This window comes from Crocodylus siamensis, chromosome 5 (genome assembly GCF_052110815.1).
Source record: "Crocodylus siamensis isolate JL-2025a chromosome 5, ASM5211081v1, whole genome shotgun sequence".
In the NCBI taxonomy this organism is placed as follows: domain Eukaryota; kingdom Metazoa; phylum Chordata; order Crocodylia; family Crocodylidae; genus Crocodylus; species Crocodylus siamensis.
This window is the reverse complement of record NC_143399.1, coordinates 191,096,876-191,218,771: the sequence shown is the minus strand read 5'-3', so window position 1 is coordinate 191,218,771 and position 121,896 is coordinate 191,096,876. Positions and strand designations below refer to the sequence as shown.

The following is a 121,896-nucleotide window of genomic DNA, read 5'->3' as shown; positions in this document are numbered from 1 at the left end:
GGGTTCTCAATTGTTATGGCTATGGCTGAGCTTCTGCAGTGGTGCACGGAGCTGCAGGTGAGCCCAGGGAGGGTGATTGTGATTACCAACATCCCCAAGGACCTTCCGGCAGAGGCCATTCAGGATCTGCTCAGGGGGGTCCTCTCAATGCCTTAGACTATGTCAGGTGCATGGAGTGTGCGCCGATGAGAGAGGGGATCATCAGATGGCAGTATGTGAACAGACAACCGCAGTGGATGCCCTGCATATTCCCTGGATGCTAGAGGTCACAGATGAGGAAGTCTGGACTGTAACTCTAGTAGATAGGGGGCCTGTGTCTCACCCAGACTCTGGAGGGGAATCTGCAGAAACCCCCTCCAGAGGAGCTGAAGACCAGATGCCGTAGATGAGAGTAGGATAGGCTCCAGAGCACCAGACCCAGAGTGGGCAAAGGCATTGGGAAAAGCCCTGAAGGAGGCCCTCCAGCCATCACCTGAGTCGGTTGCCTACAAGAGGCTCCGCATATTTTCAGGGAAGGACCCACTCCCCCCAGGGGAAGAGACTTTTGAGATTTGGCATTCCCATGTGACAGAGACTTTGGCCTCATGGGCAATCTCAGAAGTGGAGGCAGCTGCTGGAAAGTCTCCGAGATCCAGCTTTTGAAGCGGTCCGAATGATTAAGCAAGAAAACTCCAACATTTCAGTTCTGCAGTGTCTCGAACTTCTGTCTAGTGTCTTTGGAAAATCAGCGCAAACCGAGGCTTTGTTCCTGGAATTTAATAAGACATACCAACAAAAGGGGGAAACAGCCTCCACCTACATTCTGTGATTAGAGAAAGTGTCGCAGCAGCTAGTGGTCCAAGGAGGACTCACTTGGGAGATGGCTGGCAAGGGTTGCTTGCAGCAGCTCCGGGTAGGAATACTTTATGATGAGCAACTGGTAAGGGAGCTCAACCTCACTGGGAGGAGAGAGGATCCCCCTACATTTGGGCAGTTGCTTCGGGAAATCAGGGAGGCTGAAAGCCTACAAGCCATAAAGGCCTCCATCAAAGCGGTAGCACCAGCGCCAGTCTGGGGATTGGCCGTGGCTCTGTGCCCACCACGAGCATTGGTGGTTGAGATGCCGACAGCGCCTGACTTTGACAACGATGCCCCACAGCCACTAGCCGTGCTGCACCAGCAAGCCCAGGTGACACGGGGAAATCAGCCCAGGGCTTCCCAAAGCTCACCAGCTATCAGGTCACACTGGCCCAGCTGGCCCAAGGGGAGAGCAAAATTTTGTTACAGGTGCAGGGAAGACGGACATTTTAAGCGCCAGTGTACAAGTCAGGGAAACTTGCCCCTGGTTTCTGCAGTGACTGCAGGCAACAAGGGAGGAGCCGGGAAATGGTGGCGAGACCCGGGGAAGGAGCCGACCCAAGTCGCAGCTTCCCCAGGCTCTGACAGTCCTGGAACCCCAGCTCAGTTTCCCCCAGGACTAGTGGGACCTAGGGCAGAGGTCCCTGTGGTGATAGAGGGACAGAAGTGTATTGCTGTGTTAGACAGTGGGTCACAAGTAACTACCATATTCCAGTCTTCCTATGACAATTTTTTGAAGCATTTACCACTGCAACCACTAACTGGGCTGGGGCTATGTGGCTTAAGCCAAGAGGTCCACCCGTACAGTGGGTATATTACTGCTCAGCTGGAGTTCTCCAAGGAAGTGGCTGGGGTATGCAAGTCTGTGGCTGTTGCTGCGCTTGTGTGCCCAGATCCTAAGTGGATGTTGGGGGGCCAATATAATTGTCAGAACCAACTCCAGTCTGTTCCAGGTGCTAGTGCGATATTGTCAGCAAAAGCCTGGGAAGCGGTACTTAAAAGCTTTGCCCATGCATGCCCTTTCTGCTGGAGCATATCAGCGGATTGAGACCTTGGCCGGCGCTGAAACTGATGTCAAGCTGGGAGCTTTGTATTATGCAGGCAAGACTCCTGAAAAGGTGCCTGTGTGAGGCACCCAGTTTTTACTCACTGCCTCTAAGGGCATTGCCCAGACCCATCACAAGAAGCTGGCTGTGGTAGAGCCACCTGAGGACTCTTGACCCTTAAGGCAGATGCTGGTTTCCAGTGGGGTAGTCGATATTGGATGGCAAGCTCCATCTTCAGTGACTGTATTAGTAGTGATCCCCACAGGAAAAGACGTCACAGTGAAGCTGGGGCAGCGTGTAGCTGAACTGGTTGAAGCAGAAGTAGCTGTGACGCCTACACAGTCTTCACAACCCCAGATTGTGGACCCTGCAAAGTTCAATTTTGGAAGCTCCCTGGTACCAGCCACTTGGAAGACTCGACTGCAGGAAAAGCTAAGTGCTCGAGGAAACATATTCTCTGTGCGTGAGTGGGACGTTGGGCTGGCTAAAGGAATGGATCATTCGATTTGGCTTCAAGACACTCGACCATTTTGGTAGCGTTCCCAAAGAATCACCCTCTCAGAGATGGAGGATGTGAGGCGGCCCATCCAGGAACTCTTGGACCATGGCATCATATCCGAGACATGTAGCCCATATGCCTCCCCAACTGTGGTGGTGCGAAAAAAATCTGGCAAAATTTGGATGTGTATTGATTATCGAACCCTCAACAGCTGCACTACGGTGGACCAATACACTGTTCCCCGAGTGCAAGATGCCCTTGATTGTTTGTTGGGAAGCCAGTGGTTCTCGGTGCTGGATCTGCGGAGTGGTTATTACCAAATTCTACTGGTGCAAGAGGATAAAAAAAACAGCTTTCATCTGCCCACTGGGGTTCTACCAATTCGAGTAGATGCCCCAGGGGATCTCTGGTGCCCCCGCTACGTTTCAACGATTAATGGAAAAGGTAGTGAGAGATATGAACATGACCCAAGTGCTGGTATACCTGGATGACCTCATAGTATTCGGGAAGACGTTAGAGGAACATGAAGAATGGCTGTGGAAAGTCCTGGATCGATTGCAAGCTGCTGGGCTTAAGCTTGTCCTGGACAAGTGCCAGTTTTGCCAGATGTCAGTCTAATACGTTGGACATATAGTGTCTCAGGAGGGAGTCAGCACAGACCCCGATAAGATCAATGCGGTGGCAATGTGGCCAACGCCAAGGAACTTTCAGGAACTTAAGCGATTCTTGGGGTTTGCTGGGTACTATAGACGATTTGTCCAGAACTATGCCAGATTGGCAAAACCCCTAAATGTCCTCACTTGGGGATATCAGGTGAGAAGGAGCCAGATCCAAAGTAAAGGAGCTCGGTCTAAGGCAAGAGCAGGCAGGCCCCTGGGTTTGCAAGACCCATTAGAGTTATTTGGACCACCATGGGATGAAAATTGGGAAATGGCATTCAGAGCCCTCATCCGGAGTTTGACATGTGCCCTGGTATTAGTTTACACAGACCCGCAATGGCCCTTTGTATTGCATACGGATGCCAGCCTTGGGTTGGGGGCTGTACTATACCAAGAGCACCAAGGAAAATTAAAACCCATTGCTTTTGCCAGCCGAGGTTTAGTGAAACTCGGTACCCGAAACATAAGCTAGAGTTCCTTGCACTCAAGTGGGCGGTGACAGACAAATTCAAGGACTACCTGTACAGGACCCAGTTTGAAGTTTGGACTGATAACAATCCACTGACCTATGTGCTAACAAGTGTCAAGCTGGATGCAACAGGGCACCATTGGGTAGCTGCATTGGCCGATTACCGCTTCAGTTTGCATTATAGAGCAGGGAGGAAAAACATAGATGCTGACGCTTTATCATGACAACCGTATAAGCAGGAGAGAGAAATAGCAATGGTAGATGAGGTGCAGAGCATCTGTGGTTTAGAGGAAAGAAGAGCATCTGAGGTAAAGAGTCTACCTGACTGTGCAGCAGAAGTGCTGGGCCTGCCACCAGACAGTGTTCCACGGGCCACGGTGGGTTATGTGACTCTAGATCAATTGTTACTGCCACGACTCAATGCCACGGGATGGCGGCAAGCTCAAGAAGCTGACCCTGACATAAAAGAAATTTTAGAAAAAAGAAAAAAAGGGGACCTGTCAAAGGAATTCAAGCCTGAAACACTTGGTGGCCAACACCTCCTTTGTGAATGGCCCCGACTGAGGGTCATAGAGGGAGTGCTGTACCGAATGGTAACCGCCCCAGATAGGGGCACTCACAAGCAACTAGTGCTGCCTCAAGAACACTGGACACTGGCACTGAGAGCATTGCACGATGACCTCGGGCACTTTGGGGTCAAGCGAACACTGTCTTAGAATCATAGAAGTCGGGTCGGAAGGGACCTTGTAGATCTTCAAGTCCGACCCCCTCCCTGGGTGGGAGAAAAGACTGGACTCAAATGAGTCCAGCCAGGTAGTCATCAAGCCTCTTCTTAAAGATCCCCAGATCCCCAGGGTAGGAGCCAGCACCACTTCCATAGGAAGTCGGTTCCAGCTCCTACCCGCCCTAACTGTGAAGTAGTTCTTGCAGATGTCTAATCTAAGTCTACTCTCTAATAATTTGTGTCCATTGTTCCTTGTCATGCCCGGGGGCACTAGGGGAAACAGTGTCTCCCCTAAACCCTTCTGGTCCCCCCTAATGAGTTTATAGACAGTCACCAGGTCCCCCCTCAGCCTTCTCTAGTGAAGGCTGAACAGGTTTAGGTCCCACAGTCTTTCAGTGTAGGGTCTGCCCTGTAGTCCCCGGATCATGCGAGTGGCCCTCCTCTGGACCCTTTCAATGTTGTCCACATCCCTCCTGAAGTGGAGCGCACAGAACTGGACACAGTACTCCAGCTGTGGCCTGGCCAGCGTCGCATAGAGGGGGAGGATCACTTCCTTGGCTGTACTTGAGATGCACCTGTGGATGCACGACAAGGTCCGGTTAGCCCTGCCAACCGTGACCTCGCATTGTCGGCCCATGTTCATCTTGGAGTCAGTAATGACTCCAAGATCCCTTTCTGCCTCCGTGCTCTCAAGAAGGGAGAGGTGGCAAAGGCATGCAGTAAGGCAGCGGCCCTAGATTTTAGGAGGGCAGACTTCAACGAGCTAAGGAGGATAGTTGGAGAAGCGCTGAGGTCCCGGAGGGGAGGGGAGCCAGGTGTCCAAGGAGAGTGGTCGCTCCTTAAGGAGACAATCCTCCAAGCCCAAAGGAAGGTAATCCCAACGAGGATCAAAGGGAGCAGGAGAGCACACAAGCCTCTGTGGCTCACCAAAAGCATCCGGGAATGTCTCCTTGCTAAAAAGGAGGCTTATACCCAACGGAAAGAAGGGGTCATCACCAGGGAGGACTATTCTGTAGTTGCTCGGGGATGTACGGGGGTAGTTAGGAAGGCCAAGGCAGAGATGAAACTGGGGCTAGCTTCCCAGATTAAGGACAATAAGAAGTCCTTTTTTAAATACATAGGGGGTAAAAAGAAGGTCCCGGGTAATGTGGGGCCCTTGCAGGACGCAATGGGAAACTTGGTCGTCACACCAAACGGCAAAGCTAACATGTTTAACAATTTCTTTGCCTTCGTCTTCCTAAGTAGGGACCAGAACAGCCACCTCCCTGCTGGGCCCCCCTCGGGCCCCGGGGGAGGCACACCTGGGCCACGGGTTAGCGAGGATTTAGTTAGGGAGCTTCTGGAGGGGTTGGACGTATTCAAGTCAGCCGGCCCGGATGATCTCCACCCTAGAGTTCTAAAGGAACTGGCCGAGGTCATTGCAAGTCCCCTGGCACGCCTTTACGAGCACTCGTGGTGCTCTGGTGAGGTACTGGAGGACTGGAAGAGGGCCAACGTGGTCCCCATCTTCAAAAAAGGCAGGAAGGAGGACCCGGGAAACTATAGGCCGGTTAGTCTCACCTCGATCCTAGGCAAGCTGTTCAAGAAAATTATGCTGGCACACATCCAGGAGGGGCCAGCAGGGGACTACATGCTTAGGGGCAACCAACATGGGTTCATCAGCGGCAGGTCCTGTTAGACCAACCTGGTGGCCTTTTATGATCAGATCACCAGATCATTAGATGCAGGGATAGCAGTGGACATAGTCTTCCTGGACTTCCGGAAGGCTTTTGACACTGTCTCTCACCCTGTTCTCATTAAGAAACTGGAGGGGCTGTGGTATAGACACCCACACAGTCAAATGGGTCGCCAACTGGCTGGTGGGCCGCACCCAGAGGGTGGTAGTGGATGAGTCCTTCTCAACTTGGAAGGACATGGGCAGTGGGGTCCCCCAGGGCTCTGTCCTCGGGCCCGCACTGTTCAACATCTTCATCAGCGATTTGGATGAGGGGGTAAAAAGCACCCTGTTCAAATTTGCTGATGACACTAAGATGTGGGGGGACAGGTTACAAGGGTGGGCGGACGAGAATAGGATGGGTTTCAACACAGACAAGGGCAAAGTGATGTACCTGGGGAGGAACAACCAGCACCATACCTACAGGTTAGGGAACTCCCCTCTTGTCAGCACGGAGGCAGAAAGGGATCTGGGAGTTATCATTGACTCCAAGATGAACATGGGCCAGCAGTGTGGGGAGGCAGTAAGGAAGGCCCAGCCGCACCTTGTCATGCATCTACAGATGCATCTTGAGCAGGTCCAAGGAGGTGATCCTCCCCCTCTGTGCGGCACTGGTCAGGCCGCAGTTGGAGTACTGTGTCCAGTTCTGGGCGCCGCACTTCAAGAGGGATGTGGACAGCATCGAGAGGGTCCAGAGGAGGCCACTTGCATGATCAGGGGGCAGCAGGGCAGGCCTTACAAGGAGAGGCTATGGGACCTGAACCTGTTCAGCCTCCACAAGAGAAGGCTGAGGGGGATCTTGTGGCCTGTTATAAACTAGTCAGGGGGGATCAGCAGGTATTGGGGGAGTCCCTGTTTCCCCAAGCACTGCCAGGAGTGACCAGGAATAACAGTCACAAGCTGGCAGAGGGTAGGTTTAGGTTAGACATCAGGAGGCGCTACTTCACAGTCAGAGCGGCTAGGGTCTGGAACCAGCTTTTGCCAGCAAGAGAAGTGGTGCTGGCTCCTACCCTGGGGGTATTTAAGAGGAGGTTAGATGAACACCTTGCTGCGGTTATTTGACCCCAGTACTGTTTCCTGCCATGGCAGGGAGTCGGACTAGATGATCTGCTCAGGTCCCTTCCGACCCTAGAAACTATGAAACTATGAGTTTCCCATTCTATAAGTGTGCTGCTCATTTCTACTGCCTAAGTGCAGCACCCTGCACTTGTCAGTATTGGTCATTGGTTTGGGACTGATTTTTTTAGCCTGGGATGGCCAGAGATGTCTAAAAGAAATGTGAAACTTGTGTACGCTGCATGCAGCGGAAAACTTTGCTGGGCAGGACAGCTTACCTGCACACCATCCACAGTTCAAAGCCCTTGGAGCTGGTGTGTATTGATTTCCTAACTATTGAAACTGATCACAAAAACATCAGCAATGTACTAGTAGTCACAGATCACTTTACCAGGTGTGCCCAGGCCTACCCCACCAGGGATCAAAGAGCCATCACTGTGGCAAAGGTTCTATGGGAAAAGTACTTGGTGTATGGCCTTCCACAGCAGATCCACTCCGATCAAGGGTGAGACTTCGAAAGTCACCTATTAAGAGAAATTTTCCAGATGGCTGGCATCCAGAAGTCACAGACCACTCCCACAAGGGGACCCTCAGCCGGAGAGGTTTAACCGGAATCTCCTTAATATGTTGGGTACACTGAGGAACGAACAGAAGGATCATTGGAGCCAACACCTAGCTTTTTTGGTGCATGTGTACAACGCTACCAGAAATGATGCCACCGGAGCCAGCCCCTACTCAACTCATGTTTGGAAGGGAACCTCAGCTACCGATAGATCTCTGCTTTGGGGTTGCCAAGGACCCGGATGAGCCTGAATCATATGGGCAGTATGCTCAAAAGCTGAGAGAGAGACTGCGGCGAGTGTACCAGCTGGCAATGGAAGCTGCCCATTGAAACACAGCCTGGCACAAGCAGAGGTATGACCTTCGAGTGCGTCCGCAGGGCCTACAGGTCGGAGATAGGGTGCTGCTGTGGAACCTTGGGGTGATAGGAAAACACAAAATTGCCGAGAGGTGGCGGCCCTCTCCTTACGTTATTGAAAGACAACTTGGGAATTTAGCAGTCTACGAAATACACCCTGAAAGTGGAAGGGGCCCAGAAAAGACTGTGCATAGGAACTTGCTCCTTCTGGTAGGGGAGTTGGTGGGACCCCCACCGACAAGAGAAGGGGTTCATGAGTCCCCACGGAAAAGTACCACACGGTGGCAGATCCTTTGTGCAAAGCAGGAAGGGCATGAGCTCCCTGGACACTGGCACGAGCCCAATAGTGAATCCGAAAAGGACTATTCTGAAGGGCTAGACCTAGGTACTGGGGTCGCCTGGCATCACCTGGAGCCTGAGAACCCCGTGGACCCCAGTGTGGGGCCTATCCCAGGGGGTTCCCCTCAGTCCGGGGAGAGTAGTAGCCCGGTTCAGAATACAACAGGAGTCTCCTCAAATCCTACTGCAGGCAGCACTGGTGCAGAACAGGAGGGCAGTATTAACTGGGACCAGGAGTTGGAGTCCCCACGTGGTCAGGGTTTGGGTCCTGATGGCACTGAAGAAGTTAGCTCCAAGGAGATAGTGCTCAATACACCCTGGCCCATTCGAATAAGGAGAGGAGTATCCCGGCTGACATATGATGCCCCCAGGAGCCAGCAGCGAGGTCTCCATCTCTTTGCCATGGAAGTACTAAGGGACTGAGACTGCATTCAGCCCGGTTCGCTACACAGCGAACCACTGTTTATCAATTATATGAATTGATAAACTTAAGAATTGAAAGCATATATTTATATGTAAATCTGGAATATATATGAATAGAACCATCATCTTAAGCATTTCTCTGTGCTACCATACTACTTTGTGGAAAATGTATATATGGAAAGAGTTATACCTTGTCTAATACGTTAACACAAGTATGGACTTAGTCCTGATGTCTTTATTCCATCTTTACCAAGTCCGTATTCTGGATACGCTTGAGTCTTGACTAAGTACAAATATAATAATAATAACTTCAGGGTTTAGCTCATAACTTTTATTTAAATGAAGTAATAGATGGCATGTAGATGCCAGAATTAAACCAGATTAGTGACAAAACACCAATGTGCATTTTCAGTGTAATTTCATTGATGATATATTACGATTTTTAGCCCATAATTATATTTGAAAGAGATATTGATTCGTGCAAGTTGCTGAAGAAACAGAATACTGTAATATTTTTGAGTTCTATTTGCAGGATAATAATGTACTGTCAATCTCAAAACCCACCATAGGAAATAAGGGCAAGATAATTTTCATTCGATAATTGTTCACAGACATTTCTTAATATAAAAACAGTCTCAGTCTTTGTTAATATTGTAACCTATGACCACTCTGGTATTTTAGTAAGCATTACCATCTGCCACATAGGGCATCTAGGTGGAGAAGTGACCTTGAATCTCTTAGTTTCCTCATTACTGGTTGGTTTTGTTCCATGGCTACATTCCCAGTCTGCATCAGGAGGGCACTAGTCACATCAATCTCAAACACTGGATAATGCTTGATGTTGGCATTAAAGAAGTCTAATAATTCTGCTTAATCACTTCTGTTCCTGATCAAAATCTGGAAAGTAGTCTCACTCCTATTCATTCTTTTGAAATTCAGCCACAGCCTTTCTGTCTGGCATCAGACATGGAATCACAGGTAATATGGCACATCATATGTCCATCACCTCTAGTCATATCTATTGTATAACAGTTGATGTTTTGATTAGAGTAGGATCATTTCCATTTGCCCTCAGTGTAACACTTCTGAAGGAAAGTTATAGACGAGCTTTTTATGTATTTTAAATATGCAAATTGAATTCAACCAATGTGTGTTAGTTGGCTTTAAGAGAGTTACTTTCTCCCTGAAATTCCTGCTAGGGGGAGGAAGAAATTGAATTCAAACATGTCGATTTCATGGCTGGAAGAGGGAATTTGCATCCTGGCTAAAGCAGTTCAACTTTCCTCCTATGAATTAGCAATAATGGAAATATGAATGAGCCAAAACCCTAGATTCTACCACTCTGGGAAAATTCAATTATGTTTAGTATCTGATCTTTGCAGCTCAGCCTCACTTGTAGTAATAATAATAATAATAATAATAATTCTTGCACAGTGCTTTTCCTCTTCATAGTGCTTTGCAAAGATTACCTAATCAATCCTCACAGCACAGTTCTAAGGTAAGTTAATGGTATTTATAGCTGCCACATTTACTTACGTACCTCATGAACTTTTCCCCCAAAATCAGACATCCAAACCTGGGTTGCATGTCTTAAGAGTGGAGTCTGATTTTCTTCAGCAGAAGAGAAGCATGGAGAAACAGAAGCATGGGAAAATTGCGCTATAATGGCTGCCTAATGGCAGCCACCTCTCACAGCTAGCAACCAGTAGAGACAGAGTCCAGTTTTAACCATCTCAGCAGCCACTACTGATTTGGCAGTAGCTTTTTGCTAAGCAAGGGTCTGGTCAGCAGTGCCTGTGAAAGGGTTAATACTGTGGCTTGGGCCTGAAGCAACCAAAGATCTGGCTGAGAGTGAATGAGGTGTTGCATACATTCTGCTCTCTCAGCTATTACTTTGGAGACATCCTTTTCTTCTGTACTTTGCCTTCCAAAAACAAGTTGTATGTCTTATTTGGGGGAATATGGCATGTTGCAGGCAATTGAATTGGAGAGGTTAAGTGACATGCCCAAGGTTACAAGGAAAGCAAGTAATAGAATCAAAATGAGATTCCTGGTATTGTGCTCAGACCATTAGCCAAAACACTCTTAATATTACAACTGAAATAGGAGGAAATGGTGATTAATTAACACAGCATCTTGAGTAATACTGAATCAAGGGGAGGTAGAGCCCTGAGAAGCAATAGCCATGAGGACAACCGAGGGAGAGTACCAGGGGAGATGGGACCAGACACCATCCTCCCACGAGAAAACCAATCACCATCAAAGAAGTGGCAGGCAAGACCCCTTTCCGGAACCTAGAGTCTCAGCGGGGAGAGGCCAGAATGGAAGTAATACAAAACTCTATTTTATTTGAGCTTAATATCATGGTCCAAATGGAAAGACAAACAGAAAAGTGGGTTTCCAGCAGCCAACTTGAGTGGTACGGTCCCCAGAAAACTTGTGAACCTGGCATATCCAGATATCAACAAACTGGAGTTACGGCAGGAATGACCCTATACTAATATTAAATATTCCTATTTGCATAGTCGCTCCCATGCTAGTAGCAAGATACATATCTTTTTGTGTGCTCTTTTTTCATTGAAAAAAATGAAACCTTATTTTAATTAAATAATACTGACTGTGGCTTTTAGAGGGGTTATTCATTGATTTAATGCATTTATAACAGTTTATTTTTGAGTTTTTTGTTTTTCCCCCATGATCAGTTCTAAAAATTGCCATGTCAACATTACAGCAGTAGTTATATTATAATGAAAATAAGGACTGACATTGAGGGTAAACTTGGCAGAGAGAATGACATTTCCTGTGTTAAAATAAAGTAATTAGTTTAATAAATATGGAGAGAGAACAGAGGGAAATAGAAATGTCCCTTGTTAAATATTTACCGCTTGAGCTCTGATGAAATTCACCATATAAATGACAAAATAATACAAGTAAGTGTTCCCAAGGTTAGGTCAACTTTCAGCTTAGAGTTAAGTCTCTCATGGAGAGAAGAATTACATTTCTTGGCACCGACACGTTAATTATATAAATTTCATAAAGGAAATGCAAAGTCTTGTAATGTGAGACTTTGATTAATGATGAAATTCTGATTTATAGTTGTGTATTTTTGAACCATGATACTCAAAAAGCAGCTAATTATAAAATTAGTTTTAGGTACAACCTTACTTTTCCTACAGAATTCCTTTTAATCAGAAAAAATCATTCTGATTGTACTTTTCAGTCATTTCAGCTTCACACGCCAGATAATCTCTTTACAGATTTGAACATAATGAAATAAAAATAGAAGTGGATTGGGGAAGTAGATTCTTACTTTCTCCCAACAGCTGTCATTTTTTATGTTTCTCCTACATTACTTATAATAATACTCTGCATTTGAACAGCTCCTTCCTTCCAATGAACTAAAAGAGTTTTAAAAAGATTAATGAGGTGCGTGAGGTGCATTATTCCCTTGTTTCAGATAAGGAAACTGCAGCACAGAAAGTAGGTAGACTTGTCCAAGGTCAGATAGGAAGCCTTTGGCAGAGCTGTGATTAAGACCAACAGCCAAGATTGTCAGGAGTGACATTTAGATTTATGTTCCTCAGTGTTTGTGTGCCTGACTTACAACACCTAAGAGGAATCTGATCAGAAACTGCCTATCCCCAGGCTCTGAAAATCCACAGATCTCAACAATCTTGGCATGCTAGTTACTAGTTGAAAAACATGCAACAACAGGTATTCAAAGCAGCAATACTTATCCTTCATCCAAACCTACCACACATCAGCTGTTATGTAGTTTAAAACTCCCACCCACTGCCCTTTCCCAACAGATAAAAATTTCACCTTTCCTTAATGCCTACTGAAATAGACAGTCAGCAAATTTAGGGTGTTTTGAAACTTAATCTAGAGAAATCATTCCCAAGGAAAGGTCTTAAGCAGAAAGGAATACTTAGTAGGGCTGTGCGAAGCCTTGGTCCCTGATTTGATTCGGTGAAGATTTGGCCAGATTTAGTGGCTGAATCTCTGAAGCCAAATCAAATCAGGAGTCCCTTTAATCTCTTCAAATTGAATTGGAACCCTCTGAATCGATTCAGACAGATTTGGAAAGATTTGGCAATTTGGGCATAGACACAGCTTTAAATGTTTTTACTGCATACCTCTAGGTAGCAGGCAGTTCATCAATGCTGCCATGCTGGGGTGCATGGAGCATCCCACAGGAGTGTGGGGGGCTCCCCAGTGTGCTCGGCAGCAGACCCAGAAGTGGACCAGAAGCACTTCTGGTTCATTTCCGGGTCCACCAGAGAGCAATATGGAGGGACCCTCCACCCCCGGCTTGGCAACTGGTGCCTCCTGGGTCTGGGGGGGCATCAGGGGTCTCCGCGTGGTCGATTGTCAAGCTGGGGGAGTGGAAGGGGGGGGGTCCTGTGTGCTCCCCGGTGTACCCTTAAGTGAACTGGAAGTATTGCTGGTCCACTTCTGGGTTTGCCACCAAGCATGCAGGGGGCCCCCTACACTCCTGTAGGATGCTCCATCTGCCTGAGCATCACAGCATTCACGAGCTGCACCTGGTACCTCGAGGTATGTAGAAAAAACATTTAAAGCTGTGTCTATGATTGAATCGCTGATTCTCCAAATCAGCATCGAATCTTCAGATTCGGATTCGGCCGAATCAAACTGGGGAAAGTAATCCGAATCAATGAATCAAATCACTGTCTCCGATTTGGGCCAAATCCGAATCAAATGGGGCCCATTTCGCATACCCCTAATACTTAGCACTTTGGTGTGCAAGAGACTACCATGAAATAATACACATGAAGCCTTTATTCACTAGGCAGCAAATTTCAACAATAGTCATAAAACAATCCATGATATTCCAAGGAAGTATTTGAAATATTGTCAGTGCTCCCTTAAATATGCTGTAACAAGTCATGCAAAACAAGGAAATTAGTTCATGAGAAACTGCTATGTTGTGTTTGGAATGTAATATTTTGTTGATGATATTTTATTTCATTGTTTGAAATTTTGTTTTGCATAAATTGTTAGAAGGCAGAGGAATCTTGCTATATAAACACAAGTTAAATCCATTTATTGACATATTTTTTGCCGAAGTCAAACATGTTTTGATCAAATGTATGATTTAAACATATTATTCAGCCAGTATGTGCTTTCCAAGTTTTTTAATGAAATATGTATTAAAGAAAAGTCTATTATTGAGCAGTATTTTTCTTTTGCTGGAAATTTTTTGAATGTTCCTAGTCCTTTCTGGGTCATTTAATGCCCCCCCCCCCAAAAAAAAAACCCCAACCTGACAAAAAGAATGGTACAAATTATGTACAGATTGCTGCAAAAACATCCAATATTATTCATTTCATATTCAGCTATATTAATCTAGCATTTCATGCCAATAAAATACAGGTTGGTGCTATCAATATTACTATTAGGATTTAAATTTCATAAGGTTTTCCATGAGGCAAGGATTTTTTGGGGTGATATTTTTCATTTCGGTGTAGTTGGGATAAAGTTAGACAAGCTTTCAAGTGCAAGACATTCTTGGTCAAGTCTCTAAACATAGGAAGCCAGGTATAGCATAGTGAAAAAACAGCAGAGGGGAGGGGCTAAGAAAAATAATCAGGGATAGCAGACAAACAATTAGTAGAAGAAAAGAAGCTGATACTGGGAAATCAAGGGCTATCAAAGGGAGGAGTGGTCATTTTCACCTTTCTGTGGAGAAAATTCAGGAGTCACATAAAATATAATGTGCCACAAACCCAATATCACTGTTTAGTCCTTTGTTCTCAGAATCCAGCCATCTTATAGATGTCTGTTTCCAAGATCACCTTTTAAAGGTGTTAGGTATATTTCCCTTGAGCAGAAGGATAAGCCTTTCATGAATGCGTGAAAAACAGTTCAGCAATGAGTTCTTACATAAAAATATAGTTTAAAATATGAGAAAGAAAATGCTTTGACAAATCAACAGAACATTTTGTGCCATTGAAGATGAAAAATGGATTATGTATCAGAGACTTTTAATCTTGGAACAAGAGAGCTGCATTTCTAAAACAAGTAGCATCCAGGACATATGATGTAATGACTGAAAATGAAAAAAAAATGCATGGAAAGGCCAAATATAATCTTCTGAAAATTAATGAGATATTAAAGTTTCACCTAGAACTGGATACAAATATGCAGCACTTGATTGGGCAAAACTGACAAAGATGGGCCAGGAGCCCAGGGATAAAGAGTCCACACAGGATAAAAATAAGACAAAGCTGGCAGTTGGCTTTCTTGTTGGCAATATCAGCAATGAGGCCAAGGACTCAATGGGTATGGAAAGCAACTCCCTATCAGGCTTACAAATAGACCCTCAGGTTTTCTCCCACAAGAGGGATAAGTCCATTTATGGGGCTGGACTGTAACACTCTGGAGTGCTGTGAAATCCTTGTAAGGGTGCCAAGAGACTGCTGTTCAATATTAGCACTGCTAGATGTGCAAACGCCTACACAATTCAGAAGATAAACCCAGAGATTTCAATAGGAACCCCTAGTGTCAAAAACATGCTGACCTTTTGTGATCTTTCTGAGTCCTTGGCACCAGGAGAATTGCTCTAGTATTTTTCTCTAGTTAAAAAATGAGTGAAAGCTAAGCTGGCATTTTCCAAGGTGTGCCTTGAATCTCTAGCAGGCAAACTGAGTTATGCTAAGGCTTTTAGCCATAGTCCAGGCCTTCCCAGATCTAAGCAATGAAATTGAACAGAGTGCCTTATAAGCTATTGGTAGTAGTAAGTGCTGTAATTGAAGTACTGTAAGTGAGCAATATATAGCACTTTCCCTATAAGGAAAGATAACCAAAAGAAAGATAGGCTTGGTGTACCATATAAGAAATGCTTGGTGCAGTGCCAGGGAACTAGACATTTTGGGATAAGAAAGTTACAAAAGTAATGGACAAACAAAGGGAAAGGTGTGTGTTTGTGCTGTATCTGTGGGGAGACAGGGGCAACTGTGGACTTTTCACTCAAAACAGCCAGAAACACACCCGGGGAGGACCCTGAAGGTTGCCGCTGAAACGTCTAAGCCACTTGCCAGGTAGTATTATGGGGAGGAAACCTGTAATTTTGTCTAGGGGTTACTAATATAGTTTACTTAATATCAAATCGGATGAGGGGCTGTGTCAATCCTTGGGAGTCTCTGGCAAAAAGAATCCTATTGGTAACGGAGTCCAATGAAGGGAGACTTTGGTCTAAAAACATTTAGACCACTGGGCCAGGCAATATCTAAAGTAAGTCAGAATTCCTATATTGATTTTTTATCTTGTAATTATAAAAGGTGAAATTTCTGCAAAAAAATGTCAGTCTGTTTGTTCCAGACCCAGCTTAACAAGGCATCTCACTCAAAGCCATTAGGGTTTTCCCTATTTTTCACAACCACTGCTATGTGCTGACACTGAAGGCATAGATATTAGCTCTCTTTTTTCTCTGAGTTCCCCTTCATGATGTCCTGTGAATCTGGAACCACTTGGAAAGAGTATGGGAGAAAGACACTGCAGGCAGGTGTCCTTTTGCTTCACCTACAAGACAAAAAAAGGACAAGACCTCAAGAAGGACTACAGCTGGACCCCCAGTTATGCGGTTTCGAGTTACTCTGATTCACATATACACACTTTATATAACATGACCATGCTTCAACTCATGTGATACCCTGCTTCATGTTTACGCTGTTAGGAGTCTGCTTAAATAGTGTTAGCATCGCTTGTCGTCTCCTCCAAGATTGTCCATCATTTTTGGTTACGTTAACCCCTGAACATTTGTGAAAATGGCATCAAAGAAAGTCTTGATGATGTGCCCAAAAGAGCAGAAAATAGAAATCCTTGACAAATTAAGAGAAGGCAATAGTGCTGCATCGATTGCTTGCCAATACAATTTAAGTGAATCAACTGTGTGTACCATTAAAAAAAGTGAGTATAAAATTAGAGACTGCATGAAAACGACAACCCCTGTGAGTTCTAGAGTGTTGTTGGTGACTAGAATTCCTCATTTAGAGAAGGTTGAGAAACTCCTTATTCTTTGCATCAATTAAATGACCAATACAAAGGGAGCAGTTATTGACGGCACAGCAATTAGGGCTAAAGCTTTGTCTCTGTATGAGCCCGTAGCCGAGAGTGAAGGAGAGAGTAGTGACGCCAAGCCATTTGCTGCTAGTAGAGGTTGGCTGTACAGATTTGTTCAGTGGTATAATCTGCAACATGTGAAATTACAAGGCAAAGCAGGATCTGCTGATGTGGACAGTGCTAGCAATTTCAAGCCAGTTTTTAGAATTTATTGAAGATAAAGGTTACAAACCCACCCAAGTTTTCAACCGTGATGAAACAGGACTTTTTTACAAGAAAATGGGTAACAGGACTTATTTAACCAAAGAACAAGGTGTGGCCAGTGGTTTCAAGGCATTTAAAGATAGATTAACCCTTTTGTTTTGTGCAAATGCCTCAGGGGACTTTAAGTGCAAACCTACTAAGCCAAAAATCCATGTGCGCTAAAGGATAAAAACAAGAAATGTTTGCCGGTAGTGTGGTGTTCCAATAAGAAAGCCTGGGTCACGTGTTGTTTTTGAGAACCGGCTACACGGCTCGTTTGTACCGGAAGTGAAGGAATTCCTTGTGAAAAAGAATCTCTCTTTCAGGGTCCTTCTTGTGTTGGACAATGTGCCAGGTCACATGTCCGAGTCATTGTCCTTTGCTGATCCCAACGTTTCTGTTGTCTTTGCCTCCCAACACAACCTCAATTTTACAACCTATGGACCAGGGCGTTATTAAGACTTTCAAGTCTTATTATACCAGGAGGCTCTACAGACAGGCACTGGACACAATCGACGCAGGGAGAGTGGAGAATCTGATGCATTTTTGAAAGCGATGCATTTTAGACTGCATCAGCGTAATCCAGGAGGCCTGGGAGGAGGTCAAACCTCCAACCTCGAATGCCTGTTGGCACGAACTCTGGCCTGAGATCATCAGTGACTTCAGAGGCTTCCCCACCATCGACAACAAAGTCGCTGACATTGCGAGGCTGGCCAAATGGCTGGGAGGAGAGGGATTTGAAGACATCGAGGATGCGGACGTGGTTGAGCTGTTTGATTCCCACCAACAGGAACCAACAAATGAGGAACTTGAGCAGCTTGCTGCATCCAGCAGCGACAGTGAGGAAGAGGAAGAGACAGACTCTGCTAAGCCAGCCTTCACCGCTAAAGCCATTCGAGAGTTCCTGTGTAAGGCTCAAAACTTGAGTGAAGAGATCGTGGAACTTGACCCCACCATGGAAAGGAGTCTTAACTTTAAGAGGGGCTTAGATCAACTCCTTTCATGCCAAAAGGAGCTCCAGAAGGAACTGGACAGGAATGCCAAGCAGTAGAGGGTCACCTCCTTCTTCAAGCACCTCTCTGAAGAAGCCAGATAACTCAGTGCAGCCAGATGCTCTTCCATCAGATGAATAATTTGTGAGTAAAGGTTTTAATAAGGCTATTAATTCCATTATTTTGTGTTTAAATATCCTTTTATTATGAAATAATGTTATCAAATCTTGATTTCAGGTCCCTATCCCCGTTTTCCATTGACATAACGCCTCAAGTTACACGGTTTCAACTTACACAGTGTGTTTCAGGAACGTATCCCCCACGTAACTCCGGGTCCGGCTGTACAGTGAATCAAATAGGAAGCAGAAGCTGTTATGCCAGAGGTGGGCAATTATTTTGGCTGGAGGGCCACTTAATGAGTTTTAGTGAGCTGTCAATGGCTGCACACATGAAATCTTTCAGAAGGTATACTTTTAATAAATTATGGACACAAGCATCCCGCTGCCTCGCCGCACTGGGGGATACTGACAACAGCGTCCCCCCGGCCTGCGGGGAGCACCGAGCGTGTTGGCGTTGCCTCGGTCTGCCAGGAAGCCCCAGGGCAGGGCAGGGCAGGGCAGGGCAGGCCGCTCTTCCGCTGCAGCAGGGCAGAGACCTTCACTCCCTTATCCGCACACAACAGCACCCATTGGGACCCACTGGGGGAAGCTCGGCGGGGATGTTGGCAGGGGCTGGGCAGAGGAGGGTGCGTGTGCAGCCATCCCTTGCTTGGGGACTCCTCTTGGTTGCCTCAAGACTTGTCCTTTCCCTTCTCACGGGGCGATTTGGCTGCCGGCCGCGGTCTCTCCCCAAAGCACCGGGCTGGTTACAGCTGGCCTGGTCTGATCCAGGCCGCCTCCTGTCTAGAAACACCTCTGCTCCCGCCGGCTCTGGCGCACACCAGGCCCACTGGGGTCAGCTCCTCGGGGCCGTGGGAGCGCCCTGCGCCGGCGGGGGCCTTGCCCCGCTGGCCGCTCCCGGCGCCGCAGCTGGGGCCGAGGCAGGCTCAGCCCGGCCCCGCCCAGGCTCGGGCGCCGCGGGCGAAGGGGAGGGAGGGCGGTAGCCCGCACAAGATGGCGGCGCGCAGGCCGAGGCGGGTGGCCGGGCCTGGCGCAGGACGGCTCCGGGAGCTACAGCGGGCCGTGCAGGACTTCGTGCGGGCAGCCGGCCTCCCCCCGCCGCCCGCGGAGCCGGGCCCCGCGCCCCCCTCCGCCGCCGCCGGCCAGGCCCGGAGGAACCGCCGGGAGCTGCGCAAGCAGAAGCGCAGGCTCAAGCGCGGCCGCCGCCGCCTCCTCCAGCGGGAGCCTGGCGGGGCCCAACAGCAGCGGCAGCCGCCTCCGGCCCCGGCCCCCGACGCCCGCCCGCAGCAGAAGCAGAAGCAGCCTGTCGGCCGGGGAAAGCCGGAGCCGCTGGGGGCGGTGGCGACGGCCCGCGCGCGGAAGCGGGCCCTGCTAGCGGCCAACGAGGCGGAGGAGCGGGAGATCCGGCGGCTGGAGCGCTGCCTGCGGCTCCGCAAGCGGCGGCGCGGGGCGGGCGAGGGGCTCCCGCCCAGCTTCGCGCGGGACGGGCTGGGCTACGTGCTCGGCGCGCTCGGCGGCGGCGCCGGCGGCCTCTGGGAGGACGGCGAAAGCGACGGCGGCGGGGAGGCCGAGCGGGGCCTGGCGCCTGGGGGGAGCCGCGAGGAGGATGAAGATGAGCTACAGTCGGAGGAGGAGGAAGACAGTGAGGAAGATGAGGAGGAGCTGGAGGATGAAGGGGCCGAAACGGGAACAGCGGCTCTGGCGAAGGCTGACACAACAGGACCCCACGAGGCGTCTTCAGCAGACGGTGGCACCTGGGAACCCAACCCCGCCGGGAGCCCCATGGAGCAGACGGTAGGTGGGAGGTTGTCAGCACAGGACGCACTGCTCTTCGGGGCCTCTTCCCTGCCCGAGATCTCTCCTGAAAGGGACCGGTGGTTACGATGGCCGAGGCGCACCTTGCTCCATGTTGTTGTGGGGCTGAAACACTGTTAGGTGAAGAGGCCAGGGACCAATACTGGGTGTATTAAGGGAAAAGGGATCGTTCTTGGAAGCAAGAGGCTGGATCAGCTTTGAAGCAATGGAAATGCAGGCTTCCCTTGCCAACTGTTGGGGTTGGGTTCCTGACAGTTCCCGTGGTTGGCAAGACAAAAGGTTTGTGGGAAAAATGGCAGGCGGCAGGCTGATGCGCTGCCACGGAAAACCGTGGTTACTCAAAATTAAACCGTGGTTGCCAGAATGGTATAGGGAATATTCAGCGTGGATACATAAACCTGTGGCTGGCGAGGGAAACCTGTAATGTGGAAACAGACAAACAGGTAAAGGGAATGAAGGGGGAAAGGAGCGTTATCCTGCATCTGACAGCATAGGAACTGGACTTGTCTGCGCTGGCAACCTTGTGCTATGGGTTCTGGCAGCAGACGGCAGTCGTCCAGGTCAGGTGCACTGTGGAAGGAACTAGCTGAATGTGCTTCGGCAGCCAGAAGATGCAAGAGAGCTCCTCTTCTGCCCGACAGCAACAGTCTTCCCTGCTCTACTGAGGTGATTTAGTTCTGCTGGAGGAAAAGCTCATTCTGCTGCCACAGAGGAGTTTTAAAGGTGAACTCACTCCACCCTTTGCCAACAGAAGTGGAGCATAACAAAGACTGGAGTGTAACTTGACTGTGATCGCATCAGGAATACGTAGCAGAGCCATGAAGTCACTTTCAGATTGAAGCGTTACCTCCATTCCAAGCATATCTGATTGAAACACGATGTTGCGGTCATTGTTTCAGGAAGCCAATAGAACTACAGTAGGAAGGGATGAGGAAGATCAACCAGATGGTGTAATCTTCCTCCTACAAAAAGATACAGCTGACACTAAACTGATGGGCAAGGTTCTTTGGGTAGATGTGATACTTTTTATTAGACCAATTAAGTAGTTAGGGAAAAAGTTCTTAGCAAGCTTTTGAGGTGCAATCACCCTTCTTGTGGCCTGAACTTTTTTCCAACTACTCAGTTGGTCTAATAAAAGGTATCATATCTGCTCAAAGAACCTTGTCTGCCTATGTCCTTAGACCAACATGGCTACAACTGAAAACCCAGCACTAAATTAATAACACGTTGGAGACCAAGCATTTTGGAAGCCTGCAGCATTTCCAGTGACTAATGGGAGAAATGAACCTGGATTAGGATCTTGGTTTTAGCTAAGTAGAAAACTTTTCGTTTAAGAGGATAGACTTCCTTTTTTGCCATTGAGTTGGCAATAAGCAAAGATAATTTTCTCCAAGTTTCTCAAGTTGGCTCCTTTAGCGTGATGTTGTGCTATGTGTCTAGTGCTACAGTTAAATATGTACTGATTAGAAATAAATGTGTGGTATGTCTAACAATTTGTCAGAGTTAGTGAAAAGAGTCACATTTATTCCAAAGTACTTATATTTTTCTAATACATCACCCTAATTTTTTCTTGGGACAGAACCTTTGCCCTAGTCCAACCAAATACGTCCCCCCTCAAGCGAGAGGAGCTGGAGGGAGAATGGATGACAAAAAAAGGGAAGAACTGTTAAGACTGAAGAAAACGGTGAATGGTCTAGTGAACAGGTAATGAAATGCGTCAAGTCGAATGTGTCAGCATTGATGGCCTTTTGCTACAGCATCTATGACTCAAACCAAAGAGATGTAAATAGGACTTTCTTCTTGCAAACTGATCCTTTTTTTGGACAGTTTTGAAGCCTACCATCCTGGGAATGATTTTTTGTTTGTCTGTTGTTTTGCAGAACGTCTACTACAGACGTTGATACATTTAGGAGGAAAGAAGATAGGCTTTCATTATGTGTGATTGTAAAACTTTGGACTCACTTCTCCAAACCTTTACTGCTACATGCAGGGCATGCATCCAGGGACATCAGTGAGGCTGTGCAGAGTTAAAACAATTCTAGCATCAAACTCTTCATATGTACAATATAAGCTTGAAGATAGGGATTTTTAATTTTAAAACATTTAAATTAAACACACAACTTAAAAACTAAGAAGACTGCTTGGCCTGAATCTCTGAAGGGCCTTGCATATCTTGTACTATAGTTTTATCTTTTTCAGTGGTAATGACTAGTTATTTCTTATTTACGACTTTTAGAAAAAAGCATTTAATTAGTGTTAATTTTTGTCTGTGCCAGTGTTTCAAAACCTTAGAGCAATCTATCTTGCATGCAGTCTGGCCATTTATCTGTGTAACAATAGCAATCTTATTCTGATCAGCCACATGGCGGGTATGTATTGGTCATTTCAGAAATACTACTTGGAGTAAGGATTGTTCTTTATTTGTCTTCTATATAGCACTAAGTGCATTGCCAGTGCCTTACAAATAATAGTATTACTTTTGTGCTTCATATATTGCATCTTATGAGAAGACTGGGACTAAATATTTGGTGTTTTCAAGAATTTGGTGAACAAGAAATATCAAAAGCCTCTTTCAAAATGTTTTCCCTTTATCATTAGGTACTAGTTAAATAAATGAGGGAAAATATAAAGGTTTTGACATGTGGATTAAAAACAATATTAGGTGATGTGTATTGAGGGAATTGGTACAAAGCTAAAGAGAACCCTCAATTGTATTTCTTAATAGGCTGAGTGAACCCAATATGGCCTCCATAAGTGGACAGTTGGAAGAGCTGTACATGGCTAATAGTAGAAAGGACATGAATGAAACCCTGACAGACATTCTTATGAACGCTTGTGTTGCTGCAGCTGCAATGCCTGCAAGGCTGATGATGGAACATGTCCTTTTGGTCAGCATTCTTCATCATACAGTGGGAATTGAGGTAACTTCTTGCCTGGAGCCTGTTCTATTTTGTAATCATGTTGTTGCACTCCTTTTTCTTGGATGCTTATCAAAGTGCCTTTATAAGTCCTGTGTCTCTGTTTATACCTCATTGTATTGCACCATTTGCTGACTTGTGTGAAAGTAGTTGTGGCTTAGTAGCCAGGAATTCACAGGTAAGAACTTCTTATCCGTGTTACTTGGATATTTTCTTCTCTGTGTTTTTGTGGGTGATCTTTATAAAAGCGCAGGTCATCATTTGATTGAAAGCTTTAGTACTTCTGACTTCATTTGTAGTGTTGGAAAATGTTTTGGCCCCCCTGTTCTTCTGTTTAATTAAAGTAATTCATTCCTATCCTGTGGCTATTTAAAATATTCTTAAATCCAGTATATCAAATAACAGTGTTGATTAAAAATTAGGAAGCCATTCAGCAGCAGTACTTATCCATTTAAGTACCAATGCTAAATCCTGCTCCTACATATAGTCCATAGGCTTATGCAGATGTTTGCCGGACCTTCAGGACTTTGTGGAGTACCTTATAACTTTTTGACAGTTTGCTGCATTTTTAAGTTTGCAGATGTCAAGACGCAATTAATTTTAACTTTGCCTACTAATATGAAGGACAAGTTAGAACAGGTAATGCCAAAGGGAAGTCATTATAAGAGTTTAGCTAATTCTACTGCAACTTCTGCCAAGAGACAATGAGGTGTTTCAGGATGCCGTTCCCATAAAGCTGTATTCTAATTATATAATGGTAGAAATACCAAGAACCAATTTAATAAGATGCATTACGGACTCAAGAATTACTTTAATATTGGTATGAGTAAGGCTAAATTACTTCTATATTAGCTGTTTTTGCAACCAAACTAATATCAGCTGGATGTAGCTTTGTTACCTTCTTTCCATGCAACCTTTTTGTTATGATGATCAATTTTTACTCCTACTTTTTGCTTTAAAATGTTAAACACCCTTTTTAAAATGTTGATGGTGATGTAATGAAACAGTTTTTGAATAAGCTTAAAATTAACTAGAGGTGCACTGATATATCAGTAGTATATCGGATCAGCACTGATAAAAGGGAAATTAACATTTTCAGCAATCAGCTTTTTTGGCTGATGTAGCAGATAATGGCAGTGATAAATGCTGTGTATGCACACAGCTGCAATGCATGTAGCTAGGACAGCAGCCTGGTAGCTTGGAGAGCAGTATCCAGCTGTTAAGTCTGTGGGGTAGGAAGGGCATGGTGAGAGGCGGGAGCAGATTGAGGCCCCCACAATGAGAGAGGGAGTGGGGCAGGGGTAGTTGCTGCCCAGCTGGGGCAGTGAATACAACCCCAGTAGTTGGACAGAGTTGTAGGTGGTTTGTTCACGGGGGATGGGGAGGGCTTCCTGCTGCTGTGCACACCCCTAGGGGAAGCATGGGGGGCATGTGCTCCCCCCTGATTTCTGCGTGGGGCAAGGGCGGGCTGCGCACCGCAAGCTCGGGGCCAGGAGCTGCACCAGCCTCTTCCCAGCCAGGGTTATGCTGGGAGGGGTGGCGTTTTATAAGCTATGACCACCCCAAAATTCCCCGTAGCCACCTCTCCCAGCACAGATGCCTACTGCCCCTTCCCTCCCTCCCCCCCCCCCCCGCCCTTACTGGCTGGATGCTGCTCTCCAAGCTGCCGTGCTGCATTCTTGTAAATCAGCTGTCGGATTGGTATCAGCCAGTATGGCTGCTTAATAATCAGCCATCGGTGTCAGCCAAGAATATCTTTATCGGCGCACCCCTAAAAATAACTATGCCGTGTGTCAGAGACTTTTTAGTGCACATTTAAGAATTTAATCGTGACTGTCTAAATGCATTATAAAGCATAAGATATTTTGTTTTTTAAAAAGTCTAGACTATAAAGTGCACGAAACTATGAGGTAACATTAAGGCTACAGTCAGAATTGATACAGGAGATGCAAAAGTTAAGATTTCTATAGCCATCTTTACAAGACTGTGTAGCGTGTATGTAATGTTTTTGTTGTTGAATGCACAGGTAAGTATATTGCTATATCAGTGGTTTTCAACCTGTGGTCTGCGGCCCCTTGGGGATCTGCAAAAGATGACTATGATCAATCAAAAGCATGTGAATACCTGCACTTATCATTCAAAAAGATCTACACCTCCATTTGAAATTTTTTAGGGGGTCTGCAAATGAAAACATTTAAATCTTTGTGCTGTATTGTTAAATGTACACCTGAAACCATTGGGGAAGTGAAATGCAAGCAAGTCAGAATTGCTTTTGGAACATAATGCAGTTTTTAATAATTATAACTGCAATATTGGCATGGCGGTATTACGTGTTTTTTAATTACATAGCTTGTTTTTTAAAATGAATAGTTGACAAGTGATTACGTGCACAGTTGGAGCTAAGATGTTTGGCATATCTTTTTTTCAAAGAATGTAGATGTAATATTACTGCTGATGAATGAAGAATCAAGGAGGTATTGAGTTATCATAGGATCTTTTTCCAGATTGAACATATTCAGCAATTACTTGAGTTTTATCTAAAATTTGGAGTCGGTTAGTAGTAATGCAAAATCCACAACTACAAGCTGAGAAAAAAACATACCTATCTTATTAGGCTTTTCATGGCAAATAATTTTAATTTAAAATATTGGGCTCTCTTTGCTTGTTGGCCTCTTGACGACGGCTTAGATCAAGTGTAGTAATTTTTGGTACTGGACACGTTGTCTTTCAGTGTACAAATTACTTGGAGTAAGAAGCTGTATTAGCTTGGCAACTGGGAGCATGGTAATCCATGCTGCAGTGAGTAATACTTCCAGTTTCTTTGTTTTAAACAAATATTTTTGTAATTGGTTCTTTATCTTTGTTTCATCAAACATAGGTCTGAAAGGATAACTGGGCTGCATGTGTAAAAATATAATTGCCATGTGGCAGTGGACAGGATGTAAATAGTATGTATTTTAAGGAGAAGAAAGAAAAATGTAAGAAAAATATAGTGTACACTCTTTTTTTTTTTTATGATGTTGATATTTAAAGTTTATGTTGAAGGAGGGGTGTAGCAGCATTCTCCAAAGTTAATTGTTGGTGTAATTATCAGCATTTATGCTTTTGCAGCTGCTGTTTAAATATAAAAATTTATAATTGCATGTATGCTAACTTACTGGTAATATTTTTTTTCTTTGCCAGGTTGGTGCACACTTTTTGGAGGCAGTAGTAAAGAAATTTGATGAACTCTATACAAGTGAGACTGAAGGGAAAGAATGTGAAAACCTCTTTATCTTGATTGCCCATTTGTATAACTTCCATGTCGTGCATTCACTGCTGATCTTTGACATTCTGAAGAAGCTTGTTAGCACATTCACGGAAAAGGACATTGAACTGATTTTGCTACTCCTGAAAAATGTGGGCTTTTCCTTGAGGAAAGATGATGCCTCTGCATTGAAGGAACTGATCAGTGAGGCTCAGAACAAAGCAAGTGCTGTTGGGAAGAAATTTCAGGACCAGTCCAGGGTATGAATACATTTGGATACATAATAGGACAAATTTTCTTGTGTAGACAGAATTCATTAAAGAATTGATTAAATCTTACATCCGTAAGAACTGCTTCACAGTTAGGGCGGCTAGGATCTGGAACCAACTTCCAAAGGAAATGGTGCTGGCTCCTACCCTGGGGTTTTTAAGAAGAGGCTTGATGCCTACTTGGCTGGAGTCATTTGAGCCCAGTTTTTCTCCTGCCCAGGCAGGGGGTCGGACTTGAAGATCTACAAGGTCCCTTCCAACCCTACTTCTATGATTCTATGATCTTTTAAACTTGCCAACACCTTCAACTTGTGTTAAATTTGTCAGCTAAAGTTCTTTGTTATGTTGTCAGATTAGATCTTAAATTAATATTGCATTTAACTTCTGTTTTTGTGTACATAGAGAAAAACATACAAAGGAAAGTTTGTTTCCAAAATACAAAGACCAGCATGATCTGAAATAGCTGTAACTAGGACCACGTTGTTATGCAAAGTTTGAGGTATTCAGTTCATTATTCAGTGTTGTTTGAGTCAAAACCCATAATAAGCAGAGGTATGAGCCTGGCTTTAAAACAAATAGAGGCAATAGTACTTGAAATGAATATGGTCTCTTAGCCAGAATTTTTTATGTGCAAGTACGTAATCTAGATTCCAGAATGTATTGCAGCCAAAGTGCTTGTGTGTGTGTGCGCGCAGTAACACATTCCAGGTAAGTTTGCACTTTTAATGACCCTTTTTCCAGCAGCTAAGTCGTCATGTTGGGTTTTTTTTCCCTCCTGTAGGTTCACTTTATGCTAGAGACTATGCTGGCACTCAAAAATAATGATATGCGGAAAATCCCAGGTTATGACCCTGAACCAGTTGAGAAACTGCGCAAACTGCAGAGACCATTGGTAAGGATTTTGTTTTTGGTATATCCATACTACAACTGTTCCTAAGTCATACCTTCAGAACTAACTGCAAGACCCTTTTTAAGGTGATGCTGACGTATGTTAAATCTCTTGCACAGCTGGGAAATGTTGTTTTTATGTCACTATAGCTATGATGGCAGAACCCTGTAGTGGAGATATGACAGATGCAGTTTTCTGGTGGCATAATTCACCATCCTATAAATGACAGAGCAAAGTCAGTTGAAGTGTTCTGTATTTTTGCATCCCCTAGCTGACAAAACTGCAGTGTAGAGCAGGTCAGAGTTCACATCCTGAGAAACTCCTGAAATGCAGCTGTCTAGGTGTTAGTATCCAGTTGCATGTTGCTAAACAGTTAGAGAAATGAGGGAATCTTTTTCTAAGTATGCTGGGGCTTGCAGAAAGTGGTGTAGGATCCTTTAACATTTTATGCAGAGCAGGCAAGTTGTCATGTCAGAAACTGCACTTCTCAAACCTGAGGTTTATCCAGTTAACCAGCAGCGCTTCAGAAGAGTGGATATTTTTCTGAAATTTGTGTCACTATAATATGCAAAGTTAGGAATTTAATAGATTATATCCAGGCATGTTTTAGGCAGGTTCTGTAGAGCTTTTTATTACAGTTTTGCAAGTACACCTTTAAAACCTACTTGTAACATCTTTTCCCATCTATTCCTTATCTCCTGCTACCACTAGGTGTACTGAAAGTTTTAGTGATTTCATATGAGCAAAAATGTGCCATAGAAAATAAGAGACTGCAAATAATTTTTAATTTGTAACTAGATTGGAATTTAAACCAAAGCTTTTATAATTTAGTGAATGAAGATAATCTTCTGGATTTCTTTTTTGGTGGGTGTTCATTTAAAAAAAAAGAAAAAGCAATGAAGTCCAAAAATGCAGATTTAGGAACATATATATATTTTTATTTAAAATAAATGGAATTGTGTAGGTTTTGTAGGTCATGATTAGAAGGAAAAGTTACGAGGAGGAAGATTTGACAGCACAGTAGGGAGACTTTTAAAAAGTGGGCTTTTGATCTAAAATCCTTTAAATTAAAAACCTGCTTGGAACTGAAAGATGCTCCTGTTGTTTTTGTTGTTGTACAAGGTTCACAACAGTGGTTCTGGAAGAGAGACTCAGCTTCGTGTATCATTAGAATCGCTCCTCAACGCTGACCAAGTTGGTCGCTGGTGGATTATAGGGTCATCTTGGAGTGGAGCACCAATGATTGATAATACCAACAACAAGACTCAGCAGCAACTGCCTGTTGGAAAGGTACATATATAGACATGCTATTAATTAAAGAATGTATCAAAAAATTTTTTTGTCCTTGGGACACGTGAATTGGCCTCTCAAGCCTAACAGCGTTTTGTAGAACTGAGCCTTTGGACTGTAAGATTCATCTTTCTAATTTGTAAAGCAGTGCACATCTATGGAGTTTATAGAAGCTCCATGTGACATCTGTCTCTTTCTAATGTGGTTTGTGGGGGTCAGATTTCTGTTTGCCCTGGCCCTGAAATTGTCTTTTCCACCTTCTGAAATTACAGAAAATTTCTTAGCTTTTTGACATATAAAATGAGAAAAGCAGGCACTGTCAAAGAAGGATTCCAGGACTTTGAGTAAGGTCCCTTGTTCCTACGAGATATACAGTTAACTTATTTTTAAAGTGCACAAGTCACATGGCAAGAAGAGTACAGCCATTTAAATTAGATTATAGACCAGGGATAAACCTGAAACTAGTTCTGCTATAAAGGTAGAGCACTGAAGAGGTAGGTACTTAGGAGAGTAGAGCAGTTGTAATGCTTCTTCATCCAGGAGTCATTCTGCTGCTATTGGGGCAAAGCTAAATCATGTATAGGGGCAGTAACTTTATTTTAAAGTGGGATAGCTGACTTGCTACTCTTTATCCTGTTCTTATATCCATGGCCCTTAAAAAAGCACTTCTAACTCACTTGATTTTCCTTGGTAGAAGGCGAAGCCATAACAATTCTTATGTTGATTTCCAGTGATAAAGGCCAAAAGGCCTTTGGATTGTTGCTTCACAATTTGCCTCAAATAATCGGTCATGTTGGAGAGATTGCAGTGGAAGTATTTTTCTCCATCATGTCTAAAAATGAAATTTCTTTTTAGGTGAGTTCAAAGATACTGGAGCTTGCTCGTAAGCAGAGAATGAACACTGACATCAGGAAAAATATTTTTTGTGTCTTAATGACTAGTGAAGACTTCTTGGATGCCTTTGAAAAGCTTTTGAAGTAAGTACAGAGTGCGAAAGTTGCTAAGGGTTGAGGTGAGGATGGAGTGAAGAACCATCAGAAGTGATGATGACAAGGAAGCCAAGCAGTGCAGCAGAACTAAAGTACAAGTCAAGGAGTAAGGAATGGACCAAAATATTGTTAACCTTCCAGGGAGCACTTTAGAAGAAATGGCTATGACCAAGGAGCTGTTTTAGACAAACAAGGTGTTTCTACTAAGCCTGTGTGAAGCAGCTAGTATTCGCTTTGGATTTGGCTGATTTTGGGGGACAGTGAGTTGATTTAGTGATTCGAATCACTGTCCTGAATCAATTTTTAGCCAGATCTGATTTGGAGATTTGGCCACTGCTGCTGAATGTAGGGGTGCAGATTTTCTAAGATAATCAAAAACCACCATCCACTCACTGCTAAGAAACTGGCAATGTACAGTGGCAACTGAACAAATGAGCAGTGCAAAGAAAAGCATCTGAATTGGGAATTAATTCTGGAATTGCACTTAAATGTATTAAACAGGCTTCAAATAGCCAAGCATTAGAATATTTACATAAAGCTATTAACCACTAAACAGCAAAATCGGTTAAGACTGGGGTAGTGTTGTTCTGGTAATCGAGTCTAAATACCAGACTGGGCAATGATAATCTATTCTATTATTTTGAGAATTAGACATGGGCAACTGGTGCCATGTTAGTCAGAGTGGGGCACATGCCCCACCCCCCCAGCAACCAGTCACTGACTGGGGGGGTCCCCCCGCAGGCAATCTCGCTTCCACAGCCACTTCTGAGAGTGTCACTCCCCAGCTGGTGCTTGCTGGGGGGCCCACCGGTGTTCCCCAGCACATTGCCTAAGTGGCAAGCATGGACAGTCGTGGGGTGCACTGACACTTGGGGGATGCATGTGCACCCCCTATGCTTTGCCACCTAGAATCAGAATATTCTGTTTCAGTTAGCCTCTGTTCTGTGTTAGCCTCAGCCTGTTGGTATCGGTGAAATTTTAATTTGTTTTAAAGTGAGAACAAAAGTAAGCATCAAGACTAGCAAAAGCCAGATACATTTAAACAAGAGAATAAAAAATTAGAACTATTGTAGTAACACAGACCAGGAAAAGTAAAGAGCGGAGAAATCAATGTTTAGGCAATTATAGCAACAACAAAATTTTGCTATAATTTACTTGTGAGATTGAGACTGTAGCCTAGAAAGTGTGGTGGGCCCACTGTTATGTTAGACTATTAAAGTTGGTGTTTTTAAGGTCTTGTAAATAAAAGATTAAAAACAATTTTAGATTTATGTTTTATAAAAGCCTAAACCAGGGGTGGCCAACATGCAGGACATGCTGCAAGTGACTAGGGTGGACAGTCTGGTTGTCCTCTGTCCTCTATTGATATGAAACCAGACGCCTTTACGTCCTCTTTTTCTCTTGAAGAAATAGAGGACATAAAGGCATTGGGTTTTGTTTTAATAGAGGATAACCGGACTGTCCCCTATGATGGCCACCCTACAAGTGACGGGGTAGCCTCTGTGTGTGGTATACAGCAGATCAGGGAAGGAACTGGGAACACGGCTACTGATCAGGCAGAGAACAGAAAGCAGGGCACCAGACCAGGAAAGAAGTCCCCACTGGGGAGCATAAAGCAGAGCAGTAGGCTGACTAGGGGAAGGGAACCAGAGGCATGGACCTTACCTTTGAAAATCTGTGGTGCACGTGTACGCAAGTACAGTGGCAGGTATCTTGAAATTTACACAGCCATCTGAGATTAGACTCCTAGCAGTCCATGACAATCTGCGTTCTACCAAGTATTGAGGAAGATCCCAGGGATTTTGTATTCCTAATGCAGGAAGATAATACAAGTCTGTTCCAAAAAAAAGTCCAGTCTTACAGCAGAGCAAAAAACGTTTGACATTTCAGATTAAAATATTAATCATTTTATTTTTTAATTGATTTTAGTACTGCCAAATACTTGGCAGTACTGGAAACTAAATCATATTTATTCACAGAATAGGTGCAGTGTGAGGTACTGTTCTTTGCCAAAGTCCCTTGACCTTCTTTTAGATGGGCATTGACCTTTCTGCTGAGACAGCCGGCATGGGTGCCAATTAGTACTGATTGTGCTGCTGCAATTATTACTGCTTTTCTTAATGTGGGTGCCATTTGTTAGGACCTGGACTGAAACAGTCAAACTCATGTCACGTGGGTCCCTTGGTCACCACTCAAAAAAAACTGGGTTTGTGTCTCCAACCAAAAAAAGATTGAAGATGTATAGTTTTCTCATCTGTAGTTGAATTTAATAAAATGTCTCTTCCTAACAACCCTGGCAATGGTCAAGTAAAGGCAACCTTTCCCTCCCCAAACCACGGTTGAGGATATGACTCGATCTGAGGACCCACAGCTTTTAGCTCCCTCTTTGACCTCCCCTGTGAAATTTACTGTTTTTCAGGGCTTCAGCTCTTGCTTCCTAAAGGTTAAAGAACAATCTGGCTGTGATTTGTGCCTATTTCTCAGTCAGCAAACATAGTCTGCTGCATTTCCCTCTTCAGAAGCCCATTGTGTTTGTCATTCTCTATCTATCCCTTGTTGTTTGTGTCCTTCAGTTACATCTCAATGACAGCACTTGCCGCCCACTGAGTATGTTGGGTTGGCTTATGCAGCTGACAATTTGTTTCAATTTAAAGCTTTTAGGATTTCATTTCTGTTGCAACAGAGTAATTTAATTGATTCTGAGGAATAGCCAGCAACTCTTACTTTAAGGCAGTCAATATTTTTAAGCTCAATGAACTATTGTTGTTCTCTTTATTGAAATTGCAGGCTGGGACTTAAAGATCAGCAGGAAAGAGAGATTGTTCATGTTCTACTTGACTGTTGCCTCCAGGAAAAGACATATAACCCCTTCTATGCGTATTTGGCTGCCAAGTTTTGTGAATATGATAGAAGATTTCAGGTAAATAAAGATTTGTTCATGCTTCATTTATGCCACCAAAATGTGGGGTTTTTATTTATTTCTCCGTCTAAAGTTTTCCATTGTTGGTATCCACTGTCAGGTTTATCATACCAATCTCTTTCGTTACGTAATAACACAAAACAGCTCTTTCTGCCTAAGCATGCTTTTAACTAAAAACCTGCTTACAAGGTCATCACTTTCAGCTGTTCCATTGAGATTCCTTTGGCCAGAAGAACCAGTAAGCATGTAACAAACTAAAATCAGGAAACTGCATGTGATGTTTTGGGAAAGGAGGTTGTTAAAGAGACCCCTCTTGCACCCAGCATAAACCACTGACCCTTTGCCATCCAACAGCTGGAAAAAAAAGAATGATGTAGTAGTTATAGTTGCTTCTCTTGCTATTGAAACTACAAGATGATTGGGTTTTCTAAACAGAAACCGTAAACTGTACTCATAATTGTAGACGTTTCATGCAGACTTATTTCTCTTGGTGCTTCAGCATAAAAGCTGAAGGAAAAAAAAACCTACCTGGGTGATTTTTATTGCGTGTGTGTGTGTGCACAGTTCCTTTTTTGAATAATTTTTTTCTGCTTTGTATGCAGATAACTCCCAAAATGTTTCACCAATAGAGTATAAAAAGTTTGTAAGGCTCCTAGACAGCTACTTCTTATGTGCATCTTGTGTGACTGATATAAAATTTATAATGTTTGAAGTTGATAATTGTGGAGCTTATAGACAGAAAAGTGGCACTTAAAACATCTGTTGTTTAATTTCAGAAAGTTGTGAATCAAGGCTAAGGTCCAGATTCTGCAAAATAGAGCCCTATCATTAGACTCCTGCATCTGCACAGAGCACCACTTATATGCAGCTATGTAGCTTAGTTTTGTAATTGTTAAAACTGTTTGTCAGCTCAGCAGTCAGCAACATTTTCCAGTGGTGGGCCAGAGTGACCCAGATCAGGTCCAAGGCAGGCTGGCACCAGGACCTAGCCATCACTGCTTCTCTCTACTGCCTCTTCTCCGTGTCCCTACAGCCTCAGTGCAGCACAGGCAAAGCCCATGCTGCCAAAGCCAGATGCAGCTGCAAACCAGGCCATAGGTTGCTGACCAATTTGGTTTATATGATTTTCAGACCGGGGGCAATTTCTGACCTAAATTGTCCTCATTTTGCTTTGCAAATCTTTTGGAAAAGCTCATAAATCAGTTTTAAAAAATATTTTGATGCTTGCTTGCTCGCTACCTGAATGGAAAAGATGTAGTAAGGTAGGTTTGAGCACTTGCCACTATGATATTACATAGTAGTACTTCCTTATTTGACTTGTGACTTGAATTCTCTTTTATTCTTAAATGTAGATGACATTCCAGTTCAGTTTTTGGGATAAAATTCGAGATTTGGGAAACCTGTCACCCACTGCCTTCTCCAACCTGGTGTGTCTGTTAGTTCATGTGTTAAAGACAAAATCACTCTCCATTTCAGTCCTCAAGGTCAGCATATTCTCTCTTTAAAGTATTTTTGCACTTTGAACATAACTTTTACTTTGATGGAAGATGTGTTGTTGTTATCACTGGTTGCTGTCTAGCCAGTGTTACAGCGTTGGTGTTTATCCAGTTTTGATTATTCAAAGCTGAACTTTTCTCTGACTGCTGAAATTAACCCAGTTGTCAAACTGCCCTAAACTTGGGGATGTGAGCTACCTTCATGCAAATGTTGTAATGGCCAAACTGAGAAGCTTGGCTCAGTAGTTAAGATGCTAGCTTTGGGGCTCATGAAGCCTGGGTTCAGTGCCACAGATTTCCTGAGAGACTGATGAAGTCACTTGTCTCCATTCCCCATCTGTAAAATGAGGCTAATGATAATATCTAGTGCTTTCATCCAGAGACTCACAGCACTTTACAATGCATCATTATGCCTATCTTACAAGTGTGGAAATTGAGGTCCAGAGAGGCACCTAAAGTTACTCTGAAGGCCAGTGGCAGAGCACGGAATTAAAACCAAGGTCCTAGCCCAGTGCACTGACCATTAGGAGATGCTCTCTCTTTTTGTGATGCCATGAGGATAAATTTGTTAAGAGGAACTTGGGAAGGGGCATCTGGAAAGTACTTAAAATCCGTATGCAGAAGACAGAATTTGGTCTACTGTAGACAGGAATAGTGTTTTATGGGAAATCAGAGTTGAAGACAATATATGTTTGTTTTTTTTCTCCCATATTTATACTGCCTATATTAGAGGTAGTTAACCTTCCTTTATGTACAGAATAGGCTAGTTGAGTTGCAAACTGCTTTGCTACAAAAGGGTGCATGGCTTTTTTATCATGCTAAAAACCAGCAGTGAGGTTTGAGGCGGTTACTAACTAGTTGGGATTATTTTGTTCCTTTGGAGAAGGCAGGATGTCAAAACCACAGTTTCATAGTTGGTACGGTTGGAAGGGACCTAAGCAGATCATCATCAAGTCCAACCGCCTGCCATGGGCAGGAAAGAAAGCAAGCTGGGGTCAATTGGCCCCAGCCAGGTGATTTATCTAGCCTCCTTTTGAAGACCCTCAGGGTAAAAGCAAGCACCACTTCCCTTGGAAGTTGGTTCCAGCTCCTAGCTGCCCTGACTGTGAAGTAGTGCCTCCTGATATCTAGCCTGAATCTACTGTCAGTCAATTTATGGCCATTATTCCTTGTTACTTCCTATAGTGCTTAGGGGAACAGGGACTCTCCCATAGCCTTGGCCAGTTTGTAGATGGCCACCATATCCCCTCTCACCCTTCTCTTGTGGAGGCTGAACAGGTTCAGGTCCCATAGCCTCTGCTCATAGGGCCTGCCCTGCTGCCCCCTGATCATGCGAGTGGCCCTCCTCTGGACCCCCTTGACATCCCTCCTGAAGTGCGGCACCCAGAACTGGACACGGTACTCCAACTGCGGCCTTACCACTTAAACATGCCTTTAGAGCAAGGTCTTGAGGATATCCATGGATTCTGTTGACTTTGCTAGTTACTGCCTTGATGTTGAATCTTCCATTTTGGAGTAAAATTACTGAGATGGCTGTTCAGGGAGCAAAGTAATGACCTGGATTCCAAATGTCTTCAAGGTTTGTCTACAGAGTTGCCCCCCATTTCTTACCCTCAGTGAGGGGTGAATAAACTGTTTACTGAAATAGCTACACTCCGTATATTCCCTAGTTAAGATGCAGTTTATTCCATTTCCTGTTCAGAATAATACTGTAGTGGGATAATCACTTTTATACCAAAATAACTGCAGCCCACACTATTAAGGTTGTACTGGTATACTTATACTAATATAGTTGAAATTACGCGAGTGTTGTTAGACTACCCCAAATTCTGGTTATGATAAAACCATGCTGTATTGCAGGGCAAAAGAGTGCTGCCCCTGCTGTTGTACTGTAGCAGTCTTTGGGGCCCCCAGATGCTGAAGAGACGGGCTGCCACAGAAATGTTCTCAGATTCTGACTGAGCAGGAAGCGTGCTTTGGCTGCCTGCATATGTCAGAGGGGCCTGTCTCCTTGGAAAGACCCATCTGGGTATCTTAGTACTGGTAAATAGGGTGCCCCACACGGGTGGCTTTAGAAGTTGGTTTTGAGCAATTGCTCTTCCATGCAGTGATCTCTTGTGGCAGATTCAATTAGATTCTCTTGTGTGCAACTCTTGTCCAATGTGTATGTGAAGCCAGTAGGTGTTTTTGAACTGAAGCGTAAGGGATTATTCTTTGTTTTCATCTCCAGTTTGTCAAATTATGCAAGGCTCATTCTTTTGATTTATGATTGGTTTGCTTTTCATTTATGGTGATCCCGGATGCCACTGGATCACAAACTCAATATGAGTCTGGAGTGTGACACAGCTGCTCAAAAGGCAAATGCAATTTTGGACTGCCTCAATAAAGACATTAGGTGCAAGAAACGGGAAGTGATGGTGATTCTTTACTCGGCACTGATTAAGCCTCATCTAGAGTGTTATGGGCAGTTTTGGGCTCCGCATGTTAAAAAAGGCATGAAAAGTTAGGGTCCGGGGTGAGCAACAAAATTGATAAAGAGCTTGGAAGGAAAGTGTTGAAGGAAATAAGCCTATTCAGCTTGTGGAAAAGGCACTTGAGGGGACAAGAAACCAATCCTCAAAAAATGAAGGAGTGCCATAAAGAAGGAAAACACTTCCCTCTTGCTGCAGAGAGTAAGACACAGCCCAGTGGCTTGAAGTTGTAGATTTAGACTGGATATCAGGAAAAACTTGTTAGCTGTTAGAACAGTGAGGAAGTGAAATAGACTGCCTAGGGAACTTGTGGATTCCCTTTCCTTAGCGTTGTTCAAAAAGAGGTTTCATAGTCGATGATCAGCTCAGGTCCTGTCCAACCCCCTGCCATGGCAGGAAAGAGTACTGGGGTCGAACGACCCCAGCAAGGTGTTCATCCAGACTCCTCTTAAAGACCCCCAGGGTAGGAGCCTGCACCACTTCTCTTGGAAGTTGGTTCCAGATCCTAGCCGCCCTGACCGTGAAGTAGCGCCTCCTGATGTCTAGCCTGAGTCTACCCTCTGCCAGCTTGTGGCCATTATTTCTTGTCACTCCTGGTCGCGCTCGGGGGAACAAGGACTCCCCCAACGCCTGCTGGTCCCCTCTGACTAGTTTGTAAACGGCCACTAGATCCCCCCTCAGCCTTCTCTTGTGGAGGCTGAACAGGTTCAGGTCCCGTAGCCTCGCCTTGTAGGGCCTGCCCTGCTGCCCCCTGATCATGCGAGTGGCCTCCTCTGGACCCTCTCCATGCTGTCCACATCCCTCCTGAAGTGCAGCACCTTGCGCTTGTCAGTATTGAAACCCATCCTGTTCTTATCCGCCCACCCCTGTAACCTGTCTAGGTCCGATTGTAGCCTATTCCTCCCTTCTAGCGTGCCCAATTCTCCCCACATCTTAGTGTCGTCTGCGAATTTGAACAGGGTGCTTTTTACACCCACGTCCCAGTTGCTGAAGATGTTGAACAGTGCAGGCCCAAGCCCTGCAGAACCCCACTGCCCTCCAGGTCAAGTAAGACCCGTCCACCACTGCTCTCTGGGTACAGCCCTCCAGCCAACTAGTGACCCATCTGACTATAGGTATCAATGCCACAGTCTCCTAGTTTTTAATGAGAACGGGGTGAGAGACAGTGTCTAAGGCCTTCCTAAAGTCCAGGAAGACTATGTCCACTGCTACGCCTGCGTCCAAGGATTTGGTGACCTGGTCATAGAAGGCCACCAGGTTGGTCTGACAGGACCTGCCGCTAATGAACCCGTGTTGATTGCCCCTAAGCATAATCTCCCCTGCTGGCCCCTCATGGGCATGCACCAGGATAATTCTCTCAAAAAGTTTACCCAGGATCAAGGTAAGACTGACTGGCCTATAGTTTCCTGGGTCCTCCTTCTTCCCCTTTTTGAAGATGGGAACCATGTTCGCCCTCTTCCAGTGCTCTGGCACCACGCCAAAGCACCATGAGTGTTCATAAAGCTATGCCCGGGGTCCTACAATGACCTTTGCCAATTCCCTCAGCACTCAGGGGTGGAGATTGTCCGGAGCAGCTGATTTAAATACGTCCAGTTCCCTGACTAGATCCTCACTGACCCTAGGCCTGGGTGTGCCTCCCCTGGGGTCTATGGAGGTCCCAGTGGCGGGGTGACCCGGTCCCTACTCAAAAAAATGGAGGCAAAGAAATTGTTAAATAGGTTAGCTTTGCTGTCTGGTGCAATGACCAGATTTCCTAGAGTGTCTTGTGGAGGCCCCATGTTACCTGGTACCTTCTTTTTACCTCCTATGTATCTGAAAAAGGACCTCTTAAAAAAAAGTTGGATAAGCATTAGTCAGGGATCATCTAGGGGTCGCTATGCCTGTGCTATAGCGTGGTTATTCCTTTGCTTCTGGGCTTTGCTGGTTGCTAAAGGGCTGGGAGGGAATTATTTTTCCTCCTGTCACTACATTTGTCAGGCTTGTTTTGTTTTGTTTTATTCCCTTCCTCAGAAGTTGTGGCTGTGGGCTGCAGGCCAAGGCTGGAGATTTTGACTGGGGTGCTCTGATGCTGCTGCTGGAGGTTCCTGATTAAAGGGTCTTTCCCCTCTGCTCAGGGTCAGACCAATTGCCATATTTGGGTTCAGGAAGGAATATTTTACTCCAGAGTCATATTGGTACAGACAAGGAGTTTGGGGGCCATTGCCTTGGCCCTCTTCCTTGGATTTCTTGAGTATTTTTAACAACCCATGCAGCAGCAGGATGCTGACTGTCCTTGCCCTCCTGCTATACCTTTTGGCAGCCTAGGATTGTAGTTGAGACCAGGTTGATTTGTGTAGTTTTAATAATAAGTTAGACAAGGATGTGTATAAAATGGTTTAGATAAGGATGATCCTGCCTCAGGCAGGGGGTTGAACTAGATTAACTCTGGTGATCCTTGCCAGCCATATTTTCCTAAGATTCTAGGAAAGATCACAATATTTCTAAATAAAGATGCATCTTCAAGCTTCTAAAAGATTATTCCATAGTTTTAAAATGTTTTTTGCAATTTTCTTTTTTTATTATTTTCAGACTAATTCTTATTATCTTATTAACTAGGTAATTGAATTCAGTGAACTAGACAAACCCAAAGTCCGTTTCCTGCAGCAAGTGTTAAGTATGCTGTTAATAAAAACAGACTCAGAAGAACTTAGTACCATTTTTGGAAGGTAAGTGATGGGTGGTCTTCCCAGGGAATGCTTAGTGAATAGGTATTGGAAAAATAAAAGGGCTTTGCTTTCTCTGTTACTGTTCTAAACATCTGACTTAGAGAAACTCTTGGGACAGAGGCACGTCTTCCTATATGCTTGTAAAGTGCCTTACCCAAAGTGATTCCAATTTTGATTGGGGTATCACTTGCTATTACAAAATAAAAATGTATGTCCAGCACTTGATACAGATTTTGAAACGGTGCATGATTTCAGTGATCAGACTGTCCAACAAGAACAAGAAAATTGTTGATGAACACACCTGATATACCAGCCAGGTTCAGAGTTCAGTCATACCACCAAATTGTTCTGCTACCTCACTTATGCATTGCAAAATGAGAAATTAAGGGGAAGCTAGTTTATCAACATTGTTGCATATTATTTAAAAATCTCCATTTCTCATGTGAGAGGGGTGAGGGTCTTCAGGTGAATGCCTTTGAGAGGTAATCAAAAGAAATGCCTTAACCCCTCTGAAGTGGCTATAATCTAGGTCTAATGTGTTTTCTCCCTTTTTCTACAAACCATGAATTGTCTGAAAAGCTTGAATAAATGTACTTGCATCCAAGGCATTAGCTTGGTTACAGCATGCTTTTAAGGACCCATTTATATTACAGTATGGAACAGTGTTCAGTGTGGGTCACAGGTAATCGGGTTTCATTACAAGTGTGTTTATGGTGCATATAGAACCTTAATTTGTAAGTTATTCTAAAAAAGAACTGGGGCGGGGCTAAGTGTATCTGAAAATAATGGCACAGCACTTATGTAATGGAATCAACAGTGGTGGTGTCTACCTTTTGGAATTAGATTAGTTTTAGGTATTGTAATAGTAATTAATATGTTACTTTTACAATTGTTTTAGACCTACTTAAAAACTGGAATGTCTCTATTGCTGTGCATTTACAAACCTATTCCAAATGCTATCTGAAATACATGGGTATATTGCCTATGCTTTTAATTTTGCCATAACTTTTGCCTTATGTCAAATCCTGTGAAGCACTTTAAATTCCAAACTGCTTTTGAGAACCGATTTGCATGTAAGGTGTCTGGCTAGTTGTTAAATCAGTGTAAGCTTCTACTTGTTGACATGAAAACAAAAGTATTTAGCTTTTATTGAGAATTCTTCATTTGGATATTTTCACAAAACCTGCCATTTGAACAAAAAGCACTTCATAATTTTCATCACCTGGAACATAAGAAATTGGAATTATTCCTGATTTGTTCTCTTTCTCTCTCCAGGTTATCTGACAACCCAAAATTGGGAATGTTGCGTGAAGGTTTGAAGCTCTTCCTTAGTCACTTCTTATTAAAGAACGTTCAAGTGCACACAAGTGCTGAAAAAGCCAGTTTACTAAAAGAAAGAGTTGAATTAGTAAGCAGGACTTTGCAAGCAAAGGAATCCAGATTGAAACTATAGTTTGCTCTTCAACTTTGTATGAAAACTTTGTATGGACTTCATAACAATGTTGTGCTTAACTGCAACAGGTCTTTTTTAAGAAATCTAAATGCTTGATATTAAGCTGTATTGTTACCCTGCTAAGGACCCCAAACTCTGGATATAACAGAGCTGTATCACCCCCAAACAAGAGTCTCAGTTTTCTGAGATGGTCACAAAAGGAGGACATTATATAAAAAAAAAAAAAAAAAATTGCGTGTCTTACTTCACTTGTCTAGTCATCATTTAAGGTTTATCTTCTTCCTTCCTCATTCACCTCCAATGAGTATTTCCTAGTACCATTCTACATCTTGGGAGATGGCAAAAATTATTAAATTTTACTTAATACCTCATATCAGTCTCCACATGATGCTATCCAGCAAACCCTAGTTTTGTAATTCTGGAGAGTTCAGTGTTTGATATTCAAACTGTTACCTTTTATTTTAAATAATTGTGTAAAATTGAAAAAAAGTAAGTGTTTCTGTGTTGTATAATGCTCGGCCTTCTCTGAGGCTTGTTAATTACTTACTGTAAGCAGGTGTAAAGCAGACCACTAGATGGCACAGACACAGGTGAGTCAGTTTTGGAACAGTTCTACGTTTTTAAAGAAAATGTGCTTTGTGATTGTACTGACTAGTTCAAAGAATTGTTTACCTGCACTGCTGTCAGGGAATGATCTCTCCAACACTTGCATTATAAACCTTGGTGGTTTAGATTGGTATGAAGAGTTAGTTTGCCCAATTATATTGGGCTTAAATAGCAAAGCATAATTTTATGCTAATATTTTAATCTATAACTGCCTAGTGCATTTGGATCTCGTGGTTTCTGAGGCTTTTGCCAGCTCCTACCTTAAAATGTTTCCATGTGTTAAATTCTACATGTGCTGTAATCAAACTTATTTTCTGTCTTCCAGGAGGAGAATATCCCATTTAGATCCTACTCTTTTTCTTTATCCAGGTGCTTGAAGGACTAATATTTTGGGTGCATCACCTGATTCCTTGTTAGATTAGATGAAGTGTTTCTTAAAATATATGGCATCTTACAAGTGGCAAATTAAACCAGATTTTCATGGCTAATTTTGCCATGTATGATACATTCTAGCAAACAATATTTAAATAAAACTTAATGTCACCAGGTTGTATGGATGGCTAGTGAACTAGTTTGAAATCGGTTCCTACTACAGTAACACACAAATCCAGCCCATCATCCTGTAGCCGTAACATGCATCATGACTCTTACTATGGTAAAGTCTGTTGGATTACTAGAACTCAACTAATGGGTTTGGTAGAGACACAGTCCTTGCCCTAAGGAAATCACTGGTTAAACAAGAACATTGGTCTTTTTCAAGCTTATCTTAAAACTATCCGTCTGCCCTAAGGACATTAAAGATCCTGCGAATGCCCCATGAGGCCATCATTGCCAGTTTCTGTAGCCAAGAGGGCAGAGTGGACTACCATAGCTAGTCACCTTTGATGTCACAGGTTGAAAGACTAGGTACCTATTTATGAGTAAGCTGACAGGAAGTAGCCTTTGGCATAAGTCAAGAGCAAGGCTCAAGCTGTCACCTTTAAATCAGCAGCAAGATGCCTTTAATATACAAAAGCCTTCGTCTGTCTGTCCATAATACTTTTATTCGCACTCTGATTGGTTGTCTGAAACAACCAATCGAAGTGCTTCAAGAGCGTTCAGGACAGGAGGTGGCAGTGGTGCACTGCCATGATGGCGGCAACAGAGTGGGGGGCAGGGGGCCAGGCCAGCAATGCTAGCCTCACCCCAACCTAGCCTGAGACGGTGGCAATGGAGCAAGGAGGGGCCAGGCCAGCACCACGGACCTCACCCCCTCTGGCCTTGCTCCCTGCAGGCAGCAGCAGCACAGGCTGCTGGCTGACGGGTGTGGAGGAGACAGCGGGGCAAGCCTCACCCCCCACCCTCTGCTCCTTGGAGATGGTGGTGGGTGGCGATTCTCCATCCCTGCCTGCCCCCTCAGTCATTCATGGGGAGGGGAGGCAGGTGGGCTGGGGGGAGAACAGCACCAGACATAAAGCGGGCCTGGCCCCAAAGCAGCAGGAGGGGGGAAGGCTGAGGAATGGGCCCAGACCCAAAGCGGCAGGGGCAGGGAGAGCAAGAGCGAGCCTGGCCCTGAAGCGGTGAGGGGGCAGGGGAAGCCAGGCACGCGCCTCAGTCTGCACCCATGTGCCCCCTGCCCCCGTCATTCTTGATGGCCAATTTGCTAGTGACTTAATATGTCTTCTGCATTTCTTTAAAAACTCTGTGTCCCTATTTGTGTGAGCAGGCCTACCCTTAAACTGATTGCCCCCTTCTCAACACCTGGCTGTAAAGTACTCATTTTGCTGGTTTTGTGGTGCTTAATAAAGTGTTTTGGGATCCCTGAAACTATTTTTGAGCGTCTGTGATTAGTGTGTGATACCAAGATGTCAAGCATTTTTCATGCATTTCCCTGATGAAATAATTCTCTTGAGCTTTTAAACTGGAAAAAAATGTTTCATTGTTTCCAGTGCTTTTTGCCCAAGAGTCCAGCTCATATAGAACAATACAACTGGTCAGCAGGGGAAAAAAGATGCCGAGAACTCGGTGCAACTGAACAACATAATGTACACGGGGGGGTGCAATGCCACCTGCAGCAGCTGTTGCTCATAGCAATTGGTTCTGTTGTCCTTTATGGAGGGTGAGAGGTAGTGGAAAAGGTGGGGGGGGGGAGGGGGGCGTGTGTGTGTCAAGACTGGGACTTGAAACTGCTTTTTTTTTTTAATATATGTCTATAAAGGTATAACTGTTAGGACTGTACAAAGCTTCGGTCACTGATTTCAATTCAGTGGAGATTCGGCCCAATTCGGCCGCCGAATCTCTGAATCCAGATTTAACCAGGAGACCCTTTAATTTCTCCACATCAAATCAGAACCCTCCAAATCAATTCAGAGAGATCTGATGATTCGGACAGACACAGCTTTAAATGGTTTTTTTTCTACTTACTTCAAGGTACCAGGCGGCTCGTGAATGCTGAGATGCTGGGGCAGGTGAAGGGTCCCACAGGAGCACGGAGGGGTCCCCAGCACACTTGGCAGCAGATCTGGAAGTGGACCAGAAGCGCTTCTGGGTCACTGGGGGGCTCCTGCCTCCTAGTTCGGCAACTGGTACTTCCTGGGTCTGGGGGGGCACCCAGGGTTCCCCTGTGGCCGATCGCCAAGCAGAGGGAGAGTGGGGGTGGGGGATCTTCTGGTCCACTTCTGGGTCTGCCACTGAGCACGGTGGTGGGGGGGAGAACGACACACTCCATCTCACCCACCGTCACAGTGTTTACAAGTTGGTACCTCAAGGTATGAAAAAACATTTAAAGCTGTGTCTATGGCCAAATCAGCATTGAATCTTCAGGTTTGGATTTAGCCTTAATTGCATTGGGACAGTGATCCAAATCAACTAATTGAATCACTGTCCTCAATTCAGGCTGAATCCAAATCTAATGCGTCCCATTTCACACACCCCTAATAGATATATCTATATCATATTTACTCAAATCCAAGATTAGTCCCCTGTCTTGCTATTCAACCTGGGGAAAATAAAGTCTAGGTCTGAATTTGAGTACCAGCTCAGGGCAGGGGGGTTGAAGCCACAGTTGGGGCCAGAGCCTCTGTGTGCTCTTATGTTCTGGGCTAAGTCGGAGCCAAAACTGCTATAAAGTGTAAGCAGAGGCTGGGAGGGGAGAATTAGTAGGGATGCAGACAACAGAAGGCAAGTGGCAGGAACAAGTAGGAAAGAAGAAAGGGGAGGCAGGCTGCCTGCCTCCATCCCCACACTACCATTTTCCCTGCAACTTGGTTTCCTGCAGCAGTGTGGGGGCTAAATTTTAAGACAACCTTCCAATAATGGATTACATGGAAGATTATAACAGATGCATAATTTTCCCTGTATAGAATGTAATTGTTTGCAGTCATCTTAAATTCAGGCATCTTGGATTCAAGTATATATGGTAGTGTTGCAATAAACACTGAAAGAAGACTTAAAAGAAGCTCAAAACCCTTTTTTTTTTCCCCTCTCCCTATCATCTTACCTCAGGCCATTGTCAGTACCTTGTGTATAGAAGGAAGATTAGTAGGGTCAATTAGCAGGGTTCATTTCTGTTCCCTGTTTGTGCAGGTCTTCCATGCAACTGGCAGCAAAAAAAAAATCTTCAAGCAGGGAAATATTAGATCCACAAAACTGGCAGGGAAACTTTGGCAGTGGAACTGCTGATGTCTCACTTCAGTGGGCAAGATTAAGTTGATTCCACCCCTTGAATATGTATGTCTTGTCTGTCAAGTAGTGTGATGCAAACAGTTCCCTCAGAAGCAACTGTGCCAATCCTCAAACCTCAAATTGTAATCGCATAGAGACTGTTGTGGCTGTAAATTGCAGGGGACCTAGCAAAGTAGAAAAAGCACTCTTTAGGCCATGGCAACTGCCTAACAAATGTTTCTGCTTTCAGGGGACTTCCCAGCACCACTTTAACATGTTTGTGGTTGAATACATAAACTATAAATGAAATGCACATTGCTGCAGCTGGAGCCTGCCAGAAGGACAGGGACAACCTTGCTCTTAGAACAAACTTTAAAATGTCCTCCTTAATCAAAATGTGACAGGCTGTCACTTCCTTGTCCAATTGCTTTCTTTTGCAGTCAGGAGTGAATATCATTTATTGCCGATGGCAATTGTGCCTAGTGCTTTGTGATTCTAAAGAGGTTAACTTGCTGCAGTTGCAGGAGGCAAAGCCTTGCAGGTGCTGTTACTGCCTTAAAGGAGACAGCTTAAAGTTTGCAGTTTAAAAGTACAATCAGTTTTTATTTGTATAATTAAAACTTGCTTTTTATTCACTATTATTCATCCTAAACAATTAGTGTGTCTTGCCCTTTATCATACAGTCATTTATCTCAGCCAGAACCTGTTTTTTTCAGCCTACAACTTCAGGATTAGTTTGACACATTCGATTGCTGTGGCCTCCTCTAAAAATCATTTGGAAAGTAAGATTTTGCTGGGGGAAACTGAAATATGTTGTCACTTCACAGTGATTCATGGTACATTTGATAGATAGCATCTGATGAAGTGTACTTGGGTTTACAAAAGCTTGTGCCATATATATCTTATTTAGTTGCTCTATAAGGCTAGGGACAGAAATTACAAATAAGCTGGTATAAGTGCTTGGAAACCAGTTCATATCTGTAACACAACAGAAGTTCAGTGCACATAAACCACTTTCAAAATGGCCAAGTGGACTGGCCAAGTTCGCCGATGACACCAAACTTTGGGGCAAAGCATCCACGCCAGAAGATAGGCGGGTGATCCAGGCTGACCTGGACAAGCTCAGCAAATGGGCAGACGAGAACCTCATGGTGTTTAACACCGAAAAATGCAAGGTTCTCCACCTTGGGAGGAAAAACCTGCAGCATCCTTATAGGCTCGGCAGTGCTACGTTGGTTAGCACTACAGAAGAAAAAGACTTGGGGGTCATCATTGACCACAAGATGAACATGAGCCTCCAATGCGATGCTGCGGCTAGTAAAGCGACCAAAATGCTGGCGTGCATCCATAGATGCTTCTCCAGCAAATCCCGGGACGTCATTCTCCCCTTGTACTCGGCCTTGGTGAGGCTGCAGCTGGAGTACTGCATCCAGTTTTGGGCTCCACAATTCAAAAAGGATGTGGAGAAGCTTGAGAGAGTCCAGAGGAGAGCCACGCGCATGATCAGAGGTCAGGAAAACAGATCTTACCATGACAGGCTGAGAGCCATGGGACTCTTTAGCCTGGAAAAGCGCAGGCTCAGGGGTGATCTGATGGCCACCTATAAGTTTATCAGGGGTGACCACCAGGATCTGGGGGAACATCTGTTCACCAGAGCGCCCCAAGGGATGACGAGGTGGAACGGTCACAAACTCCTGCAAGACCGTTTCAGGCTGGACATAAGGAAGAATTTCTTTCCTGTCCGAGCCCCCAAGGTCTGGAACAGTCTGCCAGCGCAGGTGGTTCAAGCACCCACATTGAACAGCTTCAAGAGTAAATTGGATGCTTATCTTGCTGGGATCCTGTGACCCCAGCTGACTTCCTGCCCTTTGGGCAGGGGGCTGGACTCGATGATCTCCCGAGGTCCCTTCCAGCCCTAATGTCTATGAAAATCTATGAAAACCAGTTTAAGATAACTTGGATGGATGTAGTATCAGACTTAACTGATTTAGGTTAAATTGGCTTATTAAACTTGTGTCTCGCATCCCCTCCAGATTCAAGTAGCTCACAGTCCCCCCCACATCCCAAGGTGCTTTGCACACACACACCCCCACAGGGTGGGCAGGTGGGTGGGCTAGCTTTGGCCCAAGCTGTCTGCTCCAGCCAAGCAGGAAGGCATGCTCTTAATGCCCCGCCAACTTCTGGCCTGGGCCGCTGTCTGCATGTGGCTGCATTTCCAAATCAAAAGTGAATGGTCACTTGTTTATCAGTTCAATCTACAGAGCTCAGACTAGCATCAGGCTTTTTGACTGTCTGTACTTAACCTAAAGGTGTGCCTCTTTCATATGTATTCTTTCCCTGCCTTCATGGCACAATTGCCTAATAACAACTGATTAAGCCAAATGTTTGTACTGTAAATTGAAGGGAAGAAAAATTGATTTAAAAGGTGCAGGATGTAGGTACCACTTCTTAACCCCTGTGTGTTGCATTTGTTTTCACCAGTGTTTTCCTTTAACCCAGGAATCAGTTTTCCAGCAAGCCTGCCATGATCTGCTAAAGTGGCTTTGGCAGGCTGCTTCATTTACATATCCAGGCATGCCAACATATTTTTGCCCTTCTGTGTGCTGTCAGATCTGTGTTTTGGTATTATCCTGGGTATATACAGCAGTTTGGCAAAGGAAAATGCAGAATAATAAATTAAGACCATTTTTCTTTTCTGCAGGGAACAACTCGTTGTCATCAGCAAAGCTAGTTGTGCCAATGTTCTTCATAGCAGTGTTGTCTGTACTATTAAAATGTAACTGCAGCAAGTGAAAATGCTGGCAAGTGGCTTTTTTCAAAACTGGACACTAAAGAAGGCCTGCTATAGAAGTTATGCAGCTGTCCAACACCTCTGTGCCTCACTATACATCACAGACTAAACCTTTGCTATTTTTTTGTAGTGTTGCAGCTTTCAGAGATGAGGAAGACCCAACAGGTGTTAGTCTCTTGGCCAAGCTGCTTGAGAATGTCCTGCTTTCTAATGCAAAAAAATGCCTTTTTTGTGCTTTTTTTTTTTTTTTAAGCTCCCCTCTCCCCCAATTTACTGTGTGAATGAAGCAAGAGAAAATACTGTATATTGGAAAACCATGCAGCTACAGTTGTAATTTTAATTCTTATACCCCACAGGCTAATGGAAAATACAGGGTGATTTGCCTTAGATTGATTCTAGTCACAAGTATGATGTTTGATTATTAGATATGTTACAGAACATTTCAATCCTTCAAACTAGGTAGTATAATCTACGAAGAGCCATTATCACTATTTCAGCTTTTTTACCTGGACAATGAAGTTTTAAACCCTTTCTCTGGTTTTTGTATCAAAATTAAAAGGGCAATAAAATCTGTTTTTCAGCTTTGGCCAGAGTGTTACACTGATAAATCATATGCAAGTCCTTTTGGCAGGGTTTTACACTGCACCTGAGTAGGCTGAGTTCTTGCTGGGCTTTTCAACTGTGCAGGTTAATGGAAATACACACAACAGGGGTGATGACTTGATATTCTGAAAGTACATGTGTGGGCAGCACTACTTGAGGATTGCTCTAGCAAAGGTGTGCAACTCAGTACTACGCTTAACACACATCTGGGATAGTTTTATTTGTATTGTTCTTCAAGTGAACTTATGAAAGTTAGTCTGGAAGAAAAGCTGCTAAGTTGCGTGACAATGATTTGAGGTTAATATATATAATTGCATTAAACTGTCAAATATTCAGAGTAATACACTTGTGTGTGTGTATATATAAGCATTGTGACACGATTTCAGGTTAATATAATATATAGTCAGCTATGTGTGTATATATATATATATGTAGCTGACTATATGCTTTGTGCACTGGAATCCATACACAGTCTTTTCACCAGATTACATAGTCATTTGCCTTAATAAGATAATTTGATCTTTATAAAAACATTTTTCCATGGGATGAGTGTAGCTTTGTCCATGTTTTTCTGTACTGGACTGATATCAAGAAGTTGTTGATACAGAAATGACTCTTTTACCATATGTTACTTTTCATGATTTCATCTCCTGAAGGAACTTTCCTTTGCCCTCCAATAAAGCTTAGTTTACCTTAAGGTCTGCAGGCATACGAAGCACAGCTGCCCCTAAGAAACAGCTGTGCAAGTACCAAGCCTGCTGCAAGCTGCATTCTCTTTAAAAGCATGAAAAAAAAATCACAGTGGCCTTCCACTTGCACAAATTCATGCACAATTCAGGCTCTGGCATCACTATGCTCATTTATGTATGCAAATGAAACAGGAGCAAGAAGTTGATGACTAATCCACTCATGCACTTGAAATACAATTCTAATAAATCTGTCTCAGTACCATCAAACAACTCCAATTCAAATGCCTGAACCAGTTTAAACATGCTGAGACTTTCAATGTCAATAAATGCTCCAATTCTCTGTGAGATCCTAAATTGTGACTAGAATGAAACAATGGGTGACATCAATATCTTTAAACAACTATTCTAAGGTGATTTTACGTACCAAACCAAATGTCAAAAGTGCTCCTTTTCATATAAGAGACGATGAAATCCCTAATACGCAGTCTAGGGCTGGATCCTATTATCGCTACAGTGAAGGAAACTTAGGAAGTTTGGAAAAATGGAGGAGCAGCATTTACAAGTCAAATCTTATTTAACTGGTTTCTATGACAATCAAATGTACTTGCCTCTGTGGGCAGCCTTCCCAGCAGGGCCCATTGCAATAAGACTCTGGGCACAAAGCTAGAAACCACCTGGCCTTGCCAGGAGACCCCTTGCCCTTCTGCCAGAATGCAGGGAAAGAGCAGAGGTTTTCCAATGCACATGTGGATCCTTGTTGCTTCCAGGCTGGAAGCCATCGGCAGCTCAGCCCACCAGGCCAACAAGCCTAATCTGGAAGCTCTCAAGAAGGATGGTTTCAAGTTTTCAAGTACATGTTTGATTTTGTGCTAAAGATGTCAGACTGGCACTTGACACCATCAGAAAAAATCCCATGCTGTTTGTCAATGAGAAATATGTTAAAATATGAATAAGGCAACGTTTTCATTAGGTGGAAAATGTGCTCTGTTTGGTTTTGGTTTTTAACCAGCTCCAGCCACTCATGGACCCCTCACTGCTGCATCCCTCACTGATCTTTTACCAACAACAATAGGTTATGAACTTACAAAAAAACTCCACCTTGGGTCACCATGTTATCTTCACCTGCTGTTCTGCTACATTTTGGTATAGCTGACTGGGTATGGCTGAGCTGGGAACTATGGGCAGGTTCTCTGCAGCATGCATCAGTAACTGGAGTAAATGTGCTGTGTCCACACAACCCACAAGCTTTGTGGCATGCACATGCTGAAACATTGCAGGGATGAGATCAGTAGGAAGCCTTAGCTGCTCTGAAGATACAACAGTGCATTTGTCTAGCAGAGACAGAGCCTGAGAAAGTATCATTTTGAGCAAAATCCTTGAAGGCAGCTCTCCTGATTTCTAGTCCCATGCTTCACTTATAAGCATTTCTCCTCGTTTAAGCACCTTCAATGGGTCAACTCAATTTTTGTCTGCAATTCCAGACCTCTTTAAAACATCTTCTGATCTTCTTTTTCTTAAGACCATATTAAAAGGTTTCTTTACTTTTTTTCCTGCCTGTCTCTTGAAAGGCCTTTCTGTGCTGGTGTCCATTGCTGCATGGGCCACTGCTTGCACACACTGTTCAGACAACAACCATTAAGTATGGGCTCCTAATGCAACTGTGAATGGCAAGCATTGCCTACCAGGATGAATGCTGTTTGAGTAGAGCTCCACAGAGCTGTTCACCAAAGATTCAGCCTGGTTGAACTACTCCCCTGCTTGGAAGAACTGGCAAGCTCACTGCTGAGGACAAGCATTTTTGAATGCAGCCAGGACTGCTTCACTGGCTTTATCTGGAGGTTTAAAGCCTACAAGAGGAACACAGATAGAATGACCCAAGGTGAATTCTTGGCCCTGGTAGTATCTGTGGGAGTTTCCTGGCTCTACTGGGGTCTATGGAAGTTTTGCCATTTAATTCAATGGGGCCAAGAGATTATTCCTACTCAACACAGATAGCACAGTTACCCATGAGACACTTCCTTCTCTCACCTGCACTAGGCTTGTCACTCTGAAGGGATCATGACTGAATGAAGAAAGCCTCCCTTCGTGGGCTAGGTTTTGCCACACACAGTCACATGGGTTACCCTACTCAGACAAATCCATTTCAGTGAGTGAAGCACTCCCCAGGGAGATGTAGGGCAGTAGACTCTAGCCCTCCATACACTATGTTCTTTGGGATAGGAAACATCTTTGTCCCATGTCTGAGGCCCTGATCTGTGACTGGAGCTCCTAGACTCTGCAGCCAACAGAATTAGAAAACAATTAGTAATACATAACTGGTCCTAGTGAGCTCGTGCATGGATTTACCATGTGCTTGGAACAGTCTCCTGCACTCCAAGAGCTCTTGGTTAGATCAGTGGGCCCTGGGTTGACGCACAGAATCACGGCTTCTGCCTACTGCTTACTCCTGCTCATGATTACATATACACAGTTAAAATGCCTATGGTGTAGTACCAATTCTTAAACATGGATTCATTTAAATCAGGGCTGTCCAGCTGGCAGCTCGCAAGGGGTTAATGTACATCCTCCCCCCACACCACCACTTTTCCCCTATCACTCCAGCTAGTGCAACAGCCAGGGTCTAGGCTCCCAAACCCTGTCTCAGCTTTCACTTCCTGCTCCCACCCCAGGGGACAGTGGCACAGCCCACGGTGCCAGGGACAGAAGTGCAGGGATGTGTTGGGGGCAGGGAGCTGCTCACATGCCCAGTGCAGAACTGGAGGGCATGGCCTGGGGGCCCATGGCTTGCACTAGTGTGACTCACACGTTGTGTTGGCTCCCGGCCACTTAGAAGTTGAACAGCCCTGACTTAAAGTAGAAGAGGAGGTCTCCTATTTCCTGTTTGCCATGTCCTCAGCCCAAGAAGAAAAACTCATGCACTTGTACGTTCACATTCTGGCCCCACACTTGAATCAGTTCTTCATCCAAAGAATGAAGGAAAGTTAATTAAGGGGAACCAGATTTTTCTTTCACTCCCTCCCTCAATTCTTTTTTCTTTCATTGTATAAATCTATAACTATCCAGTTTCACTTGCCCTGAATTTTTTTTATTTTTCCTGGCTAAAGTCAGCCTCTTTATGAAACCTGTCCCTATGGCTGGGAAAATGGCGTTAACTCTGACATTTCATCCCCATCTTTGGATGTTGACAGAATGACTTGGCTGAAGCAGATGCTTTTAAGAAGCAAGCTTCTCATCTTCTGAGGGAGCAAATAAAGAGTATTTCTAAAGACAAGTCCTAGGAAAAGATGCTCACACACCTCCTTGGGCTAGTGTTTCGCTCAGTTTTCCCCTGCCACAAATGACTTGGCTTGAACAATGGACCCATAATGCTAACAGGAGCCTGCTGGTGCATACATTTCATAGATTTCATAGATTTCATAGACATCAGGGCTGGAAGGGACCTTGGGACATCACTGAGTCCAGCCCCCTGCCCAAAGGGCAGGAAGTCAGCTGGGGTTACAGCTACTCTTCCTCTTCTCTGTCTTCCAGAAAGAATCAGCCGGATCAGGAGTACTAGTAAAAGCGTGCTTTGAAAATGGAGCTAAATCTTAGGCTTCAGGGTTGGATGCATCATTAGCCATACCAGGGAAGGACAGTTAGCACAGAAATCAATTTTAACTAATATTTTCAAAGCAAGAACAAATCTGTATAAATGCTTTTGTCCTCCTTGGTTGGATTAGAAGAGGTATTCAGCCCCAGGAACTGGTATGTTCTGAGCCATAATTAAAACAGGGAGGCTGTCCTGCACCCTCCAGCAAAGACTGGGAGTGGTGAAGAAATGCTGATTACCACACCAGGCAGAGGAACTCTGCCTCTGGTTTAAGCAGAGAAGGGGCAGGGTACTCAGCTCCACTGCTCCTAATTGTCCTTGATTCTGGGACACTTACCAAAAAGCAGGTGCTGCCAGAGGTATTCATGGAAGAGAAAAAAGATTTTTTATGGATACATAGGTTCAGAGTCAACATCCCTTATCGTGAGAGGCTGGAGAGGATTTGTGTCCTTGGAATACCTGCTGAAATTCTGCTGCCCAACTAAAGACACCTGTACCAAACCCCACAAGCCCAAGAACTGGCACAGGAAGTCAGCAAGGGAAGTTCCCACTTTCCTTATAGGGAATGCTGGGGATTAGGCTCACAAGCCAACAGGCTAAGGAGAGAGGGGCAGACACAGCTAAATAAACATTAACACTGAGGTACATACACATAGGATCTGGGTAATAGGAAGTATACAGTGACACTTTGATGACTAGATGATCTACTCAGGTCCCTTCCGACCCTACAAACTATGAAACTATGAAATCACCCAAGAACTGGTAACTGGTAGGAAACGCTAACACCGTGATATACACACTTGAGAACCTTAACGCCTCCCACAACTCCAGGGGGCTCCAAACCAGCGTCTGGTCCCATAAAACACTTAATTGCCATCTGCCAGGGCTGCACGTCTGAGCCCTGCTGCTGCAGCTTGCAGTTCTAGCTCCTAGCTCTGCCACTCCTTCCAACTCTCTGGCCACACGTCTCCCTCTCTCCCATGCCAACCCATGCTCCCATGCTGCTCCTGCTCCCTGGGTGTTGTAGTGCTTCTTGCAGTTCATTCCCCCATCCTCTGGAGGCTTCTAGGCATTGCAGTTCATATTACAACATTACAACACATGATGTTCAACATTACAGTGCATTACACATCATTGGGTTGAGTCAATAGTGAACCTCTCCCTTCCCGCCTGCTGATTCTACCTTTGGCAGGAAGAACCTCATACACACCATTGCAAAGAGCAAGATATTAAATTGTTTAAACCAGTCAGACTACACCAAATCTCAGCGCTGTCCAAAGCAGGGTTTTTGCCTGGATGCCTCCTGACCTACAAAGTTTTCATCCACCCTTTCAAAAGATGCATGTCACATGCCAATGCTACATCATCAGTACATGTATGAGACCATCCATAAGGTTCTGCACAGGTTGAGAGAGACTGAGGCTTGCAGGTTAAAGTAGATGGAAGGGGATAGGGACCAGCAAGGAAGGGGACCATGGAGGAAAGCTGTTGAACTAGGAGACGGCGTTCTTATCTCCAAGTTTTATACAACTCTCACTGAAGTTCATGGATATCTTCTCCTTGGTTTCAATGGACTTTTGATTAGGCCCGGAGTGACTTGTATCCCCTGTATCCCCTTACAGCCTAAATACAGTAGATGGTTGATTTGATCTAATCTCATCTAGCAGGCTCTCACCCTCACAATCACACCACAAAAAGCAGTCTAGTGTCCCCATGTGAAGGCCCAGAACCTGGAACTACCTGCACTTGACATCCTTCCAACCCCCAGCTCCCATAGGAGCCCCAGAACAAGTCCTTTGGAGAGATGCTGTCATATGGCTTAAACTATTCAATTCCTGTTTTTATTATTCCTGGCAAAAGGACAGTGATTAACGTCAATGATTGTGGACAATCTAATGTAATTACTCATTAACATTTATAAAATAGAACCTAGCTGCTACCGCAAGACGTGCTTTATGGATTCACAGAGTTTAAGGCCAGAGAAAGCCATTAGATCATCTAGTCTGACCTCCTGTATATCACAGACCATTACATTTCAAAAGCTCACCACTGCAGAGAACTTGTATTTGGCTGGAGCTTTCCAGCAAGGAATCCAGTCTCAAATGGAGAATGCCAAGAGAAGCCCTGGCAGTTTGCTCCAATGGCTAGTCATCCATTAGAAATATGGGTCCGTTCTTCCTCCTGGCTGTCCAAAGGTCAGTTCTATCCAGCAAACCAACCCAGCTCGAACTGGGCAAATGTCCCCCTTCCATGGGGACAACCACAATCCAGCTCCAGTTGTATTTTGAAGGCATAAGTGGGAATTGCTACCGTCCTTTCTTTTTGAATGGAGACAATTACACCTGCAGCAAACTGACTAGCCAGACAATAAATTAGTGCCACACATAAATTACTTAAAACTGCAGATAAATTAGTCTAAGAGATAAAATTAATGGAAATTCTGATCACTTGCGACCATCAAGTCTGCCAACAATGTGATTCGTTCAGCTCTGCTCCAGTGACACCACCAGTGCTCTTTTTGTCTGCGGACTTCAGAGTCCAGTCCAAGTTCCAGAGGTGACAGGAATCTTCGCGTTGACTTCGGTGGGCTTTGAGTCAGGTTGATAATATGTCTGCCCTTCTGAAACAAAATCTTCACAGAGCTTGGGCACACAGAGGACCATTAGACTATATACTTGACTTTCTCTAGATTACAGGCCATTTCATTTCATCAACATATCCCTGTGTCAAGCCCAAAATAGTTAAAGCATTTTAGTGCTGAGGGGACTTCAGTACTGGGTGTGACTGGTAGAGAATGAGATACAAACATATCACATCTAATCAATTCCTTTCCATTACAGGGGCCTTTGGAGTCGTAATATATCCCAAAGCTCTTTGTATGAGATCTGCTTCCTAGGTTGCAAAGAAAGACAAATTCTCACCAATCAGTTCCTTCTCAACTCCAAGCCTAGGCATCTGGGCTTCACACAACTAAATGAAAAAGAATAAAAATAAACAAAGGAGAGGAATTGCCATACCTAGTCCATGACAGCCACTGAATAATGATCACGTGGTAATTTCCATTTGCTCTCAGCTGGCTGGAGCTGAACTGGAGCAGAGGGGAAAGGATTAGTTTTCCATTATCAATCACCTGAGCAGTCAAGCCATCCCATGAAATGAAAACCTCATCCTGTGCATTAGCTCTCGCAATCAAGCTGTGGTGCAAACAGCTACTGTGTGCAGCAACAATTAATGCATCACCAGCAACTGGAAATGGATGCCTCTGTTTTTATGTTTTGTGAATGTTGAACATGTAGGACCAGATCCACAGAAGGATTCAGGGCTACACAGAGGACTTGTCTATACCACTGAAACAGCAGGTCCCAACCCCCAGGGTCTGACCACCCACTTATGCCTGCAGGCACTTTCCAAACCTGGACCTCAATTTTAGACTGAAGTGCCTGCAGTGGTAGTAAGACAGCATTTAGGCAACTGAATCCATTTGTGAATCCAGCCCTTATTGTAACTACACATCTCCAGCAGTCACTGAAAAAAAGGATGCTGCAAGAACTGCCCTCACATAGTAGGAGTGTTGCAGAGTCTCATGAACTGGTTGGGAAAGACCTATTAAGTCACTTAGCCTAGTGCTCTCAGCCTCTGCAGAAACCCCTTCTGTCTGCCTGCACCTAGCTGACTCATTTGACAGCACAGAAAAAGCAGTGGTCAGGATTGTCCCTTTGGATCCTGATTTAATCCAGGTCTCCTCCACCTGGTGCAGCACCAGGATCAAAGAAAGCTACTCCCTTCTGAAGGCAAGGAAGCAGCCTGGCTAGATTATGATCCTGTAGGGCATATGAATGGAGGAAGGAGAAAGAGAAGAATAAAAGATTCAGCATAGGAGAATCTGAGAAGAGAGTCACAGATGACATCAAGATGGGCTGGATGTATAGGAAGAAGAAGAAGAAAGAAGCGTTTCAGCCCCAGAAACAATCAGCATTCCTCGTGCTGAGGAAGTTGGTGTGCACAGGGGTTTCACAGCAGGGGGGTGGATTAAATATTGCTGGTTTCCCACTTGACACAGGTTCAGCAGGTTTACCTGGAACATGTGGCTCTTATTGCAGCTCTTCTGCCATAGCACTTCATTCTTCCGAGTCGGCGGCTAATGACATCCATGCCTGAGCCCCGGGAGCGCGGCCGGGAGGGGAGAGCGGGCGTGCCCCGCGGGCCCTGGAGGGGGCGGGGATCCAGGCCGCAGTTAGGAGCGGGGGAGGACTAGGGGTGCGGGGCTCTGCGCTGGCCCGGCGGCTGCGGAGCAGGGACCAGGCACGGCGGGAAGATGCCTGCCCCCCCCCGCCGCTGACCCTGGCGCTGACCCGGCGGCGCGCACCTGGCCGGGTGGCCGCGCTGACCCCGCGCTGCGGGGACATGGAGATAAGCGCGGCCGCCCCTTTGTTCCCCGCCGGCCCAGCTGGGCAAACCCGCGGGGTCCCCGGAGCTCCCCCTGCGGCCGCCGCTCTCTACGGCCGCCCCGAGGCGCGTTTACACGGCGCCTTCGCGTCCGGATCCGCTCCGGAGCAAGCCGGGAGCGCCGACAGCCGGGGCGTGCCCGCGCCGCGGTCCCGCCTTGCGGCGCTGCACGTGGGGCCCCGCGTCGCTACCGCGCAGCCCAGCGCGCCCGCGCCTCCTCCGCCGGGCCGGGCCGGGCCGGGCCTCCCGCGCTCCTCTAGTCTAGTCTCGCCGCGTCCAGTTTTGGAAACACCTGGCGACTTGTGCCGTGATTTACGAAGTGAAAATGTTAAATGGGGCCACCAGCTGGAAGACTGACAGAGCTTTACGAGTTTTATTAGGTGCCCTATTATGGAAAATAAACTTTAATCCGTCCATAAAACCAGAATCTGAAAACCATATTTGCCCTTGTAGTCTGGAACAGTGCAGGTATTCTTGTGAGACGCTGGGGCTTAAAAGAGATTAGTTTTATTGAGACAGACACAATGCACCGGTAGGACTTTGATACCTCCTCCATGAATAGCTGCTTACATCCTGCTGGGCTTCCCCCCGCCCCGGGTAGAAACACATTTGGACACAGGCCTCTTGGCATACAGGAAATCTCTAGTGCAATCGAGTTCATTTTCCTGTGTAACTATTAGACACGTAGCGGCAGAGCAGGCGGCAGGAGGTGGACGTCCGGGCCCCTTCGGAGGCAGAGCTCGCCTCCAGCTCGTCGTGCGCCGGCGCTGCTGGTCTGCCTCGTTTGAGCTGCGGGGGGGGGGGGGGCGGGGCGGGTCCGGCTGCCGAAGCGGCCGCGGCCGCGCTGTGCTGGTGCGGTGCAGGCCCGGCCATGCCGCCTTTGTAACATTGTGACGATTATTTTCAAACCCTGAATTTTTAGAAGTTTTTTCCCCCTTCCTGGAGGGCAGATCGGAACGATTGGAAATATTTGTGTTAATTCAAATCAAACCCTACCTACTTAGAGCCCACTAAAATACTCCAATATTTGCATACAAGGAAATGGCGTTTGGAACAGGTCTCTACTTTAATCACCTTTATCGATATTCTGCTTCAATAAACCTATTGTATCCATACACACACGCGTTAGTATCAGATATCCGATACTACCAGGCACGTGAAATACAGCCCGATGTCTGCATGGGATTAGTACTAACGAGAAGGAAAAAACCAAAACCCAGTGTTAGTTCTTCAGCTGTGCCTAATTCAAAATGTGATCTGTAAAGCAAATTATTTCTGTTTTAGCTTGCCCCCGCAGTATGTCGGAGGAATATTAGACGAACACTACGTAGGGTTGGCACCCGTTTGTGAGCCACGTGTGTGTGTGTGTGTTTGTATATGTATGAGTATGACGTATTCGTGTAGAGAGTGTAATCCGCATACACATATACACTACATGTATGTAACTATACATGTGTACTAATAGATAATATGTATACATGTGTGTGTATATGTCACTGGTCCCACAGAGCTGATGTATGGATTTACAAAATTATGGATTTACACGAGTATTAAAGCTTAATAACATATATATGGCTTTAATAACCACGCAAATCCGTAACTATAGGACCATATGGCTTTAATAACCATATATCTATATACGTGTATTAGTACTATACACACGTATCATATATATATGATACTTACACATGTGTATATAGACACGTATATAGCACACATGGATAACCATATATATATAATATATGTGTGTGTATAACCATATTATCATACACACACACCATGGATAACCATATTATATATATATATAAATAGTATATATAAAATATAGATGGCTTACAAACCTGTGCTAACCTTATGTAATGCTTGTTTAATATTCTCCCAACATACTGCGGGTGCTGAGGCGTCAAGCTAATACAGAAATAATCTTTGTGACAGATTACTTTTCGAATTAGGAAACCTGAGAGCTAACACTGTTTTCCTTCTTATCGCTAGTGCTAAGCTCAGCCCGGCATCAGCCTGTATTTCACGTGCCGGGTATGGCCAACTCTGTAGAGAAGTCATTTATAGGGGCCATATTGTTTTCATTTCAAAGGTTAACACAGGTTTGTAAAACATTCACTCCGAGAGTGCGGGGCGTGGGGACGCTCCGTGCCTCACGGGCTCGGATTCTCGGCTGGGCAGGCGCAGTATGTCAAGACCAGCTTGACATATTCAGCCCGGGGCAACTTCTGTGGCGGGCAGACCCCTCGGGAGGAGGGCAGGGGCAAACTGCCTTTCAGCAGCTGTCAGCGGACGGGGATCCAAGTCAGCGGAGTTAGGAACTGGAGCACTCGGAAATATTTTTGCCCCTGTCCTCTCTGATTTCGAGCAAGCACCGTAACTAGGGGAACGCAGTGCGAACGAAACCAGGACTGTTCAGCTAAGCCCGATTCTGGTCTCGGCTAAAAGCAGATGCTCGGTTTATCTTTACCCCGGGACAAAGGTTTTGATCCTGAAATCCTGCAAACTCACAAGCTCGTTGCCCCACTTCAAGTACCCGGGATAAACAACCTCGCCCCGGGACCATCGAGGCCCATTCGAATCAATTGCCAGTCGATCCGCGTGTGTAAACGGGTGTCCCGGTCTGTGCTGATTGGACTTAACACGCGGGACAGTCAGGCCTGGGTTCAACCAGGCGGCTGGTGCCAGCTGGGCAAATACAACCCACAGGCACACCCTGTTCTTGGCTACCCCGAGGGTCAGCAGTGCGACCCGGCAAAGCGGCTCCGGGTTTACACCCCGTGAGGCTGGGGCACTGCCTCAGGCGTTCACACGCAGCAGCGGGGGCAGAGCCGCGCTGCAATCCCTGAGCGGGGATGAATGGCTCGCGTGGCCCCGAGTCGGCCGGGATGAGCCAGTGATTATAGTTAAATCCGCGATAATGGGTTTGGGGAAGCGCCGCACTGACAGCAACGAATGGATCGTTCAATTTATTAGCCAGATAAATCCCGCAGCTGCGAAGGCGCTGGCCTGGCGGCTCGTTGCGCCGCTCCACGGCGGAGCTGCTCGCAGCCCCGGCCCGGAGCCGCCTGCCCCTCCCGGCGGGGCCGGAGGCTGGCACGTCGCCTCCGCTGCGGGGGCTGCCGGCGTCCCGACTCTGGCCTCGGGCCCGAATAACCTCCCGGCGCAGCCCCAGCCCCCCGGGAGCGGCAGCACCCCCGGATCCCTCCTCCCCTGCACCCTCGCACCGAGGCGACCCCGCATCCAGCCTCCTCTGGGAAGGCTCCAGGGCGCAGATCGCAGCAAGGGGCTGCGTTTGGGTTGATTTGAACCCCAGACCCTGGGCTGATTCCCGGTATTTCCGAGCGGGACACAGCTCGCTCTGCCCCGGGCTGCGGGGGCAGGAGCCGGCTCCGGCGTGAAACGTTTCTGCAGCTCCCGGTGCTCGGCCGTGCATCTGCACGCGGCCAGGCCCAGGCGGCTGCAGCCTGCGGCAGGAAGGCGACACGCAGCGCACCCAAGGGATCTGGGGGAGGAAGAGCCGGGCTCCCCTGCGGAGCCAGCTCGGCTTCTTCCTGCGGGGCGGGATCCGGCCTCAGACGCGGGCGCAGGTCGGCGGGGCCTGCACGGGCTGGAGGGGAAGACAACGGGCCGGGGCAGCGCCGGGAGCAGCTTCGCCCTGGCCATTAGGCCCGAGGTCGGTCCCGAAATGAGGGGCCAGGCGGGCTCCGTACAAAACCTCCTTTATTGTACAGGCGCGGGGGAAGCCGGGCAATAATTTAGCATGCACGCGTGTCCCTTCTCTGTTATAAATACAATATACAAAAATAAAGACGGTCCAGTCCGAGGTTTCCAGCAGCGCGGGGCGTTCCCGGCGCTCGGGCTCCGTGGCCCCGGGGAGGTTTTCCAGCTGTCCCGTAATACTGTGGTGAGCCGCGAGCCCGGGGCGGGACCCGCTCCCGGCCGCAGCCCCGCCGCCGCCTCGGGCCGGGGGACTTGGCGCGGGCGCGTGTGTCCGCTGGGGCCGGTCCCGCGGAGCGGCGGGGGGAGCGCAGCCCTTCCTCCGCCGGGGCTGGGGCTGCAGGCGGGAGCGGGGCGGAGGAGGGCGCTGCGGAAGGGGAGCGGGGCTGGGGAGGGGGTGCGGGAGCCTCACTGGGGCGGGGCCGGGGGCGGCGGCAGGTGCCTGCCGCGGGGCTGCGCCTCCTCGTCGTCGGCCTCGGAGCAGTCGGAGGAGTGGTAGGGGCAGCAGTGTCCGGCCTCCTCGTCCTCCTCGGGCTCGCTGTCCCGCAGCTCCCGCAGCCGCCGCCCGCAGCCCTTCTCCGGCCCCGGCAGCAGCAGCTCCTCGTCCGCCTTGTCCTCGCCGCCGCCGCCCTTCTGCTTCTCGGCCTCCTGCGCCGCCTGCTCCTTGGCCTTCTTGCTGCGCTTCCACTTCATGCGCCGGTTCTGGAACCAGATCTTCACCTGCGGGACGGGGCAGGCGGGCGGGGGCTGAGCCGGGCGGGTCCCCGGGCCTCCCCGCACGCCCTTAGCCCTGGCCCTGGCCCTCGTGCCCCGCTGAGGCTGCCCGGGCCTCGGGGGCAGCCTGCCGCGCGGGGCGTGAGCCCCTCCGCCCCCAGGGCAGCCCCGGCGCGGGAGCCGCTCCCGCCCAGCGCGGGCCGGTACCCACCTGGGTCTCCGTGAGCATGAGGGACGTGGCCACCTCGAAGCGCTTGGGCCGGGACAGGTACTTGTTCAGCTTGAACTGATGCTCCAGCTCCAGCAGCTGCTGGCTGGTGAACGCGGTGCGGGGCCGCCGGCACTTCCCCAGCAGGTTGGACTGCGCCTGGGCTGGAGACAAGGGCGGCGGGCGTCAGCGGGGCTGCTGGTGCCCGAGGGCGCCGAGGGCCTGATCCCATAGTCCGGGGGCAGCGGTGGCCTTGGGGTTGTTGGGGCCTCGGGCAAGAGGCAGTTGGGACCCCTTAGAGGCTTGATTTTGATGAGCCACTTCCTTGCAAAAACATCACCCCCCCAAAATCTGCCCCCCCTAAAGGGTGGTCGCCCGGTTTGCCCTCCTCTAAGGCCTCTACTGCCGGGGGCACCCAGAGGTGACCGGGCCGTGCTGCAGCCCAGGGATCGGCCCCGACCCCCGTTTCCCTGCCACCTCCACCGGGCAGCGGCGGAGGAGGCTGCTCCACGGAGGGCATTTCCCTCCGGCGGGGCAGTGCGCGGCCTGACGGGGGCTGCCCGGCCTGCCTGCGCCGGGCCGGGCGCTGCAGGGAGCCAGGAGCCGGCGGGGAAACGATCCCAGCCTCCGCGGAGGCCGCCGCAAATGGCTTCATCTCATGTCAAGGCCGCTTGCTTGCAGACAGCGGCCTGGGGTGCTGGGGCAGCCCGGCACCAAAGGCCCCTGCGGCTGGCGGGCCCGGCGGTGCGGGGCAGCGGGAGCCGAGCGCGGGGCACAGCGGCTCCGAGCGGCCCCGGCCCCTCCGCCGGCCCCGGAGGAAGCCCCGCGCCCGGCCAGGCCCCGGCTGCGCCCCGCGCCCTGTCCTCTCCCGTCCCCGCGCGCCGTCCCGGGCTGACACCCGCCCAGCGCTGCTGGAGCCGCAGCCCCCACCGGAGCGACCCGCTCCGCCCGGCCCCGCCGCGGCCTGCACGTCCCGGTCTCCATCGCGGCCTACACCCGCCGGGCACGAGCCGTGGAGGGCTTTGCTCCCCCTCCTCTCGCCTTATTTAGAGCACAAGGGCAGCGGCCCCTTCGCTTCCCCGGCGCGGGCGATGGGGCGGGCAGGAGCGGCGTGGAGGCCAGCCCCGCGCCGCCTGCAAGGAGGGCCCCGCATGCACCGCCACCTCACCCCATCCCCGGCCGAGCTGCGGCTGGACCCCGGCCGCCCTCCCCTCCCCGGCTGGGGCTGCGGGCCCCGCCAGCCGCCCCGCTCCAGCCCAGCCCGGGGCCCGGGGCGGCGCGCAGCTCCGGAGGCGGGAGCAGGCCGCGGGGCCCGGGAGACTCACAGTTGAAGTCGGGCATCTTGGGCAGGATCATGCCGGCCGTGGAGGCGCGGAGCCACTGGTCCAGCTGGAAGGTGCCGGCGCTGAGCTTGATGGGGTCGGCGGCGGGGTGCGAGGGGTGCGCGCCCTGCACCTGCGAGTAGGAGTAGGACAGGGCCGGGTGCTGCCCCGCCAGCGCCGCGGGGTAGCCGTACACCGGGTGCCCGTAGAGCGCGGCCTGCGCGGGCTGCGCCGCGGGGTGCAGTCCCAGGGCCATGCCGCCGCCCGGCGCGTGCGGGTGTGGGTGCGGGTGGTGGTGGCCGGCGGGCGCGGCGCCGGGCAGGAAGCCGGGCTTGGGCACCAGCCCGCAGTGCGCGGCCAGCAGCCGCGGCGGGGACGGGCTGTCGGTGCGGAGGCCCTCGGGCGCGGGCTCGGGCGCGGGCGGGCTGCAGCCGCCGCTGCTGGTGCTGGCGCTGCTGCTGCTGCTGCTGCTGCCGCCGTGCGCCGAGGGGGCGGCCAGGGACGTGACCAGGGCCAGCGGCGAGGTCTGCGCCGCGGCGGCGGCGGCCTTGGGGGGGTCCACGGCCAGGAGAGCATCGATCCGGAAATTTTTGGACTTTTCCATCTGCGCGCCCGCCGCCCCCGCCCGGCCCCGGGCCCCGGGCCCCGCTGCAGCGCCGCGCCCGCCTGCCCCCGCGTCCCGCTCCGCGCCAGCGCTCCGCGCCGCCGGCCGCCCGGGGCACTTGAAGCTTCGGGCCCGGCTCCCATTGGCCCCGCGCGGCGGGACGCGCCATTGGCTGCCGGGCCCGGGCGGGGCTCGGCGATTGGCCCCGAGGCACCTGTCCGCACCGCCCCCCACCCGCAGGTTGGAGGGGAGGGGATAGCCCCAGAGGCTGCTCAAGACCCGGTCCGCTGGGGGCGGGGGGGAGAGTGTCTTGCACACGCACAAAATGTAGACACGCGCACACACGCCCTGGGGAGCAGGGCGGCGCACGCTCCGGCCCAAGGAGCGCGGCGCCCGCCGCAGCCCAGACGAAGCGGAGCCCAGCGCGCTGCCTGCCGCCCCCTGCGCCGGGCCGGGGGGGCCGCACAGCGGGGCGCGGGGCCCTGGCACCCAGCGGCGCTCGTCTGTAAAAGACGCGGCCTGGGCCCCGCGGTCGCTCTCGATCCGCCGGGAGGAGAGCCCGGCTGCAGCCCTGCCTCATGCACCCGCCTGTTTTATTTCCCTTCCTGCCCCCGGCCGCCAGCTCCTCTCGGAGCCCCGCGCCGCCTTCCTCCGCTCTCCCGGGCGGCACACGCGGGTGTCCCTGCCCCGCGGCCGCGGCATCGCTGCAGCGCTCCGTGCGCCGGGCAGGGCGCTTCCCGCAAGGAGACGGCGCCGGGCGGCGTCGTCATCGTCACTAGCATTATTGTGGATGTTACTAGTATTGTCGTTGCTGTTATTACCACCACTGTCCCGTCATCGTCATTATACGTGGTGTTAGTATTGGTCTTACTATTAGGATTGCTGTTGTGATTACACTGTTATTCGCATCAGTGCTACTGTTATTGGTGTTCTCCTCGTCATCATTGCAGCCACTGCCACCGCGGCTCTCCAAGCCCGGCTCCCGGAGGGCCCCGGGGGTGACCACGTTTCGTCCCCCCGACTGTGGCCGCCTTCTTCATCTGACAAGGGCCAACCCGCGCCCGGAGCAGGCGGCGCTGAGCCCCCGGAGCCCGCGGGCCGGCGCGAGACACCGCCCCTGGTTGTTCCCGAGGGATCATTTCCCCCGGGGGCACTGCCGCCCGGCTGACCGCCCGCGGGAAGAGCGCGGCCGGCGCACTGCCAGGCCTGGGTAGGTGTCACTTCCAGGCTCGCACCGCCGCTGAACACATCAAATATTGACAGTCTGCGGCTGCCAGCAGCTTTGCTTTTTTTGCTTTTCTTTTCTTTTAGCTAGCGGCAAAGAACAAACCGGTGGGGAGCAGGCAGGCGGCCGCCACCCACAGGAGCTTTGGGCGCTCGTCCTGGGAGACCCCCAGACCCGGGCCGAGGAGGGGGCGAGCAGGCAGCGCCCGGGGGAGCAGGTCGGGCTGGTGCCGGGGAGGCTGGCGGGGTCAACGCTGCCTGGCCCCGGCTCCGGCGCCCGCCGGCCGAACTGGCCCGGCCGCCTTTCCCGCCGCCCGGCCACGCGCTCCCGGGCCGCGGCTTGGGGTGCAGGCCTGCTCCCCGCGGACAGTGACCCCCGGGCCTACCCCCGGGGACCGGGCTGCTCCGGCCCCCCGGCAGCGCCGCCCCTCGCCACAGCGCTCCGGGGCCTTCGGGGGCACTGCCCGCGCTCACACCCGCACACCCTCCCTGCCGCTCACTGCCCACCCAGACACCGCACACACACCTCCCGACTGCACACACACGACACGCGCACCCCCATCCACACAGATACTACGCACGCCCCACCTGCACCCAGCCTGCACACACCTCGTCCACACATGCACACAGACACTACACACACACACACGTACGCAGGCTGCACACACCTCATCCACACCCAGACACTACACACTCACACCCACCCACACCGACTACACACACTCACACTCCATCTACACACGCACTACACACACCTCATCCGCACAAACACCCCATCCGCGCAGGCGCCACGCACACTCAGCCCATCCACCCACGAACACTGCACGCAGTCACATCCCCTTCCACACAGACACCCCATCCACACACAACCACCACACACGCGCGGCCCACCCATGCCAGCACTGCCCCCCCCCCACAAACACACATTCACACCACTCGCCCGCCCGAGCACACCCACACTCGGCCCCTCTCCCTACGGACACCCGGGCGGGCAGCCCCCCGCGGGCCTGGCGCCCGCACACGCGCCCGGCTGATGCGGGCCCTGGGCAACACGGGCAGCGCCGGGCCCATCCACCGCCACACGTCTCCCGAGAGACTTGCCCCAGGCTCCAAGGCGGGTCCAGCCTCCCCCCGCCTTGATGTGGCCGAGCCCTGCGGGATCCCCGGCCCGCTGGCCCTTGGGCGCCGGGCACCGCGGCTTGCAGCCCCGTGGGGGGGGCGGACCCCGCCGCCGGCCGCGATCCAGCCCTGCCCCGGCCGGAGCCCAGAGCAGGCTGTGCTCTGCGGGCTGCGCCTGGCTCGGGGGTCCCGTCCCGCCCTCTCCGGAGCCCTGTGTCCTTCCAGCCCCGATGGCCGAGGGGCCCCTTCCCCGAGCCCTCGAAGGGGGGGATCGTTCCTCGCCTTGCAATTGCAATGCAAACGAATGGGTCCCCCCTGGCTGGCCCGGAGCTGAGGGGAGAGGGAGGCGGAGGCGAGGGAAGACCCTTGGTGCCCCCAGCGCCATCTGCCCCCCTCGGCGCCGCCCCCCGCGCCGCTCGGGCTTTCCCAAGCAACCCTCCCCTCTGCTTCCTTTTACCCGAAAGGGGGCTGGCCCAGTTGCTCGGAGGGGCCCTCGTTCCCCACCGCCCCGGCGCTGCTGGAGGGAAATGCCAAGGCAGCCCTGGCAGAGCGCGTCAGTGGGTCTCAGCCCGGAGACCCCGGCCGGGGGGGCAGGTGCCTCGCCGCGCTAGCGCTGCCGGGCGCCCCAGCAGGCTTCGCTGGACAATCCCCCGATTTCAAAGAGGGATCCAGCGGGTTAAAAGAGCATCCCGCCCCGTTGGAAAGAGCCGCTTGAGGAGGGACAAGAGAAGGGTTTACAAAATACTGAAAGGCGAGGAGAAACTCAAGAGGGACCTATTATTCTTTGCAGTGCGGGAGCCGGGGTCACGGCGTGAAACCAGCAGGGGGTCCGTTTAAAACTGGCACGAGGAAGTCCTTTCCCCCCAGAGAGTCACTGAGGGGTGAAAGTCGTTGCCACCAGCTGCGGTGGGAGCCGCCGGTTCAGCCAGATTAAAAAGGGATTGGACCCGTCCTTGGAGCAAAGGGGCAGGGCAAGGGAACTTCCTAGGGTTTACATGCTGGAGGCTGCAGGCGGGGGGGAACCGCGGGCCCAGGTCACCTCCCTTTCACACCCGCGCTCTGCTCCTACGTGGCACGGGAGCCTGAGCAAGGAGGGCCTGTGGTCTGACCCAGCAATTAGCAATGTTTTCCGTTTTAGCGGTCTTTCTGAGTTCTTTGCACCAGAGGAATTGGTTTCGTTTTTTTGCGGTAACACGGGGGAAAAAAGCAAGAGCTAGGATTTTTTCGGGGGTGGGGGGAGGGAAGGGGCTCGATCCTAGGAGGGGGTCACGGCTACAACAAAGCTGACGCCCTGCGCTGGTGAGTAGTTGAAGGGAGGTAGGACGAGACCCCACCAGTGGTCAGCCGGGGCCCTGAGGCGGTCACGGGTGAGCGGTAGATGCAGCGGACTCCCCGCGGGCCATGAGGATGCCCAAACAGCCGGCCCAAACTCTGGGTCCCCGGTTCCCTCCGGCGGGGAGACCCCTGCACTGTCCCCGGTGCCCTCGGCCCGAGTGACTTCATCTGGGGCACCCGTGAAACCGACGGCCCGCGGGGCCCGCCGGGCTGGGCTGGGGCTGCCCCGGCCAGGAGGGTCACGGAGCTGTTTCAACTCCGAGCCATGAGCTCTCCTCTCGGGAGGGGCCTGGGGGCTGCGGCTCCGGGATGTAAAATGAAAATTAATCCCCACCCGGCGCGCTGCACAGATGGACCCCACGCGGCAGCGGCGCTTTATGGCCTTTCCTTGATTAAAATAACAAGGGAAAGCTGCAGGCGAATTCACTTAATGTAAAAATAGAAAATATGACTTTACAGCCCTACTTAGGATATTGGCTCCGGGACCGGAGAACGAGTTTCCCGGGCGGCTAACACCCCCTCCGCCCGAGATCGATGGGACACGAACCGGTTTCGACAAACAGCCATAAATCACGGCTTTGCACAACGCCCTCGACAAGATGCAACAGGAAAGCGTCAGGCGGTTTTGGCTGGCTCTAATTCAAACGGGCGCAATTAAAGCAGGTGGCTAGGCAGCAGCTGGCCCCGTGGGTTTTGGGGGGTTTATTCTGGGGCAATACGACCCAGTCTCTGGATCCGACGTATATGCGGTGTGCCCGGAACACACGGGCTGTGCGCCTCTCATGTCTTGCTTTAGATGAGTACACGCGGGGCACACACCGCGGATCGGTTCGCCACGGCCGGGAAGGCAAGTAGCGAGGCACCTCGTGGAGATGGCACCTATTTGTTCCTAACGAGAGCCGGGTGTGGGTTTATCCAACAAGCTTTCCGCTAAACCCGTCCATCCGCTATACCCATCCCGTACGCCCATGGGTGCCCTCACCCACAAGTACCCTCTAGGTGTGTCACCTATATCCATAGGTTCCTCTCTGCAGCCTCTCACTTTGGGCACCGACAAGTCTATAGCTGGGTGCCCCGCAGACACAGGAAGCCACCGGGCCCGGAGGTGCTGCTCGGGTGGGTGTTGTCAGCCCCTCTCCACCCAGGGCGCAGAGGCTTGTCTCTCCCCCCCCACGCCGGACTTTGCCCTCCCTGCCCTGGCCCGGCTCCCTGACCTCTCGCGCGGGCATTACCAGTTCCCCCCACGTGTCCCGTTTGCCCCCAGTGCTCGGCGCTGGAGGCCGAGACCTGGCGAATGAACTCGGCTGGGCGGCGGCAGGGCCTGCAGCTGCGCTGCCCTCGGCGAGCTCCGTGGCCCCCACCCCGGGCGGGGCAGCCGGACGCGGCCACCAGCCCGACCCTTCCCGCCGCGGGGAGATGGCCCTTGGCAGAGCCTTGCGCCCCAGCCCCAGCCCCAGCCCTCACCAACCGCTGCTGAGCGGGGCGCGGGGCCCACTCGTGTTCACGGCGGGATCGATGGGGCCGCGCGTCTCCGAGACGGCCCAGCGCACCTCCAGAGGCAGCCCCGGCACCGCTGTCCCGCCCGCCCAGGCCCGCAGGGCGGCGGGGCAGAAGCCCGGCTCGGCTGCGAGAGGCGGCCGCGGCCCGTGCCCCCAGCCGGGGCTGCAGCCTGCTCCGGCGCGGGAGCGGCTGCGGGGGAGACTGCGGCTGTCGTCGGGCCGGGGCCCCCCGGCCGCTCGCCTGCCTTTGTACTCAGTGGAGGGTCCCGAGCTGACTCCAGAGCACCCGGGGCCTCCCTCCTGCCTCCCCTCCCTTCGCTTCCCGTAGAAAGCGCTTCAGGTGAGCTCACCTTGGAGCTGGAAGCGGAGTTGGCAGCTCCCCCTCTGCCACGCCACCAGGACCTGCTCTTTCCACCCGCACCTAGCACGGGGGGAGTCACCGCCCCACTGGGGGGCTATGCGAAGCGCTATAAGTAATTATTCATCTCACACTTTCAAGACCAAAGTGCTACGGGCTCAGTTCTTGGTTTCCTTCCTACCAGCTTATTTCTTTATCTATTATTATTATTATTATTATTATTTTAGATTAGGGTCTGGAGGAGAAAACTACCGGCCTGGTTTTCAGTTTGGAAGAGCACAGGCTTTCTGACCTGAGCTTTAGCTGGGGCCGGGCAGGAGAAATAACACGGCGTAGGCAGCGGGCCAGCAATATTGCCAAAAACACATATTACACTGCGACATTCTGTAAATGAGATAATGATACATAAACCTCCGTGATGAATGGGACATCCCCGAGATGTCTCCTCTAAATTAGCCGCTCGCATTGACTGCTAATAATGGTGAGTTTATGAAAGCAATTTCGGTGCAAAAAGCAAAGGGTCTCCTCGGTCTAATCAGCCTGCCTGCCTTAATGGATGAGGGGGTCAGGCGGAGAATTATTGACACTCTGCTGCCCTTAACCTGTTTCCCAATAAAGCTGATTAGTTTTTGTCAATTCATCAGCTAACCACTCTCGCCGGGACTGCATCAAAGCCTTATTTGCTCAGGGGAAATCAACAAGTCACAGATCAGCTCCATTAAGGAGCCGCTCCCGCCGCAGACGCGCGTGTCAGACCCGCCCGGCAGCGCCCCCCCCCCCCCCGCTCCGCTCCCGGCTGCGACTCCTGGGGGGCCGGATCCTGATGGGGGCACAGATGCGTGCCCCCTCGAGCAGGCGCGTTGGGCTGCCCAGGCCTTGGAGGGGGCGAAGCGTGGCCCCCATCCAAACTCTCCTGCTGTCGGAGCGTGCCCCGGAGGCGCCGCCGCGCAGAGACCGCGCAAGCGAAAGGGCAGCAGCACACGAGGTTGTTTCCTCTCCCGGGCTCCTGCCTTTGCCAAGAGCGGCTGTGCTGATCCCAGCGAGCCGCGGAGGGAGCGCAGGGCCGGCCCCCGGGGGAGGGATGCCCGCTCCGCCCCCAGCTGGAGGCCGCGCTGGCCCGCCGGGGCCGGGGCAGCTGCTGTTAATACCCCTCAAAGAAGCATCTTCCCCCAAGTCCCAGGACTTCACCTCCGCCACGAGCCGGGCTTCAAAAGCCTCCAGCCCGGACTCGGCTCCTTGCACCCCCGCACACCCAAAGCGGGCGCTGCCCCTTTAAGCCCCAGGCGGCAGCTTCCCCGCCCATCCCCCTTCAATTTAATTTCATTAAAACAGAGCATGAATATTTCTATTAAACCTAAAATGAAATATGAAGCCATTTAGACTCTGCCTGCACCAATCACCCAGATTTATGACTTTTATTCATCACATCAAGAGCTGGGAAAAATGAATTTTCTTCACCCAGGAAGGAAATAAAACCCCAGCCTTGGTCATTTCCAGAAAGCTGTTAATTTGCCCATGTGGTAATTACTTTCACAATTAACTAAAATACAAATCAACTTGACAAATTGGGTTAGTTTATATATTAATTAGCCCGCTTAAATTTATTCATTATGAAAAGACAATTTAAGAAGACCTCGGGTGTCTGTTTTATTGCAATAAATTATTGGTAGGAAATGGGGCGAGTAAAGCGGCGTAATGGTGGAGGACGCAGCGTGCGCTCGCCCAGGAGCGGAGCCTTCCCCGGCGGGGCTCGGGCGGGCGCGCCCGCAAAGCCCGGGTGCACGCGTGGGGCTGGCGCGTGGCCGGAGCGGGAAGCCGGGCTGGGCGAGCGCGGGGCCCAGCGCGCCTCGGGCTCCTGATTTAGCTCCATGTCGATAGAATCATTCGATGCCTTTTAGCTTGTGATCTTTATAAATGTCCCTCTATTAAATTAGAAAATGATTCTCTTCTCGTTTAATTGTATTCTTTCGTTTCTTATTTCCAATTAATTAGTCCTATCGACGTTGCGATATTTTAAAAGACTGGAGTCCGTTTCCAGTTTAAAATATATGGGTCAGCACACGCTATTTTATACTCGACACAACTATATAATGTGGCTTTTAAATACTCTTCTCTCATACGTCTTAAACATCTGGCTAAATGCATCGCTTGGAGCCGCTGCAGGTGCTTTGCACGAGGAGGACAAACCTCCCCGCTTAATCCGCGGGAGCTCTCGGGGACGTGGGCCCGGGAGAGACGCGGACGAGCTCCCCAAGCCCTTTTCTCTTACGGCTTCGAGTCATTATTTAAATGGCTTGTCTGAGTCCAGCCAGAAACGGCTCCTACCGCCGAGATGAAGGTTAAAGACAAATCCTGCGGTGGGGGGAGCGGGAGCCCCGCCCAGCGGGATAAGCAGCGGCCGGGCCAAAGGCGACGTGGGCCGGCGCCGTGTCACGCGGCAGCGCAACGCGGCGCAGACGTGCGGCAAGCGCCCCTCGGCAGGGCGGCGGGGCAATCCGTGCCTGCTCCGTTCGGGGACAGGTCTTCCACGGTCTATTCAAACCAAAACTAAACAAAACGACGTCCCGTCCCCCAAAAGCCACAAGCCAGCTGCCTCGTTTGGTGCCAGCTCCGGCTGCCCCTGGGGGGTCGGAGCGGTTCCTGTGCCTGGATGGATTCCCGCCTCCCACGCCGGTCGCCCGCTCAGGGTTGCGGGCTCGGGCCCAGCCAGCGCGTTTCCTTTTCCAGGGAGTGACTGTGGCCCGCCACCCCAAAGCCCCTTGGTGCCATGGCTGTGCCCTCCCGCCCCTCCCGGGAGACGCTCGGAGCGGCTGCCAGCCCCAGGACCCGGGCGGGTAGAACGTCGGCGCGCGCCGGGTTCCCGGCGTGGAACGCGGAGGCCCCGCGCGTTCCGCCCCGCGCGCGAGCAGCGGCTCAGCCCGCCGTCTGCGGACGCGGGGCGGCCCTGCGGTGAGAGCCCCGGGGCACCGCTCGCCCGCCCCCGCCCTTGTCCCGCTGCGCGCGCCGGGACACGAGGGCGAGCCGCGGGCCTCGTCCTGCGGGTGAAACGCCCCCCTAGCCGCTGCGTCAGCGGGGGAAGCGCGGAGGGATAGGGTCACCCCTCCCCCGAAGGAGGCTCCGGGGGAATCGGCCTTAGGCTCGTCCCTCCTCCTCCTCTTGCCCTGGCTCCACCTTCTGATCTCAGCCCCCATCAGAGCCCGTGGGTCAGTCTGCGGAGGGCCCGGGTCAGGGAGGGGGAGCCCGTGTCCCCCCGCTGGCCTCTGTCCCCGGCTGCAGGGGTGAGCCCCTCCCCTTGTCCTCCACTCCCGCTGAGCTGGGGCCATTGACACTGGCTGGAAACCTGCCTCCCCTTCCCAGGCAGCAAGTGCCTGCCATTGAGGGGCTGGGAGCAGCCGGGAAGCCGGCAGGGCTTGGTTCTCCCCGCCGCAGTCCAGGGAGAGCCACCTGGGCCGCACCGGGAGTGTGAGAGGGTTAGCTGGCAGGTAGTAGCTGACGGCAGTAGGGGCAGGAGCAGGCTGTAGCCTACAGAGTAATCTAGAGGGAGGGGAAAGCTCTGGTCTAAGTGACACAGTGCCTGGCTAGGAGGCCTCAGCCACCCAAAGGGGAGCAGTTTCCTGGCCAGCCTCCTCCCTTCCCCTCAGGGCCTCTTATTGCCACTAGGTAGTAGCCTTGTACAAATATCAGAGCGGGGAGGGGGGGGAAACCCAGCTCCTGGACAGCAGGTGGGACCTGCCAAGCTGAGCTGTCCCCTTGGGCTTCTCAGCCCTGCCCCCACTATGGTAAACATGACAGCCTTGCAGGTGGGCCAGGGGCGGAGGGGCCATGCTGGGTCATTTCCTTGTTCAGGGAAATGCCTCTTCTTCCTGCCCCCTTGGCTTGAGGCAAGGTGGACCCAGGGAGAAGTTGGAGGTCAGGGCCTGATGCACCCAAGCAGGAGGGAAACTGCAATATAGGGAGGGGGTTTCTACAGGTAGTTCATATCAAAAAGGTTCTGGGTATAGGCACATCTGCCAGTTGCGTGTTTTGGAGGAGAAAGTGCCCTGCATTTGATGCATGATCCAAAGGCTCTTGGGATCAATGGAAAGCCTCCTCTTAACTTCAGAGGTTTAGGACTGGCCCTTGTGTGAAGCTGGTTATGGCTAAGCAAGCAGTCCTGCACTCCCTGCCTTACTCCTGAGCCCTTAGCATTTTAGTCTTGAAAGACTAATTAATGAAAACACTTCACACAGTGCCCAGTAGGGAGGTTATCCCCCTTCTAGGAATGGGTGGAAAAAGCAGGTCCTAGTGTTTTAGCGGGGGGGGGGGGGGGGGGGCTGTAAACTCCAGTTCCAGCTCCAGGGTGACATCACCTGAAGCCTTTCTATGGGAAGGGAAGGGAAGGGAAAAGAGGCAGGAGGGAGATTCCTCCTGTTAGAGGTGAGGTTGCTCTGCAAGGGAGAAGCTCTGCTTCTCAGGGCTTCACCCTTTGTTAGGAAATAGCTCTTTGCAAAGGACAAAGCGGTTAGGACCTGGGGAAGGTCGCAGTTGCATTTTGAGGGTTCTTAAAGGAAAGCTCAGTTCATTGACCTGTTCACACCAGCTGGGACTCGCTCCCAGTGGTTAAAGTATATGATTACATGAACGCCGGCTGGCTTTATGTCTAAGCAATGGTCTTGTCCAGTTACAGAAAGAATCAGACCTGACAAAGCCCTGCCCCTGTGCCACCAAGCTTGGGTCCAACAGGCAACAGGTTCCTCTGAACTGTGTCTGTGTGGCATGGATGGGTCTCGGTGCAGAAGCTGGATCATGTCAACCTGACACTTCTAGGCGATGGATAGGAGATTTGTCTACAGCTTGAGGTATTTTGCACTTGAGTCCCACTGACTTCTTTATGGGGCTGGGAAGATATTTTTTTTCATAATAAACACCTGGAAAGGACTTGTTTGCCCTGAGTGCTGACTGGCACAGTACTTTATTTGCTATAGTTAAGTTCCAAGTTAAATCACCATTAGCAAATAGTTTTTTCTGTTGTCAGAAAGTTCTGTGCAGAGTTACTACTAACCGTGCGCTGAGTCACCAACACTGGTATCTTTGGAGAGAGGTAGGAATCTGGAAATGGCTTTCTAATGTGTGTAGATTAGGCAATCATTTGTGTGGGATGGTTTAGAACCGGATGATCCTGCTGTGAGCAGGGGGGGACTAGTCAACATCCTGACCTGGACCTCATGGACTTGGCATCAGCATGTTCCCTGCTGCTTTGTTATTTAAATGGTAAATGCCTTCCCAACAGATATTAGGGAAAAGGACTTGGCTTTGCCCATGTGAAAATTCTTATATTTGTTGTGTTGAATAGCTTTCTTCCATGCTTTAGAGCAGAGGCTTGATGCTTTGCTGGGTGGGGTACACTGGTGTCAGGGATGTGCCTGTGATACTCTGCACATATTGAGTTTTGGGGGAAATTCAGTGCATACACAATCAATGAAGTAAGCAGACCATCAGGGCACGCCTATGGAGCAGAGCACACACAGCTCCCTCAATAGGTGTCCAGTCCCTTTCCTAGGGGCCAAAGGAATGCGTAGCCTCGCCTTTGCCTTCTCCTCCTTCAGCTCTCTAGCATTTGGGGCCTCGAATTCATGTCACAGGAACAACATAAATGTCATAAAAGATTAATTATAAGGGGAGATTAATAATGTGACAAATACCATTGTTTTCCATTCTGGGTTTCAAAGGTCCTTCCCAGCTATTGTGGGCTGAAGAAAGGGCTTAATTTGGTAAAATCTAACTAGGAACCTCTTCCATTATTGATTCTAACAGGCATCATTGTAGCAGCATTAATCACAACAAGCTACTTGGAGATTTAGGTGATTGTAATATGTTATTCCATAAGACTCTCATCATGATTTAGCTTTGATTAATGCTCATTCATAAAATGATATAAACTTATTTCTATTCTATTCTCCAACCCAAAGCCACAATCCATCCAATATTTTAAAACACTTAATTTAAAAGGATGATACGTGTACATGGGTGTCTGCAGAGGAGGTTGGAGTGAGGGTTAAAAGGGTTATTTCCAAAGGAGAAAAATTACTGGATTACTGGCTGTCCAAATTGTTTCTTGCCTTACATCAAGTTGTCTTACAATTCTCACTCCTTCAGATCATCCAGTAGAGTTGGTTCAGTTCCTTGATGCTATGTACCATAGATATGATGAACTTGCCTTCAGAACTGAAGGGTTCCACACCCCAGATCAAACAAATAGGACAATGATGCTGTTTAAAAATAAATAGCAGCTGCAAGAACAGGCACATGCCTCTGGTGTTCCAGGTTGATCTCTGTTGGGCGCATCTACACAAGATTACTGCATTGTAAGCGTCACCATCTACATGTGCAGACACTTACTACAATATAATTTGCTTAATCACAAGTAAATTTGATATCTGCAAATGAAAGTAATAAATATACTTGAGATAACGTACTGCGCAGTAATACATGTGTAGATGCCTGATTGGGAGCAAATGTGCAGGGCAACAGGGGGTAGAAGATTGCTTCCTTCCCCTGGGAGCTGCCTGCTGCTGGGGTGGGCTTTGCTGTCAGAACCCAGGCAGGGACTAAGTCCCCCTGCTTCAGCAGCAGGGAGCTCCCAGCTGTTGTTCAGTGATCATGGGGCCAGAGCTGGGAGATCCTTACCTCCCAGCCTGAGCCCCACAGCCATGGAGCCAGGGCTGGGACCCATCCTGCAGCTGCGGTGCTAGTTGAGATTAGGATTTCCCAACTCCAGCTCCACAATTGGAGAGTGGGGGCTGGGAGCACCCTGCTGCCAAGGCAGGACAACATTGTCCCTGCCTGGGCTCCAGTGGTGGAGGCAACAGGTAGCTTCTGGGGGCCAGGAGCAATGAATGTCTCAGCTTCTGCCAGGAGACAGCTGTCTCATGGCCCCTGGGCTAGCACCTGGGGGCAACCTAGATCTTCCCTGGCTGTTGCAGGGGCCAGGTGCAGGGCTGCAGTGAGTGGGAGCAGCAAATCTGCTCCTGCTTTCCTGCACATGTAAACACATGCCCAGGACAGTTTACTCTAGAGTAAACTCCTCCCAGATTATTTGCATGGGTAGACATGCCCATTGAGTAGCTCACCACAGACTGGCTCCTACTCTCAGGTCCCCAGTGTGTGGATCTTACTCCATGCAGAACTGGGGCAATTTTTGTTCTCATTTCCAGGGGTGAAAATCTGGGATAACTCTATTTGTGTTTTTGCAAATTTAAAGCATCGTTACTGGGAGTTGGATCTGGCCCATTTATTTTCAGTGCCATGGTCTTGGCACCTGAAAGATCAAATTGGTTTTATTTTTCTGAAGCTTTTCTAGTGCATCTGCTTTAGGGTTTTCCATGGATATCTGGCTGCAGTGCAGCTGATCTTTTCCCACTTAAAATACCTTGGCAATAGCAGAGGCCCTTTTGGGCTGCACGTAATCCCTCTGTCTGCTCCCTTCTCTTCTTGTAGGCAGCTTAGCTTGGCCAAATAACCAATGGAACATAAACATACTCACTTTCTATTTCCTCCTAAAACGGTACCATAGGGTTGTTTAGTGAGTACACAATATTATGTTCCTCATTAGCTGAGACACCTCAAGAAAAAGATGAAGGAAGCAGGAAGGGAACAACTTAACTATCAAACTGTTCAAGAAAATTAAATTCCTTTTTTCATGGGCTGGGAGGTGATGTCTAGCTGAGAAACCCTATTTAATACGTAGGTCAGCATTTGGTGCTTTACTATAATAGATAATGGATAAAGAGTTCATAGGAGCACATGATGGGAAATATATTGATAATTCAATTTTTCTTTGCAAAATGTCTGTAACGATTGCAATTTTGGTTTAATAATAAATTTAACTTATACAAATCGCTTGATTCAAACCCAAGCTTTTCTAACGACATCCAGTATTAATAATATCTGTCTAGCCAGCTAAAGAGGTTTTAACAGAGTATGCCAGGGTGTTCTGCAATTAGAGTAGCCATCTGCCCTTTATTAAAACTGCATTAACCTTTACATTAAAATACATTTAAAATGCAGACACACTGAAAATATCAAACACAAATAAAATAAATCTTGAAGGTTTCCTTGCTTCATTGGCTTATTTGTGTAGAAGGTGACAATCTGTTGTTATGGCATTCATAATTTTCCAGGGAACGGTAACATTTCATAGCAGTCATTTTCCTGGGTAAAAGATTGGGTCTTCTTAGGAAATAATTGCACAAAAGTAATGGCATTAATGGCATCTCTGCTGAGGATTCAGAGAACATGACGTTGTTTACGGAAGGTCTGGAAAATCATTTAAAGTTCATGTTATTAGCTGAAAAATAAATTGCTTTATTTTAAGGGGCACATCTCGTTTGCTCTGCTCGGGCAAGAAGCCCTTCTGATTTCAAGGAGGCTGTTCACATAGCTAGAGTGGGGTCACTTACAGAAGTGAGATGCTCAAGGTGCTGCCTTTGGAGTAATTAGTTCATATGGGTAAATATTGTAAATGGCATCTGATTAGAGGGGTAAATTCTCCTATTTCTGTTGCTAGGGGAGATTCCGCTGGCTATAGAATTAGAGTAGCTGCATAAGGGGTGAGTGTACCCTGCATTAATCATTCCTATTATTGGCAGAGCTGCTAGTGCTGTCTATAATCAAGGCTGCCCTAACTTGATGCTAGAAGACCCTGTTTTTCGCTGCTTATAATTTTGCCAGATTTAAAGCATTTGGACCATTTTTTATTTGTATTTATTTATGTTGGAAAGTTTCAGCACAGATGATTTCAGCCACTTCCAGGAATGACATTAGTGAAAAGGATATGACCTTGCCCATGTCAGCATTTGTATGCCCATTTTATTGATAGCTTTTTTGCATGATTTGAAGCAGGGGCTTCACACGGGGCTAGGAGGGTATGCTGGTGTCAGGGATGAGCCTGTGATAATCTGCCTAATATTGAGCAGAGTATGAGCCTTTGGGAAGTTCAGTGCACACATGATCAGTGAAGGATTGTTAGCATTTGGCAGATAAATTCTGTCTGCACTGGGCATGCTCCAGCCTAGGACATTAGGGCCTGACTTTCCCCTGTCATTGCTTCTCCTGACTATTGTGGTGCTGAGCACAGGGAATGAAAGCAGGGAGGAATATCTTCTGTATTTTCAATGTCTTTGCCAGTGTCCTGGCAAGGAGGAGGAAGCTGCCAGAATCAGATAAAGAAAGGATCTAGACTTGCTGGAGGCAGCAAAGGGATTGGAGTGGGACAAGAAACTAAAATGAAAGCTGGAGACTGGCACTGGTTTGCTGAGAAGACAGGGAGCAATTTGGATTCTCTGGGCACAGAGACTGTAGGGGAAACTGCTAGTCAGCTGAGACGGAATGACTTGCTATGGCCAGTGAGATTTTTGTAAACTGGTAAGGGAGGATGGGGTGGCAGAGCAAAGAGAGCAGAACTGTGATAGGAGCATGGAGATGATGGATAGGCCAGAGCCAAGTGGTGGGAAGACGCGGGACTTTGATAGAGAGCAGCTGTTGGAGTCATGCTTGAATAAGGCATTAAGCAGAGGGGTATGTAAGACCTAGGCTGTTTCCTTCCAGAATTTGGATTGGAACCCAGTGCAGAGCCCCAGAACCGTGGGGAGGAGCGGGGGGTGCAGTCTCAGGGGCTGCAGAGCCCAGCACCAGTGAGGGCACAGCAAGAGGGCTGCAGTGCCAGGGAGGGCATGAGCTACAAGGGGCCGGAGAGCCCAGTGCCAGAAGGGTGCAAGTTGCAAGGCCCAGGGGCCCAGTAGTAAGAGGAGTTAGTGGGCTAGTTCCTCAAAGCTGGGTCCAACACTGTGGGTCTGGGCTAACTGTATCAAAGGGGCAGAATCCAAGTGGGCTGAGGCCCCAACAGAGCATAACACCAATGTAACACCTGCAAGGCATGGGGAGTGGTAAAGGGATGGTTGGAGTCACTCAGTTGGCCCATAAGGCCTGAGGTGCCTCGTGCAGCACTGTACTGAAGAGAAGTCTGGAAAAGGGCCTACAGATCAGAGAGCTTGAGTAAAGCTCAGTGAACCAGGACTAAGTGGAGGCTCGTGGGCAGCCTCCTGAGTTATTTTTCCATCATAGACATGGCAGGTGAGATAAGAGGGCGCCCTCAGGGCAGAGCTTGCATGGTTGCAGAGTTGCCAGGGGCATCATGGCCACCCCGGGGATTGCTTTCCATGACACCCAGGAAGTCTGAGTCTTACCATTTCTCTGCTTTTGAGAGCATCTGTGAAACCTGATGGCAATGTGTCCCATCTCCCACTGGTACTGGTCTTCAGACAGGATAACAGCCTACTACAGCTATCAGTTACTCAGATCATTTTGAATGATCACTTTGGGTTTTTTTTTAAATTTCCAAGGACTTACTTTTGGAATACATTTTATAGCTTGAAAAACCTCAGATATTGACACTGAAACTAAATGTTTAGATTGACCCAAAACAAAACCTTTTCACAAAGTTAATTTCTTGGGAATTTTCAGAATTCGTTGTTTTTCTTCAAAGCAGAAATTCTGGTTTCTTTGGAGCTCCATAGTTCAGTGTTTCCTGTGCACTGGGCTGTCCCAGTCAGAAGGTTAGTTCCAACAGAGTTCTGTTGATAAGGACATAGTACTAAAAATAAAAGACTTGACATTAAAATCTTTCAAACCCATTTGCTGTTGTGCAACTCACTATACTATTTTTATTATATTTTTAGTGGAATAATACATCTTTGTCTAGAAAGAAGGGCTGTCTTGGGGCGATGTGTGTGGAAGAGAAGCAAGTTTTCAAACAGGTTTGTAGTTTTCTTAACTGGCTTTATATATGATCCTTATATTGACATACTTTTTGATTAATATTGTATATAACATTCCTTAATGCATCAAGATAATTCATTACGCAAAAAACATTCTACCACCTGGACATTTTATTGATGAAATGACATTTTATTGATGAAATGACAGTTTAATACTAAGCTTGCCTAAAGCTTCCATTGAATCAATTGGTTTAGTTCAGTTAGGATAGTTGTGGGAATAGAGAACTCAGGAACTCCATTCAGCTTTTACCATATTTGAGACCTGGCTGCATGTGTATAGCTTACTTCTGGTAGTTAAAGTTGTGTTACTCTAGATCTTCTGTTATGTAAGTCGCATCTACACATGCAATTAATGCATAAAGATACATTCTGGCACTTATTGTGCCAGAGTTTATTGCTCCTGGCTGTGCCTTTTGAACATGCACCCAGGACCACAGCATGTTGACCCAGGTCAAAGCAGCTCTGGTTGGCAGGGGACCCTGGAGGGCCAGTGTGCCAGCCTGAGGCTGCTCTCACCCCTCTCAACATGCTTTAGAGGGGCTGGTTGGGGGCACAAGGGTGCTGTAGTGTGGGAATAGCCAGCAGGCAGCCCCCGCACTGAGGTACTCTTGTGCCCCAGCTAGCCGGGGCAGTGTCTACATGTTCAGTGCTGCAGACTTCAAAAACTCTGCAGCAGGATAGTACTTGTATTTATATGTACTACCCTGCTGCAGAGTTTATTAATTTACTCTAGTCTAATAGCACTGCATGTGTAGACATGAGATGTTTACTGAGGAGCTAATTAGTCTACTCTGCAGTAAACATCCCATGTAGACACACACACGGTGAACAACATTAAACTCTGGTTCATGCTGTCAGTGGGTGAAAGGTCCCTGAAAGTGAAAAAAATCATTGGAAGGGCCTTTGTGGTATTGGAAAATGGTCACAACTTCCCTTTTTGGCTGACGGCATCAATACATTCCTGCTATTCAAGAAATTAATGGAATTGGCCAAAGATGAGTTGTTTGTCAGTGTAGTTGTTGCAGCTAAGGTGTATGGGGAAAGAGTCGATTCTATGAGGAATGTTTCTTCTTGGAGACTAAGGGCTACATGCTATTTCACGTTACATACTAAAAAGGCAGTAACCTAGCTGCATAAGTGCCCCTTCGATACTCATGCACAGTTTCTAGTCTCTTCTTTGTACAGGCTGGATGCAGAAATATCCACATAAGTACTGAGTATGCTCTGTAGGGCTGTACTTTGGCTGGAACAATGCACAGTGCAGTATACTTGTCTACGTACATGGCTAAGTGTTGAAATTGTAGCTGGACTAAACCCCATGACTATCAGGAGGAAGAAGGTCCTCCCATGCACCAACCTAATAGCTTAGTGGCTATGGCATGTACTCAGGCTGTAAGCCCCTCACACAGAGGGGATATGAACCTTCATCTCCTGTTTTCGAGCATAAAGATCTAACCATCAGGCCATAGTTTAGGCATTATCCAGTCCCCTCTTCAGTCTTCCCCTCAAAACTGGCCTCCCGGGCAGTGAAAAGGGGGAAAATATGTGGGGCCCAGAGGAAGAGACCAAGCTAGATGGTGTGTGCCACAATGAAGTGGCTGCTGATCTGGGTGGAACAGGACCTGGGCCCTTGATTCCAATCGGGCAGAAACTTGCCTACTGCTTTCCATCCATTTTTATTAAAGGAATATTTCATTTCTTTGATAAAATGTAGTCGGTTGGCTTGAAGAGAAGGGTTAGATAGGGAACTGCATCTAACCCTGTGGGCTGGTGACTAGAGTAGTGCTTGGGAAAGCAGAAGGTACAGATTCAAACCCTGTCTGAGTGTGGGGGGGGGCGGCGGGGGTGTATCTGGCTGAGTGCCATAACCTCCGGGTTATTGTGTTAAAACATGGGAGGCCTGCCCTTCTTCCCCTGTGTTTGACTTCCAGTGGGCAGGTATGCAGATTCTATGCCAGCCTTCACCCAGAGGGCTTTGAGTTTACATTTCATGTATCCTAGCACACTGCTCTAATGACTATGATGTCAGGGATGATGTAGGTCCCTCCCCAGTGAGTGAAATGAAATCAGAAACCATGTGTAAGATATCAGAATAGCACTCTGCATAATTGTTATTGGGCAGAAAAAGTGAAACCATTTTAAGCTTTAAAGCTTTACATGCACAGATGTATATTGTTTGTGTGTTTTCCAAAGTGGAGGTCTGACTCAGCCCCTGCCCCGGTCTCTTTTTCACAAGAAGTCATCGACTTGGGTGATTACTGATACAGATAAGAGTTGGTACCCATACTGGTAATATAAAGAAAGGATGTGGTCTAGTGAGGCAAGCATAGCTGTGGGTGGTATCTACTCCTATTGTTCTGGTTGGTCAAGTCAGTGAACCTTGGTGTGTAGCCTAACTAGACTTTTTTTTTAAATAAACACTTTAAAATGATTAGATATTTTGGGGAGAAGGAGAAGAAAATGTATGAGTGATTTGGGAACGAAAGTCTTGTTGCATCTCTTGTAACCCTTAATTATGTGGGGAAGTATGATGCCCTTCGTCTGTATTTTAGCTTCCCTAATGGGAACTTGAGAACCATGCTTTATATAACTTACAGCAGCAGCAATGCAACTAGGCACTTCTGTACCCTGGGCAGAAGTGGTACATTGGGCTGCAGCCAGGCTGCTGGCAGTGGTGGTGGCCAGGCCAGCAGTGGCACTAGCAGCTATTTGTGTGACCCCCCCACCCCCAGTCTGTAACCAGTGCTGTTGTCCCAGTCACCACCCTCCATAGTCATGCTGTTTATAGTAGTGCTGTGAGTAGACCTGGTTCAGAGCTTTCTAACATACTTTTTCACTGGAAAGCACTGATTCACTTAAACCAAACCTTTTCACAAGACCAGGCCAATTTTGATTACAGCTTTATTGGAAAATGTTCCGCAGGTCCAGACTGGCATGCCTAGGTAATATCAGAGACCACAGCAAATACTCAAAAGAATAAGGCACTAGATCTTGATGTAGGAGATTTGGGCTCACGGTGGTCTGAATCTGGCAAGGCAGGCTCCTGAATATAGATCTCCTGCATCCAAGATAAAGTGTCCTCATTGCTATTGGTTAGACCAGATTCTTGATCTCTCTCTCTCTCTTAATAGCTTGAAAACTTCTCAGGGTTATCTTAATATAGGAAGGGAAAACTTTTTTTTGTCCATCCCTAGTTGTCCAAGGTACTAGTTAATGCTCACGTCTAAATTGCTATCCAAGTGCTAAGAAATAAAGTTACTGCTATTTGCTGGAACAGAAGTGTGTGTCCTGTCAACTACCTTGGAGTGTTATGAATGTCAGTAGTTGAAAAAGGATGGCTAGATGTCAAGTTTAGAGAAAGGAGCCCCATGTAAAACAGATGCCAGTGACTATGTTATCATGCTAATATATTAGCAAATTTATATTAAGGTGTAGACAATCTTCATATGTGAAAGCAACTTCAAAACAGTACTGGCGATGTAGGTCTTTGGTGTTAACATGAGACTATTGCATACAAACATAGAGGGACACTACTAGAATGTGATGATGATAAATCAATGATATTGAAAGACCGTGGAGACCAGTTCACACTGATATTAGATAACAGTGTACGCAAATCAATGGAAACCGCTTTATGATATCCAAAGCAAATTTCAGTGCAAGATTAAGTAAACAATGTTGCAATGTCAAGATGATATGAGATCAATGGAAATCTCTGGAGATGACGTGAATGAGTCTGAAACACTATCAACAGTTTGGGATTGGCTGTCTCAAAATTAAATGAACAACTGATATGATTACCATTAGTAGTAGCAACACTATTACTGTAGCATCTGGTTACGGACCCATTGTGATAGGCACTGTACAAACCGAGAACAACAAAGATGGTCCATGCCTTAGAGAATCTACAACCTAAATATAAGACAAGAGATAACTTGAGGGGAATCTGCAGAAATAATGACTCCATACTGGTCAGCATTAGAGCCAAGGGTCTTGGCACAAAAGTCAGCATCAGAACCAGTGGTCTTTGTCAAGATTTTTAGAGGCCCAATGGCAAAGCAGAGTTTTAAGGAGGGGGCTGAAGGATACTGAGGTAATATATCCATGGAGTGACTCTTTAAGTGTGAGGGGCAGCATGGAGAAAGCATAAAGATGCTTATTTGAAAATGTGACAAATGATCATTTGGATGTGGGAGTCAAGACCTCAATCGTGAAAAAAGACAATAGGCCAGATGGAGATAGGTTGTAAAAGGCCTCAAAAAAGAAAGAAAGAAAAAGTGAACCGCAGTCACAAGTGTTTAATGCGATAGAGAAGGGCAAGCGGGCATTTATCAAGGCCAGAGAAACATATCTTGAAGTAAAAGCAGAACAAGGTATTGAGATCTATGAAGAGAATCCTAACTGTATGGAAGGACAGCCTAGATATAAGGACTAAGAAGGAGAAAGGGAACCATGCAATCGTTTATGGGCCTGAGAACAAGGAAGATGGTGGTGGTGTCTGCAGTGATCAAGAAATGAGGTAGCTGTGAGAGCTGAGTGGAGGGGATTAAAAGCTTTGTCTTAGCCATGTTGAGCATGAGCTGATGGTTGGACACTTGTGAGATGTCACAGAGGCAGGATGAATTTTTATTTGGGTAGTTCTGTAGCAGAGAGAATGAACTGTGAGCTCTTCCCGTTTTTAGTTCAGACTTTTAGCAGTAGAGGGTATTAGGTTATATCCCTGATGAGGAACCTTGAATAAGTACTTCAAAATTAATCTCGTACAACATCCTCTTAAACAGGCTAGCAAAATATGGTTCAAATGAAACTATTAGAAGGTGGGCATAGTATTGGTTGGAAAACTGTACAGAAGTTATTAATGACTTGCTGTCAAACTAGAAAGATGTATCCAGTGGGGTTCTGTGCTGGTCTGCCTTAGGTCTACTACTAGTTTGAATTCTCTTTAGCGACAGCATGATAGAGAAAGAGTACACTTACTGAAGCTGCGTTTGATACAAAGCTGGAAGGGACTGAAAGAACTCTGAAGGGCAGGATTAGAATTTTAAATTATTTTAACAAGTTAGAGAGATGGCTTGAAACAAATAGGACATAATTCAACAAGCACAAAGTAGTATGCGCAAGTAGGACTTCTCAACTGCATGAATGCAAGGTAAGAGATGACTGGTTAACAGTTATACAGAAAAGAAACTGAGGGTCTAATGGATCACAAACTAACAAACTGACACAAGCAAGGTCATACTGTTGCAAAAAAATCCATACTTGGTTATATAGATGGATATGTTATACATAAGATGTGGGAAATAATCCTTCCACACCACAGAGCACTGGTAAGGCTTTAGCTTAAGTAACATGTTCAGTTTTGGGTAGCACACATTGGCGATGGGTAAGGGGTGCGTGTGGGTGCACATGCACCCACTGAGCATGGCGGTGTACCCCCTGAGAAAAGGTGCTGCTGACCCTGCTGGTGGCACCTCTGGGCTGTTGCCGCTCCCCCTCCCCTCCCCCTGGGTGGTCCGCGATCACCACTGGCTGCCACCAATGCTGCTGGTGGCATCTGCGGGTGGTCGCTGACTGCTGGTCAGCGCTCGCCACCCCACCTCCCCCCCACCAACAGTGCTGCGGTCACCTGCAGGAGCTCACTGTTCCCCCCTGCTGCCCCCAGCCTCCGGGGGCACACAGCATTCATGGTAGCACATCTAAAGAAAGATGTGAACCAATTATAGTCAATAGCCAACAACAATAATAAGAGGTCCAGAAAACACAATTTATGAGGAAGACTTGGAAGAACTGAGTTTGGGGCTAAGAAAAGAATGAATGATATATAACAGTATTCAGATATGTAAAAGATTACTGCAAAGAGGACACTTATAAGCAGGTCCCCACATCCACTAGGAATAGGATAGGGAGTAAAGGTTTACATTGCAGCAAGGAAGATCTAGGTTAGACTTTAGGAACAACTTCCTGTCTGTAGGGATGGTCAAGCACTGGAACAAATTGCCTAGGCAGGTCGTGGACTCTCCATCACTAGATGTTTTTAAGGGCAAGTGTGAGAAAGTCGACTATCCGAGGTGTCCTGCTTAGTTGACGTGGCCTCTTAAGGATACAAGATGCTCACCCTCCGGGCTACACGCTCTGAACTTGTCTACCACGACTTTGATGATTCCTGGTTCAGATGGACTGTCTGGCGCATGCACGTCCAGAAATGAGACTGTGTGTCCGTCGGGGAGCTGGTGAGGGCTCCTCCACCCCTACACCCTCGCCCATGCCTCTGCAGTTGAAACTTCTCTACGGCTCCCTCTTCTAGTGTAAGTCCAAACCTCACCAGAAATGGTGGAGGAATAACGTCAATGCCGCCTCTGCCTAAAATGGCTGTACCTGGAGCCCTGCTCTCTCCTCAAGCAGGAGCCTGCTTCTTTCTCTGGGCCCACCCCGCGACTCGACGCTGAGAGCACGTCGCCGACAGTCCATCCGCCCCTTTTGACCTTTTGGGCTTTCCTTTGCCCTGCTCCTGTTGAAGCCAGACGCTCCGGCACGTTGCGGTCAACCCGTCTCCGCTCTGGGTCACCGCCTCTCGCTTGTGCGCCTCAGCGGAGCCTTACTGCTGCCCCAAAACGTGCGGAACCGACCTCGGGCGGCACGCATCCGCCCCTCCGCCTCCTCACCAGTGTCCGCCGTTTGCTGTGGCGCTTTCACTCCCCATTCCGGCGCTGCTTTTGAGCCAGACCCTCCTGCCGCACACCTACAAGAGGTAAATGTTTGCCCTGCCTTCCGGCATCGGGGCGAAGGCGTTCCTGTGGGGGGGGCAGCCCAGCGAGCTCTACAGCCTGCTGGTTCACCTGCTCCCGCACACTTCCCACCCCTCAAGACGCTACTCAGCGTTCTTCTCACCTGCTTCTTTTTCCTTGTCTCTCCCTGCCCCTCTTCTTCGCATCTCGACAAAAAGTCCGCCACAATATTTAATTTCCCTGGCTTATATGCCAGCTGGAAGCGAAAAGGCTGGAGAGCTAAAGCCCATCGCATTATCCGTGCATTATCAGTTTTGGCTGTATGCAGCCATCTCAAGGGGGTGTGATCCGTGACCAGTTTAAATTCCCGGCCGAGTAGATAGTACTGGAAATAGCTAACCCCCCATCGAATTGCCAGGCATTCTCTCTCAATAGTAGAGTACCTTTTTTCCGGGTCATTTAGTTTCCTGCTGGCATATGCAATCGGCCGCTCCACCCCATCGACTTCCTGTGACAACACCACGCCCAGGGCATACACTGAGGCATCCATCTGCAAGGTAAATGGGGCAGAAAAATTGGGGGGGTGTAGCACTACCGCTTGAGATAAGGCTTCCTTTAACTCCTCGAACACCCCCTGTCGTTCTTCGTTCCACTCAGCCTTCCCCTTCCGTTGACCCTTAGTGGTCTCCACCAGTGGTCTGGATATTTCTGCAAACTTAGGGATAAATCATCTATAGTAGCTCGTCAAGCCTAGGAACGCCCGCATCTGCCTCTTCGTAAGTGGAGGGTTATAGTTCTTGATAGCCGCTATTTTGTCCATCAAGGGTTGTACTTGTCCTTGTCCCACCAAGAACCCCAGATATCTGGTTTCCCGCCGGGCTAGGGTGCGCTTCCTAGGGTTGGCTGTCAAACCTACTTGACTCAGCTCTAGCAGGATGGCCTGGAGGGCCTGCAAGTGTCGTTCCCATGTTTCTGTATAGATGACAATATCGTCAATATATGCCACTGCATACCTTTGATGGGGCACAAGAACCCAGTCCATTAACCTTTGGAAGGTGGCCGCCGCCCCATTAAGTCCAAGAGGCATTCTTTTGAATTCGAATAGACCCCAAGGGGTACCAAATGCGGTTTTCTGCTGATCTTCCTGGCGTAATGGGATCTGCCAGTACCCCTTGGACAGGTTGAGGGTTGAAATGTACTTCGCCTGTCCTATTCGCTCCACTAACTCATTAACGTGCGGCATCGGAAAAATTGATGGGTTAATGCGTTCAGTTTTCTAAAGTCCACACAGAGCCTCAGGGTGCCATCGGATTTCTCCACGGGCACCAGGGGGCTATGCCATGGACTCCGAGAGGGTGTTATGACTCCTTGTTTCAGCATCTGTTCCAGCTCCCTCTTAATTGGCTGGCACATATAATAGGGCATATGCCGCCATCTTTCCCGTGCTATCTGGCCTCCCCTAGTAACAATCTTATGTTCTACCCCAGACGCCTTCCCCGGTTGATCCAAGAAAACATCCTGAAACTTTCTCACTAGTCCCTCAAGTTGCCGGCGTTGTGCTGCCTCGAGCTGTTCTCCCAACGGTACCGTTTTTCTGTCTTGGGGGCTCTCCGGCTGGCTCGCTGGCCGACTCTCCCACCCCTCACTCTCGGGGTCTGGGGACATTAGGAGCCCTTCTGATTCATGCCACTCCTTTAAGAAATTAACATGATAGATCTGTCTTTTGTGCTTGGCCCCAGGACGTATTACTTCATAGTCCACGGGTCCCACCCATCTGGCAATCACTAACGGCCCTTGCCACTGGGTTAGGAACTTACTATTGGAGTCTGGTAAAAGTATGAGCACTTTCTGTCCTGCTCTTAGTTCTCTTTCCTGTGCTGAGCCATTGTAATTCTCCTTCTGCTTAGCTTGGGCTTTTCCCAAATTGGCCTGAGCTATTTCTCGCACAGTCTGGAGCTGTTCCCTCAGGTCCTGCATGTACTCATCAGCTCTCCTCCCCGGGCTTGGTCCGGCCTCCCACCCCTCCCGCGTAATGTCTAATAGACTATGCAGGTGATGCCCAAAGGTTAACTCAAAAGGCGAGTAGCCCACTGAAGCCTGAGGGGCATCTCTCACGGCAAATAAAAGTGGAGGGATCATCAAACTCCACTTCCTAGGCTCCGTCTGTACACACTTTCTTAGCATACCCTTCAAAGTGCCGTTAAAACACTCTACTGGTCCGTTAGTCTGAGGGTGATAAAGTGCCGTCCTTAAATGGCGAATCTGGAGTACCCTACACAATGCCCCTAACACTGCCGACATAAAATTGGAACCCTGGTCCGTGACAATCTCACGCGGGATCCCGAATTTGGACACCCACCGCATTAATTCCTCTGCGATCTTAGAAGCCGTGACTGTCCTCAGTGGGATGGTGTCAGGGAACCTGGTAGTGTAGTCTATTAGTACCAGTATATACTGATGTCCTGCCATACCCCGAGGCAGCGGCCCAACCACATCTAACGCTATTCTTGAAAACGGTGCCTGGACTATGGGCATGGGTTGAAGGGGCACCCTTGGGGGCTTATGGGTGCTTACCGTTTGGCATTCCTCACAAGTGCGACAGTATTTCTCCACATCTTCATATAAATGTGGCCAGAAACACCATCGGGTCAGGCATGCCTCCGTCTTGTTCTTGCCTAAGTGCCCTCCCAGGAGATTCTTACGCGCTAGCCACAACAGCTGCTCGCGATAGGCCCGGGGGATGATCAGTTGAGTCACCTCCTCTCCTTCTGCATTACCCTGCCTAATTCTGCACAACAGTCCATTTTGGATCTCTACTTTAGGGAGTGTTTCTGCGCGTTTGGGGTGTCTTAGCTGGGCGTTGGCATCCGGCGCTTCTATCTCCCAAAACGGTCGAAGCTCTGGATCCGCCTCCTGCGCTGCCCGGAACTGCTCTGCCTGGGCCACATCTTCCCCCACCAGGTTTCTTGGCTCTCTGTCTTTGGTGCCTTCCAACCCCTCTCTCATTTTGCCGACACCTTGTTGCGCCGAAATAAGGTCAAATATTTCCGGCCAGTCTCTGCCTAAGATCATTGGGTATAAGATCTCCTCTTTTAGACCTACTGGGAGGTTCCTCTGGATGCCTTGCACCTGTACCGTCAACAGACGTCGGTCCACGTAACTTTTTTGTCTATGCAGGCAAATCATGCTTACCCCAGAGCACTGGGGTGCTTGCTCCCAGTGAATTAGAGAGGGTCGAATCAAGGACTGAGTGCAGCCCATATCCACCATTGCCTGGACTGGGCTCCCTTCCACCCATGCCTGGACTTAGGGTAACGGCTGAATGTAGCCCCTGTCCTGACTGCCTACCCCACACTCCATTGATTCAATTCCTGGGGGGGCCCCGTGCCCCGGTCGCATGGCTGTTATGTCTGGCTCATTGGCCGAGCCAGCTTGGGCCCCTTGCGGGCAATTCCTAGCTATATGTCCTTTCTGCCGACACGCAAAACAAGTCGGGTTAGGGAGGCTCCCCTTCCGGCCCCCTTTGGGTTCGGTGTTCCATCTCGCCGGGGAATCTGCCCCTTTTGTATTTTGTGTGCATCGCCGGTCCCCTTTGGTTACCTCAAATTGCTCTGCCAATTGCAAAGCCTCGCGGGAAGTCAAGGGGCAGTGGCACTTTACCCACTTTTGGGTGTCCTCCTCTAAATCATTGATAAATTGTTCCAGGAGGATTTGATCAAACATCTGCTCCTTAGATGAAGATTCCAGTCTGAGCCATTTGCTCAAGAAATCTGCCAGGCATTGCCACAGCACCCATGGGGACTTCACTTCACCTGTCTTCTTCTCTCTGAAGGCCTGGCGATGTTTCTCCGGAGTAATTTCAAGCCGGCGCAATATTTCCACCTTCACTTTGTCATAATCTAATGCGTCCGCTCGAGACATCTCTCGATAGGCCGCCTGTGCCTGACCGATTAACAGTGTACCCAGCTGGCCCGCCCATTTAGCTTTCTCAATGCTGGCCGCTAAGGCCGCTCTTTCAAATATCTCTAAAAAGGCCTCCAGGTCGTCTTCCAGCGTCATCTTTGGCATCCGGCATTCCCCGGTGCCCTTTTGTGCCCACATCTGCGGTTGCAAAAAGTGTTCTTATAGCGTGTTCTGCCGCATGGCTTGCTGCTGCTGCTGCTGCAGCACCTGCACTAGCAGGCTCATTACCTGCTGTAAAGTCTCTGTTCCGGATAAATTTGCCTGATGCTCCATTAGCATTAACTGATGCAGCCAGAGAGGCCGCTGCCAAAAAATTCCCGGCCAATGCACCAATGTGCGAAAGTCGACTATCCGAGGTGTCCTGCTTAGTCGACGTGGCCCCTTAAGGATATAAGATGCTCACCCTCCGGGCTACATGCTCTGAACTCGCCTGCCACGACTTTGATGATTTCTGGTTCAGATGGACTGTCTGGCGCGTGCACGTCCACAAATGAGACCTTGTGTCCATCGGGGAGCTGGTGAGGGCTCCTCCACCCCTACATCCTCGCCCGTGCCTCCGCAATAGAAACCTCTCTATGGCTCCCTCTTCTAGTGTAAGTCCAAACCTCACCAGAAATGGTGGAGGAATAATGTCAATGCCGCCTCTGCCTAAAGCAGCCGTACCTGGAGCCCTCCTCTCTCCTCAAGCAGGAGCCTGCTTCTTTCTCTGGGCCCGCCCTGCGACTCGATGCCGAGAGCACATTGCCGACAGTCTGTCCGCCCCTTTTGGGCTTTCCTTTGCCCTGCTCCCGCTGAAGCCAGATGCTCCGGCACGTTGCGGTCAACCCGTCTCCGCTCTGGGTCACCGCCTCTTGCTAGTGCGCCTCAGCGGAGCCCTACCGCTGCCCCAAAACATGTGGACCCGGCCTCGGGCGGCACGCATCCGCCCCTCTGCCTCCTCACTGGTGTCCGCTGTTTGCTGTGGCACTTCCGCTTCCGCTCCCCGTTCCAGCGCTGCTTTTGAGCCGGACCCTCATGCCACACACCTACAAGAGGTAAATGTTTGCCCCGCCTTCCGGCGTCTGGGCGAAGGCGTTCCTGTGGTGGGGGGCAGCCCAGTGAGCTCCACAGCCCACTGGTTCACCTGCTCCTGCACAGCAAGTTAGATAAATGTCTGTCAGAAATGGTTTAGGTCTAATTGATCCCATTTGGGGAGGCCAGATGGACTGGGTCAGCATTTCCCCCACACTTGGCATTTATACTTGTAGCCGATTCAGGGGTTTGATTAGCTCAAAAGTCTTTAAATGTCACACATTTCTTCATTTGTTGGGCACACTTGTCTCTCAGGAACTATCACCAACATAAATCAGCACTCAACAGCATAACTTAACATAGTCCATACAAGGTGCACTGGCAGTCCTGAGTCTCCTCTAGCTCTGAGAAGGCACCTCCAGCTCACTGCTGTTTCTTCCACACTGCGGTCCTCCTTCTCCACCTGGCTCTGACTCCAGTTCTGTGGTGGTGCAGCTACTTCCAACCTCACAGCCTTGGGTCTCTCTCCAGACCCTGAGAAGTAGCTTGGGTTGTTTCTGGCACTGCTAACCTGGCTCCTCTCTGCTTCCTGTCTTTGCCAGTCTTCTGTCACTCTCTCTCTCTCCCTGGGAGTCTCTCCCCTAGGTGCTAACTTTTATTTTGGCAGGGGGTGGGAGGGGAGTGGCTAAGATGATGGACATGTGGAAAGCTTTACGCACTTCAGGTGACATCCCTATTCCCGAGGTGGGGCAGGGCCCTTAGGCACCCACATCCTTGGCACCCATGTCCCTAGCTCCCTTCCCTGCCCTTTAACTTCCTGTGGCCAGCCAGTTATCTGTATCAGCTGGCTCAGTCTTCCCAGGTAGCCTGCAATCAGTGCCTAATGCCTGTAGCTGGACAGTAGTCCCCACAACCCTGCAGACTCCTATAGCCTGGTGTGTGAAGGCTGCTGCAAGCCTCTGCCAGCCAGCCTGCTACAATACCCCACTGGAAGAACATCAACCACTGTTGTGCCCTGCTACCTGATATACAAATTAATATTGATTTCCCCTTCCCATGATTACCTCCTAGGACTGGTTGCCACTCCCTCCCCCTGGAGCCTTTCACACCCCCTCAAGCAGGTGTGCATCACAATTTGGGAAACGCTGGACTAGATGATTTCTTGAGGTCCTTTCCAGCTTTAATGACTATATTTTTTATATATATATAATCTCTTATACATCCTCCCCAGGTCAGGAAGTCTATACATATACATTTACATATACATATACATATATAAAATATGCAGTTATAATAAACACCAATGTCATTTGTCTGAAAAGCCTTCCTTAAAATTATAGACTTTTAGTTGATGTTGCTGCATACACACCATGCAGACGGGCATTTTAGAAGTACATACACTACCAGAACTCCAGTGCTCTCCAGCTCCCCAGTTAAGTGGCCCTGAGAGAGCCCTGTATTTTGTACCCTGAGAGCACTTTGTTGGATAGAGACAGCAGGAACACAGTAGGCCATTTTGCAAATGGAGTACGTCAAGGAAAAGGCTTGATCTAGCTTTTAGGGAATTTTGCCACTGATTTGATGGGAAATAGGATTGAGCCTCACATCTGGAGAAGGTCCTAATGCGTTTAAAGTGTTTAGAAAATTACTTAAGTCACACACTTTTTTCAGTTCAGACCATTAGCCTTTCACATGCATTTGTGTGGACCAGAGTGCTCAGCCAGAATGGCTGCTTGTAAATGTTAAATCAGCATAAATATCTCTGACTCCTTTAAGAAGGTTTGCCTGGGAACTTGCCGTGTGATTAGCATAATGAAGTGAAAGAAAATATTGACATAGCACATATCTGTACCTAGATAATGCTTTGCAACAAGTGATATCTGAAACACTAATGGAAATGTAATTGATATTACTACAATGCTTACAACCCGCTGGAAGGGTTGTGAGGGAGCCTGTTAGATGGATAAGATTAAAAGGTATTACAATTGCCTGAATTCTGACCATAATTATACTGTCAAGTTGTAAGCCAGCTATTTGCTTTAATTGCTGATATAAGCACCACAAATACTTATTGCTTTCTAATTTAAGGGTTTGATTCTGTGAGAAGCTGAGCACCAAGGCAACAGCTTGCAATCAGCAAGTGCTGAGGGTGTTTTTGCACTCCCAGGATCAGACCCTATTTTGGGTGCACCAGTAGGGTCTGTATAATTCTGTCTCTTCTCTAACATGACTGGCTAGAGCACAGCACTGTGCTACTGGGCGATAGCAGGGGGAGGAAGCTAACTGCCCGCATGTACCTGCAGATCCGATACCAGGAGAGGTTTAACTAGAAACTCGGGAGCTCTCCCCAGCTTAGGAAGATGCCCTGTGAAATTCACAAGTCTGGGGATACTTTGCCTTTGTTATTTTCCCAGTTTCTCATTCCCCTCCTCAGTTTTGTTTTAATCCTAATTATATGCCTCTGGGCTTGACCTAAAGTCCATTAAAATCAATAGAAAGGCCACCAGGGTAAGACCTGCAAAAGCCTCTATGTAACATTAGAAGCATGTTTCCAAAGTGACTTGGTCAGCGAGGGTCACGAGAGAGAGCTGTGCGGAGGCAGGCAGCACTTCCCCTGCTTCTCTGTAAGTAGTGTGGCCACGTTAGCAGAGTCCTACATGACAAGGGACATTGGACCACAGGCAATGTCTCCTTAACGTAGTGACACTACTTCCAGCTTGGCTGCCTACGAGTGTGGATGAGGTGCAGCTTTTCCCAGTGAGGTGCCTCAGTACGGCACGGTCGTGTCCATGTAGAAGGTCTGGAAGGGGCAGTGAGGGCAGGAAGGTGTTTGGGGTAATCAAGAAATGCAGGATGTGGCTTTACGACCCATCTGTAAAGCTGGCTCATCAAGTCCCTCCTGTTGAAGTCCTCCCTCAGGCACTAGTCCCTGGTAATGAACTGACACCTAAAGTACTGGGTTTCCTCCTACATTATATTTCTTAACTGGCAGGAGACCAAGGGCTCTAATAGAGTCTTGGAAGTGTCACTGAGCCCCTGTTCTGAGCAGACATGCATTTGCTTTCCTTGGAATTTAGAAGATGCCATGCATTATACACCTTCTCAGTTTCTGTGACAAAGAGGCCAGAAACACAGACTGTGGCGGAGTCAACGCTTCGCCACTCCTGAGGGAGTGGTATTCCTCAGCCTCATGAGGCCTGAAGGACACTCAGGGTGCTGACAGAAGTGACATTTGCTGTGCAATCGGCCCCCTGAAAGCGCTCTACAGCAGTGCTGTGACAGAAGTGCACAGCTGCAGAGCACTTTAAAAGTGAATGATCATGTGACAAATCAACCCTCATCTAATGAGGGTTCAGATGAAGGCGCTCCAAGGGGGTGCACCTCAGATAACTTCTGTCAGTTCCTGCACACAATTGGGGCTGATGCAGCCCAGACCTGCCCCTGGTGCTGTCTGTAGGTGGATTGGAGCCCCTTCATTTCATGGCTCTCCCACCTACCACCTCTCTCCTCTCCTTTCCAGCAGACAGCACAGGGGGCAGACAGACAGCAGGCAGGCAGCTCCTTCACCAGATCAGCTCCAAAGTGGAATTTGATTTTTCTCCTCCTCTCCCCAATGCAACAGCAAATATCGTTAGGTGGGGGGCACTCTAACTTATGGCACTTTCTGTGAGGCATCACAAATTACACTGCTGAGTTGCACATCTGTCAGCACCCTCCGCACAGTCATGGTCCTTGTTCAGTCAATGGGAAAGATTCCTTTCTGGAGCGCTTTACCTTCTCACTGCTTCCAGCCTGGGGCTTCCTTCCCTCTTCTTACAATACTTGTGTGTTGTTTTGAGTCTGGTTTTAGAAAGGCTTTTCTGGCAAGCTGTTTTATTAGACCAGGTGTGTAGTTGGGAGAGATGTCAGACAAGCTTTGGGGCATAAAGTGCCTTTCTTCAAGTCTGGGAAAGAAGCAGACACTGCCTAAACACAATCCCAGATACAACAGTGACTTTGGTTTAACTCCATTATGTAAATGAAAGCATTCCTGTAAGAGTGGAAGAGGGCAGGAAACCTGTGAGGCAAAGAGAACATATCAGAAGTAGCTACCAAACCGGTAGAGGGCAGTCAAAAGAGTGCAACCGACTTAGGTGAAAAAAAAAAGACCATTTAAAAGGGAAGAGGATTGTTACTACCTGTGGAGCACAGAGAACTTAACAGAGAGAGCAGGTCAATTGTTATGAGCCATAAAATCATTGTCAGTTTTGGCCTTCAAATTTAAGAGATACGTATATTGCCTAAATATTTTACATAAATAAATATTGTATTTGCCTAAATACCGAAGCCCTAATATGTGCCTTGGTGATGCCCTTCACAGCTGTGTGTAATTATATATAATTCACAACATTACTTAAAGCTCGACACAGACCATTTAGTAGCTTGTCCTCAAGGGAAGTTCCCTCTGTATTATAAGGAATCCTTAAATTAGGACTTCAGGAATGGGCTGTGATTTGCAAGGCTGGTGTATACTTTGTTAAGGGTTGATTCTTCACTACTTGCTCACCTCTGACTCAGGCCCATAGTTGTACAGTATGGTTTTGATTTTTTCCCCACTACATTTCAATTTAAATTCATGGAGCTGTTGTCCTTATGTTGAATAACTTAAAGCTAATCCAAGGTTGTTTATATCCACAGGGATTCAGATAACTTTCTTAAATGATGGCAAAGATCCAGTATGCTATCTTGATCGTGGTCTAGTTCCAGAACAATCAAGCTCAAGTTGGTTAAGAGGGCTGTGTACATTAAAACAGCCGTAAATCAACATAATGAATAAAACAGCCATACAGAAATTCATTACATACCTGATACACTGGGGTGTTATTTTATTGTTTGGTGCATGCTTGTTTTGCAGCATGAAATTTGGCCTGTGGATGTGAACTTCCAAACGGCTGTCATTCCCTCCCTGTAAACAGAACGCATTTTGATAAATAAATAAATGAAATAAACACGTAACTGTTTTATTATAATAAAGTTACTTGAGGCCAAGAGTTCAATAAGGAGAATTTATAAACATATCATTTCAGATCTTGGAAGGATTTCAACATAATTTGCTTGTGGTATGGTAAGTGAGGTGAAATCCATCTACAGTCTCTCTGGAGTAATAAATATATGGAAATGTCTATTTATATTTGCCATGAATTTACACCATCACAGAAATGCTCCAGACCATCCAAATCAAATATGCATGACTCCTGGGCAAGGAAGAAATTATTTATGCCTTTTAAAATAGTAAGAGCAATTTTCAATATGGAGTTTCAAACCTACACAAATGTAATTTCTCCACAAAGAGAGGGCTCACTTCCGCAAATTCTTGCTGACAGCTCACGTAGGTCTACTTAGTGAGTAAGAAAGAAGTACTGATATTCTACGTACAGGTTTGAATTAGGCTTCAAGGTCACAACCTTCAGTAATATTTTTGAATGTATTTTAGTTTGAGTTGACAGTGTAAATAAATTATTATAATTGAGACTTCATTTTATGTCCATTTGTAAATGAACATAGATTTTTCAATTTATCTAAGTAATTAACCTTTATCAAAAGTGCTTGCTGTAATGCAATGACAATTTTACTCACAAATATGTGTCAATGATTGTTTGGAGGCATTTCTGGCTTGTAAACTTCACAAAATGCCTCTGCTTTCCCAGGAGGATTGAGACTAAAAGTCCCATGTTCTAAAATGGCCTTTGCTCTGGATTGCTTCAGCCTAACTTGAAACAGCCTGGTCCAAAGTGGCATATTTCAGTGGAAGATCATTTAGTTTAAAATCTTCTTATCAGGTCAAATCCTTTTATCCTTCTCAATACTGATGCAGAACCATTGCAGAAAATCTTACTTATCGTGGTCTCCAATGTCAGCAAAAGGTAGATGATACCTGGCTCTGCATGACGCTAGTTTCTGATGATGATAGCATTATCACCAACTACCTTAGTGGATGGGCACTACACCTGCATCAAGTGTTTGGGACTGGTTGGATGACAGCTGTTTAGAAAGAAGATAGAAATATAGCATAGTACAGTTAAAAAAACCCACTATTACGTCTGTTTATTTCTCTTTGGAGTAGAGCAAGGAAATATTTCTAGTTGGTTAGTAACGAAGTGAAAAGTCTGGCCATTTGGAGTTTATAAAATCTCTAGAACAACTAGAGTTGTGGATAACATACAACTTTTTAAATTTCACTAAACATTTTCTCTTTGATTGCTAAATAACCTGAAAAATAAAATTATTTCTTCCTTCCCACTAAATTGAAGCCTGTGGTGTGCAAAAAATATAGATCTGTATGTGTAAGTGATTACACAGCTGGAGGAAAGAAAAAAGGAAAGTGTTCAGGGGCCAAGAATTCATGTTTTGGCTGAGTCAAGTTAAAATTAAACCTCAAGACCTCTGAGTTCTGGTATGAACTAGAATCTCTCATTTGCAAACGGGTTCATACATCTAACCCTGTCAGGAATTTTTCTGTTTCAGACTATGTGAGGTGAGTAGATGGAACAACCCATCCCTGTCTGACACAGGGCATTAAAGCCCCAGCCAAGACCAGGGGTAAGCAAAATATGGCTTGCAGGTAGGATCCAGCCTGCAAAGTACTTGGATTGTGCCTATAGTCGCATGGACCTTGCAGCTCCCCTGGTGCATCCTGGCTTTCCAGTTCTCCCCTCCTGCTGCCATTGGGGACAGGGAGTAGTGATCGGTGGCAGAGGTGGCAGCACACAGCCTGGTGCTGTGGAGGGGAGCAGCACCCTGCAGTGGCGGGGGGAATAGTGGCCTGTAGCGATGATTGGGTTGTAAGTGGCAGCCGGTCGTTCTGGAAGGTTTCCAACCACTGATCTGAACAATTGGAAAGTCCTGGGATAGCAAGGCCATCCAAAATAGGCGGGTAGGCCAAACTGGCAACAGGCACATGATCTGTTTGTGAGGCTGGACATATAAAATGGCTGGAGGGGGAGAGCGTGAAGAGCATCCGGTGTGTGTCAGAAAATGCCGTGGGTTTGAGTTGCTCTGTGGCAAAAGTTCTCACTGGCGTTTGACCCTGACACAAAGGAAGTGCTGTCATTAATTGCTTACAATGTGCTCCCAGCATGTAGAGGCCTCTCTATATGGGCACGTATGGCACCAGGGAAGCATCACAAGTCTGCCTTCAGGATGTTGCACCCTAAAATGGATGTAATGTCACTGCCTCAGTGCAGCACTGGGTGCCTGCCAACAAGCACTCCTGAGCTAGTGATCTCACTGGCTTGTGTCCAGTTCCCAAACTAAGGCAGCTACGTTACATCTGCTTCCGGCTAGATGTGCTGCATCCAGAGCAGGCAAGCTGCGCAGCCTTGCCTTGGACGGTCCTTTGACAGAGGAGTTGTGTGTTACGTGTTCATATTCATGTGTTGTCTAGACTGATGGCTTGTGGCATAATTAAGAGGGTGAGCAAAACACCAGCCCCAAGTGCTGACTTATGGGGGTTCAAAAATTGCCCTTGCTGCCACATGTGCTACTGCTGCCCAGGGTTCAGACCTGTCCAGCTAGGCTTCTGCTGAGGGCAGGCCTTTTCTCTGTTTTGAGCTCTGGATCAAGCAGGCTGTTTTCTGGGGGGCACTGACGCTTGGCTGTGTGTGTAGTTCTTGGCTCTGATCCTGCAAACTGCACCGTGGCTGGGCCTGTGCAGAGCTCCACTGGCTTCAGGAGACTTCTTTGTGGTGGTAGGAGAGTGTTTGAGTGCTTGCTTCTTATTTTCTAGATGCACGTTAACACTTGAGGGCCTGATCTTGAGATGCTGAGAATTAGAGCCCATAGGCATTCAGGCATTGGTCACATCCACCCTGAAACAAGTGTGATGGACACGAGTTGCTCCCCCCATGCCCTCCCAGGGTGTGCGCAGCAGTGGGAGCTGCCCCCCCCACCGTGCCCCCTGGATGAGCCGTGGCTCAGTCCCACACCTGCCCCAGCCCCACTCCCTCCCTCACCACAGGGGCCTTGACCTAGCCCTCCATGCCCCATCCCTCCTTGCTTCTCATCCACACAACAGACTTACCAGCAGCAGGCAGCTGTATCAGAAATCAGATCGGTATTGGCTGACATGCCTCCTTAAAAATCGGCTGTCAGTATCAGCCCCCCAAATATTGGTGCATCCCTACTCATTACTGATGTCAGCTACTGTTGTGGGGAGGGGGCATAATGGGTATTGCACAGGAAGACAGTCTAGACTAAACTCCAAATCTTAAAATAAATATAATTTGTAAGAAGTGAGATCCTCCAGAAGTTGCCAGTGTGTTGGTTTTTATCCATTTTACTCTAGTTATCTTGTCCATTTTCATTTTCAGTAAAGTTATGAAGATGCTGCTTTCCATGAGAAAGGAAATGAGCACAGGTACAAGGTGAGAGAGGCTCTCCTGAGTACAGGGGCCGGTGCTCTGCAGGAGAGGTTCCAAATACAGTGAGCCCTGCCCCTTCACCAAAACCCCTTAAGTGGGCTTCCGGCCCAAATAATTTCCCACCCCTGGACTAAGCATTGGGTCAAACAAGACTTGAAAAATAGCTCCTCTTCCTGCCACCTGACTTAAGCATGAGTTTAGTTTCTGTGTTTCTCTTGCAAGGGAATCGAGAGCCTAAGAATATCTTTAGCTTCTGAAGCTTGTTCCTGGCATTGTGAGCTCTGTATAAAGTCACCTAGCACCCACCTCCTTTCACTATTACCGTATACAAATGTTCGTGCTTACCGAGTGCAAGCAATTGCATGCTCGTGGAAAGCAAGCGCTAATGAACTCTGACTGTGATTGAATTTGAAGTCTCTGAGCTTACATTCATATGTGCTTAATTGTATACACAGGAGAACTCCCATTGGCTTCAGTGTAGAGTTAGACATTGTGCATGTGCCTGAAAGATTGGAATGCGCGCTTTGCTTTCAAACGTGAGTTCATATTAGCAGGGGATGAGTACAGCTGAAGAACAGAAGAATCGGATAACTTGGAACACGTTTGTGAACTCTTCTCAGGACCGGAGGTATTTGGGTGGAGCGCTGTGAATTACTGTGAGGATGGAGGAATGTGTCTGTCTCGCTTGCACTCTCCTCTGTGAATCTACTGATTGGTCTACACTTAAGATTGATTTACATGATAGTATCACACAGAGATTCCAGTCAGGGTTGTGAACCGTGTCTAATACCATGGATCCACAGGGCATAGACCTGAAATCTGGTCTATGTGGACGACTCCTTCCCTTTGATTTCAGTGAGATTCTACATAGGTATGAGTCCACCCAGCCATTGCAGATTGCGGGCGCAAGGCCAAATATAGCACAGTCCCTGCTCTGAATGGCCTCAATCTAGATACAAGGTGCGACAGATGGGGAGCACAGACACAGAAAGGTGAAAGGTTCAAAGGGGCTGGGAATTATCAGTGAGAAGTGCCCATGCTACAGTCTGTACACTGGTTTCATTAAAGCAAGAAATAGTAACAGATCTGGGAGGTGGTCACCTGCCCAGCCTTTGCTAATGAGTACTCTGCCATAGACATCTCAGAAGAGATGGGGCAGAGATGCAATGAGCTCAGAGCTGTGTCTCTAGTACAGTGGTTTTGACTTTCTAGTCTCGAGGGTCCTCTCAGAGAATGGCAGCTCTGAGCTTTCACTTGTTTTTTCACTATGGAAAAATACTAGAGCAATTTTTCTGTTGCAAAGAACTCGGGTCACAACAGCACAGAACATTTTGGGCAATAAATGCCATTGTGACACTCTGGATTCCTATTTGAAATCTGTGCTAACATTGTGTGGCACCTTTAAAAGGCTCTCGTGGCACTCCAGTGTGCTGCATTCCCCTGATTGAGAATCACTGTTCTCCGCATTGGGATGATCGTATGGGAAGCCGTGCTGTATGTGTGGGTAACTTGGAAATAAAAGTGGAAAGGGAATGTACATGGATGAAGCTTGAAGAGTCTGAAACCTCAAGATCATTGTAGAGGAATGACCTGAAGGCAGTTCCAACTTGGTCTGCTGAGAATACAAGGTAAAAAATTGCTTGTGTTGTATTATTGACTTTAAAAGTGCAGTGAGGTAACCTGGCCAGTCGAAGAGTAGGAAATATAGAGTCCTCCTGGCATGTATACACAAGGAGGACAATAAAAGACAGGCCTGTTATAGAAGTGTTCTCCCTCTGGTGTGGAAATGAGTGGTTGTTAAAATATTGGCAATCTCCCCTTGCCTGGTTTTGAAGTCCTAAAATCCACTTTTTAGTGCACTGTACTCTTTCCATTGTGTAAGGCAGCACAAGCACTTTAATGTTTTTGCCTTTGGCACTAAGTAAGAAAAATCATCCAAAACCTGACCATTAAAATCCTGACAAAGGGAGTAACAAAGTCAGCAGAAAGTTTCAGAAGACCTGCCTTTTCTTATTTTTTTTCATTAAACAAGGCAAGTTTTAGTTGTAACCATAAATATGCAAAGAAGAAACATCTGGAAGACAACTAAAACCAAGTCCCTAGAGCAGGATTTCATTTTTTCAGTGTGAAACAAGGAACTGAAAAACATTGGCTCTGTGACCAATAGTGCATTAGATGAAGGAGAACATGGTGGGGGCCCAGAGCTCTTTAATCTTAGTCCTCTCAACAGCTTCACACAATTTTTATTTCTAAATAAATCCAATAAGAAATATTTTCTCCATTTCTAAATATAGAATTATCCCTAGTAATATTGGCTTGAGTCCCAAGGTGGGTAATATTTGGTCCTGAACCACAGACCAATTTAAAGATCAGTGTCTAATGCGAAAATAGGAGGGCAAATCTTTATCTGGATTTGAATCAAGAGAGTTCCACTGGTTTCAGAGAAGTGATCCTGATTTGCACCTGCTGGAAATCTTGCCTAAGGAGTTCACAGCAGCATAAGCCAGAAAGCCAGGAATCTCTTCTCTTTAACAGGATAAGACAGAGCCGTGGAAGATCTTGCAATAAATGACATTAACACTGGGTCACCGTTATGTACAAAAAAAAAAAAAGGTATCTTAAGTAAAATGAAAGGTTTTAAAAATTTAATAGTTATAGTTTTATTTCTTCCTCTGGAGGCTGCACCTTTGGACTCTTGGCAACCTGGCTTTACAGATGCTGTGTGATACGATGACAAAGACAGCCAAAAATAGCAATTTGTAGAGCACGTGGCAAATGGAGTAAGGAATGGTGCAGTGTAGAGGCTAAAGTTGGGAGTGATTTGTACCTCAGGTAAAAAGAGGGCTTTGTTTCCCCTTTAATTTTCCCCATGTGCCACATAATTAAGCACCAGTGTGTGTGCAATAAAGCTCCACTGATCATGTCAGGAGTGCTTCAGATCAAGATTGAGAGATTTGCTGATGTTCAGTGGAAAGATTACACAGCACATTCCACGCCAAACCTGGTTTTTGTTCTCTGTGCTGTCAGACCCTCATATTTATGAGCACTACAATTCATTGTATTTTAGGAAATGAGGAAATAAATTGATAGTGGCTGAAGATGAAGTTAATAAAACTCCGAATTTCCGTTGGATTAGAACTGAAAAGTCAGAGAGCCAACTGCCCCTGTGGTGTAGGTCCAGCTCCATTGACTTCAATGGAAACAGGCGGATTTGTACCACCTGAGGATTTTGCCTGTAGTTTGTTCAGTAAAATTCCTTTATGGCCCCAAATTACTTTATTAGTGACCATAATAGTGATAAAACCTATTAACACTTACTAGTGCTAAGTCCCTTCTTCCAGCTTGTGATTTTTATGATGCGCATAGGTAAATCTGAAAGATTCACTCATAATTTTATCCCTATTAAAAGTGGTAAATTCCTAGTTTCTACTGGTGGTGAATAGCACAATATAGGGAAACAGTGGTCTTTATTCCAAGAAGCTGTTTGATTCAGCTGTGTTCCCATTTGGGATGAATTTGTGAAATAGCTGATTGTAGGAGGTATCCAGGTTGTAGCTGTATTGGTCTAGTGGAAAAGGCAATCAGGACTCATAGTAGAGATGATATTTTTTATTAGATCATCAAGGTTTTTGAAAAAATATGTCTTTAATTGCAAGCTTTCGGGCACAAACACCCTTCATCAGGCACTGGAGAAAAGATTGTAGAAGTTTTCCTGGTGTCACGGCGCGGGGGACCTAGGAGCAGCCGTGATCTCTCTAACGCCCCTTACCGTGCCAAGTAGGCGATCCAGCACCTTCGTTCTCGCCCGCCATGTCTTTGCTGTTATCTAATTTTATAATGGAGGCTGCATTTTGTCCCCTTGGACACAGTGCTCTGTTTAGCCTGGCCCCTGTTCTGTATGGAGTGACCTGGTGCACCCCAGCCTTATGGGCTATGTGTGGCTCCAACCTCCCCTGTACCACGCCCCAAGCCTTGCAGATGTCCCAGATGTTATCTGGTCGGTTTTCCTTTCCGCGCCCCCAGTGGTGCCCCCCCGGTTTGTCACACAGCTGGCGCCCACTCGCTGGCGCCCCCCGGCTTGTCACACAGCCGGTGCCCACTCGCTGGCGCCCCCGGGCTTGTGACGCAGCCGGTGCCCACTCGCTGGCACCCCCCGGCTTGTCACGCAGCCGGTGCCCACTCGCTGGCGCCCCCGGGCTTGTGACGCAGCCAGCGCCCACTCCCTGGCACCCCCCGGCTTGTCACGCAGCCGGTGCCCACTCGCTGGTGCCCCCGGGCTTGTGACGCAGCCAGCGCCCACTCCCTGGCGCCCCCTGGCTTGTCACGCAGCCGGTGCCCACTCGCTGGTGCCCCCGGGCTTGTGACGCAGCCAGCGCCCACTCCCTGGCGCCCCCCGGCTTGTCACGCAGCCGGTGCCCACTCGCTGGTGCCCCCCGGCTTGTGATGCAGCCAGTGCCCACTCCCTGGCGCCCCCCGGCTTGTCACACAGCCGGTGCCCACTCGCTGGTGCCCCCGGGCTTGTGACGCAGCCGGCGCCCACTCGCTGGCGCCCCCCGGCTTGTCACACAGCCGGTGCCCACTCGCTGGCGCCCCCGGGCTTGTCACGCAGCCGGCACCCACTCCCTGGTGCTCCCCCGGCTTGTCACGCAGCCGGTGCCCACTCGCTGGTGCCCCCGGGCTTGTCATGCAGCCGGTGCCCACTTGCTGGTGCCCCCCCCGGGCTGGGGTCAATGCCCCCTAAATGCCGTGCCCTCTCTGGGCTTCTTGCCTGTATTCCCCTCCCTGAGGCTCCTCGCCTCTGGGCGCATGCCCTCACTGGGCTTCTTGCTTATGCGCCCCCCTCTGGGGCTCCGCCCACACTGGGGCTTGCTTCCGTGCGCACCCTCCCTGGGGCTTTGCCTCGCAATTGGGCTTCTCTTCTTGTGTGCCCTCCCTGGGGCTTCTATTCCTATGCGCCCTCCCTAGGGCTTAATGCAAGCACCCTCTGGGCTTCTTGCCTGTGTCCCCTCTGGTGCTCCTCACAATTGGGGTTCAGGTGGCGTTGGCTGTATCTGGCCCCTCAGACCCCTTCTTAGGTCTATGATGCTTATCCAGCTCAGGCGGCCTCAGCCTTACCTGGCCCTTAATCCAAACTGTTGTGCCCTCTCTGGCACCAGGAACCCCACGCGGCACTCCTATGAGGCCTCCTCCAACTCCTTATAGCCTCACCCAGTCCTCCGGTGGTATAAAACTACAAACAGAAAACTCAAGCCCCTGGGCTACAACATAAACTCTAAGCAACCTGGCTAACTCTCATTCAACTCCCTACCAGGGCTTCCTCCACCTGGTATCCTTAACCCGAAGCTGCTCATGCCATCAGGCCTCGCTACTCTGCTTGCTCCCACAGAGCTCCTTCTTCCTTGGCTGCCGGAGGGGAACTGCCACTAGGCTTCAGCCTGGGCTGTTTATATACTCCAGGCCCTGCCCCCGTCCTGGTCGGCTGACTAACTGCGGCTGCCCCGGCAATTGGCACCTGTATCCCTTCATAGGAGCAGGGCACCAGAGTGCCTCTGCGACACCTGGGTCATGGGTGACTGGTGCTGCCTTAGTTGGGGGAGGGTACATGCCCCTCCACCGACCGGTCAGTGACTGGGGCATGTACAAGGCACTATAGGGATTTGGGTGTGGGGCTAAAGGGTCTGGGGGCACAGGTGGTGTTTTCTTCAATCCTCTCAGTCTCAGGCGGTGGGCTGAGGAGGAAGAGGAGGATCCAGGTAGTCAACCAAAGACTGCAGCACTGGTTTCATTGGGAAGGCTTTGGCTTCCATGATCACAGTCCGCTCTTTGGAGAGAGAGGCAGTGAACTGCTGGGAAGGGACAGCCTCCACCTCTGTCCATTGGGGAGGAGGCTCTTCTCAGCCAGATTGGCTGACCTGCTCCACTGGGCTTTAAGCCCACCGGGGGGTGGCCACTTCTGGTCCACTGAGTGGCCCTTGCAAAGCCAGCAGGCTAAGGCACTTAAGGGATCCCACCCCAGCCCCAGCTCTGGAACGAACTGTAGGCAGGGCAAGGACCCCCAAGGGGACACTTGCATGTCTATATACAAATGCCAGGAGCCTGGGAAATAAACGGGAGGAACTTGTTCTCCTGCTAAATTCAAATAACTGTGATGTCATTGGGATAACGGAGACCTGGTGGGACTCCACCCATGACTGGGCCACAGGTATAGATGGCTATACCCTGTACAGGAGGGGTTGAATGGACAAAAGGGGTGGGGGCATAGCTTTCTATGTCAAGGAAAGCTACGTGTCCCTGCAAGCCAATATTGGCACCCATGGTGGACGACTTGAGACCCTCTGGGTTAAAATCTGTGGGGAACACAGCACAGGGGATACTATGGTGGAGTTCTACTACAGACCCCTTACCCAGGGTCAAGACCTTGACCAGGAGTTCACCAGGGAATTGGCTGAGGCCACATGCTCCCAGTGTATGATTGTCATGGGAGACTTTAACTACCCAGACATCCCGTGGGAGGAGCGCTCAGGCAAATCTGAGCAGTTGCAAAGCTTTCTCTCATGTGTGGATGACCTCTACCTGACGCAGGAAGTCTATGGGCCGACAAGAGGTAAAGCACTGCTTGACCTCATACTGGCAACGGGGGATGACCTAATCAGTGACCTAATGATCGAAGGGAAGCTAGGTGACAGTGACCATGAGCTGATCACCTTCACCATCTGCCATAAAGCTAGCAAGTCAGTCAGTAATACAGAAGTCCTCGACTTCAGGAAAGCTGACTTTGACAAGCGAAGGACACTTGTCAGAGAGGCCCTAAAAGGCCATGATCCAGTGGAGAGGGAAGTTCAGGAAGAGTGGTTGCTCCTCAAGGGAGCATTCCTGGATGTGCAAGCAAAGTCCATCCCATCTTGGAGGAAAGGCAGCAAAAGGGTACAGCAGCCCCCTTGGCTCTCCAGGGAACTGGAGAACCTCCTGCATCTTAAAAGGAAGATCTACAAAGGATGGAGACTGGAACCACCACCAAGGAGGAATACTCTGCTCTGGTTCAGACCTGCAGAGAGCAAACCAAGGCTGTGATGGAACTCCAGCTAGCTACAAATATCAAGGACAATAAAAAGTCCTTTTTTAGATATGTGGGGAGATGGAAGAAAAGCAAGGGCAACATTGGACCCCTGTTAAACTAGATAGGGCAACTGACAACCAATGCTCAGGAAAAAGCGAACTTGCTAAATGGGTACTTTGCATCAGTTTTTCACCAGTCCCATGGGATGGCCTTGCCTACTATCGGTCAGGGAGGCCCAGGTGAGGGAGATTCAACTGAACTGAATTGCAACTGAACTCCAATTAGCTTCGAGCATCAAGGACAATAAAAAGTCCCTTTTCATATATGTGGGGAGCCGGAGGAAAAGCAAGGGCAACATTGGACCTCTACTGAACCAGATGGGACAACTGACGCCCAGGAAAAAGCCAACCTATTAAATGGGTACTTTGCTTCGGTCTTTCATCAGTCCCATGGGACGCCCATGCCCACTATGGGACAGGGAGGTCCGAGTGAGGGAGATCCCCTCCCCTCCATCAATGCTGACCTCATGAAGGAACACCTGGACAGGCTGGATACCTTCAAGTCAGCTGGCCCTGACAATCTACACCCCAGGGTACTCAAGGAGCTGACGAGCATCATAGCCCAGCCCCTGGCACGGATCTTTGAAAACTCCTGGTGCTTTGGTGTAGTGCTCGGAGACTGGAAGAAGGCCAATGTGGTGCCTATCTTCAAGAAAGGGAGGAAAGTGGATCTGGCTAACTATAGGCCCATCAGCCTGACTTCTATCCTGGGGAAGATATTAGAAAAGTTAATTAAAGAGGCCATCCTTAACGGACTGGCTGATGCCAACATCCTGAGGGATAGCCAGCATGGGTTTGTTATGGGTAGGTCTTGCTTGACCAATCTCATTTCCTTCTACGACTAGGTGATCTATCACCTGGACAAGGGAGAAGAGATTGATGTCATATATCTTGACTTCAAAAAAGCCTTCAATCTGGTATCCCATGATCACCTCTTGGCGAAACTGGCCAAATGTGGCCTTGGCTCCACCACAGTCTGCTGGCTGGGAAATTGGCTCAGTGGTCGGACCCAGAGGGTAGTAATTGATGGATGTCAATCGTCATGGTGCCCTTTGACCAGTGGGGTCCCCCAAGGCTCTGTCCTTGGACCCTTATTGTTCAACATCTTTATTAATGATGTGGACATTGGAGTCAGAAGCGGACTGGCCAAGTTCACCGATGACACCAAACTTTGAGGCAGAGCATCCACACCAGAAGACAGGAGGGCAATCCAGGCTAACCTGGACAGGCTCAGCAAATGGGGAGATGAGAACATGATGGTGTTTAACACTGAAAAATGCAAAGTTCTCTACCCTGGGAAGAAAAACATGCAGCATGCTTATAGGCTCAGCAGTGCTACGCTGGTTAGCACTACAGATGAAAGGGACTTGGGGGTCATGGTTGACCACAAGATGAACATGAGCCTTCAGTGTGATGCTGCGGCTAGTAAAGTGACCAAAATGCTGGCTTGCATCCATAGATGCTCAAGCAAATCCTGGGATGTCATTCTCCCATTGTACTCAGCCTTGGTGAGGCTGCAGCTGGAGTACTGCATCCAGTTTTGGGCTCCACAATTCAAAAAGGATGTGGAGAATCTTGAGAGGGTGCAGAGGAGAGCCACGTGCATGATCAGAGGTCAGGAAAACAGACCTTATGATGAGAGGCTGAGCACCATGGCACTCTTCAGCCTGGAAAAGTGTAGGCTTAGGGGTGATCTGGTGGCCACCTATAAGTTTATCAGGGGTGCTCATCAGGATCTTGGGAAACTTCTGTTCACCAGAGTGCCCCAAGGGATGACAAGATCGAATGGTTACAAACTCCACCGCAACAGATTCAGGCTGGACATAAGAAAGAACTTCACTGTCCAAGTCCCCAAAGTTTGGAATAGACTGCTGCCAGAGGCTGTTCAAGCACCCACTTTGAATGCCTTCAAGACACATTTGGATGCTTATCTTGCTGGGATCCTATGATCCCTGCTGACTTCCTGCCCCTGGGGCAGGGGACTGGACTTGATGATCCTCTGGGGTCCCTTCCAGCCCAATGTCTATGAAGTCTATGCGTCAATAAATAGAAAACTACTCTGGGCAGCCAGCAGGGCACTGTAGTGTGCCTTTCACTATAAGAGGCTGCTTCCAGGTGGTATGGGGGCTGATTGGAGGCTCACCTGATGGGAAGAGGTCCAGGTTGGGGACCTGGATAAGCCCAGTGCCTGAGCAGGTCAGGTAGTCTAGGCCTGAGAGCCCCAAGGAGAGGAATTCTCTGCAGTAGAGCAGAAGGGCTCCTGAAGGATCAAGAAAGATAGGGGAAGCAGAGCAACTCTGCAGGCTGGGGGATAAGAGAATATTACCTATGGCAGAGAAGAAAGGGTTTATGGCAAGGGGTCTTTGTTTTATGTTAATACTATTGTTTGAGTTGCAAACCTTGAGCTCTGCTGGCGCCAGGCTCAAGGCATACAGAGAACCCCCTAGCCCAGAGCAGGGGCTGAGCGGGGGTACAGAGGGTCCCCCAACCCAGAGAAAGAGGGCAGAGAAAACCAGAGGGTCCAAAAGTCCCAAGAAAGGCTAAGAGAAAGAAATATTTGAAGTGTTGACACCTGTGAGGCCTCCATTGTGGGGGGTGTGTGTGTATGTGTTGGGGGGGGAGTGAGAATGGAGTCATGCAATTTGCCCTTAGGCCTATAGGTGTTCTGCAGGGGCACAGACAGGCCTATTGAATGTAAGGGTTGGATCAAGACTAGTGGGGTCTGGAAGGAACTCATTGATGGGTTGATTGGACTAAGACTCATAAGGCTGTGGGCCTGAAGGTAATTAAAGCCTCTTTTAATTACCTTCAATGGGCCTTTGTATATGCCATGTTTTTTGCCCTTTCTTATGCTGCAACTGCATGACTTTTTGCATGAGTGGGTTTTCCAGATGCTGTATAAGTTTTGCTAGTGCATTAAACTAAAACTCCCCACACATAATTTAGTTTGGCTTGCTGGGAATTAAAGCGTCACATCCATGGATTCATTCTGTGCAAACACAAAGGCACTCAAAGATGTGTAATGAGCCTCTTTGTCCGCCAGATGGCATTGCGACTTTTTTGTAGTTCACCCCTTCTAATTGCTTTAGCTTTTGAATTAACTTCTGCTTTTTTGCCATCTCCCTGCTTCCACAGCTGTGTAGCAGGGCACGGGCATGGGGTGGTGGGGTGGGGGCAGTGCTGGACTGTTCCACTTTTCTGTAGCAGTGGCCAGGGACTGGGCTTAATTCATTTGAAAACCTGGTGTGCGCAAACACAGATGTGACGCTCTAAAATAAACAAGTTTGAATTTTATAAACGTATTTAATTTAATGAAGATTAAAACCCATGGTGTGTATAGGCACCCAATAACAACAAGGCATGGTGGGTGAGTAATCAAGGGAGGGCTATCTTAGAACTTGAGCTGGGCAGGAGCCATATTACCACCAGGGAGCATCATAGCTTCCCCTGGGGCCACGATACTGTCACACTAATATCTTTGTCCTTGTGCTAAGTCTCTGCATAAGGGTGAATTGCACCCTGTTCAAATACCAATTTAATTTGCCAACAAGAGGCCTTAACTATTCAAAGTTCTCACATTTAAAAACTTTAAGTTAGCTAATCAAGCGGCAGACATCACCATGCAACTTTGGGTAACAACTACTACTACAACAGAAAGCAAATATTCAATTTTTGACTATATGTTGAAAACTATTAAGCATTTCAGCATAGGCAATTGGTGTTACCTTAGTCAGGCGGGGCATGTGCCCCCTCCAGCAACCAGTCAGTCCCCCGCAGCCAATCTCATCAATGGGTGGGGAGGTGCCCTCCTCCCCCCCGTGGCTGCTCACGCCAACTGAGACGTGGCTGTGGCGCTCCCAGAAGCGGCCGTGGTGCTTCATCCAGTGCTTCCACTCCCTGGCTGGCACTTGCAGGGTGGGCACTGGTGCTCCCACCTGCCCCACTTCCTGTTGCTTAAGCAGGGAGTGTGGCCTGTCAGGGGGTGCACTGGCACTCTCAGGCGGTGCGCATGCACCCGAAGCACCCTCAGTTCATTGCCACTGCTATTCAGTAAGTATTTAAGGATCCTTATTCACTTGTTAAATTACCAAAATAGCAGCCAGATTTGTCGGTTTCATACAAAATAATTGGCTTAATCAAGTACATAAATTCATCTCTGTTAGTGAAGTGAATATCGTCTCTATGGATGGTTTAATGTGCATTAGCTTGGGAACTTTACTCCCAAGTCCCTCCAGTACTGCCATGTGCCTCTCTAGCCACTGGGGGAGCTCCAGCCTCTGGCCACATGGCTGCCAGAGAAAAAGAGGGGAAAAAAAGAGAGAAATAGAGAAAAGAAAAAAGAGAGGAGAGAAGACAGAGAGGGTAAAAAACAAAAGAAAAAAGGGGACAAAAAGAGGGAAGAGAGGAAAAAGAGAGAAGAGTAGAAAGAAGAAAAAGAGAGGAGAGAAAAGAGAAGAAAAGAACAAATAGAAAAAGGAAAAAGAGAATGAGGGTATCTTCTTCTCTGTCCACATCTCCCACTGCTACCGGCTGCAACTCAGGCCCATTAGTCCAGGGCAGTGCCGGGCGGAGGGAGACCGCAACACCCCAGCAGCAGTTGCCAGAACCGGGGCACTCGGGCCTCCCCGACACTCCTGGAGCGGGGAGAGCCCAGGCCCAAGGCTGGGAGGGAGGGCCTGGCCACAGTGGGGGCAGCACTGGGCCCAGTGCTCAGAGCAGGGGCTGGGTAACATGGGGAGAAGCAGGCTCGGGGAGGGGGGCACCACGGGCAGGTCAGCCCAGCTAGGCCCTCGGGAAGGCAGCAGCTGGAGGAGTGTGGAGGCTGGGTGGGAAGCAGGGCCTGTCTTGGGGCCCCTCAGACTTGGGCCGTGGCAGGCGGGTGGGGGCACCCAGCAGCATCTGAGGTGGGGTCTGGCTTGGCCCACACTACTCTTCAGGGATGGGACATTGCCTGGCTGGAGCAGGATGCTCTGGCTTAGGGCGCTCCCAGGTCCAGCCTCAGCCTCTCTGCGCACCAGGCACAGCGTGAGTGGGGTGGAGCCACCCTCAGTGCAAGGGCCTGGCTGTAGGAGCCCCCCAGGCTCCAGGAACAGCCGCCATGGGCCGCGCTCGGGGCTAAGCTAGCCAGGAGCCTCCAGCACAGCGGCCCTCTGCCGCGCTTGCCTGGGGTCCAGCCCCTGGAGGGGAGCTGTAGGTGGGCAAGGCTGGGGCTGGCCAGGTGCTGCAGAGGCCCACAGTGCTGGAGGCTCCCAGCAGGTGGGTGAGCCCTGGGCACAGCTGGGGCTCGGGCAGATGGACACCCCATCCCACCTGGGTGGGGGTGGCACTGGGGCACCAAGCACCGGGACCGGGCGCTCAGAGCAGGGGCTGGGCGGCACGGGGAGAAGCAGGCACAGGGGGAGGCACCACAGGTGGGCTGCCCTGGCCAGGCCCTTGGGAAGGTGGCAGCCAGAGGAGAGCGAGGCCTGGGCAGAAAGCGGGGGCTGTCCTGGGGCTCTGTGGTCTCGCGCTGCGGCATGCAGGTGGGGGCGCCCAGTGGCACCAGAGGTGGGGCCCAGCCCACAAGAGGAGCCCGGAGCAGCAACTTAAAAAAAATGCCAAATGCCAGCTGGCACTAGAGTTTCTGCTCCTGCCTCTGCTATCAGAAATCAAATGCCAATGCTGACAGGAAGGAACAAAGCATTTCTCAAAGCCTGCCCTGAAGCTGCATCACAGGCCAAAATATCCTTTCTAACCACCTCCACTGAAAGTGGCAAATCATTCCCCAAGGAACTATCCATGGTGGCAAAATGTGTCAGTCCTGAATGCCTACAACCTACATCAGAGGGAAACACTAAGCCCCGTGAAGAAGTATCATCTTTACGTCACTGAAAAGATCACATACATCTGGGAAGCTTTCACAAACTTCTTGTGTCTGTTTTGCCTTTGTTGCCCCCCGCACAACAACCAATCTGTACTCTTTGGCTGTACTATGTTCACCAGTCAAGACGTTCCAGACACCCTAAAAAGTCTTGCTCACTATTTCTGAATTTAGTCCAGGGCTTTCCTGGTATGTGAAAGGGTCATGACCTACTGGTATTATTTTTTTACTAAAATTGCTGAATCTTCCTTTTTCCCTTCAAATATGTAATAGTCCAACCAGCCTTAAAGTCCATCCTGAAAACATGAATTCTAGCCAACTGCTGCCCAGTATTAAGCCTCTCATTCCTGAAAAAGTTCATAGAGAAGCTAGCTAAAGGCCAAATATTAGCTCATCAAATTGGAGTTAATAATCTAGAGCTGGCCCAATCTGGGTGCAGGCCAAGATGTTGAACTGAAATTGTTTAGTAACACTGATGAGTTATTTTCTGCTATCAGTGGACAGGAGGTAGACATCTATTCTCATTCTACTGCATCCTTATGGCATTTGCTATTATCAACAAAAACTGTTAGCTTTCCTGAGAGGAGTAGAATAATACATTCAAATGGCTTGACTTTGAGTCTGGTAAATACTGATGTACTACCACATCTCTTTCTAGCTTGTGGACTCCCACTCGATCGATTCTTTTTCCTCTTCTTTTCAATATCTTCATGCAGTGGGCTGGGCAGTATGCAGATCAGACCCAGCACTACCTTAGTTGCATACAACCATATTTTGTGACCTTCTAAGACCAGGTCACAAAATCCTTGGATGGAGATGTAGCAGTGGATGTAGTCTTTCTGGACTTTAGGAAGGCCTTTAACACTATCTCTCACCCTGTTCTCATTAAGAACCTAGGGGACTGTGGTGTTGACTCCTACACAGTCAAATGGGTCACTAGGTAACTGGAGGGCTGCACCCAGAGAGTGGTGGTGGACAGGTCTTATTTGACCTGGAGGGATGTGGGCAGTGGGGTTCTCCAGGGCTCGGTCCTTGGGCTGGCAGTGTTCAATATCTTCACCAGTGACTTGCATGGGGGTATAAAAAGCACCCTGTTCAAATTCGTAGATGACACTAAGATGTGGGGGGATGTGGGCATGCGGGGAGGAATAGGCTGCAATTGGACCTAGACAGGTTACAGGGGTGGGCAGATGAGAACAGGATGGGTTTCAACACTGAGAAGTGCAAGGTGTTGCACCTGGGGAGGAAGAACCAGCAGCATACCCACAGGCTGGGAAACTCCCTTCTCGTCAGTGCAGAGGTAGAAAATGATCTTGGAATCACTATTGATGCCAAAATGAACATGGACCAATAGTGTGGGGATGCAGTTAGGAAGGCCAACCGTACCTTGTCATGCATCCACAGATGCATCTCGAGCAGGTCCAAGGAGGTGATCCTCCCCCTCTATGCGGCACTGGTCAGGCCGCAGCTGGAGTACTGCGTCCAGTTCTGGGCGCCGCACTTCAAGAGGGATGTCGACAGCATTGAGAGGGTCCAGAGGAAGCCACTCGCATGATCAGGGGGCAGCAGGGCAGGCCCTACGAGGAGAGGCTACGGGATCTGAACCTGTTCAGCCTCCACAAGAGAAGGCTGAGGGGGGGGGATCTAGTGGCCTGTTACAAGCTAGTCAGGGGGGACCAGCAGGCACTGGGGGAGTCCCTGTTCCCCTGAGCACTACCAGGAGTGACCAGGAATAACGGTCACAAGCTGGTAGAGGGTACATTTAAGCTAGACATCAGGAGGTGCTACTTCACAGTCAGGGCGGGTAGGATCTGGAACCAACTTCCAAGAGACCCTGGGGGTCTTTAAGAGGAGGCTGGATGAACACCTTGCTGGGGTCGTTTGACCCCAGTACTGTTTCCTGCCATGGCAGGGGGTCGGACTAGATGATCTGCTCAGGTCCCTTCCAACCCTACCAACTATGAAACTATATTTAAACTCCTGCCAGGATGTCTTAGCATGTGGTTGAAGTGCAGATAAGCTGATGCTGAACTTGAATAATGCTGAGGTGATGCTGGTGGACAAAGGAAAGCATTTGAAGAGTTTCACCTTATTGTGATCTTTTGCTTGAAAGTAAACATCAAACCAGATCAGTCCATCCTAGACTTAGCCATCTTCTTCCAAATTAGTACTTTCCCATTTACCACTTTGGTTGCAATGTAAACGTATTTTTGTAGACTGTCTTTCAACCATCTTTTGTAGCTGTAACAGATTCTCATTTCTGTGGATCAGACAAAAAGAGTGATGAAAAACACAAAGATTAGTGGGTTACATAAATTGGAAACTGGATTTACTGCTAACCAAAGATTTGAGAGTCTACTTTATGGGTTCACATCAGCTTAACTTGATTGATTTAGATAAAATAATGCAACTTCTTAGTTCAGCCAAAGTCTCTGGTAAAGTGACTATTATCTTATTCTGTGTTCTGTATTATGTGCAGATCCAGGATTTTGTAAAGGGAGGCGCAGGAGCAGCAACTGGAAGCCCCAGCCACATCCCCTCTGAGCAAGCAGATCAAGCCCCTTCTCCCACTCTGTGGGGGGAGCAGCTAGGGTCTTTTTTTTTTTTTTAAAGCCCTTTGATCAGGTAAGAATCTTCCCTCCCCTCTTCTTTTTGCTTCATGCTCAGTAGGACATCCCTTCCCTTCCCATTTCTTTCCCCTCTCCCCTGTACACTGCTGACACTATCCCTGCTGGCCCCAGCTGACCTGGGGGCAAGGAGTGGGGCTTCAGGAGCTGCTCCTGCCCTGCTCCAACTGGTCTGCACATAGATTCAGACTTGGCCAGAGACAGTAGCAGTGGTGGCAGTGGCAGCAGGGATTGCCTTCCCCTGAACCTGCTCCTTGGCTAGCAGAAAGCATGTGGGGGGATGGGGCAGGGAGCAGAAACCCAGCTGCTGCTCCTGGCTGAGTCTGGCTCACTGCAGAGCCCAGCTGGAGTGGACAAGTGTGGCTTTGAAGCTATCCCTGCCCCTATCCTTGGGGCAACCAGGGACAGTGGCAGCAATGGGCGAGGGAAGAGGAAAGCCAAGGAGGAAGGACATGGTGCTGAGCACAGGGCGGTGAGGAAGATGGAGTTCTTACCTGAATTATGGACTTTAAATAAAGTCTCCGCCTGCTGCTTCTCCAGCATCATTGACTGAAGAGTGGGAGGTGCATGTGTGCCACTGTACCCCCTCTGGATCTGCCCCCGTGTACCCTGACTTGTGCAAGATAATCCCTAGGCACTGTTGTAGAATTGACATAATGCAATACAGATGTCAGGACTCTCTTCCGAATTATACCTATGTCAATCAAGAGGAACACCAACAAAATCCAGTTAAGCTAATCTAAATGAAAAGGCATGCAGTTTGCAAGTTTTGCTCTGGCAGAGAATGTCCATGTAGGATGCTCTTATAAAAAAAAGAGTGTATTTAGTTTTCTGGTTCTCTCAGTCCTTTGTATTTTCTCTCTTCTTGTTGATCTGAGGTCAAACTTGCTTGTGTTATTTATGTAGACACTTTTCCTATTGGTTTCAAAGTAGCTTCTGTTTTATTTCTTAGATCATTTGCAATTTAGGCCACAGCCAGTGTGTGTAACAGAAGGGCCTTGTACTGGAAGCATAAAACTTGTCTAGTGTGATTGGGAAAGCCATCAGATTGAATTCTAGGAAATACATCTGACTCTATAAAACTTAAATGGAAAAAAAATTAGAGCTTGTCAAAGGTGATGATGTCCAGTAGCTTCTGCGTTCTCTTGTAACAAACTGATTGATCACATTCCTTTAGTTCCTTCAGAAGGAGGTAGGGGAAATAATGGGACTCAGAAAAGGTGCTGAAAACCACGTAAGCAGAAGTAGTATTGTTCTGTTTCTGTTTCTTTAACTATTGGGTGGACATGCTTGGTAACTGCAGTTCCTAAGGGACAATGGAAGCAGTCTACAAGATTCTCCCTCAACCTAACATGAGCTAAAGGAGGCTATGGTGAAATGAGAGGCCTCTTGAGAAGAAGCGGAGAGGCATTCTGATCATCCAAACATTATTGGTGTAAATGCACTTTTACCACTATAATTTGTTCTGCATGCTAGTTTTAACTGGACTGGTACAAAACACAGGTTTTTTTGGTTTGTAACTATGGCAAGACTAGGAGTAGAATAGACTAGGACTGGAATAGCATAGCAGTAATCCTATGTTAGTGTGCCCTTTGCAGGTAGTTGACTTGAGTGGGTTGACTGTCTGTCTGGCCTCAAAAAATAGCAGGATAGCTGACTGCTCCAGTAACAGAGCACTGAGTCATAGTGCTACACATGGATCTGATAGTCGGGCCCCCAGCTCAGAGAAGAGCTATAGCTGATGCTCCTAATAATACCACAAAACTAATTCACTGTGTTATTTTGGCTTTCCCCTCCTTTCCTCCAACAGGCTTGATTTAAAAAAGTCAAGTGATTCTTGTTCAACCTTGTTCTCGGGTTCTAAGTGGTCGTTTCATTTAGGATATTTGACTAAAAGCCCTTTTCATGGAACCAACTCCTGTAGGAGTGAAGCCAGCAATTAATGAGAAATGATAAAATAATAAAAGTAGTAATACATTAACTATATTATCTTTGCACATTTGGGCAGTTCTTTTCATTATATCCTCTTTATGGACATCCTCCAGCAACATTTGAAGAGCTACTTTATTGCTGTTCTGTGACTGTTTTGGTTTCCAGACATTAACAAGTTACTTAAATGCTAATGCTTTCCTTTTGCTCTTCCATTTTCTAGGGGTACATTTGACGCAAGTGCTCAAAGTGTTTTTGGTACATTACATTAATATAGTTTGGGGGATACATGAATACTATGATCAAAGGGAATTTGGAGCCTTGACTTTTTCACTTCATGCCTCAAGTCACAGAGAATAATGACACAGTGATTGGAAAAAAAAATTTCTCTTGCTTGTATACATTCAGACCAGATCTTGGAAATGGAGCCATATCTTCAGCAGAGGTAAATCAGCATAGACATGCTGAAGAACTCCACTCCTCAAACTGAATGTAGTATTGCTTTCCATAGCAGAAGAAGAACTGGCACATAGTTACTATACACCAAGATGGAACTTTTCTGAAGCCAGGAGCCAGCCTCACGGCACTGTCTTACCAAAAACCAAATGCCACTAGCTATGGCGATTTCTCTGTGGGGCTCTGAGGAAAGTTCTGCTGACATCATTTCAATGTGGAAAAGCAGCTCTGATATCAGGGTACCCCTAGTGTACCCCCTTTCTTTGATGATCATGGGCTGAGGCAAACCCTACATTTCAAATGAGCTGTCAAGAAAAACAAATGCCGCATGTCCTGAGTCCTAGGAACCAGAATGAGCCTGCTGATCCTGTACATCAGTGATTCTCAACCAGGGCGTTGTGCACTGTTAGCACCATTAGGCGTGCAAACATGATTCACAAGATTAACCCAGAGATTTTAAATAGAAATCCATAGTGTTAACAACATTCTGCCCTGTTGTAGTCCAAGTTCCTTGCAACAACAGAATCGCTCCATTTTTTTTTTTTTTTTTTTTTGAGTACAGAAAAACAAAAGGGAATGGTAATGAAGGACTGGCATGTGCTAAGTGATGCCTTGAGCCTGTTGAGGGCTGCTTTGAATCTAAAAAGGTTGAGCACCATCGCTCTACATGGAGGTCCTTGTCCTTTACAAGACGTTCTGCTCCACCTGATGTGGCTGGGTGACTGCCATTTGGGCACGTAAACTCCATTTGGGGCATTTATGCCCAATTTGCAGTCCTAATCTACATGCAGTATGGATGCATAAGGGTTAACATGGCTCTTGAACATGTGCTCTGGACCAGAAGATTTCTTTACTGAGTTGTGCTGGAATCATGCCTAAGATACAGGAGCCAATACTGATCTCACGCAGCTTTTACATCTTTCTAACCCCTTTGGGATGGAATCTTCTTAGACTTTCACCAAGGTCAATCAAGAGTAAAAGATGCTTTCCCCCTTAGGAAATTAGGTTTTTTTTATTATTATTTTTTTTAAATGATCTAACAAAAAAGATAAGAGTTTAAAAAACCCATCAGGATCCTTTCTCCACTCAAAGTCACATTCTACTTTAAAAACCATAAATATGTTTACTCTCATCTTGAATGAGAACTGACAGGAAAATACAAGGAAACTGTCCTCTAGCCTGCTGAAAATGCTACCTATGCCCATGAAAACATAGCTCTTGTTTCTATATAACAAAGCAACAGACAAGAAAATACACATCTCAGGAGGCGCTTCTGCTTGATAGGTCTGGAGTATAGACTTGCCTTTGCGTTACTTCAGCTGTATGCCACATACTCAATTCCGGTGTAAGATTGCAATGACAATTAAGGATGAGACCCATAAGCTATAACAGGCTTTTACATTTCTTTAAGACTTACAATCTCTCTGCTGGTCATGCTTTTCCTAAAGCCAGCTCTGTGCTAAAGATCAAGCACTTTGGCTTGTTGTGCATATGTGCATTAGGCCTGTGAGAAGCAGCTGGTATTTGCTTTGGATTCAGACTGGGCCAATTCGAGGGACAGTGATTTCATTTGGCAATTCAAATCATTGTCCTGATTTGATTCGGCCAAATCTGATTCAGAGATTTGGCTGCTGCTGAATCTTTGAATCTCTGAATCAGCCAGGCCCATTCCCCACAGCCCGGCAATGGCTGCCCCACTCACCCCAGCTCCTGGCTCTTTGGGAAAAAAAACGCCCCGCTATTCACCAGGTGCTGCTGGGCAGGGGGACGATCCCTGCTGCCCCTACTGCCCCATGCTGCATGGGGGGCTCTGCACCAGCCCCCAGGCTCCCCCCACGGGTGCCCTGCCCAGGCTAGCTCCAGCCCTTTAAGAAAAAACAAACAAAAAAAACCAAAAACCCCCTGGGACTCCACTCGTGCTGGTGGGGGGCAATCCCTGCTGCCCTATGTCATGTGGGGGGCCCTGCATGAGCCCCCAAAATACTGAGGCCACTGTAGGAGCAGTGAGTCCCAGGACTTTTCTTAAAGGGCTGGAGCTGGCCTGGGTGGGCACCTGTTGGGGGGGCCGGAGGAGCGGGGGGGGGGGGGTTGAGGGGCTTGTGTAGAGCCCTCCATGCAATGTGGGGTAATGGGGGGACAGCGGGGATTGCCCTCCCCCCCAGCAGCACCCAGTGAGCACTGGGGCTTTTTTTTAAAGTACCAAGCTAGGGCGGGTGGGGCCAGCCATGGGGAGGCTCCAGAGGGCTGGCAGGGGTCCCCCCCATGGTTCCCTCCCTCCTCCTCCTCCAGACCCCCCTCCCCTGCCCCTAGTACTTACCAGCTCGGAGTCAGCTGCAGCTCCCTGCTGCAGCCACAGGAGACTGCCCAAAGCTTTCTGAATCTTTTCCGAAGGTTCAGAGAAGTTTGAATTGATTCAGACCTTTAAATTGGTCCCCTGATTCAATTCGGCTTCAGAGATTCGGCCACCAAATCAGGCCGAATCTCCTTTGAATCAAATCACCACCTGAAGCTTCGCACAGCCCTAACGTGCATGTGACTATCCAAAGTGCAAAGCAGAGAAGTATATTTTGTATTGTATGTAATTCTCTGAGGAATACAGACACAGCAGTTTTTATAATCCCAAATGTGTCAGTAGAAGCCTCCACACTTAGAGCCTAAATCTCTACTGAGAGGCTACAAGAGTCTTTGCAGGTGAAGTTGCAGGTGACTCTGATCTCCTGCATTGGAAGGGAGTAACAGGTAGAAATGGGTGTCCTTGGAGAGAGGATCTAAGGGCAGGAAATATAGGACTACCCAAATCTGAGGAGGAGCATTTTATCAGTCAAGTTTGTTTTTCCCCTTTATTAGCAAAGCCAGCCGCAGGGAGGGACTGAGTACCTACCATTCCTAGTTTATGGACTATGTTAACAGAGCAAGTCAAAAAGGTGCCTACTTAATAACATCTATACATAGCAGTTTAATGCAGCCTCTAAATTCTCATTATAAAGTAACTCTGCAGTTAAGAAAGATGGTTGAAAACTGCAAAGCTTTCTCAACAGAGCTTTTGGTTTTCCATCCCCTTTAGATTTAAAAATAGCTATTCTCCCATTTAGGAGATAGAGATTTTTAACTTCTTAACCACCAAATGACAAGACTTTGCCAGACTGCAAGAGAAATGTCAGTTAATTGTCAAATCTTTACACTGAGTAAGTGATTAATTGGCATGATTATAATCTCTAAATCAGCAATAATAAATTATTTCATTTTTAATCTTGACCTAAGGAGTACTAAAACACTTCAAATTGCTGCTTTTGCTGCTGTAAAATGACTGATGAAACTGTATTCTTACTATAATCTTTGTTGCTCCTAAAAATTCTGATTAATTGATAGTCACAGTAGGAATTCAAAGCCAATAAAGAAGAGCTTTGCTACTGATATCTCCGAAAGACCATATTTGATGGGGACTCTTGGGGAATTGTCCTGATTATGCCAAATACCAGAATCAAATTCTATTCATTCTATTTATTATTAATATAATAAATGTTATTACTTGCATTGCAGTAGTGTCTAGGACTCCTGTGCTATGTATAAGGAAAGGATTCAAGATAGTCCCTGCCCCAAAGAATATGTAATCAAAGTATAAGATAAAATAACAGGTGGAGATGTAGACAGACAGACATGGGAACACAAGGAAACACTGAGAAGATGCTGGTCAGCACTGTAGGCAGAAGTCTCAGTGTACCAGCAGTTTAATTGTTGCCAAGTTTTTTATAGGGATTGTAATAATGGATAGAGATAAAGGAAGTTGGATTTATGTTTTTACATGGACAAAATGGTCAATGTCCTTGCAGCAACATGGTATTGCCAAGCACTTGGAAAAAACAACTCTTGACTGGCTTTCTCTCCTTGCCCTCACTTCTAATACTGGGCTGAGAATAGCTTGACCAGCTTCCAGAATCTAGCCC

General features: G+C 48.3%; 2 protein-coding genes and 1 long non-coding RNA gene across 4 annotated transcripts; 1 reads left to right on the top strand and 2 right to left on the bottom strand.

Moving 5' to 3' along the window:
- The first annotated feature begins 18,243 nt into the window (after window positions 1–18,243).
- On the top strand, window positions 18,244–42,998 carry NOM1 (nucleolar protein with MIF4G domain 1). Of its 2 annotated transcripts, XR_016442363.1 has the most exons (12): window positions 18,475–19,915; window positions 21,516–21,640; window positions 22,662–22,857; window positions 26,038–26,361; window positions 27,152–27,262; window positions 28,382–28,549; window positions 29,405–29,526; window positions 32,326–32,458; window positions 33,811–33,942; window positions 39,021–39,130; window positions 40,406–41,173; window positions 41,515–42,998. XR_016442363.1 is itself a non-coding variant. In XM_090047610.1 (11 exons), exons 1-11 carry the CDS (start codon window positions 19,115–19,117, stop codon window positions 40,581–40,583), a joined length of 2,400 nt encoding a protein of 799 aa, XP_089903736.1. In that variant the 5' UTR covers window positions 18,244–19,114; the 3' UTR covers window positions 40,584–42,998. The 2 variants fall into 2 exon arrangements, 1 of the variants encoding a protein (XP_089903736.1); XM_090047610.1 differs by having other exon boundaries at window positions 18,244–19,915; window positions 40,406–42,998.
- LOC149865066 (uncharacterized) lies at window positions 29,534–56,708 on the bottom strand. The gene is made up of 3 exons (XR_016442364.1): window positions 56,579–56,708; window positions 55,521–55,591; window positions 29,534–31,348 (listed from the first exon to the last, which is right to left on the bottom strand). It is a non-coding gene; the product is annotated as an uncharacterized LOC149865066 (long non-coding RNA).
- Window positions 56,709–60,949: 4,241 nt separating this feature from the next.
- Window positions 60,950–63,616, bottom strand: MNX1 (motor neuron and pancreas homeobox 1). The gene is made up of 3 exons (XM_090049908.1): window positions 62,917–63,616; window positions 61,595–61,755; window positions 60,950–61,389 (listed from the first exon to the last, which is right to left on the bottom strand). The coding sequence occupies exons 1-3, from the start codon at window positions 63,515–63,517 to the stop codon at window positions 61,078–61,080; spliced, it is 1,074 nt and encodes a 357-aa protein (XP_089906034.1). The 5' UTR covers window positions 63,518–63,616; the 3' UTR covers window positions 60,950–61,077.
- Window positions 63,617–121,896: the final 58,280 nt, after the last annotated feature.

Coding starts and splice junctions, on each gene's coding strand:
- NOM1 (XM_090047610.1), top strand. CDS start 19,115: ATGGCGGCGCGCAGGCCGAGGCGGGTGGCCGGGCCTGGCGCAGGACGG. Junction 21,641..22,661: donor GTGAATGGTCTAGTGAACAG/GTAATGAAATGC, acceptor ATTTCTTAATAG/GCTGAGTGAACCCAATATGG. Junction 32,459..33,810: donor AATATGATAGAAGATTTCAG/GTAAATAAAGAT, acceptor TCTTAAATGTAG/ATGACATTCCAGTTCAGTTT.
- MNX1 (XM_090049908.1), bottom strand. CDS start 63,517: ATGGAAAAGTCCAAAAATTTCCGGATCGATGCTCTCCTGGCCGTGGAC. Junction 61,756..62,916: donor CAAGATGCCCGACTTCAACT/GTGAGTCTCCCG, acceptor CCTTGTCTCCAG/CCCAGGCGCAGTCCAACCTG. Junction 61,390..61,594: donor TCATGCTCACGGAGACCCAG/GTGGGTACCGGC, acceptor CCCGTCCCGCAG/GTGAAGATCTGGTTCCAGAA.